Source organism: Ceratotherium simum, chromosome 40 (genome assembly GCF_057802395.1).
Source record: "Ceratotherium simum simum isolate JZ-2026a chromosome 40, ASM5780239v1, whole genome shotgun sequence".
Lineage (NCBI taxonomy): Eukaryota > Metazoa > Chordata > Mammalia > Perissodactyla > Rhinocerotidae > Ceratotherium > Ceratotherium simum.
Window position 1 is genome coordinate 228,662 of NC_141939.1, and position 128,543 is coordinate 357,204.

At 51.7% G+C, this 128,543-nt stretch overlaps 2 protein-coding genes across 8 annotated transcripts; one reads left to right on the top strand and one right to left on the bottom strand.

Annotated features, from left to right (window-relative positions):
* Positions 1-4,246: 4,246 nt before the first annotated feature.
* On the top strand, positions 4,247-64,306 carry PAX8 (paired box 8). The gene is given in 15 exon segments (XM_087426078.1): positions 4,247-4,285; positions 4,608-4,682; positions 4,684-4,809; positions 4,812-4,866; positions 5,220-5,333; positions 37,313-37,478; positions 39,431-39,631; positions 40,982-41,070; positions 41,375-41,500; positions 41,786-41,961; positions 46,118-46,238; positions 46,686-46,892; positions 54,678-54,779; positions 61,598-61,684; positions 63,095-64,306. Coding segments are annotated over 15 exon segments (1,761 nt in total). The 3' UTR covers positions 63,172-64,306.
* Positions 64,307-76,023: 11,717 nt separating this feature from the next.
* On the bottom strand, positions 76,024-112,621 carry PSD4 (pleckstrin and Sec7 domain containing 4). 7 transcript variants are annotated; one of them, XM_087426087.1, is made up of 17 exons: positions 112,500-112,621; positions 90,822-91,842; positions 89,586-89,711; positions 89,216-89,294; positions 88,329-88,710; positions 85,277-85,453; positions 84,737-84,817; positions 84,488-84,600; positions 84,189-84,247; positions 83,885-83,974; positions 82,772-82,815; positions 82,215-82,375; positions 80,603-80,673; positions 80,358-80,521; positions 79,706-79,850; positions 79,311-79,454; positions 76,024-77,739 (listed from the first exon to the last, which is right to left on the bottom strand). In XM_087426087.1, the coding sequence occupies exons 2-17, from the start codon at positions 91,728-91,730 to the stop codon at positions 77,482-77,484; spliced, it is 3,003 nt and encodes a 1,000-aa protein (XP_087282213.1). In that variant the 5' UTR covers positions 91,731-91,842; positions 112,500-112,621; the 3' UTR covers positions 76,024-77,481. The 7 variants fall into 7 exon arrangements, 6 of the variants coding, with proteins under 6 accessions (XP_087282213.1, XP_087282211.1, XP_014647089.2 ...); XM_087426085.1 differs by lacking the exon at positions 112,500-112,621 and adding an exon at positions 99,955-100,298 and having other exon boundaries at positions 89,216-89,336; XM_014791603.2 differs by lacking the exon at positions 112,500-112,621 and adding an exon at positions 99,955-100,297.
* Between the last annotated feature and the right edge of the window lie 15,922 nt (positions 112,622-128,543).

Here is a 128,543-nt window from a genome sequence, read left to right on the forward strand (position 1 = left end):
CCTTGGTGCCTCCCCAAGAACAGCTGTCAGGAAGGCAGCCCACTCCGGTGCCCTGGCATTGGCCTGAGAGGATTCTTGTGTCCTGACTCCTGCTGTTCTGGACTGGACCGCAGGGCCCTGGCCAAGGGGAGGACATTCCTGCTGAGTGAGCTGCTCTTCTCTCCTGTGGCAGGAAAGTTTTCTGGCCTTCAGGGTCTGACCTCACCCTGGCCACTCCCTGGGTTCCAAAACCTTCCTTCCTGACGGGAAGGGGGGTAGGTGCTAGAGAGTGGGAGGAACTAGGCTGGGGTGAGCAGGATTTTCAACACTTAAGGTAAGGCCTGGGTCACTAACGCTTATTTGAACACTGAGTCATCCACCTGCCAGCTGAGTAATTTGGACATGTTCCTTACCGTTCCTGGAGTCCAGTTTTCTCATCTGCAAAATGGGTTGCAAAAACGCCTAGCTCATTATTTGAAACTTTTTAAAAACCGCTAAAAATAGAAGAAGAGAAAAAACAGACCTGTATTTTCCCCTCTATACAGTGTTCCTTTCCCTTCCTTCTGTCACCTTCCTCTCTGATTCTCCAGTAAGGCAGTTTCCCACTCAACCCTGGAAACACCCGGTCTCCTCCTGGCATGGGAGGCAGCAGCCACCAAGGGGCTGTGGAGAGACATGTGCCCGGGACACATCTCCAACCCGAAACCAACTGGATAAATGCCACCAGTGGCTTTTTCCAAAGTGCTTTCCACAACCAGCGGCCATTTCCTTTCACCTGCCAGGACCTGAATTTCTATTTCTGTGTTTTGAAAGCCTGGGAGAGGAGGGAGGAGCACGAGGTAATTAATGATTGATTCTCTGGAACAGCCACCAGGAGGCCTCGGGGCAGGCTGTTGGCCATTTCCTGAGGTATGGGGACAGGGCAGAAAGCCCGTGTGGCTGAGGCACTGTTGAGGAAGTCTGTGAGCGGACAGGGTGGAGCGAAAACTGCTGATGTCCTGAGCACTTCTGCCCTCTGCCAAACTGTGAAGGCAGCGAGGCTGGAAGCTCTGCCCTGGCGCTGGTCCTCCCCTTCTGCCATTGGCTCTGCTCCCCTCTTTCTCGCTCCCCTCACAGACACCCCTGCCCCCACAGTGGCCCCCACACCCACCTTACACCCACAGCGCATGCTCACAGCCCTTTCCTGTCCAACAGCTCACCTGTCCATCATCCAGGGGCTCAGATGGCTGTTTGAAAACCTCACAGTGCTTTTGACAAAGGATTAAAGGAATTGACTTCTACAGCAGAATTTTAGAGGAGTTTTAACTCCACTCTTCTTGGAAGTATTGCCCTGCCTTTGTTGTCTAATAATAATTAACTTTTGTACAGAGCTGTAGTTTTCAAAGGGCTTTCACATACATAATTCTATTCATCCTCACAACAAAGCTATGAGGTGGGCCTTCCCCTCCCCACTTCCCACCTGCACCCACATACTACAGAAGAGGAAACTGAGGCTCAGAGAAAGGAAATGGTCCCATTTCACATAATGAGGGCTGGAACCCTCACCTTCTAACTCAAAGTAGGGAGCTTCTATTTCCTTCCCAAAGGATGCACTACAGTCCCAGGAGTTGTTTACCATGTAGGGGAAGGTGGCATGGCAGGGAGCAAGGAGGGTTGTTGTGGGCAGGGATCTTCCCCCAAGGCTGGCCTCTGGGCGATCTGCACAGAGAAACCTCTGAGACTTCATGTCAAAGGGGAGGAGGTGGTCCCGGGCTGCCTCTCCTGTGGTACATGGGCTACATGGGCATGAGGGAGAGAGGCCCATAGACCACGCTGTAGTTAAAGGGGCCAAGTAGCCTGAGCCAGAAGGTGGTAGGATTCCACCTGTGCAATTAAACTCTGAGCTGCTTATAAAAGACCCCACACCACCCTCCTTCCCAACTCTATCAGCTAGGATGACCAAAAATCATCTTGGTTTGCCCAGGACGGTTCAGTTTTAGCATCAAAAATCCCACATCTAGGGAATGCCCTCAGTCTTGTCCCTGATAAACCCTCCACCAGCTCAGTGGATTTCAGCTGAATCCTGGAAAGAAAGACCATCTTTTGAAAACTCAGAAGCAACTTAGAATTTAAAAATCACAAAATACTCACTGGAGTTAGGCAGCTAACTGGGATGTGTATTAAATTCTTTGAATGTTAAACCTGCAAGAATATCCATTTCCACAAAGGGACACTCAGATCTGTGACCAGAGCTGTCAAATTTTAAAGGCAAGCACAGTTACTCTCTCTTCTCTATTTTTTTTTTCACATTGGCAACTAATTAAATTTTCTTGGAAAAACATTGAGTTAAAAAAAATTGTAACTGGGTCTAAACCACAGGTTGCCAGTTGATAATCGGCGTGAAAGCATTATGGGCATCGAATCTGAGAAGAAGGGCTGGAGGAAAAGGTGCTGATTTTTAAAAGTGTGTTCTAAATTTCCCATTGATCTGAGAGTCTCTTAGTCACGATGCTAAGTTCATTTTGAAATTTTAAGTCACATTGAAGGAAGGCTTGAGATTTTCATGCTTAACTAAAGGAATCATGGATTTTCAAATGGAGAAAAACCTGTGATAAAAGGCATTAAATATATATGTACTTCACCCTCTTCATTTTGCAAAGGAGGAGACTGATGCCAAAGAGTTGGGGTACTGGTTAATAACCATTTTCTTGGTCTTTGTTGAAGAGAATTAGGAAGTAGCGAGGAGTCCAGGCCTGATTTCCCACTGTAATTAGAAGGCAGGGCCAGGCCACGAGGCAGTGGGGCTCACTGCGTTCTTACTGCTTGTTGGCTTGTTGGCTCTAGAACTTCTCTGAGGAGGCCTGGCCATCTGCTGTGTCACCTGCAGGCTGGGGAATTGGTGCTCTCAAGGTGTGTGGGTGTGTCTTTTGAACATAAGCCTTCATATTAAAATGAATTTTTAAAAAATGAGCTCACAAATGGGACAGGAAAGTGTTGACAGCTTGTCATTTTTGTCCTTTGAGAACTTTTGCTAAAAATGGGGAGGCAGGAGGGGGCCTTGTTTTGTTGAGTGGGAGAAAAGCATTGGTGAGAACAGATGCATGGAGAATGGATCCATTTCCATGGTTATTGGTACCTCCCAGGCCCTCGGCTTGGGCAGACCCTCGGAGGTTTGCAGACCCATTTGGATGAGGGCTTTCAGGCTCACTCTGGAGCACTGTTTCCCTGGTGGGAGTGGAGCCTGGGTAGACAGAGTCTCCGCCGTGGCCATCACACTCCATGGCTCCCCTACAGCAGCAGGGTAGGGGCCAGAGCTGCGAACTGGCCTGTGGGGTTGGTGGGATCTATTTCCATCTCAACACCCTTCTATCTTCTCTCTCCAGGGGCTAGGACCAGAGAAGTGGAGTATCTGGACATTTGGAAACCACAGAGCAATTTTTAATAACAATTTTGGAGAAATATTTAAAACAATAAAGCACTTACTGTTTTTATCTAGAGACATTTACAAATGTGGAGGATCCATTTAGGGACATACATATTCTTTTCTCTTTCTTTTCACAAAATAATTTCTGCTAAATTGAGAAACAAGAAAGTCTGGGTGGGAGGAGGGATTAACCTGAAAGATAAAACTTATTTTAATTAAGAAAAATTGTGTGTATTCACACACACACACACACACACACACACACCCCAAGTAACCCCGTTTCCTCTGCCCCTTCCTTTCCCTCTCACGCTGCACCTCTGGCCACTCTACCTTCAAACCAGGGAGCATGGTTGTCCCTCAGCTGTGATCCTGAGTCCAGACGTCTGGCCTGAGATTGGGGGAGCATTCAGGCCTTGCCCCACTGGCCTGCAGGTGCTCTGGGACATCTGTTTGCACACACAACCTTCCCTGTACCCCCCTTCCCCAACAGAAGAGAATACCTGTGAGGAAGATGGGGGGCAGCTTTTGCCATCACTAAGGGCTTCTCATTTCCACCCAAGAGACCCCTTCTCCTCCACACCCAGGCCCCTGCCTCCCTGAGGTTGCTGATTCTTGCAGACAAGGCTAGAGGTCAGCTCAGTCCTGTCTTTTCCTAACATCCTTCCATGTTAAGGTGAAATCTAGGCCCTCACTGCTGGTCCTCTGAACTGATCTCCCAAGTTCAAAATCCTCGAGGAACAAGAAAGAGAGCTGATAGCTGCATGTTTGGGAGGAGAGCGGGGTCCCTTAGGAATAGGTTGTGTGACCATTTTCATTAACCTAATAATGTGAGGGTGTGGATCCTGTCTGGGTGCTTTGGAGGGCATGGGTTCAGGGGCAGTGCAGGGTTCTGCCTTGGAAGAGGTACTCATCAGTGGTGAGAAGATGGGACCATCCTGCCTCCAGTCCTGTGAGCAAGCTTCTACCTGAAAACCAGGCATAAAAACAAAAGTTCCCTACTGTGAAAGAAAAAGCTGCTTCCTCATGAGCAGACCAGGAGTGAGAGGAGGGACACAGGGTGTCACAGGGTGACCACATCTCTCACTTCTGGTGGTCAGCGACTCCACGAGGACCCAGAGACCCTCATCCTCAGGGCCCGAGGCCTCCATCTCCCACTCCTCGAATATTTCCAGGCCTGCTGAGTTAGGGCTCAGCTGTCTCCCTCTCCTTTCTCCGCTGGAAACAGAAGCTCCAGCGAATATTTCTAACTCCTGAGTCCACTCAGCCATGTCCCCCTTGCAAAATCCTCCCCTTCCCGCACCCCCCTGCACCCAGCCAGCCAATCCGCGGCCTGCGAGCCTCTCCAGACCCATCTCTCAGGGCCCTGGCGGGATAAAACCGGTCGGCGATGCCGGGTGGATGGGAACAAACTTCCGAACGAGGAGAGACGCGGGGCCCAGGGCACCCTCGCGGGCGGACCCAGGCGGTGAGGGCCTGCGGCCAGCCGGCCAGGTATGCTGCCCAGGGGTTGGCTCAAAGCTGACCGCGGGAGAAGGGTGATTCGAGAAGGGAGAGGGTCCCAGGAAGCCTGGCAGCCTTTTCCCTCCCAAGTGAAAGCTGGGTAAGGCTGGGGCGGCAGAGGAAGAGGGCACTCGGGCTGGAGTTTGGGGCTTCCTCGGCGGACCCCCAATCCCGGATCCTCCGGACAGGCATGCGTTAGTTAGGCCAGGCTGAGATTGGCCACGCTTCGCCTAAAAATCGTCCGCCTCCTGCCACGCGACGAAAGCCTAAGGGATAGGGCCTGGGGAGGAGGTCTAAGGCAGCGGACATGGAATCTTATGCCCCTTCCCCTGGGTCTGTGCAGGGCAGCGACGTGGCGGCGGGCGCGGCAGGGACCTGCGTGAAAAAGCCCTGAGTCCTTGGCGGGCTGCGAGCGACTCCCCGGCGATGCCTCACAACTCCATCAGATCCGGTAAGGACGCGGCGTGGCCAGGACCCCCGAGCCCCCGTGTCGCCGTGCGTCCGTGCGTGCGCTCGGGTCGGTGGGGCTGGGGAGCCTACGCTCCGGGCTCGCGGGACCCACCTGCGTGGGGACGCAGCTAGGGGCGCCTCGGGCCTGGCTCTCCACTGCGGCTGCCTCGCCGCTATCGGGCCCTGAGGTCCCCCTCGGCCCGGCAGAGCCGCCCTCCCCAGGCCTTGGTATCTGCGGACCACACGGAGCGGTGAGGAGCTCTCCGTGGGGGTCAAAGGGGTGTCCTTCGCGCCCTACCCCCCGTCTTGCATGGCCCATTGGAGTGGGCATCCTGCGCGCTCTCAGGCCCTGGACTGCGCCGGTGCTGGACTTGCAGCTCCCCTGCCCTCGACCTCTAAGCCCTCGTCCCCGGGTGCGCGCGGCTCTTGCCAGTGGCTCTGCCGGCGGGATCGTGAGCCCCGCGCACCTCTCAACCCAACGGGAAAGGAGCCCGTGGTCCGGGGCCTGGGAGCCGTGAGTGCACTCAGGTGCTCTCGGACTCTTCCTGGCCGAGCACTGGGCAGGCGGGGAGCGGCGCCCAGGGCGTCCGGCCTGCGAGGACTGAGCTGCCCGCGGGGCGGAACCCCCTCCCCCCGGGGCGCCTGGGGCCAGGGCCTTCAAAAGCGCTCAGAGTCCGTGGCTACGGCTCCTGCTCTCCCCCACTTCCCGGCCCGTGCCGAGTGGTCTGTGCTGGGAAGGAGTCCTAGGGTCGGGGCCGGTCGGCGCGGTGGGCATGACCGCCCTGGCGCACAGCAAGTGTGGACAGCGGGCAGGGGCGCGGCCCGGCCCGCGGTGATGGATGGAGCTGGGCCGGCTGCGGGGAAGGCGATTTATGGGGCCAGGGCGCAGCGCTATCGATTTGGGCAGGTGAAGTGAGAGGAAATCAATATTTCAGATGAATTCTCCGCGAATATGAAGTCCCGCTCGGCAAATGGGACATTTGTTATAATAAGGAGGGTCGGATCGGGCGCGGCGCGCGGCTGAGATCTCAATTTAGCCCAGAGCGCCGGGGGTCCGAGCTGCGCCGCGCAGCCTCGGGTCTGGGGGGGACGAGGCGCCACTGTGAGTGGTGCGGGGAAACCCCCGGGGCCCTGGAAGGTCTCTCACTCCGATTAACCCTAGGACCAGAGACACAGTCAGCAGTAGGCTCCCTCCCCACCCGGTTCCCCTGTGTGAGAGGGGCCTCAGCCGTCCCGGCTGCCCTCTGAGGGCGCGGGGCCTCTTCAGGGGCGCGGAGTAGGGACCTCGCGGCCCTTCCTGGGAGCGGCGGGGTACTGCCTGGCACCCCTTACCCAGCTGCGCTCGGGCGCCACGCAAGCTCCTTAACCACTTTCTGAGGCCAGGACCAGGTTTTAGCCCCTTAGTCTTTAGCCAGCCTGGGGTTCAATAACGGACGTCGGCCCCGCCTCGGGATCAGGACGGTCTCTGGGGCCGAGCGCGCAGTGTCTGGTGCCCGATCCCACGCCAGGCTGGTCTCGGACGCTTCCGCTCCGTTCCCCGGTTCGATCTTTCCCCTCCAACCCCTCCCCCGACCTTCCCCTGACCTCTCTGGCGATGGTAGGAGTAGGTGCTCTCGGACCTCGAATTTACCGTGCTAGACCTTTCCCTCTTCGCTGCTCGAGAAATAAGACGATGTCACGGTCCCTCGGGTTGGCTTGATTTTGTTTTCGCTACTTATTTTCATGCTAGAAGCGCTCATTAAAATAAATGGGAATAAAAGAAGGAAGAAAAAAAGACACGATTTTACTTTATTTTTAATCAGCAACAGGCCCAGATGATGAGACGCTGCTTTCCCATTAGTTCAGATGCGAAACGCCCTTGGGTTTGGAGTGGGAGCCGTCCGCGCCCCGGCAGGGCCAGGGGCAGAAGTATTTTTCTGTCTAGGGGACACCGAGGGGTTTCTTCTATCCCCTCCCTGAGAGTGAGGGAGAGTGAGACTTTCTCCTTTAGTCTAATTTAATGTTAATAAAACAGAAGAAAATTGCCTAAAACACGGCTCATACGGTTCAAGGCTATCCCCTGTTTTTCTAATTCCTCTCTCGGCACACCTGAAGGAGAGACCCCCTGACTTTCTGATCAATTTATTTGACGCTGTTGCCTGTATTTAGAGGTACAATCATAAGCTGACCCTCCTGTTTTTGTAAGCCCATTTCTCTTTTAGGTTTTAGCAGCTTCTCTCTTTCCCCCAGGCACTTCCATTTGCGAGTTCGGCTTTGCCTGGAAAGCACCCATTTAAGTTTTCTCTGGAGCAGAATCCCGGGGCATAGGCGGCGTGGGGGCTTTTCGCTGGAGCGAGGCCGAGTGCACCGTTTCTAACAACACGAGACAATCGAGAAAAGTTTCTTGCGCGGCCTCTGCCGCCCGGGCCGCCGCAGCCCACCCTCGGCTCGCTCTCGGCTGATCTGGCTTTGCAGAGAGATCTTAATTTTTTTTTCCTACAACTTTATTCTGAAGGGATATCGAGAGCGAAGAAGGAATTATTCTAATGTGCACTAGTCAGCAATGGGCTGAACCTTCCGTAAAATCCGCTGGGAATTTTGTAGCATCAGGGAACAAAGATTCTCTAAAACAGAACATTTTTTAAAAGTACTCAAAGATGCATGAGAAATGATAAACACCACATAAATATTAAAAGGTAAATAATACTGAATCAGTGAGAAAGAGAGTTCAGTGAAAGGAAGCAGATCGTCATTAAAAGTTATGTGCAATAACTTGCCAAAATCCTCTCCCCCAGCTCCTGAAAATAGGTTATTCAAGAGGTAAAATGAGGCTTAAGATCAAGGAGGAACATGATTCTAGCTTCCTAGATCTGAGATGTAAAGCCCCCTTCCCTCCTCCTGGTTTTAGAAAGGAGGAAAGGGCGCCAAATGCATTTGGGAAGGATCTGTTTTCTTCCCAGGTTTCTTGCCGGGGTTGAAAATAAGGTGTTCTCGGTATGGGACACAGTCCGGAGGAACATAAAGAGGTATTGGGGTTCCTCAATTCATCTTTGTTTCAAGATGGTCCATCCTCCCACCTTCATCAATGCAAGTTAATTAGGAGATAATTTAGCTACCTTGTGAATTAGTTTTAAGATAAGTATCTTTTCAAGCTTTGTCACTTTAATTGCCCCCCTGATTGATAAGAAGTAATTATTTCTAATTGACACTTTTTTGATGTCTATTGGAAGCATTTATTTGGGACTTTTTTGGGGTGGAAGGAAAGTTAATTAATTTTATCCGTCTATACCCAAAAGGACTCTGCCTAATTTTGCTGAGGAGGACAAAGGAAGTGAAGGAAAACACAAAAATCAATCTCATGGAATTTTAATTATTAAGAGATATTTTGGTTCAAAGGAGAGCACCTACTATTGTAATAATATGTCAAAACTTTCTTTTTATAGCTTCAAATCTCTAATTTTTATGTGGAACATGTTTAATGGGTATACATTTTCCCGTGGATATACTCATAATCCCTTTATATGCTGACTTCATTTTGGGGTAGTTTCCTCTGCTTTGTAATTAATTTCTGTAAAAAGTAAGATCAATAGAATTCAGTATGCTCAGAATAAATGGCATCATTTTTGTAAGAGCTAATTGTGAGAAAGATTTACTAACGGTCATCCTTCTTCTGTAATTATTGATAGAGCTGGGTATAAAGGTGAAACTTTACTTACGGGTGACATGCCTTTTCATACCTAAACCTCGGAGTAAACAGTTTAATCATTCACATCCTCCAGAATATTTTACTTTGAAAGAGAAGAAAGGGAAAGAATAAAGAGAAGAAGAAAGACTCTGAAAGGAGGCAGTGGGGGAGGGGGAGGAGAGAGAGGGAGAAGGCTGGCTGGAGAAAATAAAAATGAAAGAACTTATTTCAGAAAGGAAGGTAGCCAGGTGCATGGAACCTTTGCCATTCAATAGAAGAAAATCGAAATTCTACTTCAAGACACATCCTTTTGAACACAGTCTCTACCACAGCCCCTAAGCAACCCCTAACTAGCACCAGAAACCCCTCACTTCTCTGTGCATAAAAAAGGCAGGATCTTAGGAAGCCGGCTGGTCTGGATCTTGGCTGTCTAGGTGTCAAAGTCTGGATTTGGTGTCCACGAAAAGGAAGCAAGAAAATACACATTGTGCTCTGGGGCTTATAAAGAGATTTGAGTGTCGTTTATTTTTATTGTTAAAGCCTCTGTGATCTTCATCCCTAGTTGTGTACCCACAATCTTTTCATAGATAGACTTGTGACTCACTGACATAGGAAAACATTCCCACATTAGCCCAAAGTGGAGACACACTCGAGCACACTCCTGAACGCCTGAAACGAGAGAAGCCCCATCAGACAAGATGCGCTCCTGTCAGGTTAATTTCAGCTGGTCCCTTTTTCAATCATTTATGTCTAAAATCTTGTCTCCTTTTAATGATGTTCCTCCCCGATTACGTGGTGCTGCAAGAATGAGGAAACACTTTAAATGAAAAAAGAAATTTAAGACGTACAAACAGCAGATAATATCGCATACCAACCTCACTATTAGTGAAATTGAAAAAATATATAAATAATGCAAAAAAAAAATCAGCAAGGGAGAGTTTAATAATGGAAAATTCCCCTGCAATTAAATGAAACAGTAATTTAGTGGAGATATGCCTGAATGAATTAGCATTTATTAATTGGTTCTCATAAAAACAATTTATGTATGTGTGTTTGGGGAGGAGTGTTTAAAGTATATATTTTCCGTAGGAAAAGTTCCTCAAATATTCGTATCAAATTATGTAGTGCTCACGTTCTATTTTGTGAAAAATCCCAATTCTCTCACCAGCGAATTTCACCTGCACACAAAGAACACAGGGGTAAGAGAGAGGAGCCCCCTTTAGATCAGAAGAATGAAGCCAGTCCCCTCTTGGGACATTTCCAAGTGTGAAACCAATGGGGACACGTTGGCAGAGTCTGCTACGCTTAGGCACATCCAACCCAGGTCCTGAGAGGACTCCCAGGTGACCCCTTTCCTCTGGGGCACAAGTGACTGAGGCAGAGGTGGCTGCTTTGTGGCTCTGCCCCCTTCTCCCCCAGCCTGCTGCAGCATCCTCGCCAGCTCAGGCAGGAACTGCAGTTTGTAATCTCAGCGAGGAGCTTGCTAGGGTTGACTGGCGCATGGATGTGTTTACTTTCTCTCGCCACAGTTGGTCTGTCTTCAGTTCTAAGCATTTTAAAGCTGCTCTACTTATCAATCCAAGAGGTGCCGAGTTCTCCGCTGCGCTGAGAAAGCTTTGAGCTCTGTGGTTCTGAGTACACAAGGAGCCGAAAGATAAAAGAAACGATTTTGTTTAGGAAAAAAAGATGATTTTAAAAGGAGAGAGCAGAGGAATGAGCCCCCATTCTGGACTGCAGTTTGCTTTTGTTTTCGTGGAGACTTGAGAAAAGGCTGAGTCACCGGCCCCCACCAGCCCCTACTCCCTTCAGAGATAGAAATTGAGGTTGTAAAACACCCTCTAAAAAGGGGAGAATACACCCCCACGCTCAGAGGTTTTGGAGGAGGTCTTTCTGGGTTCAGACTGAAACACCTTAGCCCAGGTGTTTTTGGAGAGGGAACTCAAAGGCATTCTGCCTAGGAAATGTGTGCAATGACTGCTTCCAACAGAGGTCCTAGATGTTTCTCTTTGGGGGAAGGAGTATAGAGAACAACAATCTACGCATCTTCTGGTTCCTGAAAACTCTACTCTCCCAGGCCAATCCCAGTTCATCCAGTCCACGGTCAGTGACCCTGGGATGGAGTCTCTGGATCAGATGGGGTGGGCAGAGGCGTCCACACTTCCTTATTTACCTGTGGTCATGGCACTGTTACATAGATCTTTGAGGGTTCATAATCGTTTCCTCAGGTCCAGAGTTAGGGCTGACAAGCCTGTTTGGGTTCCTGAAAGCCCCTCCAGATCCCTCCCTCGGCCCAGGTGGGAACATGATGAGGAAATATCTCTTACATGGGCCACGGGCCAGAAAAACCTTCACAGGAAGTTTTCTCTTCTAACCCACAGTTCATGTCACTGAGTATGGGCTTTACCTTGACTGGGGCTTCTTCCCCAGGAATGGGCCTGGGTAGAAACCATTGTCTCCTTACTGAGGCATGTCCAAGATTAAGGGGAGGGACGTTCAGGAGGCCCCCAGGGATATTTGGGTCCTGTTTCTGAGTTTATTCTTGAGGATCCTCCTGTAGCCCTGAATGCCATAGAAGACGCCAAATATCGCTAAGGCTCAGCACGGCCATCCCCACAGCCCCGCAGCTCTGCCGATGCCGCTTTTATAGCCAAAGAAAGAGAACCAATACTCAGAGAGCGGAACATACCTTGGCACTTAGGGAGCCCTCAGTAAATGGAAGCTGTAGATATTATCTCCAAGAGTTGTTATTGGTACGGTATTCTACTGGGAGAGGGCACATCCATCATTTCATTTAATTCTCAGGACTCCACCAGGCAGATACTGTTATTGACGTTTTTACAGAAGAAAAGGGAACCGATGCTCGGGGAAGTTGATCTGACTCCAGCTCCTCTTTCCACTGCCTCCTTTCCCCAAGTCTAGCTCATCAAAACTTGTAACATACATAGTTCACACCTGCAACTCCATTGGGAACTCCTGCCAGAATCCTTGGTGAGAAGGCACAAAGGCCTGTACTGGGAGCCACAGGCAGGACTATCAACCTGTCAGCTTGTTTTCCTCATCAGTACCCCTAACTCTCCGGCTCAACTAAAACAGATCCCTTTTCAGGACAGTTCTCAGGCTTCCCATCTGCAGAATGAGAGAAGTGGTCCGTATCTGGATGTTCCTCCTAAAGGTCGCTATAAAGAGGAAGGAGATGACCAGCCACTAGGAAAGGCAGGGAGAAGGGGCTTTCTTTGAACACATTCCCGCAAGGCTGCCATGTTTCCACCTGAACCAAAAAGGAGCAGCTATTTTCGGGCACCTCAATAAATTGTAGGCCAGCAAGGAACTTCCAAGGAACTTGGCATCTCCAAACCACAGTGGCCTCCCTGCCTGTGTCCATTTCAAAGACTGAGTTAGTGAGTGCGATGGAAACAGCTTCAGAGTTACTGGGAAGACCCACCCACAAAATTAGGGGCCATTGCTGGGTGCCCCGTCCATGGGCAGGAAATGGTAAGCACTTGAGGCGCTGGATCTCATTTCCCTAAATTTAGGTTCATTCCCTCTGCTGCTTTCTCAGGGTCCATCTCACTCAGGGGTTCAAAAACAAGTCATCTGCTCCTTCGGAGCCTCTGCCAAGGTTCAGCTTGTAACATTAGCTGGAAAAGGGTTTAATTATAATGTTTTCGACTTTTTGGTGTGGAGGGTAGCTGCCCAGTTCCTGGTCTGGTTGCATTTCTTGGATGAAAACCCGTCTTCGGTTTAAGCAGTGAGAGAGACTGAGAAAGAAAAAACATTTTTCCCTCCTTGTTTTAACTCTTTTCTTTCCTCTCCTGTCTTCAGCCACAATGCTCATCAGTTTTCGTCTTTTGCACTTATTCTCCTAAGTGGCCTTGGAGTGACCTGAGTAGTTAGTGCTAATTAGTCCACTGGGACATATGGTCGCTGTCAGGCCAGCACAGCAGAGAGGTCAGGGAGCTGGTTGGGTGACATGTCTAAGAGAGAAAACAGCTTAATCTGCTGCCATCACATGAACTGCGTGTTTGCACACACCCAGGGCCTCTGTGTGTGTTGCATTTTTGATCCCTCAGCTTCTCAAGGAGGACAGCAGAATTTATTCCTAGGATAAACTCAGAGGCTGTGAGGTGTCAAGAGGGCGAGGAACCTTTGAAGTCCCTGTGAAGCCAGGGCCGTGTGGCAGCCTCCCCATCTCTGCAGGCAGCAGGAGGGGACTATGCCTTGGAGGTCTTGCCCTTGACCCAGACCTTGCTGCCTTCTCCCTGTGTGACCTTAGGCAAGTCGGTTGCCTCTCTGGGCTTGAATTTCCTCATCTGTATAAAATATAGGAATGTTGCAGGGCTTCCAGGAAGTAATGAAAGTAAAACCAGAAGCCTCACCTGGCTCGTAGCAGCTACGCAAGAAATTTTTTCCTGCTCCATACAGTGGTCACCAGGGAGGAGAGGCTCCAAAAATTCTCCTGGGCAGGTGCCCAAACATTACCTTGTCCTAGTATTTCCTGCGAAACTCTCCATGAGTGACTTGAAATACATCATCGAAACTTTGTTCCAGTTAACATTTAGGACAGACCTTTTAATAGTCCACATGGACAAAATAATAGGTCTGCTGCCTGGGGGTGTTGGATTAAGTGAAGGGATACCTGGGAAGTGCTGACTGAGACCCCTGTGGCCATGATCAGCTGCTACCGCAGCCCACTCTGGAAAAGGATCTTATTTCATTTTACCAGAACACCCAGTGATGGGGGAAGCACTAGGCTTCTGATAGAGCGGGCTGTCCATGGACTTTATGTTGGAATCCAGAACATTCTAGGGTTTTAGCAGAATTGGTCTTAGAGGAAAGATGAGCTAAAGTGGGTGTGCAGCTGTGCGCTGTGTGTAGCTAAGACAGGACCACAGAAAGACATGTCTTGGGTACTTGTCCTTTTTTTTTTTTTTCTTGTGAGGAAGATCAGCCCTGAGCTAACATCTGTTGCCAATCCTCCTCTTTTTGCTGAGGAAGATTGGCCCTGGGCTAACATCTGTGCCCATCTTCCTTAATTTTATGTGAGACGCCTGCCACAGCACGGCTTGGTAAGCAGTGTGTGGGTCCGTCCCGGGAATCCGAACCTACGAACCCCAGGCTGCCAAACCGGCGTGCACGAACTTAAGCACTACACTACTGGGCCAGCCCTGGGTACTCGTTCTTGACTGACACAGAATCATACATTTATTTAAAAAAAATTAAAACCCACTAATCTGTCTTCTCTCTCCCTCCCCGCTCCCACCTTATATTTTCCTACCTTGTGTAACAATAATCCAGCTTTGGCATGATAGCAAACCCTGGTTGACATTTAAAAGTCTCTGATTAGCTGAGCACAAATCACTGACTCCAGCTCCGGTTGCTCCTTCACTCTAACACTGAGATTGTTCTTGAGCCCAAACAGAAGTGGCAGGAGTGGGGCGACCTCCTGACACATCCTTGGGCATCTGGCTGTGACTTCAAGGTGGGAACGAGGAGGAGAAAGAGCCTGGGAGGGAGGGTGTCGGGCGGGAGAGGTGCTGGAGTCAAGCTAGGAGCCAGCTGGAATCTGGGGGTCAGCAGTGTAACTCAATTTAACAAGCCCTCATGGAGTGCCGGCCGCCGTGTGCAGGGGACCACGCCAGTGATGGCGGCATTCGCTGCTCAGGTAGTCGGGGTAAATGATGGAGGTGAGAGGCACCTTCTCGGGGCAGGGAGCTGGAGTCTCGTGATTCCCTTTCAAGGGGACAGACCCCCAGCACCAGAAGGAGAAATAATCAGACAAACAACTCAGTGGCGGGACAAGGACTGAAAACTAACAAGCTGGTTGTTGGGAGCACAGAAGGTCGTTTATCTCGAACAGCCACCCGGGCTTAGCCACCTCGTCGCTGATAACGGATAAACCTCATCTGGCCTTCTTGAGTCTGGTCGATCCCTGGAGCACTCATTGTTCCAGAAAGACAGCATGTGAGGCTGTGTAGGATCAGCCGTCTCCATGAGGGTCTACACTGGGGCTCCAGAAAGGGGCGGCTGGCCAGCTCCTGGCAAAATGTTGCAGAGCTGTAGGTGCAAATGCCTTGCAAACGTGCCCACTTCTGCCAAATCAAAACACTCACTGAACACCTCCGATGCCTGACCTCGGTGCCTTCAGAGATTTGCATGCTGTGCAGGACTTACCCTGTCTCCTTGACAGTGTGACAAGGCTTGGATCCTTCCAGACCCCATATTCTGTGACGATATGACAGCACCCCACACCAGGAAAATCCCATGCCCTCCACGCCCCCCTCTCCTGTTGGCCACAGAGCTCTCCGGATAGGTGCCCCTACCTGGGAGAGGCCTGCCCCTGGCCTCGGGCTCACCCTTTCGGGGTGGGACCAGCTCTCAAGAGTCCCGCTGGTGGCAACACAGTTGTTGTGCCGATTGCTTTCTCAAAGTTGCTGTCCTCGGGGCCTGGCTGGGTCCTGCTGGCTGGAAGGTGTCCATCTTCCCAGGAAACCTGAGGCCAGGAGCACATCGTGCCCCTGCCCACGCCACTCTCCCTCCCCACCTCCCTGGAAGTCACTCTCTGTACTGCAGTGTAGACACAATTGTGCCCAGCCTTCTACAGTTTGCAGACCGTTTTGCATGTGTCTATCTGCCCCACGTAGATGGTGCCCGTCTTGAGGCCAGGGAGCCTGTCTTTCCCCCTGGATGGCGGACAAAAGGGAGCGCTTAAGAGGCTGGGCCTTGGGGGTCAGACACACCTGGTTTTGAATCCTCGTTCAACCACTTACACCTGTGTGATCAAGAGCCCCTTGCCTCACAATCAAGTGGACTCAGGGTTCCCTCCTCAGCGGGCTGCTGTGAGGACGAGGGACCTCCTCTTAGTCATATGCTCCTCACATCCCAGCTATCCTGGGCCAACCCAGCTCAAATGCCACCGCCCCCTAAAGCCTTCCGAGATTGCTCTCTGTCTCCCCAACTCCCCAAGGCCCCCAGCACTTTACTTTTATGGCATATTTTGCAGTCTACTTTGTGTAGGGATATTTCTCTCTGTGGTTCTTACCTTCTAGACTTGAGTTATGTGAACTTCCAGGAGGATGTACACCTCACACATCACAGGAGCTTCGTAGGTTTTGTCACACCAGATAGTCTACCTAGACCCAGAGTTGTTCAAAGCCAGAAGGGACTCACAGATGAGGCCCTGCTGCCACACTTTACAGACGAGGAAACTGAGACCCAGAGAGGTGTGCCTCGCCCTAGACCCCACAGGCTTTGTGGCAGAGCAGGGGCTCCGCACTTTTAACCAGGGATCTCTCTGTGACACCGTGCTGCCTTTCAGAGCGTGGCTCAGGTAGAGTGAGGCCTGCCCCAAGCCCAGGGAGCACTGGCTGTGGCCTGTTCTGAGTGAGCACTGACCCAGGGGAAGGAGAAGAAGGGGCCCCCACACCTGCTGACAGGGCCAATGAAGCCCAGTGAGAGCTGCCAATATACACAGACACGCAAATGCACATACCTACACGAACACACACTCACACGTATGCACACATGTACACCACATACACACTCGCATACACACAAATGTACAGAGACACACACATATGCAGTCACACACATACACACAGCCAAGGCTGGGACTAGAGTCACCCAGGGTACAAAATTCAAGGCAGCTCTCACTCTTGGTCTCATGCAAGGGCGGGGTCAGCCCTGAGAGTGAGCACCTCCTTAAATTTGGTACCTGGGATGCCTGGCCGTCCTGGCCCTAGTCCCCTATGTGACACACGCACCCACATGCCCAGTTACACCCACACTCACACACATGTGTGACGTACTCACGCACATACACATACATACATAGATGCAATACTCACCCTCTCACACATGCAAGCACACTAGGAAGAAGCCTTTACAAAGTACATGTGTGTGCAGAACACTGTCGTAGGTAGGTCTGTGGGTGATAAAAAAGGGAGGCCAAAGAAGCCCTTGCTCTTAGAGACCCCGAGAGACATGCCATGAAATTACAGGTGCAATTGATGAGTCCCCGTTGAGTCCGCAGTTGCTGAGAAGACACCGATAATGGACGCGGTAGGGAAAATGAGGTCCAGGACATCCGCGGAATCCACTCTGTGTTGTGGATCAACTCTGGTCAGTTTAGGCATGAGGCCACTGACCTGTGACCTCACTCTTCTTGCAACCTATGGTTTGAGGTCTGAGCAGAAGAACTCTGGTGTCCAGACCCCCTCCCTGGCCCCTCATTTAAGTTATGGGACATTTGTGGCCCTGGGGCCCTGCAGAGACCTCGTTTGCAGATGAGACCCGGGGACAGTCAGTCATTTGCACAGGTTACTCGTCTGACCAGTATCAGAGCCGCTAGCAACGCTCAGTCTCTGGAGTTCATGGTGACTCTTCCCAGGTGGAGACAGAGTTGCCAACGGGATGGGCAACAGCAGCAGGAGTTGCCTATTCTAGAATCTGGCCTCTTGGTCCCCGGAGGATGACAATGCTGAAGGCAAGTGGCTAAGGGCCGTCACTGGCGGGCTCCTCTGCTCAGACCATGAGAATACCCTGTCTAACCTTCTGCCCTCACTCAGAATTCCCGGGCAGCTCTGCCCCCTAAGCCCCTTATGAACAGGCATGCCTCTGTTCACTAAAACCTGCAGGGGAAACGTGAAGGCACTCGCATGGATGCGCAGTGCCTTGCTTGTTACAGCAGCCGCATGAACTGGTTATTACAAACAATATGGTGTCATCATGAATATTTCATACATTTGATCAACAAATATTTGTATAACTTTCATAAATCAGTGATTCTCAAACAGTGTTTCCCTGCAGAGTGGGCAGAGGAGCTCATTGATATAACGAAACTGAGCAATAGTGGTAGGAAAAAGTACATTTGTGGATAAAATATCTTGGAGTTAAGGGTGTAATTTTTTCTATTTAATGGCCACTCACTCATATTTTCCTTAGGACCTAGGATCTGATTTAGGGGCACATTCTAATTTTTGTTATGTCGAGCTTACTGTTTTCTGGTGTTCTTGGCAGAACACCGTGTGTGACCTCCCAGGTGGCCCATCTCCTGACAAGTGTCAGAATAGCTGGTGTTGACGTAAGGCTGGAATTGCCTGGTGTCCACATAGTGGCCACAGCGCCCCAATTCTGTGAAACAATGAGATCCACGTGCCCGTGTCAGAAGGCATCCCCAGCATTTCCATCACAAGAATTGACATTGCCACCATCCAAAGAAAGGAGCCGAGTCCCTGCACGCCCTCCTGTCATCTTTACTTTTCCAAAAAAAGACCCTCCCTTTCAGGCACATGATATAGCACGTGTGTACTGGTCATTTAAGGAACCCAGTTGCTTTGTGGCGTTGCAAGAACATACACAGAAAAGGTGGGCTAGATCCGGTTCTCCTGTCACTCACTCCCCTGGGCATGCATCCACTCGCTCATCACATCTGGTGAAAGTTGCCTCTTTGTCTCCTTCTCAGCTTCCCTGGTGCAAACCTGGAGCCATGACACCTCTCCTTGAGATTTCCTCTGAAGATCCTGTCACCCCTAAAGTTTCCATCCCAACTACCTGTTTTAGTCAGCTCGGGCTGTTATAACAAAATGCTACAGACTGGGTGGCTGAAACAACAGACACTTGTTTCCACTATTCTGGAGGCTGGAAGTCCGAGATCAGGGTGCCAGCATGGCCAGGTCTGGTTAGGGCTCTCTTCTTGGCTTGCAGACGGCTGCCTCCCTGCCATATCCTCACCTGGCGTTTCCTCAGTGCGTGTGCCTGGAGAGAGAGAGAGAGAGCTGGCAACTCTTCCTTTTCTTACAAGGGCACTAGTCCCATCATGGGGGCCCCGCCCTCATGACCTTTTCTAACCCTAATTACTTCCCAAAGGCCCCACCTCCAAATACCATCACCTTGGGGGTTAGGACTTCAACATATGAATATTTAGCCCATAACACCACCCATTGAAGTTATGATTTCTTTTTCTCCTTCTTGGGTACACAGACCCCTTGGTCCAGTCTCCAGAGATGCTTCTATTCCCAGCCCCCTACAGTCCTGTGATGAACCTGTCTCCTCTCCTCCTGGCGTATTTCTCTCCTTAGTGGGTTCTCAGTCTGGACCCTGTGCCTGGATCACCTCAGGTTTTACTCCAGCTCCTAATGAAGTGTCTGGTGTCCCTTCACTCTCTGACTCTGATTCTCTGGCGTCCCTTCACTTGCCTGGCAGTGCCCTGCGCTAGTCTCTCTCCATACCTTCCGCCACCCAATGCTCAATTACTCACAGTTCTTATGACGTGCTCTCACCCAATCATGCGTCCCCTGGCCACACAAGCCTTGAGTTCTAACTCCACATTATTTCAAAGGGCACTATTACTCTAATATTCACTTCAATAAGTAAATATCTACCGAACTCTTCAGTGTGGCAGGTACATATTTAGGCTTTGGGATTGCAGAACTCAAGGACCATGCCTCTGCCTTCATGCTGATGTTCTAGAGAGCAAGGAAAACAAACTGGACTTTTATCCACAAGAAGAGAGAAAAGAGAGGCTTCAGTGCAGATAGACACAAAACGCTGAGCTAGTGGGATGTGCACTGAGATGCGGTTGAGTGGGGGTGGGAAGGGCAGAATTCTACCAGGGGACTCTAAGGAGGGACCAGCAGGAGCAGGAATATGGAGTCCTAAGAGTGTGTGCAGGTTCCAGGGACCAGAGTCAGCTCCGGGTGAAGGGACAGCAATGGAAAGATGGGTGGGTTTCAGACGAACTGTGCGGGCTTTGACAGGAAAAGGCTAAGGTGTTAATTCTAAACCTGCCATCAGGAAGCCTGGGTCAAGTGCACTCAATGTACACATTTAGGGGCATTTTATTCACCTGTGCATGAAACTTCCATCCTCTCCTGGCTTGACTTCACACTTCCGTTGTCGTCGATTTTCATATTCCTTTTAGCTCTCTTGCCAGAGCCACATACCTGCTTTGTCCTGTTTGGGCTTTGTGGTGTGTTTATTGAGTGGAACAGCTTGGCAATGATCTGTGATGGCTAGATGATTGACATGATCAGAATGTTCTGATTTCTCTCCTTTCCCAGCCCGGTTCCAGAGAATCCTAGCCTGGTGATTTTCCGAAATAATCGTAGAGTCTTACTTGTACTTCCTTTTACTCCAATCATTAACAGGCATTTGCGGGCAAAGTGCTGGTATACAACCCAAGAAGATTCCATCCCACCTCTCTGACTCTACTTCCCACTATTTCCGTATTCAAACCCCTGTTCCAGCCAATTAGTCTTTGTTTCCAAAACACACGGTGTACGTTCCCACCTATGTGCCTTTGCCCTTTCAATGGTGGCTGCCTGGGACACCATCCCCACTCCCACCCCTTTGACAAAGCTCTGCTTAAGTGCCACCTCCTTAACGAGACCCTCTCTGATACCCTCATCTTTGGTGACCACTCCATCTGACTTCCCACTGCACCTACCCTATTTCCCTCACTTGGCACTCATACCCGTTACCAACAAATGTCGCTTATCTTCTGACATGGAGGTCCTGCCTCTGAGCTAGGCAGGAGTAAGAACTATTAGTTCTCTCTCCATCCCCAGCACTTTCCACAAAGTCCTATATGCAGTGAGGGCTCCACAAATGTCCACGACGGTAGTCTCCACATAATTCTCCAATAACATGTTTTATTGTTTTTCCAGTTGACCTAACTTGTACCTTTGAGTTTTGTAAATGAAGTTTTCCCGACATGAAGCACACTTGAGCCTTTCACATGATATTGCTGTAATTATGCCTCTACTTTCTTTATAATAAGTGGCCACTGTGGGACCGAGGAAACAAGGAATGCAGGCTTTTAGGGAATCTGATGTAGCCGTTGAGGCCCAAGCTGCCCCACGGGGACACTTCTCTAGTCCTGGGGGCATCTTGCTGGCCTGGGATCAGATTCAGGGTAGCGAGGCTGGGCGGCAGTGACCACTGGAGGTAGCAAATTCTGCCAGGCCTGGGCGAGTCTGACCCAACAGGGGATCTTCCTGGTGGATGCTGGGTGTCGGCCTGGCAGGGTGGTTGGTCAGATTTGGAGCCCATCTGGAGGACCAGCGGTTACAAGATTCTGCAGGTTGGGAATAAAACTCCCCAAACGATATCTGGCACACGATAGTTATATACTAGGTGCTTAATCAATATTTGGTAAATGAAAGAACCCTTTTTTAATTTGCTTTGTACAAATGTTTGTCAAGTATGATCTCTAGCATAAGAAGTTCTTGGGGCTCTGTTAGCAAACATGGGGCCCTGGAATCTGTCTTCCTCACAAGCTCCCAATGATTCTGCTGTAGATCAGCATTTGGGAACCATAGATCTAGAGGCCACCAGAGGTCCACCAGCCCACCTTGAGGCCCAACCAGAGGTCTTTCTTGCATGGAGTCTCTCATGACAGCCCAGTGGGGAGACAGCCCTCTTCCCTGCCCAGCATCCCCTCCTCCCAGAGATTTCCCATCTGGCTGTGGGCAGGAGTGGATCAGACTCAGTTGCAGTCTCAAGTCTGCTCCTAATTGGCTATGCACAAGCCATTTAACCTTCCAAGATGGTGTCTCCATCTATGAAATGGGCTTAAAGTGCCAGCTCCACCTCCCTCAGGGGGTTGTTGTGAAAACCTATCCCGGATGCAACCAAGGCCGAATTGATATTTGTTGAATTGAATTAAATTTAAGAATCACTTACCTGACAGCACTTTGAAAGGGCTCTGCAAATGTTAGGTGCGTTCATACCAACCTTTAGACTGGATCCAGAAAGTTCTTGAACGAAGGAGAAGCCTGGAAGTCCTGGTGGACTCGGGGGAAACCCAGCCTGGCTGGGCAAGAGTGCTGGACACATACATGGAGGCTTTGCTGTGCTGTTATGTTGATGCTCTTGCATTAAATAAGAATTTGCCACAGGACGGAAAGATCAGGAATGGAGACCAGGATGGGGGCTCCGTAGGGAGGATAGCAATGTCAGGAGAAGTAGGTGTACTTAAAGAGAGTCCCGTGTTAGAAAGCGTTTGCTCTCTGCCCGAGTGACTGAGCCTGCCTTATACTGAAAAGTCACTTGGATGGGAAGCTGGAAGGACAGACAGATATCCCAGGAGATAAGCCCGAGGGGGCTTCTCTGAGCCTGCTGTGTCCAATTCAGAGTTAGGGACTGTTGATCTGTACATTAGTTTGCTAGGGCTGCCATAACAAACTACCACAAACTGGGACCTTAAACAACAGAAATGGATTGTCTCACAGTGCTGGAGGCTAGAAGTCTGAGATCAAGGTGTCGGCTGGGTTGGTTCCTTCTGGGGGCCATGAGGGAGAATCTGTTTTCCATGCTTCTCCACCAGCTTCTGGTGGTGTGCTGGCCATTTTTGGTGTTCCTTGGCTTGTGGCAGCATAACTCCAATCATTACATGGCATTCTCCCTGTGTCTCTCTCTGTGACCAAATTTCCCCTTTTTATAATGACACGGTATGTCCTTTTATAAGGATTAGAGCCCACCGTGATGACCTCACCTTAAGTTGATCATCTGCAGAGACTCTATTTCCAAATAAGTTCACATTCTGAGGTACTGGGGGCTAGGACTTCAACGTGTGAGTTTTGGGGGATACAATTCAACCATGACAATCTGAGTGTTGCATGTTCTTGGTCTAGCTCAGCCCCCCACCCAGCCCTGACTCGACTCTCAGCTGCTTTGTGTCCGACTGACACCAGCTATAGAAGCTCTGGTTTGGGACTGACAGAGAGAGGAGGAGAAACCAACATGCATTCTCTACAGCCTTTCCTGTCATGACCACCCCAGTCCTCCCACAGAGGAGGAGACCCTGCTCCTGAAACACAGAACCCACAGAAAAGAGCCTCACGTCTGGGTTCACCACATAAGAAAATAAAAATGACAAGAACACAAGCTGATAAAAGGACTGAAAATCTTTCAGGGCATGCCCTGGTTCAGAGCACATTCTGCCCAGTCCCCACCATCTTCTTCCGTCATGGTCTGCTAAGATGGCCCCAGCCAAGATGGCGCTAAGATCCCAGTGAGCCTCCTGGGATGTGGAATGAACAGGGACTTCTTAGATCAGAAAATGTGAGTTTTGTCCTGGCTCTGCCGTGAAGTGAATCTGTGACATTAGACAGGTTGCCTCCCCTTCCTGGCCAGGGACACTCTCAGAATTGCCCCCACGGCTCTGACACTCTACAGTCCACCTCTATAGTCTGTGAGCCAGAGCCTCTCACTCCACCATCGAGCAGGTCATGCAGCAGCCCATGGGGCCCATTGTATGCGCTTTCCCTCATCTTCTTACGGGTGGCCTCAAGGGAAGTCATACAAGGTCCCCCCACAGAGCTCTCTCTGCACACCCTTCTGAGGGTCTCGGGCCTCTGTTCCCAGGCCTCAGGGCAGTCCCAGAGTTGTCAGTATGAGGACTCAGAGGACAGTAAACATCGTCTCCTCATTTCAAGCTAGAGGAGAAAACGGAGGCACAGACAGACAAGGTCACAGACTGGGCAGAACCCAGGTCTCCCAGTTCCTGGCACCTCATCTTTCTTCCCCTGAAAACAGAACCTGCAGGCTGCGTCTGTCCCCCTCTGTCCCCTCCAGTTTCCTTATGCAGCAGTGAGTGCGGCTTTTAGAGTGTGTAATCCATTTTGCTACGGCGCCAGGTTCTGGGGAACCAGCTGTTGACAGGTGTGGAAACCGTAGATATGCAGTTTTGTCACAGATTTTGCTCCATGTGTCGGGCTCAAAAAAGTGGTTCTTATTCATTTGTTCCTACCTGTTTCGCTCCTCACGACGGCCAGGCCCCCCTTCTGCCCTCCCTCTCTGTCCCCAGCCCTGAGGGTTCTGCACCTCACACACACATGCACAGTCACACACACACAGATAGGCACTGACATGCACACACACCTACAGACACAGACACGCACACACACCTTTCTAACTGTGCCTCAAGTTCAGGCCAAAGCCCACCCTTTCCAGCCACCTCCTTAATGAGCTAGTCAAACACCTCTTATCTTAGTTAAGATCTCAGAGGCATAAAATCTCAGTTGGAGAGAATCTTAAAGGGCATTGACTTCAACCCTCTGGGTGAGGCAAGGTTCCCTCTTCTCTATTCATGTGATTTCACTGTTATTCGCCATGCCCTCATGCCCGGGCCTCTCGGTCACCACAGTTAGCCCACCTTCAGCTGCTGTTTCCTTCTGTCCTCCCCGCTCCCTACCTTCTTCCCCTTCTTCCCCTCTCCCCCGCCATGTTTTCCCTTCCCCACCAGGGGCCCTTCTGGACACCTCTCGATTTCCTCCTCTACTCATATCTGGGTAATTTTTAAATCAGTGTCCACAAAACCCACATTTATAAGGTTATAATTTTGAGCTATAGAACCTAGCAGTACATTACAACATATGTCATTGGCACATGGATTATTTAGGATCCACCCTCATCCCCACCACACACACACACACACACACACACACACACACACGTGCACACACCCTAGGTATTCCACAAGGTTGTAGAGAGAATTGAAGGAGATAGTACTTGTGAATGGATTTAGAAACCTGAAGGTTCTATAACATGTCAGGGGTTATTAACTTGTAAGTTTCTCAAAGGCAAGGACTGTGTCTTCTACTCAGAAACCATCTCCCCACATACACAGGACCTGGAATATTATTAGACATAGAGTGTGTCCTCATTGAATTGAAATCTAATGAACTGAAAATTGCTTTAATATAGACCCATTTTTTAAAAAGCAACATTAATATCCACAGGCCTCTGACCCCAGAGGGAGTCGAAGGTACAGCACAGTGACTTGTGTGGACGCTGGGCTTCTGAGCGCACGTTCATGGGTGGCGGTGTACCTGCCTCACACACCTCCACTCTCTCCCAGATGCAGAAGCCCTGTGCTTTCTGCTGCAGCCCGGCTGTGTAATGCCAGGAGTCTGGAGGTACCTAGGAAGCTCAGGGGAAAGGAGTTGAGGAGAATGACCTCTAGGAAGCCTTTAGCGAGCACTGGGAAGTTCTATGTGCAGCCTCCAACCAGAAGTTCATGTTTAATCAATTAATTAACGCTTTCAATAAATATTTATTGACCATCTACTGAGTAGATATAAACTCTGGACAATCGCCAGAGGAGCTTTTTTAAAATAATGTACGGATTCGAGGACACCATGCCAAGAGATTCTGGTTGAGCTGACTGGAGGTGGGAAGTTTCTGAACGCCCCAGGTGATGCTAGTGTGCAGCTAGGGTGGGAGCTATGTGGCCAAGGAGGAAAGCACTGCTCTCCTTCCAGCAAGGCAAGCTTATACTGTCAGAGAGGACACTGCACCTGCCCTCAAGGAGCTAGGTATCTAGGGGGAAGGCAGAGCATTGGCCCCAAGAAAGGCCAATAATGAGACTTAGTTGGAAGGCTGTGGATGGGCGGGGGGGGGTCACTGGGGGAGAAGGTGAGGGATAGTGAAAGTTCCTGAGAGCTGGTCCGGGAAGCCTTCTGTCCTTGGGAACATGAAGGCCAGAGTATGGGGTGAAGACTAGCCACCCCCAAAGCTGCATCCACAGAGGGGAAGGCTTCACCTCTTCAGAAAGAGGAGGGAGTGTGTCTCCAGTTTGAGAAACAGGGATGGAGGAGACATGGTGCCCAATCTTAGTCACAGGGAATAAGTGGCCCATCACTGTTTGGCCTACTGATATAATTTACAGATCTGAGAAAGCTTGCAGGGGCCTCCAGAAGTCTTTGAGACAGCCCCAGAGGGGCATCTAGCCAGGGAACCGTTGGGCTTGGTGATCCTTCAGGACTCAGAACAGCCCGCATTTTCCCACTTGCCTCTGGCTTTCTAGCCCCTCTGTTCCCGAGGCATCCAGGCTGGCTTCAGGACAAGGCAGGGCCTCATGTCCAGCAGGACTTTTCTTCCGGAGCTTAGAAGTCTATTGACATTTGCAGCAGCTCCATCCCTGGAAATCCGCACACTGGGGCCCTTCCTGGGAGGGAGGTGACAGGGTTAATCTAAGGGCTGGGTGAGGCAGAGAAAGGCCTTGAAACCACACAGTGAAGCCAACCAGATTAATAGAGGAAGAGAGAGGGGGGTAGACCATTAGGAAGACAAAGAGAAAATCATGCTGGAGCGATAGAAAGAGAAATCTAATATCAACTAGGGAAAAATAAATGGAGATTAGGGCAAACAAATTAGCTTTAATGGGTTCAATGCTAATACAGGAATAACACCCCGAGCTGCGAATGCCTTTGAGGGGAAGATGGGATAAAGAACCTGAGCAGTCATGCAGGCAATCAAGACAACGCAGGGAGGGGGATGACCGGAGGAGCTGGAGGGGAGGGAGAGAGAAGGGAAACTCAGGGGGAAGGGGTGGGGGAGAGGTGGCGGAGGGTCTGCCATCTTTGCTGGGAATGGAGGGGACTGGGGCAGGGAAGGGGCTGAGAGGAGATGAGAAGGAGGGGAGTCGGGGCAATCAGCGAAGGATGGAGTTAAGAGAAAGTAAGGTCATTGGAAGAGACTGAGGACAGAGGAATAAAAACCTGGAGCAGGAAAGACTGACAGACAGCGGGTGGAGATGGGTGGAAATAAAGAGAGTGCAGGAGAATAAACCAACACGGAAGAGTTGGGGGAAACATAATAGAATTAGGTTCCTTCTCTGACTAAAGAAAAGCATAGAAAAGGAAAAATTAAGCCCTAACAAAATGAAAACGTGGAGAGGCTTTTGGAGTGGGTTTTGGAAAGTACCCATGCTTGGCAGGTGACCTGAAGACACCTTCACTCTTAGGGAAGGATCTGGCTGCCCTGGAATAACCACGTGCTGCCAGGGCGGTCCCCGGTGGACAGCGACTGAGCAGCGTCTAGGAGCCGGCACTTGAGTCCAGTTCTGCCCTTCGTAATGACGCAGCCCTGGGGAAGTCACATACAGTCTCGGCTCCTCATCTCCTCATGTGTAAAATGGGGATAACAGGATACCGACCTCCAAGGACTGACCTGAGAACTAAATGAAAAGATGCATTTAGAGGGCTCAGCCTGGCACAAGAATAAGTACCTCCCACCACGCCCATGCCAGCTCTCAGTATCATTCCCAAGCATTGACTCATGGGGAAGGGGTTTTGAACACTGCAAATAGCCCTTGCTCCCTTCCTCCTTCCCCTCTTTCCTTCTTCTTTTAAATCCAACATTAGTGAAATACCAGCCAAGTTTGGTTCTTTCCCAGCTAGAGGCTAATCCAGAGGAAACCTCTTTATCCACTCTTTGTCTCCCTCCCTCCGCCCTACCAGCCCTCTCTCCCTGTTGGGGATGGAAGAATAGTGCTAACCTCTCCCACCCTCTGGGCTGATCTAAAGCAAGAGCATCCAAGGAAGCCAAACTTCTTACCCTATTGTTCCAGGGGCCTCTGGGGAACCCTCAGATCTGCCAGGACTTCAGAGTGTAGAAGGCTGGGAGCTGGAGTTGGTCCTCATGGCCTCACAACCTGGGGGTCTCTTGGGCTGCATTAAAATGCGTGGAGGCCCAACAAGAGAGACAGAGCCCCTCGGACTAGGAGAACTAGTCAACAAGAACAGGCCCAGGAATCAATGAATAACCAGCTAGACAGGGGCTCCAGGAGGGGAAAGAAGGAGCTGGGATTATTTCCTCCTCCTCAGGGCAATCCAGAAGCCTGCCCTCTGCTCATCACTAAGGATTTTGGAACAGCAAGAGCAGAAAATGATACAGGCAAGAAGAAGGGTCGATGGGGTGGGAGAGCTTTGTCACTTGCTGAGAAATACATTCTTATATTGAAACCATTCCTATAAATCTGTAAACTCCAAGAGGGCGGAGACCCATCTGTCTTGATCCCCGTATATCCCAGAGGCTGGAGCAGTGCCTGGCACGGAAGCGTAATAGTCAAGGTAGTAACAGGGAAGGTTTGTGGAGTGCCTACTGAGTGCTATACATACATAGATCACACAACATACTTAGGAGACGAGGCGGAGGGAGGTGAAGTTCATGCCAAGGTCAGTCAGAGGTGGAGCAAGGGTTTGAATACAGGTAGCCTGTCTCTCGAGCCTGTTTTCCTAACCTCTATCCTATACAACTTCAGTGGATGAAAAAAAATGAATCAACCTGCCTCCCCCATTCATCAGGGTGAGAGGACAGATTCAAAAGCTGCTGATCAGTTTGGCTTCTATGAGGGACTGATAGGCAGGTAGGAGAAGGCTGGACGATGGTAGAGGGGCTTCCTGTCACAGGGGTTCCTGTCAGCGTTGCCTCAGCAGCAGCAGCTGATCCAGATTCCAGCTATCCCAGAACCAGCCTCGTGTGCCCCTCAGATGTACCAGCAGCCGCCAAAAGGTACCATCACCTCAGAGGCCCAAGCCCCAGCTCCATGGGCCCCTCCTCCAAGCATCAAGGTTCGGATAGCTCTGACCTCTTCCTTTTGCTTCCCCCAGCCCTAGGAGCAGTGGCTTCTTCCTGCAGCTACCATCTCAGGGTGACCTCAGTGCTTCTTCATGCTCTGACAGCCCTCCAACACCCAGATAAGCAAGTCCCTACGTTAAAGCCCCTCTGCTGAAATACCTAGGAACTGATCTCTGTTTGCCGACTGGACCCTGACTGATAGGCTACATAATGCCAGAGAAGGTCTGAGGAAACAGGATTCCAGGACTGTCTTGGTTGTGTCCTTGGTCTTGAATGCACAGCACAGTGCTGAGCTCCTTGGCTGTGAGAACTGGGGAAACAGTTTCTCTTTCACTGACTGGACACCGGCAGACATAAAGGGGCAGCGCTGCCCAGCAGCTGTGAGTCAGAAACTTCTCCTCAAGTGATCCTCTGAGTCGCAGATGTCCATGTCTGCAGGAGGGGTAGCTTTTGCTACTAAATCACCCTTGAGCTGTCTCTCGTAGTTTTTCCCTCTCTGCACATTGAAATCTCCCCACCAGAGCCGTCAACCTCATGACGGCCGATCTGTATAGGTCACCCCTCATCATTCTCTATAGAGCCTCTACGGCCAGAGTTAGAAGGAAAAGGCTTCTCGACTCAGAACTGAAGACCCACGTTGGTGACAGTTTCCCCATGGGTGTAAAATGGCAACAGAGGTGTTCATCTCACAGAATGCTCCTGCAGAACCAACGAGGCAGTATGTGAAGCGTACGCTCCTCACAAAGGGTGAGCCCGACAAGTGCTAACGCATTTAGTGTTGACCTCAAAGGTTTGATGTAGAAGCCACAGGAAGACCTCTGCATTCATCCCACAGCTCCCACAGAAGGAGGGCAACCTTCTCTTTTCCTGAGCTGTGATATCTGGACCTCTTTTTTTAAACAATTCATGTCTAAGAGTATACATCTTTGGAAGACAGAATTCTGCTTAAGGCAAAGAATGTGTGGGCTTCACTAAGCTTGTTTTGGACTTGCTTTCTTTCCTCCTTCCCTCCCTCTCTCCATCCCTCCCTTCCCTCCTTTCATTCCTTCTTCTTTCCTTCGCTCATTCCTTCCTTCCAATAATTAATTCAACCAGCATTTATTGGGTACCTACTGTGCACCAAGCATTATACTACTAGATATTAGGATTTCAGAGATGAAGAAGCCATGCCATCCCTCAAGGGGCACACAATCTATGTAGCAGGACACAGGCAGTATAAATAGATGCTTATATTCTGCTACATGTAGTGGTAGAAATTATGCCCTAGCGTGTTTAAAAGAAAGGACCAGAGACAGCAGGCAGGAAAGGCAGAGAAGACTTCCTGTAGGAGTCTTACCTTCCTGTAGGAGGTAGCCTCCTGAACTGACTCAAGGTATGAGTATGGACCCATCGGGAGATAGTAAGGAGAGGGAGGACAGCATGATCAAGGACACAGAGGAGGGTTCAGATGCTACGAAAGAACAGCAAGCAATTCCGTGTGGCTGGGTCATCAGATTCAAGGCTTAGAGAGGTAGGAAATGAGGCTGCAGAGGTAAGCTGGGGTCAGCTTATGTGGACATTGTCCTCCAGATGTAGTAGCTTGGATCTCGTTATGTAGGAGATGGTGCCGTGCCCTGGAAGGTTTCTTCAACATGGGAGGGACATGGTGAGACTTGAGTTTTGGATGTGTTGCTCCCCGGCAAAGGGTCGCATGTGCAATGTTGGATGCAGAGACCAGCACATCCAGGCGACTAGTTAACCCCTACTCACCTTCATCTCAGATTATACCTCATGGAGATTTTCTCTGGTCAGCTGGAACTAATTCCATCTCTCACCCTCCACCTCATTATTCTTTAATACCGCACCCTGCGTGTCCTTCTTAGCACTTATTCAAGCAATAATTATACATTTATTTGTGTGTCTACTTTTTAAATATCTACTTAGCCCTAGACTGGAAGCTGCATGAGGGCAGAGATCAATTCTGTGTAATCAGTTCTAATAAAGTGTTTGGCACATGGTAGTTGCTCAATAAATATACATCGAATGCATAAATGAACACAAGGATGTTTGAATGCCAGGGATAGTTAGGAAGGTCCTGGTTAGGTAAACATTTAGGAGGTAAAAATGCCATGGTTTGGTGAGTAATCCATATGGGGAGAATGAAAGAAGCTAAAGGCCATGAGTTAATTCATGTGGCATATATTTATTGAACACCTAATATAATTTAATAATGAACAAAAAAGACATGGTCCTGCCCTCATGGAGCTTTCAGTCTGGTGGGAGAAGACAGTGACTACTCATACATATAATCATGCAAATAAATGTAAAATTAAAATTTGAATGAATGCCCTCCAAGAAAGGCAAAGGATGCTGAGAATATCTAACCTACTCTGTAGGATAAATCAAAGCCACTTGGAGGAAGTGACCTTATGCTGAACTATACAGTATGAGTAGGAGTTATCTAGATAAGAGGAGAAGACAAGAGTTCCAGGCAGAGGGAACTGCATGTGCAGACACCTCGAGGCAGGAGGATACACCGATAGCTCTAAGGTCATGCAGAAGGCCAATGATGGTGCGGTGCAGAGAGTGTGGTGGAAGGTGGCATGAGATGCCGCTAGGAGGCAGGCTCTATGCTTGCATGGCAGCTGGTGTCATTACCAACCAAGACAACATGAGAAGAGGAGCCTGTTTATGGACGAAGAGGAGATTTCTGATGGGAAGTTGAATATAAATGTGTGAGGAAAGATCTGGGCTGGGGAAAGCTAGGATGCCCACAATGCCATCCGTGCATGGGTAGCAGGTAAAACAATAAGAGTGGGTGGGATCACCAAGGATGAACACGTAGAGTGAGCACAGCACTGGGATTTGAGAGAAGTCTGAAAAAAAATAGATACAGTGGGACAAATGAGAGAAGAGAATCCCATTAAAGAGAAACAGCAATCGTATCTGAAGGTATAAGGAATCAGGAGACAGCATTGCCATGGAAACTTCTTCAAGAGGAAGGACACAGCATCCTTCACCACCCACATCCATCCAGTACCCAGGCTTTGAGCACACACTCAAATGAGGCATATAGTGAGGGGACCACTGAATAGCAAGGGAGGAAATGACAAAAATAGGAACAGCACGCAGGACTACTTTTTGAGAAATTGGATTGAAAACAATAGAAGAAAAAGTTTCATAGTCAAGGGGAGGTTTTTTGGTTTTAGGGCATTTTTGGTTTTGGTTTTTGGTTTTTTTTTTCCCCCTTTTTGTGTTTTTTTTTTTTTTTGAGGGCAGGGGCTGGGGAAGCAGCATAGATGGATTTAATTGTGTTTTTAGGTCCAGGGGAAGGAGCTGATAGAAAGGGGGAGGTAAATAATGTAAAAGAAATGGGAGGGTAATTTATGGAGTAGGGTTCCTGACCAGGTAGAAGGATAAGAGGTCAACGAGAAGCGAATGAGGAGTATAAGCATCAGCTTCCCCTAGCTGCCGTCTCTCTTCTCCAGTTCCCCTTCGGAGGAGAAGTGTAAGGCACAGAGATCCCAGATCACACAGCAAGTTGGGAGTCAAGCCAGATGCAGAATGCTGCTTCTCAGCCTGCCAGCCCCTTTGTCCTCGTCCAAGGGTCTAATGTGCCCAGATAACCCATAACCTCATGGATGCTGGAGCGATCCAATGTGCAGACTTGGGGTGGAAGGTGGAACAAGGGGTTGGAACACTGAGTTTCCATGGTGTGGAACATTTTCTTTAGAGTGGTTTGAGGCAAAGGCCCTGGGCTTTATTCCAGAAAGGCACCAAGCCAAGGGGAGCAGCTGGGAGGTTACAGTGGGAGATCACAGACCTGCAAGTGAGCGTGCTGGGGAAGACAACACCACCAGGCTGAGAATGTCAGAGACTGGTTAGCACTGGCAAGGCCATTCCTTTGTGGAGGGGGAGTAGGCACAGCATGATTTAAAGGACATCCCAAATCAGCCACTCCACCTCCCACGGTAGTCCGGCCAAGACTCAGACTCTCACCTTGACACTCTTTGGGGCTAAAGCAAAAATGTCCAGGGAGTTAAATGGAAATTTTCACAGAACAACACATTGAACCATTGTCACTCTAGGACTGGGCAGAGGAATGGGAAATCAGGCAGAAGGTAAAAGAGGCAAGTATCCTAGTATGGGACTTGGTCCCACGGTGGGGAGTCCACTCAACAACCATCACAACAGCCCCTCACCTTGGTAAAGCATTTTTCTGTCACATGAATTTACTGAAGCATTAATTAAACTTTTGTGGCAGGTGCTAGGTAGACAAAGACAGGGCCCCTGCCCTTGAGAAGAACTCATAAAGGAATCTAAACAGATAAAGTTACTGTTCAATGCAGTCAGTGCTACAACAGAGACTTGTGCAAAGGACTCTGGGGCACAGGAAAATTATCCCCACGTCTTAAGGGTTTGGGTATCGGTGCATGTATCAAGAGTTTTGGGCAATGAGCCCCTCTCTTTTCCTTCTACCATGCCTACTCCTCAGAGCCCTGTAAGGGGTGAAGAAATTACCAAAGAAAGTCCTAACACCTTCCCAAATGCTCACTTTTCGGAAGTATGCATTTCTGGACAGCAGGCTTCACCTAGAGCCTTGCAGAGCTCCAAATCCCCTTACTGAAGAATAAGTACTCTCTGGTCCCTGGAAAGTTGGTGTTCCCCTGTCTGAGGACCTACCTTCATGCTCAGAACCTGCTTGCTTCCAGCCAAGCAGTCTTGTCTTCCTCCTCCACACCCACCACTCCCCACCCAAGACCCTCCAGACCATACAAAGGACCTTTGCTTAGGAAGCTTCAAGCCTCTTCCTGGTTCCCACCTTCACCCTGGCCCAACCAGGGGCTCCCACTCATCTCTGGCTTCCGGCCTCAAAGCCCACCCCAGCCGTAGCCACATGGAAAGGTGGTCAGCACAGTGGGCGGCCCAGCACCACTTCCCCACCACCCCCCGCCCAGTGCAGGAAGGAAGGCTGCACCCACCTCTGGGCATTTGGTGGTGACTCACCCAAAGGAGTCCACTCCCCCACACCGGACACAGGAAGGACAAAAGTCCTTCCATTACAGGGACTCAGCTCCAAACCTCAATCCATAGGGGCCATCTCCATCTGCAGCCAGCAGGCTCTTTCCAAACTCTCTTTCCCGCCTGTCCTACAGCCATAGTAAGTGTCTTTCAATTTCTTAAGAGCACCAAGACCTTGTACATGGGTTTTTTTCCTGTGGAAACTTCTTTACATGGTTACCTCCTAGTCATTCCTCCCTGCAACTTCCTTCTGACCACTTATGGGCTCTCCTAGCATCTGGACTTACCTCTTTCAAGAAACTTCTCCCTCAACATGGTAATTCCCAATTTATCTGACTGCATCCCCTCAAAGATTTTCAGTTCCTTGAGGGCCAGGTTTCTTGTCTTGCTCAAAGTGGTATCCTCAGTGCTTTGTACCTGATTCATGGTAAGTACTTGGTACATATGTGTTGAGATAAAAAGAAATGAAAACTGTAATACACAAATGATAAGAATTATTATTCTTAGAAGAAGGTAGGGCTGGGGTGGGAAATGTACAAGTAGTTAGTTATTCCCTTAAATTTTCTTTACCAGCTGTTGAGCAGCCTAAACCAGTGGTTCTCAATGTGCGGCCCCAGACTAGCAGCATCAGCACCATCTGGAAACTCTTAGAAACACAAATTCTTGGCTCCATCCCAGACCCACTGATTCAGACACTCAGGGTACGGGGCTCAGCAGTCTGTGCTTTGTTTTTTTGTTGTTGTTGTTGTTGAGGAAGATTCACCCTGAGCTAACATCTGTTGCCAATCCTCCTCTTTTTTTTTTGCTTGAGGAACATTAGCCCTGAGCTAACATCTGTGCCAATCTTCCTCCACTTTATATGTGGGTCGCCACCACAGCATGGCTGACGTGTGGTATAGGTCTGCACCTGGGATCTGAACCTGAGAACCTGGGCCACCAAAGCGAAGCATGCTGAACTTAACCACTACACCACAGGGCTGGCCCCTGCAGTGATTCTATGTCTTAGCAAGCTCCGCAAGTGATTCTGACACACGCTCAAGTTTGGGAACCACTGCCCCAGTCCTAGGGCCAAGCTTGGGCCATAGCATTCAACCATGCGAACATTAACAATTAGAAAAACTTGACACTTATATCAAGATTTTCAGCTAACCAAATACTTCTCCATCCTCACTCCCATCTTCTTATAGCAGTTGTTAGACGTCACAGCAGATGCAGCGAGAATTTTTTCTAGCTGCATTCAACGGATGACAACACAGGTTGAAAAAAAAAAAACCAACTTTCTCAAATGAGAAAATTAAAAACAGGCAGAGTCAAGGCAGGAATCTGGCCCAATGCTCTTTGCACAGTAACACAAAGTCACTAAGAAGACAGTAAAATAAAATAATGCAGGAGAGAATTCACGGTTTAGGGGCCAGAGGTACAAAGACATCTTTTCTTTCACACCAATGCTGGCGGGTCTAGTAAATAACCTTTCAGGAGGGTTCCCAAGGGTTTGGGTTTCTAAGGATCCTGATCAGCCCTTCAGGAAGATTTAGGACAATAGCCCACACAGCTGCAATGGAGAAAGAGGGTAGATTTTTTTTGAAGGCACAATACCCAATTCATGCCACCCAAAATGATGTTTGGTTTTTTCAATCCTCCTTTTCAAGGGTGGAGAACCCCACCTGTAAGAAACCTAATGTCTGGACATAGAGGTCCCAGCACAAACACCTAAGTCTCGGTGGTTGACATGGCAGCTTAAGTTCTGGAAAATGGGGGCAAAGCTGAACTGCTCCGGGTCTTGTCTGTGTTTGGGTGGCTGTCTGGCGCCCCCTCGTGTTCAGTGTCTGGACCCAAAAGAGCTGAGAGGCAACAAGGAAGGAGGGAGGGTCAAGCAGCTACGGCCATTCTCCAGGGAAGGCCTGTGGCCAGTGAGAAGCCAGCAGAATGGGCTCAGGAGTGGGCACGGGCCCTTCGCTGGCCATCTGGGATGTCTTTCCAGCCTTGGTGGAAAAGCATGCGCTGGGACAAGTTGCCTAGAACAGGACGGGTGGAAGTTGTGCCCAAGTTCATCCAATTGCCTCCACCAGGAAGATGGATCATTGCATCCCTCCTGCTGGGTGTTTGGCCAGAGGGTTTTTCCTCCTGATTTAGTGCCCTGGCCAGAGGCTTATAGCCTCTTTTTTTTTTTTTTAAGAGAAATTGACTGTTCTGCTGAAGACAGCTGGGGCCCTTGAGGAGACATGGCAAGGCGGTTCTGAATGTGCCAAGTCAGTGGGCGGTAATGGGCACTGTGTGCCCGGCAGAGGCACTTTCCACCCTCGGCCGTAAATAGTCCTTAACGGGCTCACACAGAGGGCTGGCATTGGCTTTTCCTCCTCGCCTTCCCGCACCCCCAGATTCTACATCCCCAGGGCTCTACCATCCCAGCCAGACCACCAAGTTATGACCCTGGTGTGAAACGATGTCCTTCGGGCCCGGACATGGCACCTTCAGCGCAGGAGTGCAGGGCCAATGCCAAGCTTCCAGGGTCGGTTCTGGCCATAGATTAGGGCTCACCTCAGGAAGCAGCACTGCTGGGAGCCTAATCCTTGGTTAGATCCTGGCTCCTCCTCATATCAGCTGAGTCATTAAAGTCATATACATCAAACCACTAAAACTCTCCAAGCCCCAGCCTTCTCCTCGGCAAAATGGAACTCTCAGTCCTGAAATTAGCCCAGCCTGGATCTAGGGATTTTAGCAGGTTGAGTATGTTGGTAAATCTAACAGACAAGCACCTTCTCACCTCTGAGCCTTTGCACATGCTCTTACACTGCCTAGAACAGTTTTCTCCCTTCTCTCCTTCATTCAGCTAACACCTCTTTATCTTCAGTCTCAGCTTAGACTTCTCCAGGGACCCTTCTGCTGTCCTGAGCCCGGGTGTGGTCCCCTCCAGTGGTTCCCATTGCCCCCTGCATGTCCCCAGTCACAGCAGTGGTCACGTGTTCACGTGTTATGGTCATTGGCTGTTGGCTGGTCTGTCCTCACTCTGATAACCCCGTGAGGCAAGAGCAGGGATCACATCTGCCTTTTCCCCCTCGGCATTCGAGGGGCATGGTACAGTGCCTGGCACATGGTAGGCACTCAATAAATGTGTGTTTAAAGAAGTGGATGGGCTCAGAATGAAACCCAGGCTGGGCCAGTGCACAAGGCCAAGTCAGGAGGGCAGCTAAGGAAACATGGCACACGTCCACGGCATGTCCACGTTCTGCACAGCTGCCTGCAGCTGACGTGTCAGTCCCGGAACCCCTGGGAACAGGTGCTGGTGAGGTCTCCGCCAGGGCTCGTAGGGCTCCTGACAGTGCTCTGGCCATTAGAAAAAAGTAACCGCAGTGGTCACTCAGGCTGGGAGCCCACAGGCAGGGCTCGGGCCCCTCTGCCCCAGCTTAACCAGAGAAGCTCTGCTTTTATTCTTTTGTGTTTGTGTTTCTCAGTGTGACTGTGCTTAAAAATCTGGTTCTGTGGTTAAAAAGAAAGAGAAAAAGACACTTAAAGATCACTGATTTAGTCCTCTGCCCTCATTTTATAGATGAGGCAAGAAGACCCAGAGAGGAGAGGGGATTCTCCCCAAGGCCGCATGGCTCAGTATTAGAGTAGGAAGACCCTGAATCTTCAACTCTGTGTACACTTTTCAGAGAGAGGGAAGAAAATGGTGGGGTTGTCGGTTGGAGCGAAGGGCTGAGGGTCTGAGAGGAGACCGAGCAGGCCCAGAAGGCCCCCAGATCGTGCTGTGCCCCTCTGTGGCATCACCCTCCCTGATTGGAGCTAGCCTTCCTGGGAGGCGGGAAGCAAGGGTGGGTGCAGGGAGCTCCAGAGGGCTTGACTGCGGGAGTTCACGATCTCTCACACATACAGCACCCACACCCATGGGCTAATTCCCCCCCGACTGCCCCACCTGGACCTGACAACTGTCCCTGGGCCCACTGTCTTCTTAGGCCATGGAGGGCTGAACCAGCTGGGCGGGGCCTTTGTGAACGGCAGACCCCTGCCGGAAGTGGTGCGTCAACGCATTGTGGACCTGGCCCACCAGGGTGTGAGGCCCTGCGACATCTCCCGCCAGCTCCGAGTCAGCCATGGCTGTGTCAGCAAGATCCTCGGCAGGTAAGCACGAAATTCACCACACACCATCTGCCCCGCAGGCCTTGCCTTCTGCGGCCCACCTCGCAGCCACCCTCCCTGCCAGGGACTCGGTCCACTCCCTATGTCTACCTTTGGTCTCAGGACCAGAACAGGGCGGTGGTGCTTCTAGGCCTCCCCAGCTGCTGCTCTCCTGCGGTTTTCCAACCCTTCTTTCCTTCCTTCCTTCCTTGTCCATTTCTTTTTCCTTTCATTTCTCCCCTCGTCTTTTTCTCCTTCACCCCATCTCTCATTTTCTATAGCCTTCTCTGCTCCCAAAGCACAAGAATCCTCCTAGACAGTCCTCCCCCTGCTGAGACCAAGGGAAATGGAGCCACTCAGGAGGGGACATGTGATCAGAAGTGGCTCCCGAGGTCTAATCCCTGCACTAGGATGTCTGAGTTTGTGCTTCTCAAACCGTAACTCCCAGACCACCCACAATAGAAGCAGGGGTTGTTGATGAAATGCAGATTCCTAGGCCCCAGTCCAGACCTACAGCACCAGCCTCTCTGGGAGCCAGGCCTGGATGCTGTGATTTTTATGGGATGACCAGGCAACACTTATGAACACTAACCCCAAAGCGGAGGTTCATGGCCCTGGCTGCACGTTAGGGTCACCTGGGGAAACTTAATTAAAAAAAAAATTGATGTCTAGGCCCCAGCCCACACCAATTAACGCATAACTTTAGGGGAATGGGCCCAAGTTTGGGGATAGTGTTAAGGCCCCCTCAAGTGATTCTAATTTTCTGCAGCCAGAGTTGAGAACCACTGACCCAAAGGTTCAGGAGGGACCAGGAGCGGCAAAGCCCTGTTTCTAGGCTGATGGAGCCACATAATCTAGTCTGAAGAGCCACTCCCATCAGAAATGTCCCTGTGCCGGGAGATTCTGGGCTTTGCATCAGCTCTGTGTGCCCGTCTCCTTTGCCCAACCCGTAAGTGGATTCAAGAGTTCTGGTCCAAAGAGGCAAAGGGCCCTGAATGTAACCGAACATGGAAAGCCCTAGCTTCCTGATGGAGTTGTCAGAGAACAGTGTGGTCCTGGCTGGGGTCAGGAGAGGGGTTCCCGAGATGGGCTGTGTCCCAGAGAGGAGACCAGCCCTGGAGGGTTGTGACAGACAAACGGAGCTTTAAAGAGTCAGATTTTATTTCACGGCAGAAGAGACCAGAGAGTTTCCACCACAAGGAGAGGAGGCTGTCCTGACGTAGTTCACTGATCTGCCAAAGCTGCTACTTAGGGGTAGAGGGAGAGGAGGACTGGAGACCCCGGGAGAGTAGGCTCAGCTTAAGGGGCTGGTCATGGCCAGGGATGCAGACTGGGCTGGGATTCCAGAGTCCATGAGGAGCAGCTTCAACCTGAACCATGTAACCTGGTAGAATACCAGTGGCTGGGGTTTTGGGTGGGATATGGGGAGCAAAGATGAACTAGCAAGGCAGGGCAGAGGGCCCAATGATCCCAGCTGGCTTCCTGGGAAGGGGTAAAACCAGGATAGCCAAGGAGAACAGTGAGTCATGCTTTCGCCAAGAGAAGCTGGACGGAGAAAAAGCTGTACAGAGTGGCGACTGTGATTCTGTAATTCACACAATGCACACACGTGAAAATTTCCTTTCTTAGGAGAGAAATCTTTCGTGTCCCAGAAGGTGGCTCCTGCAGGTGCTCAGACACAGGAGACTGGCCAGAGGGACCAGAAAGAGAAGAGCCAGGCATCCTGGGGCAAGGTCTTTAGCAGAGGATTCTGGTTTGGCAGCAGCATAAACCTACCCATGCAAGGGAAACAGGCAGTGCTGGGGACATCAAGACTTTGAGGCCAGCCTTGGGGGCAGGTTCTAGCTCCAGGCCCCTCCCCAGAAGCCCCAGAGGGGAACGAGAGTGTCTGGCTAAGTCCCTGCGCAGAGATCCCACCTGCTTACTGGGTAATTCTTTGGGGTTCTCTATTGGAGTAGGTACTACGAGACTGGCAGCATCCGACCTGGAGTGATAGGGGGCTCCAAGCCCAAGGTGGCCACCCCCAAGGTGGTGGAGAAGATTGGAGACTACAAGAGACAGAACCCTACCATGTTTGCCTGGGAGATCCGAGACCGGCTCCTGGCGGAGGGCGTCTGTGACAATGACACGGTGCCCAGCGTCAGCTCCATCAACAGGTGAGAGAGACAGCAGCGGGGGGGCTGGGGCACCCGGGCTTTGGGGAAATCAAGACAGAGACCTGAAGAAGGGTGTGGCCTGGTGGAGCAGAGCTGGGGAAGGGCCTCATGCTGAAGAATCGGGCAGGAAGCACCCTGGGCACAGGCAGACGTCACACCTCCCGCCTCCTCACTGCTATGAGGCATCCCCACCCCTAACACGGTTGCACTGTCTGCAGTTTCCTTCCTCACTCACCACATCCTCTTCCGTTCAATAAAAGGAGCTGCTTCTTGAATTGATCCTTTCCTGAGCCATAACGCTAACCTGGCCCTCATTCAAGCGTTCACACATTGGTTTAGTCATTCAATGATTCACTCACTACCTCAATCAATCAATTACTCATTCACTCATTCATTCATTCGTACATACCTAATTCACTCATTACGTGGTAGGCCCTGGAGACACGCAGTCCTTGTCCTTGTGGAGCCTACAGTCTAGTGGGAAGACAGACATTTATCAAGTACTAACCAAGTGGCCACACAAACAATTGTAAAAATGCAGCTCTAAGGCCTGCTAAGGAGAGGAACATGAGGGTATGTGAGCTAGCATAGGGTGACTTGGTTTAGGGAGGTTACGAAAAGGTGCCCCTGAGTAAGAAACAATGAATGAGAGTTAACTAGATAAAAAGGGGAGCAAAAAGACCTCTGAGACAGCACATGCAAAGGCCCTGTGGCTAACTGGAATTATACAAGAAGCTAAAAGGAAGCCAGTAGATAGACAGAAGGGGAGCATGAGATAGGCTGAGGTGGAGATGTCAGCAAAGGCTGCCCTTCAGGGGCCAGCTGCCATGTTACATATTCTTGCCTCTGACCTTTGAGCATTGGGAAGCCCTTGGCAGATTTTAAGCAGGAGGCTGACTTGCATTTCAGAAAGTCCATTCTGGCTGCAATTGGGAGAATAGATTAGAAAAGGTCAAGAGCAGATAGGGGTGGGCCAGTGAGTGACCCTGGAGGGACAGTTGGTGGTGGCACGTACTAAGATGCTGGCAGTGAGATGCAGAGAGGGATCCGTGCTCAAGAGGTTCACAAGGTCAAATCCACAAACCTGATGATGTGTTTGATAGAGCAGGGAGGGAGGCAGGTGTTAAGCCCCACCTGCATTTCTGCCTCGAGTGACCAATGGTACCAGCCATGAAATGGGCACACTGGGAAGGACCAGGTGTCAGGAGGAAGATCACGGGTTGATGGTGGACAGGTGGAGTTTGAGTTCCTTTTAGACACCCAAGTGGGATCTCAAAAAGGCAACTGGATCTGGAGCAACCACGAGCCCTGTTTCCTTCTCTCCAACGGCCTTTCTTGTCTTCCTTACAGAATCATCCGGACCAAAGTGCAGCAACCATTCAACCTCCCCATGGACAGCTGTGTGGCCACCAAGTCCCTGAGCCCGGGACACACGCTGAGTGAGTGCTGAGGGACCTGCAGGCACACTCACCCCTTGCACACACATTCTCATCTGCACATACAGAGTCACACGCAAACACACCCACACAGACACAACCGTATGTGTGGACTTCCACTGGGACAAAGCCTTGCTGGGTTCCCAGGGAAGATTCACTGAAATACTTAGGGGTGGAAACACGTCAGGCAGCCTTGATTCCAAGAAGCCCTCCCACCAGCGGGCCCCCTGACTCCTGCGTGGTGGCAGCAGAGGCTCTGAGGGGGTGTCACTCCCACCTCCTGACCCTCTCCCTCTCACCCCACTAGTCCCCAGCTCAGCCGTAACACCCCCAGAGTCACCCCAGTCGGATTCTCTGGGCTCCACCTACTCCATCAATGGGCTCCTGGGGATTGCTCAGCCTGGCAGCGACAGCAAGAGGAAAATGGATGACAGTGAGTGTTGGGGGCACCAGAGGGCAGGTTGGGGGGTACAGGAGGGCAGTTTGCTCCGACTCTGATGAGAACAGAAGCCCCCTTTATGGCCCAGGACTTTACAAGCGCTCGACAACTCCCCGCCTGCAGACATAGCCTGTCCCTAAATTGGCCACAGCCCAACGCCCCAGAGGCTGGTCCTTTCCCTCCCTCCTTCCCTCCCTCCGCAGCTCCTCTACTCTGGCCTGGGGGATGGTGATGGGGGATGGGTCCCCTGAAAGCTTTCTCCCTGCCTGGGGACACCAGGTGACCAGGACAGCTGCCGGCTGAGCATCGACTCCCAGAGCAGCAGCAGCGGGCCCCGCAAGCACCTTCGTACGGACGCCTTCAGCCAGCACCACCTAGAGCCACTCGAGTGCCCATTCGAGCGGCAGCACTATCCGGAGGCCTACACCTCCCCCAGCCACACCAAAGGCGAGCAGGTGAGAAGCGGGCTGTGGGCTGGCAGGGGCCTGAGCAAGGCATGGTCTCTGGAAGGGGCCTAATCAGCCTGCAGTCCTGCCACCAAAGCTACTAGAAGTTGCTTCGGTGGGCTCAGGGCACGGGCTTCATGCAGCCCAACACACGCTTTACTTCCCCAGATGCTGGCGTCTTCCTCCTTCTCTTCTCAGCCCGCTTGCCTTGACTCACCCACAACCTCTGAGCTTAGCTCTTTCAGGGAGAGCAACACAATCAGGTCGTGCCATCCTCCTGCTGTCAGTGGCTCCCCCAGATCACGGGGTTAGGTCCCCCAACTCGAAAGCTGCAGCTCGAGGCCTGTACACCATGACCTCAACCAGCACCTCTAGCCCCACCTCCAGCCATTCACGCCTGTGCACTCCACGAACCCGCATTACTCACACTCCCAAGCATGCCACCCTCGCTCACACCTCTCTGCCCTGGCACATTGTGTGCCCTCCTCGAAGAATGCCTTTCCTCCCACTACTCTGCCTGGAAAAATACCACTCAGCCATCATGACTCAGCTCAAGCATCGCCTTGTCCCTGAATCCTTCCCCAGCCCTCAGACATGCTTCATCACTCTCTCTTCTGTGCTTCTGCACGTCCAACATGCCGCCCCTGATAACTTCTTACGATGTATCGTAATCATCTAGTGGACAGAGACGTAAAGACACAGCGGATTTCTTAAGGACAGGGCAGCATCTTCCTTATCTCCAGTACCTAACATTGTGCACCTCTTAGAATAGGTGCTCAATAAAGGTATATTGAATGAACGAGTTGAGAAATCCAGAATAATGAATTGCAAGCTACAAGGGAATTTTTATTTCCAGTGCTCAGGACAGGTGCAATGGTTTATATTGGGTTGGCTTCTGTGAAAAGCTGGCAGAGATGTCAGGGGTCTCCCAACAAAGACTCCACGACTCTCACAGAACTACCAGGACTGCTGACCTGGGTCATTTTTATCTGTCAACAGTCACAGAGTCTTCCTCCCCTTCACCCCACCGGGTCAACCAGCTGAGGAGCTTCTTTAGGGTGGTGTCTGCTTGTCCCTCTTTGCTCACGCTGTCATTTGATCCAGGACCGAGGCAAGCCTGTACGCCTTTAAGATCTGGGTAGGACAACGGTGACGATGCCAATAATCAGCTGAACTGTTGCCAGTGACCGGCTGGGCTGCTGGGCCCGTGCCAGCACCGCAGCTGGGCAGGCAACCTGCGTCAGCGATTTTATCAGCCTGGGCTGTGGCAACCACGAGGGGTGCAGAGAAAGCTGGCCGTCAGCAGACTTGGGGAGAGGACCTGGGTGCTCATCCGAGAGTCAGCACATGGCTCCAGGAGGGAAATGAGGCTGCAGCAGTGGGCCTGCAGGGAGCCCACTGTGTGAGGAGCCTGTACAACCCAGTGTGCAAAGAGTCCTGGTAGAGCAAAGAAAGCCTGCCACTGAGACCCTGGGCACCAGCTGGGTAGTAGCGCCATTTCCTGGCTCTATTCCTGAGCCCCCCAAGGGACCCTGCTTGATTACAAGGAGATCCTGAGACCCTGCGGCAAGCTGGAATACGTACATGGGAAACCGTGGAAGGAGAGGGTCTTAGAGCTAGAGGGACCGCGGGGACCACCGAGGCCAGTCTTTCCGTTTGTGTGAAGACGATCCAAGGTCAGGGAGGGTGAAGAGGGCTTGGGGAAGCAAACAGCTGAGCTCAGGCCTGCCGGCCCTGGCTTCATTCAGACTGGCCCAGTGTTACCTTCTTAGATATGGAGTTTTGTGAGTTCTCATTCAAAGAGTGGACAACTATGGAACTGCTCCAACCCCTCCTCAGACGAGGAGACTGAGGCTCAGCAGTGCCCATGGAGATTCATTCCCTCCCTCAGTCTGTCACTGCCTCCCTGGCTTGGTGGTGAGGGGCAGGGAGAACCCAGCCTGTGTGGGAGCTCCTCATGTCCGTGCCCGCCCTTGGTGACTCTGACAGTGCTGCCAAAGGAACACTCTGTGTTCTCTCACATGGGCACGGGAAGCCCCTCTGGCCTTCAGAGCCGAGAGAGAAGCACAGGTCCTCACGCCTGACGTCAGGACGCAGAGAAGACATAGCCCATCTATCCTTAAAATCAACACGGGGAAAAGCGTGCAACAGAAACGTCACATGGCCTCGTTTCTGGCTGCTACTTCACTGCCAGCCGTAGTGAGGGGTCTGAGCAGGTCCTGTCCCTCTGTTTTACAAGTGCACCACGCAGCTCAACAGAATGTGAATATTATGATGACAGAGACCAAGAACTTGGCAGCTTGTGATCCTTCATATAATTCTAAAATAATAATACCCATGATAACTATTTACTGAGCATGTGTTGTCACCAGGCATTCTGTGCTAAGCACTTAATACACATATATAAAATCTCACTTAATCCTTACATCAGCCTTGTGAAGCAGGTTCTATTACCCCTGTTACACAGGTGAGCAAATCAAGGCGCAGAGAGGTCACGGAGACTAAAGCCACTTGGTTGGTCATTGCAGAACCAGGGTTCAAACTCACTCAAGTTCTAAAGCATTTTGCCACTCTACACTCCAATTCAAATTCAATCCCAGTAAAAAATCCAATCGTCACTGGGAGGTTTAAGCCATTCAGTGCAACATCACCAAAATGTCTGACTATATAGGTGTGGGGGTTTTTGTTCACTGATTTGCCTGGATTTGAGAAAGCCGTAAGATTTTGAGTAGATATTTGGTATTAAATCAACACATCCATAAGGCATCTTAAACTTTTCTTACTCTTTCTAGAAATTAGGTATTTTGTTCAATTTCATTAAGCCAGGCTCCAAGCCACTCCACCCTACCTCGAATCGGGACCCCCAGAAGGCATGGAACCAGAGCACCATTTAGTCAGTAATTGCTGCTGCACAGTAATGGTGCCCTGGTGGCCTCCAGAATTGACTGCAGCTTCCAAAAGTGCCCGGCATGCAACTGGAAAGTGCCGTGGCTCCTTGGAGAAGCCGGCTCAGTGGAAATCATTGAAAAAGATTGCCTTTAGCAGAGCTGTTATGTTACCACGGAGCATTCCTTGAGTTCAGTTTTGCACACTGTTTCACATAGTGCATTGTGACCCACGTGTGGGGAACAGGTGTGTGCTCGTGTGTGCTGTCCCGTCCCCTGGTGGAAGGGAGTCACGGTGAGGGGCAGTGTACGCTAGCCTTTAACTGAACAAGGTCTTTTTGAAGGGAGCACCTTAGGAGACAGCTGTGCTCATGTCAGGGGAGGCAGGGTGGAGTCTAAATGGGGTCTTAACGAAGAAGACTCCCAGATACGTGATAGTTTTTCAAACAAAATTAACCCCAACTATCATCTTCAAGCTGAGCCTGCACATTTATATTTGTCTGGATATGAGCAAGAGCGGGAAGAAACCCACCTGTTCTGATGAGGTACCATGTCTGCCATTTTATTGAAGGAGAGAACACCTGGGTCAGGATCAGATGCCCTGGGTTTAGGCCCTGTTTTATACACACCTGGCACATATATCTCTCTGGGCTACAGGCTCTCCAAAGGTAAAACAGACATAATATTGCTCACCCACGTCACAGGGCTGTTGGGGGCAATGGATCAGGATGACACAGGCAAAGCGCTAATGGGCGCTCTTTGCAAATGTATGAAGTGGTCACGATGTTATCCAGTTAGGGCAGTGGTTGAGAGCATGGGCACTGGAGCCAGACCCTGGGGTTTGAATCCTGGCTCTGCCCCACATGGGAGTGTGAGAAGTTTCTGGAATGGAGTGAAGCACTCTGATCAGTCCTGAGGGCTGACTGCTCCAGCCTTGCATCCTGTTCTCTGTGGGCCCAAATGGTGTGAGGAGAACAGCCGTCCAGTCAGGGTGTGGTCCTTGGAAGGAGACGCTCCATCCGGTGGCTGGCTCGCACACCACCAGCCAGCATTGCATTCCAGGGCTGCAGAAGGGGAAGCTCTGAGTCTGGAGATTGGGAGAAGAACAGTAGGGCTGTGAGTTGGAGAATAAGAACCAATTAAACACGCTAGGCGGAGTCAAGAATGAGCAGGAAGAAGGGGACAAAAAGGAAGGGAATGTTTCCTGGGAAGACTGGGCTGCGAAGTCCTACGGTGGGCCACGGGGCCTCTCTGTGCACTGACTTCTCTTTGTTCTCCAGGGCCTGTACCCGCTGCCCTTGCTCAACAGCGCCCTGGACGACGGGAAAGCCACCCTGACTCCTTCCAATACACCCTTGGGGCGCAACCTCTCTACTCACCAGACCTACCCCGTGGTGGCAGGTACGATGCCCAGAATCTCCTGGGCCAAGTGGCCCAGCTGGAGGGTGGGCTGGAGGGCAGAGTGTGGCTGGCCATGAGGAGGAAGATGTTAGGGCCCTGGGCCTGGAGAGGAGAGGTGGGCTCTGCTGGCTGGGCCTCAAGGTGGGTCAAGAGGGTCCTTCCTTCTATGCTCAGCCCTCCTCCGCCTGCTCCCGCACCCCCGCGGCACACACAGCCCTCCATCCACACTAGTAGAGGCACGGCAGGGAGGTCGAGCTTCTCTCTCCCCTCCTCACTCAACCTGAGGGCCCCCGCGTACCGCCCCCGCCCCAGACTCAGAGAGGAGCCTGGCCTGCCTGCCCCAGCGCCCTGCCCGCACCCTCCCCGCATCTCATGGCTTGGTTTGTGCATGTTCCCACCCCATCATCTCACACCCCTCTCTCCTTGTTGTCTCCCTCCCTCCGGCAGATCCTCATTCACCCTTCGCCATAAAGCAGGAAACCCCCGAGGTGTCCAGTTCTAGCTCCACCCCTTCCTCTTTATCTAGCTCCGCCTTTTTGGATCTGCAGCAAGTCGGCTCCGGGGTCCCAGCCGGTGCCTCGGTCCCGCCCTTCAATGCCTTTCCCCATGCTGCCTCCGTGTACGGGCAGTTCACGGGCCAGGCCCTCCTCTCAGGTACGACAGGGAGGTCCCGGGCCCTGCAGCTATCGCGGGGGCGGGAGGGGGGTTCCTCAGGGCCGGCCGCCAGTCCCCTGGTTTGGGTCCAGCCCACTCTCTGGTCCCCAGCCCTGTTCACCATCACCCTATTCCCTTATTCCTCTGGCAGCTTTGGGAGGTGCCAAGATGCGATTCTCCATGCAGGCAAGTCAGGTCGTGGGAGGGGCAGGCACTCTGGGGGTGCCCAGAAGTGGGGTGCCTAGCAGACTTCCAGCACCTGGCCCCAAGGCCCCATGGAAAACAGGAACCCTAAGGCCAGGAGCCAGGCCCTGTAAAGCAGTGAACCCTTGGTCTGGGTAAAAAATAAAAAAGAAAGGAAAATAGAAAACTTTGGAGGGAGAGAGGCCTTGGCTTTTTGAGCCAAGTTCTAAAGAAGACAGAGGGTCAGTCCCAGTTGGGTCTCCATAGTGTAGCTCTCCTTGTAGCAGCTTAACAGCATCACCCTTGGAGGACACTCAAGCAGAGTGACTCACCAACCTGAGAGATGGGGGACCAGGGGGACCTCCATCAGGAACCTCATCGGCCTCAAGACATTTAAAGCTGGAAGTGCCTTGGGGGCATCTAGACTAAATCTCACCTTATGATTCCTTACTGATGGGAAAGAGGCCCCTGGAGAAGGGCCTGGCCAAGGTCTGCACAGGCCTATGGTTCTTGGCAGGGTGTACTTCCTGGCTCCGCCTGTGTGCACACTGTGGGTCAGATCTCGGCAGAGCTGGGGCTGTTTGGCAGAAAGACATTTCAGCCCCCTGAGCAGCAGCTGAAAGAGTTGAGGGTGTCTGGCTTGGGCAGGAGAAGGCCTGAGGTGGAGTGAGGGTGGGGGGCAGAGACCCATAACAGTCTTCCCATGTCAGAAGGGCTTCCGCAGAGATGAGACTATTTTACATGTGGACCCAAGGCATTAAGCCAGGACCCATGGAGGAAGGCAGATTGGGCCAGCCCTTCTGGACCACTGGTTTTCAAACTTGTTGGGCATCGCAACACTGACTTGAAATGAAAGCTTTACGGAAACCAGGTATCCAAACCAGACAAATGAAGAGCTGCTCTGTTTGAAGTAGGGCCTCTGCCCATGAAAGCCCTTGGACTTGAAAACCACTGCACCAGAAGAAGACCTCTACCTGCCCAGAGGGACCACAAGGTCATCTTATTCAAGTTTATCAAACCTTTCTTATAACTGACTCTACGTTTTCTGTCTGTCGGGCACCTAGGATTTTTTTTCTCTGTGCATCCCTGCATCTACTGTGGGAGGTCATCTTGGAAGGGGTGACTGCAGGGGTAAAGGGTTAATAAAGGAAGCCTAGTGTGTGGGCAGAGAGGCAGTGTTTAAGGGTCTGAAGCAAAGAAGAAAATGTTGACTCAAGAGTTCGGAATTTCAAAAGAGGGTGAAGTCAGTGGAGATGGGTCATTTGTTTTGACCAAAATGATTAAAGGAGAAAAATCTGTGAGCTGAGTGGAGTGATGTCAGCCAGAGACAATGGCATGGGAGAGGGGAGGGGAGGGAGAGCAGAAGAGGCCCACCTCCACTGGGGGAGGCCTGGCCCAGTCATTGGGCAGGCCTGCCTGTCTCATGTGAAGGCAGGCAGGGCCAGGAGGGTGGCACTAGGCAGGTAAGGGATGAGGGTGTGTGTGAAACGTGTGATGATGGGGAGCTCTTCACTTTCTGTGTGAGCCATGGAGAGGCTTGACAGGGCCAGCTGAGTGGAGAGGGAAGGACAGATGGCAGTGGGAAGCAGAAGTGTCAGAGCACAGCCCTGGCTGGTGTCATGAAGTGTAGGTGGAACAGCCCAGGGCAAACTCCCTGCCCCAAAGTCCCCACACTTTCTCCCCTCCCCATCGCCCTTGTAGGGCTTCAAGCGCCCCTGTCAACGTGCAATCAAATCATGGGTGACACTTCCAACTTCTCTCAGCTCTTAGTTTAGCAGACCTACCCACCCTCCAGACCAGCTGCAGAAGCGGGAGGTCATCCACACCGTGGGGCAAAGCCGCGGCAGCAGATACCCAGTGGTTATGCAGGCAGCAGGCAGCAAATACGCAGCATCAGCATGTCCTTCAGGCAGGTGGCCCCCGAGCCAGGTCCAGCTGATGCTGAAGTGCAGGTTGTGACCCCCGTGAAGGCCGATGGCTGACCACAGGGCCCAGCCAGGGGGTTGGAGATGCAGCACAGAGGCAGGGGCTCTGGGAAGAGCAAGCAGTGCCCAGGCTTGGAGGGGCTGGGGGCAGGCAGGGTGCTAAGAGCAGGAAATAAGTCAGGGCTGCGGTTCACAGAGCTGGGCCAGCCCTGTGGCTCAGGCCTGTGATGGCTGGTGTCCATGCTGAGCCCAGGGTGCTGGCCTGAGCTCATTAAAGACTGTCCACCTTTAGCCTCTGGTCGAGCCTCTGGACCTAAATACCTACCGTGTGGCTGAGTGATGGTGAGCGGGCTGGGAGGACACAGCAGGGAGAAGGAAGGTGAGGAGGGGAGCAATCTCAAGAGTATGGGAGGCTGGAAACCTATTCAAGGGAGGAAGAGGTGAGTTTGAAGGAAAGGAAAGGAAGCCAAGACTAAATTACTGCCAGGTCATGCCGCAGACAGAGGAGAGGAGGGAGGACCAGGTGAGTTGTCATTCCATAATCAGCTCAGCCCTCACCTACAGCAACCCCCTGGCTCTCCTCCTCTGAGTGGCTTCCTAAGGACCCTCCCTGCCATTTCCTGCATCGTCTTTGTCTGCTTCACTGAGTCTCCCAGCCCAGCCCCTCTGACAGAGCAAGTTCCAGGGTGACTGTCCTGGGTCTCAGCTTCCCCTTAATCCGCCAAGAAAGAAGAACCTCAGGGTTTGAGGAGCAGTGGGATTGCCCCTAATATTCCTCCCAGTTCCCTTCAGATGCCCCAGTCTGGGGTCCCAACACACTGGCCAAGAGCAATATCCAGGCTGCCCTTGTCCTGGCTGTTCCAGGGCTGACTCCAGCTCAGCTGATGAGAAAGCTTCGAGTTGGGAGCTTATCATCAAAGGGTCTGTTACCCGCCTCCATCCTTTTGTGCAAAATTATATTTAGTCCTGCCAAAGAGATTTCTGGATTGCCATAAATTCTCCTTGCTATCGGAACAAGATAAGGAATTGAAAAGGGGTCGCATAGAGGGCAGACATCAAAGGGACAAATAAAATTGTCTGAAATCACCTCTACCCTCTGAATTCCTCCAAGTCATGGTGTTCTGATCCTGGTCTCTACCAATACTTAGAATATTTACCAATATTTATGGGGTGCTACTGTTTTCTTATAGAACCCCACTTCACAGCCAGTTAACGTGGACCCACGCCTATGTCAACTTTTTAAAATTAGGGCTATTTTGGAAGAATATTTGAATGCAGAGGAGACGGAATTACAAACCAAAGATAAACTTATGGTGAAGAGCCTTAAAAATAAGTAAGTCAAGGGGCCAGCCCGGTGGCATAGCGGTTAAGTGTGTATGCCCCGCTGTGGCGTCCCGGGGTTCACAGGTTCGGATCCTGGGCACGCACCGACGCACCGCTTGTCAAGCCATGCTGTGGCGGCATCCCATATATAGTAGAGTAAGATGGGCACGGATGTTAGCCCAGGGCCAATCTTCCTTGGCAAAAAGAGGAGGAGTGGCATCAGATGTTAGCTCAGAGCTGATCTTCCTCACACAAAAAAAATAATATAAAAAATATAAATAAAGAAAAAAAATAAGTCAATAAAAGAGCATGGTTAGACCCTGATGGAGTGCCTCCACCTCATGGCTTCTGTGGTTTCATTTCTAAGAAGGTTTACAAGTTCTTGGCTTTTTGGAAGAAACCACATATTTAAGGAATTGAAGCAAAGAGTTTGTGAGACTGATAGGAGAGTTGAAGGTACCCTAGTCTGGGTGAGGGCTGTTCTGAAGAATTTGATTCAGAAACCTCTGCCCCACTGGGAGAAAATAAGGTGGCTAAGGGGAGACAAAGATTAAAATCTCAGAATACAGGGGAGTGAGGCTGATGAATTCTGTTTCTAAGAGCAGTTTGGGGGCTAGTTAAATCGTGGTGTAAGAGGAGCACGTGCCCTGGTGCTCTGCCCACGGAGCTGCAAAGCTCAGGAAGCAGTTGGGTCAGGTGATGTAAAGGGACAGGATGAGAGCAGGAGGAAGGGGAGTGTGGGACCACAGGGCTCCAGGGCCGGAAGGAGCCCTGGAGCGTACCTAGGCCAGCCCTGGTGGCCAAGAGCCGAAACTTACCCCCCCACCCTCAACCCCAATCATGGTAGACATAGATGCAGCCTCAGAATCCTTCTAACACGGTGCACCAGGAAGTCCCTACCAATCAGTCAAGTAGTATCTCTCCTCTCTCTCTCTCCCTCCCCCCTCCCCCTCTCCCCTCTCACCGTCCCTCTCTCTCTCTCTCTCTCTCTCTCTCTCTCCCTCTCCCTCCCCCTCCCTCTCCCTCCCTCCCTCCCCCTCTCCCCTCTCTCCCCATTCCTCTCTCTCTCTCCCTCTCCCTCACCCTCTACCCCTCTCCCCTCCCTCTCTCCCTCCCCTCTACCCCTCTCCCCTCCCTCTCTCTCTCCCCCTCCCCCTCTCCCCTCCCTCTCTCTCTCTCTCTCCCTCCCTCTCTCGCCCTCTCTCCCTCTCTCCCCATCCCTCTCTCTCTTTCCTTCTCCCTCTGTCCCTCCTGTCCCTCTCCCTCCCCCATTCTCACTCTCTCTCCCTCCCTCCCTCCCCTCTCTCCCTCTCCCCTCTCTCCCCATCCCTCTCTCTCTCTCTGTCCCTCTATCCCTCCCCATCTGCCCCTCTCCCCTGTCCCCCTCTCTCTCTCCCTCTCTCCCTCTCTCTCCCTCTCTCTCCTCTCTCCCTCTCCCCTCTCTCCCCTCCCTCTCTCTCTGTCCCTCTCTCCCTCCCCTCTTCCCCTCTCCCCTGTCTCCCTCTTCCCTCTCTCCCCTCTCTTCCTCTCTGCCTCTCTCCCCTGTCCCTCTCTCTCTCTCCCTCCCTCCCTCCCCCTCTCCCTCTCTCCCTGTCCCTCCCTATCTCTCCCACACACTCTCTCTCTCTCCCTCCCTCCCTCTCCCTCTCCCTCTCCCTCTCTCTCTCAGGGAGGAGGAAATAGGCTGGGAAGAGGAAAGGGGGAAGGCATCAGGCCTGAATGAGCCACCACCTTCTTCCATCTCTCTCCTACACATGCCACCTGCCCACCCTCTATACTCCTCCTGCCCTGACAGACGTCATGTGGTTCCTGCCCTCTCATGGGCTCCGGTGCCTGACCAGGTGCTTCATCCAAGGGCCAAGGGGGCTGAGTCTGAAAGCCGATCCTATGACCGGCTTCTTCTTCCAAGAAAGATCTGATTTGACCTTGGTATATCCTCTGCATCCTTCTCCCTCTACTTCTAAATATACTAAAATGCCCTTTCTCACCTGCATTTCTAACCCCTCATTTGTTCAGACCCTGGGTTAAGTGAACTGAACCCACCTGTAGAATTCCAGTGGGTTCCACTCTGGTCCAGCACCAACCACAGCTGGACATTGTACTAAAACAAATTAGGAGGTGTGTTCATTTTTACCGAAACCTTCACAGTTTTAAATAACGAACACTGATCGCCCACTTCAAATAGGATTTATTCTATAAGGATTCCCTCGACATGTAACTTTATAGAATGTGTCCATTGCACTAATCAATGTACACCTGTAGCATGAAACTCTGGCTTTGAATTACGTTGATAACATCATAGTGATAGTAATTAGTTACATAAGGCTGCTCTTCTTTTTTTTTCCCGTTTTGCATGTGAATAAACTGAGGCTTGGGGCACATGGGCAGCTGTTCTAAGGGCACTCAGAAAATTAGCAATAGCAGCAGGATAAGGACCCAGGTCCTCTGATTCCTAGACCCTTCCCTCCAGAGGAAGGGCACACGTCCAGGAGGCTTGCTCTTGTTTGTTGACCCCTTAGGCTTGGCTCCAAATGCCCGTCCCAGCCCATGCCCCGTCTTGACTTAGTGCCTTGCCTTGCAAATTTAGCATTCTTGCTTGCTACTGTTCCCCATGTGCTCAGAAAAGTGCCTAGAACATCGTGCTTACTCAATAAGTGTTTGTTAAATGAATGAATTGTCTTCAGAGAATCTCCAGAAAGAGAAGTAGGAAGGAGTTAGTCACTGTGGTATTGACAACTTATAGGGTTCCATGGGACATATCCTTCCCTTCCATCATTACTAGGCACGCCCTGAATTATGAAGGACCTCAGGGGGACTGATGGGAGGAAAGTTGGACAAGCAGTGATGTAGAGGGCATGGACTTGGTAAGTTGGTTGCCAGGGGCTCACAGGGGCCCACTTAAGTTCTGGGAGGAAAAGCAGCCTCCAGTGTGGAAGAGGCAGAGGCATTTGCATAAAGTCGTCATGATCTAAGGCAGTGTTTCTCAGCCAGGGGTGATTTTGCCCCCTGGGAACATCTGGCAACATCTGGAGACATTTTTGGTTTGTCACACTGAGTGGGAACTGCTACTGGTATCTCGTGGGTAGAGACTAGGGATGCTGCTGAATATCCTGTAATACACAAGACAGCCCCTCCCAAAGAATTATCCACCCCAAATGCCAATAGAAACCCTGTAAACCTCACCAAGAACTATGACGACCAAATAATTCATCATTCAAACTGGGCCATTTTGAGAGTGAAGTAGGCATTATTAATAAATACACTAGATCTGTCCTGGTGGTCGTAACTGGGGCAGACCTGGGCAAATTAGGATGTATTATCACCTTGCCAAGAATCCTTGGGTGATGGAGAGTCTGATCTGGGCCTGCGGGACCCAGGGGCAGTGGAAGATGGGGCCTGGGTAAAAGATGTGGTTGTTGGCACGTGGTGTAGATGGAGAGAAACTCGCCAGGTTAGGCCGGGTCTCCAAAATGGGAAGGTTTAACTTACTGATGTAGAGAAGAGGTGGAGCCAGGGAAATTGGGACTTCACTGAGCTGCCTCAGTGTTACCAAGGCAAGAGTATTACCCACAAATTGTAGATAAACAAAGAGAGATGGGTGTCTATTTTGCTGAAAATGGTTCTTTTCAGGGATGGAATTGACAGATGTGTGGTTCATGGTCATGTGTAAATGCTAAGTATCTCTCCGCCCACGTCTCCTTTCTAGGTCAGGGATAGTCAGTAAGTTTCGTGTCCTGTCCAGCTCTGATAGGTTGTATCCACCTGGAAGGCCAGGTTGAGGAGTGGGTACCCCCTCTCTGGCTCAGTGGAAAAGAGTGCAGTGATTGATTAGCAATGTCTGCCACAGGTCCAAAAAAGAATAGTGATGGGCCAACAGGCCACACCTATGCTGTCCCTTTATAGAGCCTTGTTCATGGTTCTCCTCAGACCTGGGGCTGAAAGGGATGTGAGCTTTGGATCCAGTGGCTTCTAATGTATTTATTTAGGCCAGCTGTGCCCACTGCTATGCTGGATGCCCTGGGGCATAAGGAAGACTCAGAAGACATAGCCCCCAGCCTCCCTCCAATATTATGACATACTTATGGATTAATAAGATTCATGTAAATAAAATCATTGAAGAACAATACAGGACTGCAATAACAAGTGCTCCCTGCATGGGGGAGCCTGTGTCCTGTAGAAGGCCAGACAGAGAGAAGAATTTGGGCACAGAGGAGGGAGGAAGTGGGTTTGGAGAACGGCTTTGGAAAGAGTGGGCATGGCATGAGGGAAGACTTGCTGAGCCTCAGGGGAGCAAGACAGTAAGTACGGGAGCCCACTATGGCCCAAGTGATGACTGCTTGCTGTATTTTTCCAGGGCGAGAGATGGTGGGGCCCACGCTGCCCGGATACCCACCCCACATCCCCACCAGTGGACAGGGCAGTTATGCCTCTTCTGCCATCGCAGGCATGGTGGCAGGTAAGGGGAGGGGTTGGGCAGGAGGGGGAGCATTGCAAAGAGGAAGTGTTGGCCAAAGGTGCAGCAGGAGGGGACAAGAGGTAGGGTGTGTCCCATGCATAGACTTCCCAAAGGGCATTGAAGGATGGACCGAAGGGTGCGTCTTCTTGTAAATGCCTGGAGAAAAGACTTCAGTGCGGTCCTGGCTCCTTAGCTCTCCCCAGCTAAGCCTCCTTCTTCCCAGATGCTCCCACATTACCCACCATGATGATAAGGGAGGGGCTGAGACACACCGGTGTTCAAATCCAAGCTTTACCACTTCTTCCACTGATTCGGAGAGGCTTGATGGAGAGCATGCTAGGGGCAAGCAGAACACTGTGAGCTCAACATAAGCCTGGCCCTTTAGCAACCTATGGTCTCCCAGTTATTTAACTCTGGTGAATCTTGGTTTAACCTTTCCGTGAAATCTGAATATGAATGGTGTTGGTGATGAGGATGATGAAGATGGTTGAAATAGATCCTCCTTCGCACCCCACACTCAGTCGACCCTGTGTGGCCAAGACCAATGTTCTAGGTACTCCAAAGGTACTTTAGAGTGTGAGATGGCTCTGGGAGTATTTCTCCATCATCATTTGGACCGTCCTGGAATTCTGACTGCCAGTCGTTTGGGTTTCTTTTTCTACCAACGTGATCTTCACCCAGTGGTGACCCGGAGTGTCTAGGTCTGGACAAGTGAGGAGGACGATGAGAATTTCTTTGGGCAAGTCTCACTTTTTTCCTCTAGGAAGGACTCAAGGATGGAGAGGGTAGAATTGAGCTATTTCCACTGCCCAGGGAGGCCTGAGGACCTGGAGCTTCTGGAAGGGGCTCTGAATCAGGGCATCTGTAACCCTCATGCCAGCCCTGGGTCAGCCTCCCTGGCTCTGACCCCAGGGACTTAGCGCATTCACCCAGGCCTCCTTCCTTCCCTCCCTGGCAGAGGTTGTTCTCTGCCAGCCACCCATTCTGGGTGTCCTGTGCTGAGGCAGGTGGGCTGGGCTCTCCTGGGCAGAAGGAAGGGAGGGTGAAGAGAGGGGGGTGAGGAGGCTCTGTGCTTCCTGGGAACCTGCTGAGCTGGCACTTGTTGCTGCCTGGTTACCGTGGCGATGTGCTTAATGCAGCGTTGAAAATACAGAATACTGACTCCTCTCTCCCTCCTGGCCCCAAACTCCCTCCCTCCCTCCCTTCCTCTTCTGGAGCGTGAAATGAGATTGGTCAAGATAAAAAAGGAAAAGATTCGGTTATTTTTTTAAGAGTGTGGATAATGGGGCCTCTCAATCAAAATCCCAGGCTCCAGTTGGCTCCCCCCATCCCCCTTCCAACCTCTCCACCTTCCCCTGCCGCCTGCTTAGAGGAGGAGGAAGAAGTGTAAAGCACAGGGCTTTTCTCTTAATTATGAATCATTCCCCGGGGGCAGGCCCAGGGCAAGGGGTTTCTGGGGCCCAGAGTCTGGCCTGTGAGGTAGTTGGAAGGCTTGGGCCTCTCATCAAAGGCCCCCAGGTTATTTCCAGCAAGACCTCATCCTGAATGGATGTTGTGGAAAAAGAAAAAAATAGCACAACTACAGTATCCACTGCAAGTGAATTGCAAAAGGGAGGGGGCTTGCCTTGCAAGGAAGATGGGCTCCCAATAAGTTACATGCAAATCAGTTTTCAGAAAATGCAGTCCTATTTAAATGTGTCAGCTGGTTCCTAGGAACTCAATGGCGCAACTGAATTCTTAAGGAATTTGTTTTGTAGAAAAATTATTTGTCCATCTCTTACCAGTGTCCTCAATCTCCCAGTTGACTGAATGAGGACTCCTTCCATTAAAATCGATATACCTTCATTGAGAAACTACTATGTACTAGGCACATGGTAAATGCTTAAAGCAAGGCATGCCAATAACATTCTTTAGTCAACTGTGGAAGGAAGAAAGCAATCAGTTATTATGTACTTCTGTGTACCTGGCCATTCATAGATATAACTTTATTTCTCATTTAATCCTCACCATAAGACTGGGAGGCTGGTTTTATGCTGGTTTCACATAGATAAGGAAACAAGCATAGAAAAGCATAGTGGTGTTCTCAGGGTCATAACCATACCAACCGGCCAAATTGTTCAAACACAGGTCTTTGGATTTCAAATCTAGGCCTCTTTCTACTACTCCACACTGCCTCCCACTGTACCAGAAATAGACACAAGCTATAGGAGAGCGACAGAGGAGCAGGAGCAGGACACAGATCTCTCTTGTCCATTCATCTTCTGTTTTGCCTTCTAATCGTTGTTGTTGTTGTTCCTGTCCCGTTAACACAGTTAATGACCCTAGCACCAGTTCTGGAGCTGAACTGACAGCTCCAGATAGATGGATCCATCCATCCGTCTATCCATCTTTCCATTCATTCATCTTTACATACATTTTTCAATACATCCATGCATCTTCTCACCCATCCTTCCATCCTTCCATTCTTCCGTTGTTCATCCTTCCATCCATCCCTCCTTCCGTCCATCCTTTCTTCCTTTCATCATCCATCAGCCATCCATCCATCCTTCTATCTATCCATCTATTCATCCATCCATCCTTCCATACATCCATCCTTCCAACATTCACCCTTTCATCCATCCTTGCATCTTTCCATCCATTCACTACTTTTTCACGTAACAAAATATTGGTTGAAAATCTACTCTGTGGGATGCTGGAGATCCAGCAATGAACAAGACAGGTGCCTCTATTCATGGAGCTTAAAACCTAACAGTGGAGGGCTGGCCCCGTGGCTTAGCGGTTAAGTGCGCGCGCTTCGCTACTGGCGGCCTGGGGTTCGGATGCCAGGCGTGCACTGACGCACCGCTTCTCCGGCCATGCTGAGGCCGCGTCCCACATACACCAACTAGAAGAATGTGCAACTATGACATACAACTATCTACTGGGACGTTGGGGGAAAAAAGGAGGAGGATTGGCAATAGATGTTAGCGCAGAGCCAGTCTTCCTCAGCAAAAAGAGGAGGATTGGCATGGATGTTAGCTCAGAGCTGATGTTCCTCACAAAGAAAAAAAAAAAAACCTAACGGTGGAAAAAAAGTACAGTAAATACGTCAACAAATGAATCAACGGGGTAATTTCAGACAGTGATAAGTGCTAGGAAGACAATAAAATGGGATGATGTAATAAAGAGCCACAGGGAGAGGAGATAACTACTTTAGATTGAATGATCAGGGGAGGCCTCTCTAAGAAGATGTTCAAAGTGGTCAGCCAAGTGATAAACTGGAGCAGACCATCCCCAGCCCAAAAGAACAGCAAGTGCAAAGGCCCCAAGGCAGGAACTAATTTAGCATGATCGCACACACGAAGAAGGTGAGTATATCCAAAAATACTGGGTGAGCAGGGAAAGAACTACAAAATGAGGAGATGTTGGTAGTGGCTGGGTCAAATTTTAAGACTACTTGGGCTGCTGGGAAATGGTTATAGACAGTTAGAGAGGAAACACAGAGACCAGTTAGGGAGTAGTAGTAGTTCACACAAGAGATGACAGTGGCTTGGGCTAGGAGGTGGCAGTGAAAAAGGAGAAAAGAGACACAGGATATATTTTATATATATTATATATATATATATATATATTTTGTGGAGGTGGTAGAACCAACAAAACTTGCTGGTGAATTAGGTGTAGAGATTCAAAAACAGAGGAAACAAGGATGACTCCTAGGTTTGGGGCTTGGGAAGCTGCACGATGCTGGTGGCAAGTATACTGGTGGGATACCAGGAGAGGAAGAGGTGGAGTGCTTGGTAGGTGGGAATCAAGAGTCTTGTTGGGCCACATTAGGACTGAAATGCCTCCTAGATGCCCAGTTTAGTAAGTCAGCAGGCACATGATATATGTCTGAAGTCAGGAAAGATTCCTGACTAAGGCATAAATTTCAGCCATTGTACAGAGCTGTTATTTAATGCCAAGGGATTAGACAAGATCACTAGACAAGAATGTGATGGAAAATCACAGAAGGCTCACAAACCAAGTTCTGAGGTTCTTCAACATTTAGAGGTCTAGCAGAGAAGGAACCAGCAAGGAGAGTGAGTAGGAAAGGCCAGTGGGTTGGGAAGCAAACCGTGAGAGTAGGCATCAGGCGACCCCAAAGGCATAGAGGGAGTGATGAGCTGAATCAAAGTGGGCTAAGAGGTTGAGGGGGTGGAGGACATAGAAGTGACCACTGGAATGATCGGGATAGAGGTTGTGGGGGTTTGAGGGGATCAGCATTGGCCTGATTGGAGGGGGATGAGGCGGTGAAGGCAGAGACCATGGAGCAGAGAAAGGGGCTGGTAGCTGGAGAGGGATGTGGGGTAGGAAGAGGATTTTTAAAAGAGAAGATAGCAGAGCATGTTCACCGGCTGAAGGGAGTGATGAATTAGAAGGGGAGAGATTGATGAAGCAGAAAAGAGAGGGGATAAATTGTAGGGCCGAGTCCTTGGAAAGGTGAGTGGGGAGGGATGCAGAGCAGAGGATGGGTTGGTCTTTCATGGGTGCAGGGACATTTCGTCTGCCATGGCTGCAGTGGGTTGACAGATCTGGTGGTGAGAAGATGCCGCCCCCAGGGGTATGCCACATCCTGAGCCCATCCCCTACCCCAACTTCCATGTGACTGAAGCAGATAGGTACTCGGTGAGTGTGTGTTTAGTAAATAAGTGTACGAGTGAGTGAGTACATGAACAAGTGACACAATGAGAGGGCAGACACATTGTGTTTCCCCCTCTCTTCCTCGTCCTTCAGAGCTGGCAGTGGTTGGCGTTGGGTGGGGCGGGATAAAGACACAGGGGCCCTTGCTGTGTAGCCAGTATAGAATCGGCCTCCTCCAAGGGTGCACTGAAACCAGGGAGATGTGGGGTACACCAGCAGTAAGAGGGGCACTTCGCCCTGTGGGATATAAGAAAGAGCACTGGAGTAGGAGCTGGGGGGCCGGGGGTCTAGTGCAGGCGCTGATTCCACGCGTGGCCTTGGGCAAATGTCTTTCCTTCTCTGGGGAGCAGTTTCTTCATTTGTGAAATAATGGTTGGCTGAGTTCATTTCTTAGTTTTCTTTCTTTTTTTTTTCTTTGCTCTTTTCCTCCCTCCCTCCTTTCCTGACATGTATTTCTTGTGTGCCTGATCTGTGTTAGACTTGGTCCCTGCCCTGAGGAACTCACTGTCTCGCTGCCAGTCGCTGACTCCCGACACAGGGAGCGCATTCAGTGGCCCCCGTCTACTTGCAGCTCCTACTTCTCCTCGCTTCCATCCCTCCTGCACAAATGCCTACTCCTCTGGCAAGATAGCAGCCCCCACTGACCCCCGTCCAGCCTTTAAAACTGGTTGAATGACTGATTTGAGCTTCCATTGCACTTTATTTTAGCACCTGCTTCATGGGAAAATAATAAAAGCTAGCATTTCTTGAGTGCTTTTTATATACCAAGCATGGTGCTAAGCATGTAATGTGTATTTAATCCTCACTAAAACCCCATGAGATAGGGACAATAATTTGCCCTATTTTACAGATGAGAAAACCAATGCTCAGAGAGGTTTAGTGACTGGTCCAAGGTTACACTGCTAGGAAGTGGGGAGCCAGGATTTGACTCCAGGCAGGCCAGCTCCAAGGCCAGGCGGTTTCAAGCCTCCCTTTCTGAGTCTGGGACGGAGACCAGGAGCCACAGAAGGCACTTAGCTCACAATGGCAAATGAGTTTCTGAAAGGCGGTGTGGACATTCTTCGGATCTCAGGGTTAGCGGCAACCTGGCTTTGTCGAGAGAATTGTCTCATAAGTGCATAAAGGCATTATCTGGAATTTAGGGTTAAGAGCCTCAAGGTCGGGTTCTGCTCTGCCCTTCACCAGTAGTGTGATGTGATGCAAACTGCTCAATCGTGCTGCTCTCCAGCCGCCCCTTCTACGAACTGGCGGTGTTGACGAGTGTTGGTAGGAGGGCTGTGAGAAGAAGGCGGCTCAGTGGGTGGGAAGGCGCTCTGCCAACTCGAAGCTCCCTACCGAGTACCAGTGGCAATGGTGGTGGTCAGCTTGGCTTTCTTGTTGTTATTTAAGGGAATGCTGAAGTAATTCTTTGGTAAATAATTCCTCTGGTAAAGCCAAGAATCCACTCACAGGAAGAGGTGATTTGATTTATTTTGTGTAAATTCACACACTGAGTTTCCTTGAAGTGGCAGACTTGGGATGGGATAACAAGCTCCTCAGAGCAAGTCCCGGGACACAGATTCTCCAAGAGGTCCGTGTCCTCCAGGGCCTCTTCCTCCTCTCCTCCCCTTAATCCGCAGCACTCCCCCCCCACCACACACACCCTGCCCTACAAACTCAGACCTGGGGAGGCTAACAGGTTTATACATCCTGATTCCTTCTATGACAGCTAACCTCCCTCATAGCCCTTCCAGAAAGGCTGTTGGCCCCTCCTGGAAAGGCCCCTCTGCAGAAGGTCCAGGCAGCAGGAGAAGCGGTTAGAAGCTGGGCCCTGGAGTCACAGCACAGCTTCCAAACCCCACCAAACCCTCTGGCTCTGTGAGCTTCTGCAGATCCCCAAGCCTCAGTTTCTTCATCTGGAAAATGGGCGTAATGATGCCATCCACCTCGTGGGGTTCCTGTGAGGGCTGAGCTTGTCAGGGCAGTGCCTCCAGTACCTGGTGAAAAAGGCACTGTCCGAAATGATGCAGGCCGAGGGGCCCCCAAAGGTTGATGGAGCGGCGTTGTGAGCTCCCACTGTCCCTGCCCTGGCTCCCCCCTACCCCAGACCTTCTCTTCCACCCTCAGCCGTACACTGGTGCCCTCCACCTCACAGCCTCTCACCTGTTTGCCTCCAACAGGAAGTGAATACTCTGGCAACGCCTACAGCCACACCCCCTACTCCTCCTACAGCGAGGCCTGGCGCTTCCCCAACTCCAGCTTGCTGAGTAAGTCGCTGTGGGGCAGCCTAGGCCCTTGCTGGGTGGGGCGGGGTAAGGGCCTAGGTTGGGCCAAGAGTTGTCTGAGAGACGGAGGGCCTGGGGAGACACGTGTCATTCGCAGTCCACGCAGGTCGAGGGAAGGCCGTGTGCCGGGTTGTTTAGGGGAAGAGGGCAGAAGCGAGAGACTTCCCTGCACCATTCTCCTCCTACTCCCCAAGGCCATGGCTATGAAATCTTTGTTTTGTCTAAGATTCAGGACTCGGGCCTTGGGAGGGCAAGAGTGGACTCCAGAAAAGTCTTAGAGTGGACTCCCTGCCTTCAGGGGCTTACAGTCCCACAGCAGCAGACACTGACGCAGCCGCCCTCCTGCCTGGGAGCCTGCTGATTGCAAAGAATGCCGTCCTGTTGCCCACATTCACATCTAAGTGGCTCACAACTACGTGTGATTCAGCACCAAAGCCCTTACACAGGAATCCTTTGTCCTACCACGTTCCTGATATTTGGCTTGTGATGTGGACAGATTCAGGGTTGAGGTCCAGAGAGTGAGCTGTGGGCTGCTTTTCACCCTCTCTCCCCTGGGGCCTGGGCTGGGTAGAGGAGCTTTTCAGGAAACCAAGCCCCATAAATGGGGAACTTGAGGAATCTCCCAGGGTCTCCTTGAGTGATGAACTTGAGGGTCTCAGAGCAAACCTGAGCCAGAGAGAAGCAGTGGTGCAAGTGTGGCTGGCCCCACGGGCACCATCGCAGGCCTGGCAGGACCTACCTCTCCTAGGATCCTCCTCTCCTCCCATGACCTTCTGGCATTCCAGAAATGACCGGGAGTGTAGCTGACCTGGGCTCTGTTTGCCAGATGGGTTCAACTCCAAGACACCCTTCTGTTCAGTTTAGCCAGGAAGGGTGAGGGCTCTGAGATGTGCCGGTGGCCATCTCCCTGCGGAGCCCCCCCAGGCTGCCCATCCTGCAGGTGTACAGAACCTCCCGTGGAGGCCCTCAAATGCACATTCTCCTTGACCAGTCAGGATTCTAATCCACCTAGTTCCTAAGAGGAAGATTCTCTGACCTCGGGCTGTTTGGGCAAGGCTGGGGAAGTGATCCCCCAATGTGCTTGGTTCTTCAGGGTTCGAGACGTAACTGCTGTCTGTTACCCTCTCGGTGAAACGAGGGTGTTGAAGGTCAAAGCAATGATGGGGGGAGGGGCAAGAAGCAATGGTTCTCATTCTGGCCAGAAACTCAAAGGTAAGGCCAGAGAAGGAGGAAATAGGGCCGGAGAGGAGTTAATCTTTGATGATCAGATAGGCCAGAGGGATAAATGATTAACTTGTGCTGTCTTAAAGGTTAGCCGATGCAGGGGAAAGCTATGGTGCAATTTCCCCTTCTGACCAGCAGTGTTGTTGTTATTTTTTTTAACTTGTTCAGGTTCCCCGTATTATTACAGTTCCACATCAAGGCCAAGTGCACCGCCCACCACTGCCACGGCCTTTGACCATCTGTAGTTGCCATGGGGACAGTGGGAGCCACTGAGCAACAGGAGGACTCGGCCTGGGACAGGCCCCAGAGAGTCACACAAAGGAATCTTTATTTATTACGTGAAAAATAACCACAAGTCCAGCATTGCGGCTCACTCCCTGTGTGGTTGATTTAATGAACCATGAAAGACAGGATGACTTTAGAGAAGGCCAAACTGTCCTCCAAGACTCCTTAATGAGGGGCAGGAGTCCCAGGGAGAGGGAACTGTCCCATTCTGAAAGAGACAAAATTGGAGGAGAAATGTGGCGAGAAGAAGGAACAGCCGAGGAGCTTGAGAGGGACGACACATGGGTCCCTCGATGGGCTTAGGGACGCACAAAGGCCCCTTTGTGGCTCTGTCATCAACACACTCTAGCAGTCATGGCTACTGTAGGCATTTCCGTCCAGCTCATGAGCCACAGCCGGGTGTGGAGCCTCCACCCCACAGCCACCCTGAGAGTCACCTCCCACCTGCCCCAGAGCTGAGGCTCTGGCTGGCCACCTTCTGGACTCAAGCTTCCTTGGCTCTTTCTGCATCTCCCTCTTGGCCATGGGCTGAGGGCTGGGTCGAGTCAACCAGAAGCTCCACCTAGTGGTCGACGGCCCTTCCTTTTGCCTGCTGCTGTGAATGTAGGAGCACACCTCCGGTTCTCCTGCCATGGATCACCCCTTTGGCAGCGGCCGTCAGCCAGCCCAGCCTATTACAGCTTGAGACAGACGTTCCGAAGGGTCCCTGGCTCCTGAGGGGTGAAGTGCAGCCCTGCCCAGGGCAGAACAAGGCAGAATTGCTGGAGACCCACTTCCCTCTCCCCGCAGCCCCTGCCAAGCCAAGTGTGCTTCCTGCAGCCCAAGACCACAGCAACCGAAGAGACCCTGAGGCAGCCCCCTGAAGCCAGCATCGGAGGTTCCCTCTCTGGCCCCCTGCAGCTCCTGCCCCCAAGGCCTGTCTGTAAATACTGTAAATGAAGCTCTGTTTGGGTCAAGCTTCCCTCTCTCCACCCCCAGACTTTGGCTTCTCAGTGAATTGTCTCCCTGCCATGTGGGCTTCTCTCCTGATGTTTCTTTCTTTTTTTTAAAGACAACCCACCATTGCCACATGACTCAATAAACCATTACTCTTCATCTCAGGCTTTGGGGTTGGCTGGGGAAGGAAGCACCCCGGGGTGGGGCTTTCTCCAGAGAACCTCCGAGCCTAGTGGCCAATGAGCTTACTTTGGGGCCAGGAGTTGAAAGGACCATCTACTGCCCAGGAGCCCGACCTAGATTCGCCCTCTGCCCTTAACAGATGTTTGACGCTGGGCAAACCACTTATCCCAAGCTGAGATTTCTCCAACTCTGAGTAAATGTGAGGAGAAAATCAGTACGTGGCACGGTGCAGGCCAATCGTAGACTCCCCACAAGTCGTTGCCGTTGTTATTAACAGGAAGCCAGAGAATCAGTGGGGAGGGTTGGTGAAAGATCCAGGAAGAGCTACAAACTGGAGCCCACCTGCACAGCTCCCCCCATGGTGTGAAGAGAGAAGACATTGACTGGGCTCTGCTGTGTGCCGGGTGCCGCGTGGAGGGCCTCACATAAATTAAGTTGTGATTAGCCCCATTTTACATATGGGGAAACTGAGGTTCAGAAAAAATGAGGTAACTTGCCCAAGGTAGGAAGTGGTACATTCAGTCAAGTCCTCTTACCTTAAGTCCAGCACTTTCACCCAATACCACAGGGCCCTCGTCAGGGATGCCATAGGGTTCTAGACCCAAGGGAGGTTCTCGGGCTGCCACTGCAGGTCTAATTTCCTTTGGTTTGGTTCTAAAGATTTGGCGAGACTGAGCAATAGACGGGCCTGGGGTGGCAGGGCCAGGAAGGGGTGAGGAGCCTGCGGGGACTTAGGACAACCCCCTTCTAAGAAATTTTAGCGAACAAGGGGGGAAATACAATAGTGACTGCAGGGGCTCTGCCCCCATTAGGGTTCTTGGCACACCAGGGGCTGTCTGGTGTCTGCGTGGACCCTCTCCATGTAAGACCCCGCTGGATCGAGGGGCAGGGCTCTGTAGCTGGATGCCCAGGTGGATGTCGACAGCTGGGCAGACAACAACTGGGGTTGAGTCAGATGGAAGAGAGGATTCCTCACCCCGCCCAGGGACTTCAAGGCTGAGTGGACAGAGGCTGGGAGATGGTATTCTTACTTCCCCGGTCCTCCCAAAGGAGAGACCAGGGATGCTCGCTGAGGATGGCTGAGAAGAGTGGAGCCATGGGGGGACCCTCCCACAGAGAAAACCGATCCCCGTCTCTTCTGAGGGGATCTGAGATGAGGCTCGTTTTTCAATAACAGGACTTCCCTCTAGCTACAAGCATGGCACCTGGAATGAATCCGAGGCTCCTCATGATCTCAGAACTCTGGGTTCCTGAGTGCCTCGAGACAAGCCCCACCTGGTTCTGGGGCTACAATGAACCCACCACCCAAGAATCACTTTGAGCCTGCAGAGCAAACCTTTGTATTCACAGCCAAAGCCCTCTCTGGGAACACTGGGTGCTCCTGGCAGGCCCTCTCCAACCTCTGAATGACAAAGGGACTCAGGCCATGCTTTTGATGCAGGCAACCATGGTTCAGAGCTCCCTTTCTCTGAGGTGAGCTGAGCATCGCAGGACACTGCCCAGAGCAGCTCGGAAAATAGTCATCTATGTATGGGGGAGAGAGATGACCTGAGGTGCCCCAGCATTGGGGGTGGTGCTGGGAGAAGTCCGGGTGGCACGTGAGGGGGGCACATGGGAGTGTGGGAGGCATCCAGGGGTGGCTGCGTGTGAAGCAGGGCTGGTTTACTGTGCTGCGGCGTCAGGGCCCTGGTTTCTCTGAGGGCGTGTGGGAGTAGTGTGTGTTGGCAGGAAAATTTGGGGTGAGGCCTGGGCCTGAGGCATTCGCAAAGTGGCAAAGGCCTAGCCTCACCCCCCCCCCATTGGGCACTGGAACAGTCCCTTTCACTGCCTGCGTGGAGAGGCCTCCTCAGCGTTCCAGGCCGCTCACCCTTCCTCCTCCAGTCCCCCCGCCCTCCTAGCACCGACCAGGCCGGCCCAGGGGACCTGGAGCTCACAGAGGTCCGCTTGGACCAGGCAGCCCCTGCAGGGCGGCGGTCTCCTGCTGGGACACAGAGCAGCTCCAACCCCCCCAGGCCCACCAAGTGGGGCAGAACCCCGCTTGTCTAAGGTGGGCTGGAGCTGCTGTGACCCTCTGGCCCCTACCCCAGGGCCTGCAGGGGTGGGGACAGGGGGCAGCTGGGAGCCCTGCCCCCAAGGCCAGCCCCCAGGGTGGTTCCCTCCCAGCTGCTCACTTCTCCAATATCCTTGCCATGACTTGTTACTAAAGAACATGTGTTTTCTGCCCTTCGTGTGCCAGGCGCACACGCAACCCTCGCAACAACCTCAGGCGAGAGGCGATACTGGCCACAGTCCACAGATGGGGCAGTGGGAGGCCAGAGAAGTTGGGAAGCTTGCTGAGGTTCCCCCTCTCCCACCTGCCCTCATCCTCCTCCTGCCGCCCTCTCCGAAATACACACTTTCCCCACGTCTATCAACCTAAGTCTTCCTTCGGCGACTCCTGACGTCCTTGTCTCTGGGGGTGGATGCAGGAGGAGGGGGCTGGAGACCTTGAGGCCCCCGGTCTGTGGGCCTGAGCTTCAGGAGTAGGGGGGCCATTGGGGATTGGGGCTCCCTCCCCGGCCCTCCTTCACTCCCTACTTAACTGTCCTCCCTGCCCTCCCTCCTCCTCAGAAGTTATAATAACCCTTCACATCGGCTTCGTTTCTTGGTTTATCAAGCTCAGTGGCATCCATTTTTCTCTCTGATTGGGAACATTGGCCCTGTGTTGCACTTGGGGAAACCGAGAGCAAGAGCTGACTTTTTCAAGGTCATTCAGAGGAGATGGGACCACAGCCTGACCCCTGATCTAAGGCCTCGAATATCTGGAGGTGGCCAGGCTTCTGCAGAGACCTCAATCGCCCATCACCACTTTGGTGGGGGACAGAGTCACGTGGCCACTGGGTCACTGCCACACACTCCCAACTTGGCGAATAGTCCTGGATGAAAGGCCCAGAGGTCAGCCTGTAGGTAGAGAAGGAGCACTGGGGCTGGGCCGAGGAGTGCTGGGTTGGTCCTGAGCCCTAAGCCTCCCCTCCCCTAGGGCCACCCCTTAGCAGCCCCTCTCCAACCTTTAGAGTCATAAAGCATTTCCATCTGAAGGGGTCTGATTGTTCCTCTGCACCCCCCCACGCCCCCCCCCCCCAGTTTGTGTGCCACCCACTCACCAGGCTGAGCTGAGGTGTTTCTGGGGAGAGCACCGTCCCACAAAGGCCGCCTCTTCCCTCTCCTTCTCACCTCTTTCTCCTTCCTTTTCCACCTCTTTTAGTTTTTCATTCCAGTCCTGCCTCTGCTGAGTCCAAAGCAATTATTCCTCGTGCCACCATTTGAGAGACCTTTCTGTCTCCAGGGGGTGGACCCGTGAAGGGGGAAGTGAATGTTCAGGAAGGGCCTAGAGGTCCTGCATCGTGCTCAGGAAAGGCCCAGAAGCACCTGTCCTTCCTCTCTCCATCCCCTTCCCTTTTGGCTTCTTGCTCTTCTCATTACTTTCTTCTCTTCCTCTGGGTCTTTGGGGGACACCGATGCTGGAGGTCGTCATCTCCTGCTGGCAGACACCCATCCCCACCGCTCCCTGCTCGCACGACACACACACCTCCACATCTCTAAGCCCCTCAAACAGAACCAGGTGCCTGGCGTCCTGAACGAAGCTGGAGGAGGCAGGCAAGGCCGTCCCTGGCGAGTCCCCTCCCGGTCAGCCTCCTCCCCTGGACAACATCCTTTCTCCTACTCTTTCAAGGCAGCAAAGGTTAAGACCCAGCTGCGGAGAGATTTGGGGCAGGGCGGTGGGAAGTGGGGCTTTGGGTAGGGGGCGGTGGGGGCCCAGCTCCTCGCATCTGTGCCCGGTGGCAGCCGGCCAGGCTGTGGAGTGAAGCGCTGCCTGCGGCTCTCCCAGGGAAATGTGATTTCCCCTTGGGTGAAGCGGACTGTGCAGTGTGGAAATTGGCTCTTTTCTGAGCGCGCGGCGGCTGCTCTGGAGTCGGGCGGGCTGGGGCCTGCGGGAGGCCGTGCCGGCCCCTGGAGTGAGCCGGGAGCAGCCATGTGCTGAGAACTCATTAGGGATAAATCAAACCAGCAGCAGCATGAAGCCAGCACCCTCCCCGCACTGCGCCTCCCCTCCCCACCCGCCCCGAGACCCCCCGCTTCCCCTCCCCCTCCTTCTCCCCCTGTCGGGGAGCCCAAGCCCACATGCGTGCCCACCATCACACACGCTGCCCGAGCTCCAGGAGCCGGCCTGGAATGAGAGACGTGTTCATTTACGAATAAATTTTTGTTTCTCTGTTTCACGTTTGTTCGCTTTTTGGGGGTGAGGCGGCATTGGTAGCAATCTTGCCTAACGGCCCCAGGCCTGCCTGGGGCCTGGAGTGGGGACTCACATTCCCCCCCACCCCATCTTCCCCTGCCATCAAGCCCGCCTTTTCACACGCTGCCCCTGTCTCCTGGGCGACCCCAGAGTGGAGGCCCCAGCCACGGTTACCCCACACATATCCACCCAGGGAGACGAGAGCACCCGGTGGGCCCAGCCCAGAGAGCATCCCCAAAAGTTTCCTGTGGCCCAGTCTGCCTGATTGCTCCCCGCGGGACTTCACTGCAGCGAGAAAGAAATTGTCCATAAACGGATGAGCGTGGTCTGAATGGAAACTCATGTCCCCACCAAAGAGAACAAGGAAGAGAAGGAGAAAAGGGTGAGAAAGAAGGAGGGGACACAGCCTGGTGAAACCAGCTCTTGGTGGTGAGGGAAAGGGCCTGTTCCACCAGCCAACCTCAGGGCTCAATTTGTGGGGTTATTGGAGCCTGTGGGTTACTGTCATCATACCCAGGCCACGGGTCAGCACCTTTGTCCCCCGCCACCCGGCCCCCCAGGGAGAAAGTAACCAGTAATGTTGCTAAGGAGCCCAGGCCTGCGGGGTGGAGCTGTGACCCCACCCCTGTCACCTCCCATTGGTGACCCCAGGGGACGTGTCAGTCTCCTCAGCTGTAAAATGCATGGCTTGGGCCCGGACGATGTGTAGCTCTAACATTAAGATTCTATAGTCACCAGGTCGGTGAAAGGCATTTCGGGCCTCATCTGACTGGTTCAGGTATGAGGCCCTCTTTCTCCCAAATTCCTCAGGTAATTTTCCATCGGGCAAACACTGTGTTTCCATATTTGGAATCTGGTCTCTGTTTGGGGTGGGTGTGGGTGGCTTCTGGTGCCCCACCCACCCCAGGCACTGGGGTCCTGCCTCAGCTCGCTGAGCTGAAGCCAGCCGTCTAAAGGATTCCAGGCTAGGGCAGAAACTAGAGCCACAGTGAATATTCTCAATATACTCATTCGGAAGTCGTTCATGAACCACCTACTATGTGCCAGGCTCTGTGATAGGCACTTAGAAGAAAACAAGATCAACCCGATAGGATTATCTCACCGCTCCCCACCCCCCAAAAAAATCTCAGAGCTGAGAAGTAAGATTTTTACAAAAGTCACTACAGAGCAAGGTGGGAAAGAGGTGAAGGCCGCAAGAGAGGGGATACCAAGTGCTGTCAGGTTTCAGGTAATATTTGGAAAATCCCTCATGCCCCTCCCAGGCCCTTCTCTGGCTTCCCTATCTTCTCCAAGAAGCAGCCACGAGGAACACCAGCTGCAAACTCTCAACCTCAGGCCCACAAGTCAGACCTCTCTCCCTGGAAAAGGGCTATTCTCCTGTGCTTCTGTGTCCCAGGGAGGGACGAGCAGGGCGCTGGGCAAGAAGACTCAAAATGTAAGCATCCTTTCCCAAACACCCTCTCAGCCCACTCCAGCCACCGTCTGCCGGCCTCGCCCCAGCCTGGCTACCAGACAGAAGCCTGGAGCCGCCGGGCCTGGGCCTCTCTCAGAACTTCCTTGTTCCTACAGCGGGTGGAGAAGGGGGACGTGGGTGCCCAGGGCCTCAAAACAGACCAGAACCTGCCTCTCCCTGCACAGTCTTAGCTGGTCCCCCTTCTTCCCATCTCAGTGCCCCCTCAGCAGCCTGGGGCCAGCCCAGCTCCCTGATCTCAGGTCCAAGGAGCTGCAGGCAGGAGGGTCCTGGGTGGAGAGTGTGGGAAAAGAGGCCCAGCAGAGAACACATAGAGATGGAGCCACCACCTGGCTCTGAGTTCAGGTCTTTGGGTTCTTCCTCCTCATAAGCTCCAGCTCAGGGGTGGTGACAGTGATACCAGCCTTGGGGACAGTCCTCACCTCCGTGATTCCTTCCCCCCATGCGTATTTCCTCCCAGCTCTTCTTGGAGGATGGAGGGAGGTGCCTGTAGGGCCTGAAACACAATGATGGGGGGAGGAGAGGGAGTCACAGGAGGGGGAGCAGGTGCCTTCTCCCAGCAGCAGCCCAGGCTGGGGGTTGGGTGGGGGTGGGCCCAGACCCAGGCCGAGGCTCCGGGCCCATCTGAGCATGTCGCCTGCTAAGGAGGAGCGGAGGCGGGGGAGGGGAGGGCGGGGAGGTGAATAAATAATAGGAAATAAAACTTCATGAAGCAGAAAATAAAAGGCAGATTATACAGATGTGGCAATTTGAAGGATCATTGCCTCTGTCCTCTTTTTAACTGCTGCATCTGGAGTTTTGAAGCCGCTTATCCTCTCCCTCCCTCTGCCAGGTCCCCGCCTGGCTGGATGCCCTCCCAGGGCCAAGGCACGAGTGGGAACAGCACCTCCAAGGGCTCAGCCGGTGGCATTTCCTAGCACCACGCACGGCTGCCCAGCCTTGGATGAGCCTGCGGGGCAGGGGCGGTGGGTGAAAGGGCTGGGTGTTTCTGGGTGAAGTCCTGAGTGAGGTGTGGCTGTGGCTGTGTTCATGTGAGGAGGGAAGGTTGGTTATGGCGAGTGTGGACCGGGCAGGGATGACAGCAAGGAGCCTGGATGGTCAGGAACGGGGTGAGGCTTTGTGTCCGGCATGAAGAGGGGGACCCTTTGCTAAATGGGGTTTGGATGAGGGTTCGCTGGAGGATGAGATCTAAACCCCTGTATCATCGTGCAGGCAGCTTCCTTCTCATCTTCATCAAAATTCATTTGTTAAGCCTCAATTTGACACTGTGCCAGGTGCTATATAAACAGACATGGTCCCTGCCTTTAAGGAATTTCCAACCTAAGACACACACACACACTGACATTTTGTTTATTTTATTTTAAATATTAATGTATTCCCCACCGTGTTCCAGAGAGGATTTGAGACAGCTCACAGGAAATGCATGCAATAAATTAGTAAAATACAAATAAGAAAGAAAGCTTCGGGACCACAGAAAACACACTGTGTGGTATAGTGGGTCCTGAGTGGCCGCAGCTGAGCTGTCAATCGGCCCTGAGTCTTTTGGTGGCCAGGTGAAGGGGCTGCAGCGGTCACTTACCTAGCCTCTTTCACCAAACAAGGGAGTCATCGCTTCTCTGTCCATGTACCTGTCCATGGACCTCCTGGCCCATGTCACACCAGATGGGGACAAAGAGACCAGAAAACCAGAAGCTTCTACCTGACATGAAAGGTGAGGCAAAGACCCATCTGGCTCGAATCTCCTCATAATCCTGGTGTGTTGTCTTTCAAAGCAATGGACGAACCATCACAGAATCATTAATAGAGCAGCGGAGTCAGGAGGGGACAGGTTTAGGGAAGATGACACTAATTTCAGTCTCACGTGTAATAAGTAACACCTGTACAGAAATTTACCACTTCTAGGAAGATTTATTGAGTGGCCACGTCCTGCGGACAGTTAGAGCTCCAGGTCTGAAATTCACAGCAGAGGTCAGGGCTGGAGGTTTCCATTAGGAGGCTTTTCCCAGGAGCCATCCCGAAGGCCCTGCAGGCAGCCAGGCCTGATCTCTAAGGCTACACCTTGTGGAAAGGAGGAATTCAGGGGTGGAAGGAGCAAGCGGAGGATGGACAGAAAAAGAACATGCAAGAAAGAAGAAGAACCAGGAGAAGGCAGAGAGCTAGAAGCCCGGGGAGGATCAAGTTTTGAGATTTACATTTTTCAACTCTAAGTGTCAGGCCCTGGACAAGGCCCTGGGGACATAAGGGAAACCAACCCGCCCTATTCCCGCCCTTGGGAAGCTTATGTTCTACTGGGAGCAGAGAGACAAGATAGAAGAGGAGAGGACAGGAGGGGACGGCGATAGAAAGTGACAAACTTCCATGTGACAGAGAGTAACATGCAGGAGATGGCATCTGGACATCAGTGGGTTTTTCTCCCCTTCCCGGTCCTAGCAATACTCAGAATTTTTCAGCAGCTGGTCCCATCCCCAACACCCCCCATCTCAGAAGGTGGGCTCTGATTACCTTAAGCTCCTGGCCCTAGTGATTGGCTCAGAGATGGGCACATGGCCCAGGGTAGGCTGCTCTAAGAGACTCTATTCCTGGACTTGAGTTTGAAATTTCCAAGAAACAGATTCTCCCTGTGCTACATTTGCACCAAGAAGAGGGAGTCTTGGGAGCTCCTGGAGCCATCTTGGTACCATGAGGGTTGCTCCTGCCTCCTCGGCCTGGGAGATGGAGCCCTGAAGAGCAAGAGAGGAGTGGGGTCCTGGCTCAGTGTGGAGCCTGGATTAAGTCTCACCTGACCTGGACACAGACTGTCCAGTTATTGGAGCCAATCAACGCCCTTTTCTGCTAAAGGCCATTAGAGTTGAGGTTTGTTTACTTGCAACATCCAGGCAGAGGGAGAGCCGAGCGCAGAGGCCCAGCCTCAAAGCAGGACTCGCATGTTTGAGGACAGAACCTGAGCAAGAGCCCAGAGGCGGGGAGGGCGCATGAGGTAAGGCCAGTGAGGCCGTGTACTAATAGCTAACCTGCCCAGCTGTCCTCCTGCGCCAGGCATTGTTCTGAGATGTTTACGCGCATAATTTCACTTACTCCTCACCAGGACCCTGTGAGGTAAGTGGTGTTATTATCCCCATTTGATAGAGAAGCAAACCAAAGCACAAGAGGCTAAGTTAACTGGCCCGTGGTCAGACGAACGGGAAAGGGGCGGCTGGGACTCCATCCCAGGCAGGCCGACTCCGGGGCCTGGCTGCCCAGGCCAGATCCACGCTGGGCCTTCTACAGGGTCAGACGGGCCAGTGGGGTCAAAGGGCATTGAGAGGTGAGGGGATGAAGACTGAGAAGACACTGGATTTGATGATTGAGGGTCATCAGTGGCCCTCAGGGCGGCGTTTCAGGGAGGGTGGAGTGGAAGCCAATCGGCAAGGTGTGAATGGGAGCCAGGTATCCAATTGTTCTAACACCATTTTTTGAAAAGACCATCCTTTCTCCACTGAATTGCCTTTGCATCTTTGTTAAAAATCAGTTGTCCATATGTGCAACTATGACACATAACTATCTACTGGGGCTTTGGGGGAAAAAAAAAAGGAGGAGGATTGGCAATAGATGTTAGCTCAGAGCCAGTCTTCCTCAGCAAAGAAAAGAGGAGGATTAGCATGGATGTTAGCTCAGGGCTGATCTTCCTCACACACACACACACACACACAATCAGTTGTCCATAATTGTGTGGGTCTATTTCTGGCTATCTTTACACCAACGTCTATCTTTTTTTTTTTTTTTTTTTTTGTGAGGAAGATCAGCCCTGAGCTAACATCCATGCTAATCCTCCTCTTTTTGCTGAGGAAGACTGGCTCTGAGCTAACATCTATTGCCAATCCTCCTCCTTTTTTTCCCCCAAAGCCCCAGTAGATAGTTGTATGTCATAGTTGCACATCCTTCTAGTTGCTGTATGTGGGACACGGCCTCAGCATTGGAGAAGCCGTGCGTCGGTGCGCGCCCAGGATCCGAACCTGGGCCGCCAGTAGCAGAGCGCGCGCACTTAACCGCTAAGCCACGGGGCCGGCCCCCAATGTCTATCTTTACACCAGTGCCACACTGTATTGACTACTGTAACTGTCCTTTCAAATAGATTATCTCTCATCTCCTCTGAAACGCCAATGGTTTTTATGTGTGGGACCACCAGGTCGTCTCAAGGTTCCAGGCCAGTCCTTTTCCACCTTTTCTTTCTATTTTTTATTGTAAACTTACAGAAACTTGTACATATTCTGGCCCTACCAGTTGGCTATAGTCACTCACGTCATCTCATTTTCTTAAAGCAAGACTCCCAGGTGTCTCCCCAGCCCCCAGCCATCACTCTTCTGCGTGAAAACCACACTGCGCATTCACAGAAAGCTGCACTCCTTGGCTGCACTCCAGGTCCTTCATGGGCTGCCCTCAGCCCACCCTGACCACCGGGTTTCCCTCCCCCACCTCACCCAACCCTCCAGCCCAGCTCCTTCCAACCCCGGCACACCCCACCTGACTCTGAGCCTCCAAAGGAAAGGACCCAGGCCTCAGGCCTTAGTGATCTTTTACTCCTCCCTGGTGCCTGGCAAACCACAAACAAGTGAACATCATCAGCACACAGCCAGACAGAGCCGAGGGGACGAGAGTCCGGGAAGAGGCTACATCCGGGGGTGTCCCTGGAGGCTGAGCTCCCCGATGTGAAAGGAGGAGCCCAAGACAAACTTGCACCACCTTACGGAGCCTGAGCTCATCACCAAGACCTGTGCCCGGCCCCTTCTGCAGCGGTGGACCAACCAGGTGGGTGGGAAAGGAGGGTGGAGTGGAGGCAAGAAGGTCAGACAGACTGTGGAATCTGATCTGTCCCACACCCCAGGTTTGGGACTGGGGCTCACGCAGTTTGCACTTTCGTAGGCACTTGGGACAATTCCGTGGGGAGCTCTAGGCTGTCTCCATAAGGCTCCAGAAACTTTTTTTCTCTCCATCCCAAGCCTATCCTTGGTAGGGACTTCCCCGGATGGTGGGAGGCCTGGCCTGGGCCACTGTGGGTTCAGGGAAGTGGAGGGTCCTGGTTCTGGTGATGGCCGGGGACACACAGAATGACTTCCTGCCGGTCAAGGAGCACAGCCCTGCAGCTGACCCCTGGGCCGGGGAAGCTCGGAAGGTGCAAGCCCGCCCCCCAGTGGCCACATATCACAACTGCAGCCCAACAACCCAGTCTCCACCTCCCCAGGCCTCCAGGCAAAGCGGTGCCTGGGCAGCACTGGCCAGGTTGGGCCTGGCAGCCATGATCACCTGGTTCTGAAGGCCTCACGTGCCCAGGTGAAAGGGAGGTGCCGGCTCTACATGAGCAAAGAAGCACCGAAGTGTTACACACACGCACACATGCAGACAAACCTCTGCCCTTTATTCTGGTTTTAGAACTAAGGATACTTGTTCAGTGAGGTCAAATAACCCACTCAGGGCCATTTAGCTTGTGAGCATCAGTCCCAGGCCAAGTCACATCCACCTGATGCTAGGTTTCCACTGCCATAAAACGAGACAATTGGACTCTGCTGTGGCTGCTAACTGCCACTGCCCATCAGTTACCCGAGGAGCTTTACAAATACATATCCACAACCCTGACCCAGACCTACTGGGTGGAGGGTGGGAATGTCTTCAGCATGCCTCCCCGGCAAGACAAAGTGTGTCTCTGTACTAACAGCTGGGAACCAGAGGGCAGCAGTGTCATCTCGGAGCTCAGGGACATGTTTAATTCATTTTTGAGTTCCCTAGTACTGACTCATAAAGGTGATCAACATTATTTTTGAAGTGAATAAATGAATGAGTGCATGCATCAGTGATTCTGAGGTCCCCTCCAGCTTTGACAGCCCATAAATGTGACTCTTGCACATGAACACTGTGTTCTACACACATGCAGTCACACACACAGACATGGATATACACACTCTGCACACTTGCTTCGTTGGTCTGTATTTATTGTGCACCCATTGGGTGCATGGCCCAGCCCCAGGCCCTGGTCAGATACCCCTCACAGCCCTCAAGGGCCGGCCCCACTCGGTCGAGTTCCAGGGCCCAGGGCTGGTTACAAGCATGGACGGGAGGAGGGGGCCCAGCAGGAAGGCTGGAGAGGCAGTGCGTCAGCCAGCAGGCAGCAGGCGGGCAGCAGAGAGGCCCCTCTTGGCGGGCAGCCTACTGGCACACTTGGCTGAACAGAGACAATGGTGGCTGCTCCCCCAGCCCAGCCTCCTTCCCACAGGCAGAGCCTCAAGTCCGTGAGTGTCCGGAACCTCCCCCAGAGAACCAGCCCAGCTGGGAGGCAGCCAGAAGACAGCAAGGGGGACTTCCCATGGAGGGCAGCAAAGCCCCCTCTGAGCTGGCCAGGGGAGGGAAGGGGTCTTGGCACCCCTTGGGAATGGAGGGTGTGGAGGGAAGCCAGGCCTCCACCACGACCCTCACAACTCTCCTCAGCCATGGCTCTTGCCAAGAGAGCCCCGAAGGGGATCCATCACCACCTCTTACTTCTCGGCTCTCTGGGGGTCGAACCTGGAGAACCCCCTTCTCTGCCTGGGGGTTCTCAGAGAGAACAAGGGCCCCTTGTTCCCAGGGCTCTCCACAGAGCTCTGGAGGCCCCCACCCCCTTTCGGCCCTCACTGACCGCCACTGGCTCTGCTCTGTTGATTAGCAATTGGGCGTGTAAGGCGGGGCCTCTCTCATTTGCCCCTGGTGCACGGATGACTGTAGGGGAAAAGGAGACAAAGGCACGGGCCCCAGAGTCAGCCTCACTGAGCCCTTGAAGCCTGCCGAGTCCGAGTCCCTGCCCCTGCCCCTGCCCCTGCCCCTGCCCCTGCCCAGAAGGCTGTCCACTCAGTGGGCCGGGCCTGAGCAACCCTGCTCCCTCAGTCCCATGAGGCTGCTTGGGGTCTCCGAGGACCTCACCCAGCAGGTCACCTGATGCCCAGAGCAAGCCCATCCTCAGGGCTGAGGGTCCCCTAGCTTGACTGTCCACAGGGCTCTGCTGCCCCAGGCTCTCTCCTGGGAGCCCAGGGCCCACATGTGCTCTGGTTCTCAAACAAGCGCTGAGCTGCCCCCAGGTCCAGGAAACGTAGCCACGCTGGATCTGGAGGGGTGGAGAGTGACATCGGACAAACTCTGGGAGTGGAGCCAAATCCTTGACCTCCCTGCTCCCTCAGGAGCGGCCAGGGACTGCCATGGGGGCGGGCACTGCAGTATTAGGAAAGTTCCAGTGAGCGAGCGAGGGAGGGAATGAGGACCACAGGGGAATGGAGGTTGTCCTTCAGCAGGGAAGGGGGGGCCTCATCCCCCATCACGGACCCACTGAGAAGAGGCTCCTCCGCAGGTTTTCATCTCAGGTCCACCCCACAGCATGGGGCCAGAGGCTGTGAGGTGGCACCGGCTTCACAGCAGATTGCGATTCCGCTTGGGGATGATCTTCCGGTAGGTTCTGCGCTCTGAGATGTTGCGCTTCACCTTGGCCGTGGTGGGGGCCTCGTCATGGTGCAGGGATGGGCTCGAGTGGGACTTCTTCAGGCTGGGCTTGGGCTCCAAGGCGCCTCCAGCTTCCCTCCCCAGCTGCTCCTCCCACAGGTCCAGGTCATCTGAGGGGCAGTGCAGCCGGGCCACCAGCAGCTGCACGTATGTCTCGTAGCGGGTTTTCTGCAACACACAGGCCCCACCACCTTAGCACCACCCCGGCTCCAGGCTGAGACAAGGCTGCAATCGTGAGAGACGGACAGCTCACATGTGTATGAAGCTGTGGCCATAAAGACTTCTGCAGAAAGAGGGCCAGACCAACAGCTAGCATCCATATTGTCCTTGAGCACGCAGACTTTGCAGAAGACAGCAGTAACGTATTAGAACCCTGCAGTTATCTAGGTAGGATTATAATAACACCTACCAGCCCAGCCCTGTTCTAACAGCCAACACCTTGTAATGCTGTAACCAACATCTCTAGAACATGCTACATCTCCAAGACACTAAAAGATCTGGAATCCACTAGGCCTGAGATCTGTGTAGCACTGCACACAAACAGCCCACATCTGCATGGAACCCTAATTGGGTGTGAACAGCATTTTAACAATTGGCATCTGGAGAGCGTGATACTAACTACCCTCATCTGTTTAACACTTCTAAGGCCTCTGTAACTAGCATCCTTCGGACACAGTTCCCAGCTTACTGCTTTCCTACCCTCCATCCCCCTGGATCCTCCTCCAGCCCCGGGAGGTTGGGTGGTACATGAATCATTATCGTCTCTGCTTCAAAAAGAGGGATGTGAGAACTAGGGAGGGGCAGCGGCTTGCTAAAGGTCCCAGCTAGTCAGTGGCAGAGAGAGGGTGGAATTCTGCAGACAGAGCTGGGTCCTGTCGGCCACACCCAGGGCCTCTGGGAAGACGCACACTCACTACCATGGACGCAGCCAACAATAACAGGGATGGGCCAGAAAGGGAGAGAGGGCAGCTCAGGGCCCAGGGGCACAGCTAGGAGGTGACGACGAGGCTACCTTCTCTGGTCTCCACCTCTGATGGCCTCTGACCCCCTCTGTTCTCACACTGCCCCTCACCTACCCTCCTGCTTAGAGTCCCAGAATGTGCATTGACGTGAGGCCAAAGCAGAATTTGGGGTGTGGGGTGAGGGATTAGGGGATAAAACATTTCGGCCTCCATCATAGAGCTCATAAAGTTCACTCCTTAGTTAAGACCATAAATGAGGCACGTACATGATGGGAGGAGCAGGTAAATTTACGAGGTTTGAACAAGTTGTTTAATCTCTCCGTGCCTTGGCTTCCTCATCTATAACATGAGGCTAACAGTCCCCACCCCACAGTTGTTACAGAATTAAATAAGATAACCCATGCAAGTCATCCAAGTGCCATAAATGTTGCTTATTATGATTAGGTACGGATTAGGGACAATAATTCAGCTAAAATATGGTTTTTCCTTCAACTTAGGAAAAGCCAAATAGACTACTCCTAGGAAAAAAAGAAATTATAAAAAATAACGTCCCTAAGTGTTTCCAGACAAGCAGCTGCTCGGTACCCCCAGGACAAGAGGTGAAGGGGCGTGAGTGCCCCCGGACACACACTTCGTGCACACGCGTGTACAGACAGCGCACACAAGGGCCGGCCCCGCCCTGAGCAGCGAGGGGAGCGACGGCTGCAGGGATGAGAGCGGCCACGAGAGGGCGGCAGAGGGCCCGCCGAGGCGGCGGGCGGAGAGACGGCGCCTCACCTCGTACTCCAGGTACTCCTTCCGCAGGCGGTAGTCCTCCAGTTCTCGGCCTCGGCCCCGCCGCTCCGGTAAGTTCCTCTGCAGATCCAGCAGGTCGTCGGAGGCAGCGTCCAGGCAGTTCTCGTGGGAACGATGCTGCTCCTCCTGGGAGCGGGAGGCGGTGGGGAGAGCTGTCCCAAGCTCCCTCCTCCTTCCCGGGCCCCGGGGCGCAGCCCACGCCCCCTACTCCGTTCCGGGGTCCAGGTGCGCAGCACCCCCGTGCCGTCGCTAGGCCAGGTGCGCAGCCCTGCTCCCTGCTCCTGCACCCAGGTGCACAGCCCCGCCCTCTCGTCTCCCCCCGGTCCTCGGGTCCCGGTGCGCCCGCCTCCCCCGCTGCACCGCGCCCCTGCGCGTACCAGGGAGCTCTGGGCGGGGCCCACCGGCAGGATGGGCCGCACGAATCTGCGCTGGGAGCCCACCGCGGCGGGGAAGGGCGGCGCCGAGTGCGTGGCTGCAGCCAGGTTGATGAGCGCGATCCAGGAACTCATCTCTTTGGCAGTGCTGCGGGCAGAGGAGGCCACACAGTCCGTCAGGTCATCTACCCCGCTCCCAACCTCATGTGGTCTGCATAGCCTTCCAGCTGCTCGGGACTCAGAGCCTCGAAAGGCCAGAAGCCCGGCTACCAGCGGAGGTGGGTGACCTCTGCTGGTGGTTTTGCTCATCGGTCAGAGGAACATCTGGGAAGGCAAGAGATTTTACATCAAATGTCGAAAAATGCTCAATTGTCGGTGACTTCTTGGAATCCTCTGAGCAGAACTGGAAGGCTCAATCTGGACTTACGAGGAAGAGGCTGATGCATTGGCAAAGTGGGCCGAGGGCAGGGGAGGGAAGCAGGAAGCACCCGTGAGTGCAGCCTGGGACCCCTTCCAGCTGCATCAGTCTGAGGTTTCCTGGTCAAGAAGGCAGCTCCCACCAGGGCCCGGGGCCAGCAGCCATCAGAGGGTAAGCAGGGGGTCGGGGAGAGGAAAGCCGCGGCCTTGCTGCTTGTCTGCTACCCCGGGGACTTACGGTGCCTGGAAGAGGTAGAGTCGCCAGTCAGCAGTCCGCAGCTGGAAGACGTGTGGCTTCTTGGTGTAATGGGTGGCCGGGCTGGCCAGCGAGTGGTGCACCCCCACGGGCTCGTCCACCATCTGCCCCACCAAACTCTCCCCCTCAGAACCATGGTCCTCTCCCTGCCACAGGGCACAGGGGCTCAGAAAAGAGGTTTTCATCAGTTGCCCGCCCTCCCAACCGTTCGGGCCCCCCCTTCCTACCTTCAGGAAGTAGAGGACCATCCCTCGCAGCAAAGTGTGGAACATCTTCCAGCCGCGCTTCCCCCACGGTGCTGCTCCAGGAGCAGAAGATGGAAGTGGGCGGTGGCACCCCCATCCCGACACACTCCGACACACAGCCCCTCTCTCCCCGCCCCTCGCACCAACTCCAGTCCCTCCCCAGGGTTCACATAAACACACAGAAGCATACCAACACATATACTAACAAACAAGCATGCACCTGGTCTCACACACAGGCAGCCATGCTTGTGTTCAAGAGAAAACCACAAGCCCAAAATGGCGTCCCTCAAGCTAAAGCCCATAATACCAAACCTAGATTTAATACCTAACCTAACTGCAGTTTCAACCTCTCCTGGAAATGTAAATCTTAATAAACCAGTCTGGAATTTTCCCCGGCCATCCCGCACCAATGAGGTAATCTGTCACTTGGGGCCTCTCCATCCCCCAGAGAAAGAGGCAATCTACATGATAAAACCCTTGAGGTCCCTTCACCCCCAAAACAGATGACATCCTGGCCTAAAAATAATCCTTTCTTTTGTTTTGCTAACAGCTCCCTTGCCCCACCCTTCTTCCTATAAACACCTTCCATTTTGTACAACCCCTCGGAGTATCTCTCTGCTTGCTAGATGGATCGCCTAATAAACCCAATTAGATCTTCAGATGTACTCCGTCGGATTTTGTTTTTTAACACTTGGAAACCAAAACAGAGAACTTTTTTCTACACACAAGTGTGGATGTTCACCCTCACCCTTCCCTCTCCACACACACCCCTCCACAAGCACGGCTCCACTCAGACACCCTTCTGGTCCCTCCAAGCTGATCTCAACTTTGTGAGCCCATCCTGAGAGGCACAGGGGCGTAGGTCCTTGGGCAGACGGCCTGCTTCTCTGGAGTCACCTCCCGGCCTTGCTCACGCCTTGTGGCGTCTCACAGCCAAATGCTAGTTCCCTGGGCTGTCACCGCACCCTGTCCAAGCTCAGACTCCATACGGCTCTGGCCATGTCGCTGTCCTGCTCTAAAGCCTTGGGCTGTCTGCGGAACAGGCTCAAATGCATCTCCCATCATTCTCTTTCACACACCTGTGTTTGGAGCAAACTATGCCCTCTCCTTTCTCGAGTGGGGGATGCCCTCTGCCCAGCTTCAAATACCCAGACCCTCTTCCTCCAAGGTTCAGCTCAGATACCATCCTCTCCCAGGAGCCTTAATTATCCCTGTCCCTACATCCCACCCCCAAAACAAAAGCTAAACCCTGGCCCTCTTCCACACCCCATACTTGCTCTAGCCCCCACTACACCCCTCAGCTCTTCATGCTTCTTAACCATCCATGTGCGTGTCTGATTTCCACCTCACCATGGTCTCTAGGGTGGGGAACACCTAGGTCTGTTTTGTCTCTGCACCCTCGCCCCTGGCACCTTACAGAGCACGGGGCACACAGTCACCATCAAGGAGGGAACATGGGCCCCCGTCCCCCACTGTGCCATCTCTGCAGACCCGTGCACACGTCAACACGTGACCCTGAGCAGAGCCGCTCCGCACACCCCTCTGTTCACTGGCAGACAGATGCCCCCCACCGAGCAGGGCGGCAGACACTCACTCTTCTTGCCATCGGCATCGTGATGCATCTTCCGAGCCAGGATGCCCTGTTTGTAAGTGGGCACCGTGGGGTCCTGGGCCAGCTGGAGGAAGGGGTTGCTCGATTTGCCAGCGTGGGGAGACGGCCGGGCCTTCTCGGGAACAGCTGTATCTTCCTCATCCCTGGACATCGGAGAATCAGGCTGGGGTGCTGACCCAGCAAAGGCCACCAGGAAGCTCCCACTCCTTCCAGGGCCTCAGCACCCCCCACTCTCTCTCTTGCTGGGGAGCCATACCGCTGGACCCCCCCAAAAGGAGTCCTCCTTCAAAGCCAACCCATCAGTTCCTGCCATCCCTACTACCCCCTGCCTCTGGCTCCTCTGAGTGTTACCAGGGCCTCTCCACCCACTCTAGACTGGCCCAGGGCCCTGCCTCGGGCTCCACCCAACTCAGAGAGAGCACTATCCAGGGCCCTGAACTTCTCCAACTCTCAGGTGGGCAGGTGGAGGAAGGACAGAGCCAGAGGCAGGGGAGAGGGGCAGTGAGGGGCCGGGGGTCAGGTGGGCGGCTCTCACTTACACGGCCCACTCGAGCTTCTCACTTCGGATAGACCAGTAGAGGGCCTGGAACGGAAGCACACGGCTGAGCAGGGTAGCCTCGGGGCCCAAGCTGTATCTGGCAGAGGTAGGACAGGGGCATGCCGCAGCCTGCCCCTTCCACCCCACACAGCTGCCCTTCTTCCTGAAGCGGGAAGCAGCTCATCCATCCATGCACGCATTCATGCATGCAACAGTTCATGGAGCATTTCCCATGAGCCGGGCACTGTGCTGGGTGCTGGGGACACCAGGATGATCAAAGCAATCCTAGTCCCCACCTGAGCTTAGTGAGGCCTGAACTAGTTCTCTGGAGGGGGAAATGAATCACCCACATACCATCCTGCCGGGAGGCGTGTGACAGGGCAGGGTCGGCTGACTGACGGGGCCATGGACATATGGTGAATGAATAAATGAGGTGCTGTCACTCTGAAATGGTATACACAAGAGTGTTCGTGTGGATGCATCTCGCTTGCTTCTGTAGCCCTGCAGTGCCCGGCAAGATGCGTGGCACGTGGCTAGTGTTCAGTAAACTGACCCGAAATAGACAAAGGAACTAATGCTGGAACCGCCTATGAAAAGCGTGCCGGGGGCCAGACACTGTGCTAATGAGCACTTGAGAAACTTGACTTCATCGTGATAACAACCCTGCAAAGTGGCCACCCCCAGGAGGAACTCGAGTTGGCCAAGGGCTGAGTTGCCCAAGACTAGACTTCAAGCCCTGGACGCCCGCTCCTAAGTCCCAGCTCCAGGCTTACACCGCCTAAAGCCCTCTGTTTGCTCAGAGAACCAAAAGCCAGTGCTTCTCACACTCCACAGGCCTAAGAACCACCTGGAAGCTTAATAAAACATTGTGGGGGCCCCAGACCCCGGGATTCTGACTCAGTAGATCCAGGGCGGATGGCCTGTGAATTTGCACAAAATGACCAATTCCAAGGTGTTGCTGCTGCAGCGGGCCGGGGCCACACTGTTAGTACCTTCAGTGATCAAGCCCTGTCCCTCCAGGAGACATCGGCAGAGGCCGGCCCCAGCTCAGCACCCAGGAGCACCAAGGAACCAAAGTTCCAGGGCCCGCAGAGGAGTAGCCCCTGCGCCATACCTTCAGCAGCTCCTTGGGGAAGTTCCCGCCGTCCCGCAGGCCATTCAGGTTGGTTACGAATTCCTGGCAGCTCATGCTCTTCCCAATGTTCTGTGGCCATGGAGAGAAGTGGGACAGCTGGCACATACTGCCCCCCTCCCAGTAAAGGAACCCCCCAGCCAGCCACTCCGGAACCTTCTCCAGTTTCCCAGGCCCACATCCTCCAGGGCCCTTCCCTCCCAGGCCTCTGGTCTCAACTCCCCACTTCCTGCCCCCCACCCTGGCCCCCGCCTCAGATCCCACAGGCACTCTTTCTACCTCTCACCTGTCCGTGCAGGTCGGTGTTAAGGAGCATGATGGCACAGGTCAAGGTGTGTACAGAATCTGCCCCGGAGAGAGGCGAGTGGAGAGAAAGCTTGTTGGAACCGGGACTTCTGCGTGTGCTCTGCCCACACTGGGTGGGGTGACCCCCAAATGCTTCTGGTTCTCCACAGCCCCCCAAACACACTCCCACCAGCCATCACCCAGTGAACTCACAAGCAGACGCAGGGACAGCTCCATGCCACCCTTCTCCTGGGCACCCCAAAGTCCCCCTTCCCGGCCCTCAGGGCCAGCCCTCCCTACCTACTGAGGAGAAGACCCCAGGATTGCAGTGATGGAAGCGTTTGGAGAACTGGTAGAGGATTCGCTCCCGCTCCTGCGTCTCCCCACTGAGCACCAGGGCCTGGAGGAAGCCCCTGGACGGAGGGCCAGAGTCAAGGTCAGAGCCCAAGCTGGGGTGGCCAGAGACCACAGCACTTGGGGCCAGATTCCACCCTCAGCTGCTGCCCCCGGCCATCCCTCCTCCCCCGAGAGAGGGCCCGAAGGCATTACCGGAGGGCACGGTCCAGGCTCTGGCCTCCAAACTGGAAAAAGGACAGGTACTCCTCGGCCACAGCCCTGCTGAAGTCATTGCTGCGGAGGAGAAGCGGGGATGGAGCCTGCACTGGGGTCTGGGGTGGGGGCTGCAGACATGCTGGGGCCTGAGAGGGGCGGGGCCGAGCAGGGAAAGGCACAGCCAGGCTGGACCCTAGGTCCCAGGAGGGCAGGAGGGCAGCCAGGGTCTGGTGTGCCACTGGCACCCACCCAGTGTTGAGTGGGAGGGACACATGGAGCTGGGGCAGGGGGAGGCAAGGTGGCTGGTCCAGTGGGTCTACGCAGGCATCCAGGGTATGGAGAAGGGGTGACAGCAGTGTGACTGGAGGAAGAGGCAGGCCTGGCACAGGTACAAGGGAGGGGGAGGGCCTGGGACAGGAGTGATGGATGACAGGTCAGCATTGGAGCTGGAGGGACACAGGGACGGGAGGGGCAGCAAGTGCAGGGAGCCCCGTGCTGCCTCAACCTCGAGGCTCGCTCAGGCTCAAAGCCCCTCACTTCTTCCGCAGGTAGGCAGCCACTTCAGACTTCCGGAAGCCCTCCAGGTGATAGAGGCGAGAGGCCAAGTTCCAGGCCACCTTGTCGGTCCTGACGCCGTTAGCCAGCTTATCTCCAGCCTGAGGCCTGTGGCCTTCCTCTGAGCACTGCGCTTGGAGCATGGGGCTCTCAGGAAGCCTGTAAAAGTCCATCAGTGTCCTCAGACTCCCACTTGGAATGGACACAAAGGGGTTCTAGGTCAAGCCGTGGAGGGGGCCCTCAGAGTCCACGCCCAGAGCTCAGGGGAGCACTGAAGTCCAGGACCTTGAGTTGTCAGGGTGGAGCTGGACCAGGGCCTCACCAGGGAAGAGGCAGGATCACAGCCTGCCTGGCCTGGCCTGGGCTGGACACCAGGAGAACCCAGAGAGGGTGGTATTCACCTAGGGCTGGCAAGGGTTGGAGCAAAGTTTGGTACCCAGCACTTTCTCAGGTCAACCACAGGGATGTTCTGGGCCTGGTTCACCTCAGGTGGCAGGTGCAGCCCTTTGAAGACCCCAAGTGTTTAGTCCAACCCAAGACGGGGTGGGCTTCTCTCCCTCACCTGTCCTTCCATCCTCATAATGCCTACTTGCCTCCCTTCCCCACCCTCCAGCTCCAGCTCTAGCCTCCACTCTGGAGCCAAGAAAGGTGCAAGGATGAGGCAAGAACAGGAAGCTAGACTGGCTTTCAGAATGGCGACAGCCTGGGGAGTCAGAGGGGGTTTCCAGTCTCTCCCTTCTCATGCTGAAGCTCTGTGGTCGAGAGAGGCCTTACCGCAGGAGACTGGTTGGTGACTATTATGAGTGTGCACAGGCCCAGGCAACCCCACAGACTCAGAGAACACTCAGAGTCTGACTCTCAGAATCTCAGAAGTCACCCAGTCCAATCTCCACCTGACTCCTCCGTTCCCATGTGACATTACAACCAGGTATGGGGGTATCCTCCTTATCTGAATATTCATCATCCAAGGTACCACAGTTAGGGAGTTGTACAGGTAAGCAAAACTCATCATAATATGGAAATGCTCACTGATAGATAAACTGCCCACTTATGAAATTAGCCTTCACTCAACAGCCCTCTCCACTAACACGAATGTCCACCTCTGCTCCCTGACTGGGTCAGTGTCTTTGCGGGAACTGGTTCCTGAGGCTCATGCACGTCCAAAGACACAGGGCAAACACAGTGGAAACCAGCTGAAAAGTGAAATTACAAATCTTGCAAGAGAACCCCCTAGGATTTCATGAAGTCTGTGAAAGTGATTGCTGAAGACTCCAGGAATCACATGGAAAGCCCCTGGCAAATGAGGAACTGGAGAGTCAGTCCAGTGGGTAACTGAAGAGGAGAAAAGCAACATGACACAACTGTCACATCCAAAGAGAACTATTAGGATAACTGGCTGATGAAGCCCTAAAATACTTTTATAGAAATGACCTAGTCGGGTCCGGCCCGGTGGCGCAAGCAGTTAAGTGCGTGTGCTCCGCTGCAGTGGCCCGGGGTTCGCCGGTTCGGATCCCGGGCGAGCACCAACGCACCACTTGTTAAGCCATGCTGTGGCAGCATCCCATATAAAGTAGAGGAAGATGGGCACGGATGTTAGTTCAGGGCCAGTCTTCCTCAGCAAAAAAGAGGAGGATTGGCATTGGATGTTAGCTCAGGGCTGGTGTTCCTCACAAAAAAAAAAAAAAAAAAAAGAAATGACCTAGTGAATTAGTGTTGTTACTAAAATAATATCTAGATGGGGAGGCACTTTGGGGGGGAAAAAACCATTATGCAAATATAAATTGTCATAGAATTGTATACTTTAAGTGAGTGAATTGTATGGTATGTGAATTATATCTCAATAAAGCTGTTATTAAAATAAAATAATAAATAAATAAATAAAATGAAAATGACCTTTATGACCTCACCGTGAAAGTCAGGCATGAATGAAAGACATCTCACTGGGCTAGCAAACTTATGCCAGGAAAATGAAACCTCCTGTATTGTGGTAAATATAAGATTAAATAAACTTATTTAAATAATAGTGTCATTTACCAAGAAAAGCCCCAATTAAAACCTTTTTTCATTATGTACTATGAAAGTATGGTTCTCATTTTAGGTGGATTTACTTACTTTTATTTTAGGTTGAAATAATTTTAATTTTTGGTAGAATGAACCCTCTCTTTAGATACTAAGAGACTCCTCTGATCATCAAGCCTCTGAACATCTCCAGGGACAGCATAAGGAAGATGCTTGTTTGGTTTCTGGCACTGACTGAGGTTCTGTTGCCATCACCTGATGACACTGAGATGGGAATGGGGCTAACCCTCCAGTCCATGACCTGAACCATCGCTGGTTCCTCCCAGTCTCTTCAATCTGATCCCTTTCAGCCAGAGAACAAAACCTCTTTCCCTTGTAGAGATCCCAGGGGCTGACAGTCTTCATGCAGCATCCTGGGGCAGGTAGACATCTCGGTTGGTTTCCCAGTTGGCCTATTCCTACCTCTGGTCATGGTTCTGGGGTTACTCAGTCCTGCTGTGGGCTCCAAGATCCACTCCCTTGGTCCCAATCAAACCTCTCTCTGGTGCTCCAGCTTCCCCTGAGATCTGAGCCAGCACCCTGGGCCTAGGCTCTGAGATGAATTTCTCCCAGATACCTCCTCAAATTCAAAACGGCATGTAATCCCCACATCACAAGCTCTGACCTTCCCACTCCCCAAACCTGCCAGGCATGGCTCCCTTTTTTCTGGGCACATGGTGCTGGTCAGGTTCCCTGAACACCCCCCTCCTCCTCTCCTGGTGTCCAGCCTTGGACACGTCCTCAGGCCCTGCCTCAGCACAGTTAAATCCTGCCCCACGTCTATGACTGTCTGCTCTTTGCTTTCAAACCCTCTCATCTTTCTCAAAACCCTGTTGGTGCCCAGTCATATAATCCTGGATTAATAGATACCAGTATGTTAAATCCCAGTGTGCATTTTTCACGCTCCATCCAGACCAGGGTATTCTCAAACACATCCATAATTAGGAGCCGGAGAGCCGGTGAGTCTAACACTTACCCTTGTGCAGAAGTCAAGTGAAGCTCAGGCTGGACGGCTCCAGCCTCTGAGGTCCTCGCTGGGCCTTCACTCTTTATTTCCTTCCCTGGGTTTGGGGCCTCTCTTGCCTCCTCTTTCTCCAGGGAACTTGGCTCTGCCCCATCTGTCTCCACAAGTGACGAGCAGGAAGCATCTAGTGTCCACTTGGGAAAAGTGCTGCTCGAGTGGCGGCCCCGGAGCTGTGGGCTGCCTTCCTGGGAAGACACAGCGCTGGGCCTGGGGCTGCGGCCTCCACTCTCAGGCTCAGGGCTGCCAGGCTCTGGCGAAGAGGCTGGGCTCCCCCAGGGGCCAGGGGCCAAGGTGCAGGGAGCAGACTCCTGGGGACGCTCAGCATCTCTGTCACCTGAGGAAGAGCATGGAGTGAGGCTGGCACGGGGCGAGAGGCAGGCTGAGGGCCAAGGGGCCTGGCCGACACGGAACAGCCTGAGCTGCCGCCTTCACGGGCTCCCTCCCTGGGGCTCCTCCCCTGGAGCTGGACAGCATGTCCTGTCCCTCCTTTGGGCAGTGACCTCCCACATGCAGAGGCAGCAGGCAGAGGGCTCCCAGGACTCCAGGTCAAGGCAACCAGGGGTTCAGGACTTGATAAACCACTAAGACCCAGGCATCAAAAATGCTGGGTCTTTTGTGCATTTCTTCCTTGACTCTATGAGATAAGTATTTAAAAACCCATTGTATTGATGAAGTCACAGAGGCAGAAGCAGGATTTAACCCAAAGTCTGTCTGGCTCCAGCACAATACAATGGGACCCCTTAATGACACCCATGGAACCAATAATGACCTTTGTCCCTACTCCAGATCCCAAAGTCTCCCAACCACACAGTTTCTCAGGCCCCCATACTGGGTCTCACCTCTATCCTGGGAGATAAGAGGCACCTGGGGCCATGAGGGACAAGCTTCTGTCCGTGAGCTCTCAGGGCTGGGCAGGGCCTGTTGAGAGAGGGCCAGGCATCTCCAAGAGCCCTGGAGGCACTGAGAGGTGAACGGGGAGGCCAGGCAGGGAGAAGGGAAGGGAAGAATGACTATGAGTACGTAGAGCCCTCCCTCCCTGCTGCCCTCCCACCTAGACTACAGGGCCCCGGTCTGCATTCAGAAGAGGAAGCCTGGATGGGAGAGGACCCACATCCTAGGAGTGTTGGTGTCGGGCACTGGAAATCATTGGGTTCACATCCCTCTTTTACAGATGGAGAAGGGGAGGCCCAGAGAGGAAAAGCGACTTGCCCAAGGTTGCACAGGATGTGTGGCAGGGCTAGGTTCAGATCCGACTTGTCCTATTTCCCAGGTCAACACTTTGTCCACACTGGATGCTGCAGGTGGGGCAGGGCCAAGGCTGTCTCCCGGAGAGGACTTAGAGAGAGAGAAGAAAAGGAGAGGGGACAGGTTTGACCAAGGGAAACCGTTCCCAGGGCCTTTCCGATACCCCACGAGGCCTCGTCTTCCGGTCTTTTCTGCCCCCGTCCACCTCCCTCCACGGTCCACCCAGATGGCCCTGCCTCCTGCAGTACCAGCCCAAGGAGGAGCTGTGTTATAGGGAGGGTGACAGCCCCGGCACTGGGCTGGGCTCTGCCATCCCAGATGGCAGCAAACTGCCAGCTCCGAGGACGAGGCTCCCAGGCTTCCCTCTGAGGACGCCAAGGGCCCTAAGGCAGGAAGGTCCCAAGAATGCACTTCCACAGGAGACAGCCACCACCGCCCCACAATGGTACCCCAGCCTGGGTGGAGGAGACCCCAACAGGACTCAGCAGCCCCTCTGAACTGGGGTCAGGTGAGAGAGCTGCTCTGGTTAACAGCTCTTCTCCATTGTTCCCTGGGATCAGAGAGATTAGCAAGTTACAGCTCTCCTCTGCCACCTTGAGATTCCTTATCTCTTAAGCAAAGGCCTCCCTGGGAAGACTGTGCTCCTTGTTGTCTCACACAACTTGTCCTAGTTGATATCCAGGGCCTCTGCCATTGTCGTATGGGCCTGATCTACTGACACTGGCAGCGGGGGGAATGAAAGATGGTGAGCTAAAAGTAACAAAATGCTGAAATCTCTCAAGAAAGGAGAGGACGGGACTCTTAAAATAGACATCTCCCCATTAGGGCAGGTGACCCCTGCCCTGTTACAGTCAGGAATGTCTTGGAAGTGGGAGGGGTGGAGTCTGAGAATGGCCTGGAACACGCCGCAACTGCAGGAGCTGTTCGTTCTCCAAATGTGTCCAAGTGTGCCCCAGGGAGCTGGTGAGATGGCGACATCTCTGGACCTAATTGCCATCATGTTCAATTGACACCATGGCATCCATAAAATTTCCTATAATTCTGAAGGCCACACTCATCCTGCTTTTTGCTGTATTACTCCAGGATCCCAAAAGGCCCTAGCATCCAAAAACAGTGTTCTGGGCCTGGTGACCGCAGAGGAAGGCCCTTCCTTCTGTGTCCCCATGCACAGCCCTAGTTGGCCCCCAGGGCTCAGCTTACCTCACTCTCCCCCTGGCCAGGAGGTGCTGCAAAAGCCCCGTCAGTGGCGTCCACTGTGGCCCAGGAGAAGTGCGGTCTGTAGATGGGCACAGGGAACGGAGGGGTGGTGGACCTGCTGGAATCAGCTGTGCCGTCCTCTAAACCCGGCTCACTTCCCAGCTCCCAGGGCACCCTGCCTCCTGGGAGGGGAGGCTCCAGGGTCTGTGGGCTCTGGGGCCCAGTCCTCACATCTGCTGGGGAGACTGGGAACCCCCAGGAAAAGTGCTCTTCGGAAGCACTGGTGTCCGAGCAAGGGCTGTCCAGGAAGAGGGGGTTGTCGAAGAACACGCTCTCCTCCTCAGGACCCCACTCCGGGGAAGAGTCTGGGGCTCCCTTCCCCAGCCACACAGGGTTCTGGTTCTCCCCTTCAGGCCCACTGCTGTCTTCCCCCAAGGCGTCCTCCACGGGGAGGCTGGGGCGGAGGCCCGAATCCCGGGGGCCCGCAGGGCTGGAGGGGAAAGTGGGGAGGTCTGCAGGGGCTGGGGGGAGGCAGCATCTTAGCTCGGCCTTGAGCCCCTCTGTCTTCTCCAGCTCCTCCTCGAGGTCCAGGACGCACATCTGGGCCTGCAGGATGCCCGCCCAGAACACCACCTGGGTGGATGTGCTCTGGCTCTGCCTCGGGTCCCCCTGGGAAGAGCCGCTCCCCAGGTGCGTGGGTTCTGCGCTGGAGCCCCTGGGAGAAGCATCTCGCCTTGTGCAATCAGGAGGGTCAGAAGCACAGGTCTGTTCCCCGCAAGGTTTCAGAGGGTCAGGACTGCCGCATGTTTCCCTCAGGTGTGCTCCGGGGTGGGGCTGCAGTTGATCTCCCAAATAGATGTTGAGAAATTCCACAGGTTCGGGGTGTTCAGAGAGTCTGTCGTCACCCATCATCCACAGAGTGCAAGGTGCGCGGGAGCCCCCAGCAGTGTCCGCCTTCACAATCCCATTGTGTGGATCAGGGGGAGTGCTGGCCAGGGCGGGCAACTGGGAATCCACATCTACCCTGGAAGTGCCCAAAGCAAGCGCAGGTTAGCAGAGGGCTGTCAGCCCCCGGAAGCACCTGTCTAGCGTGTCGGATGGGTCCTGGAGTGCTGGCCACACCCATGGCCCCGGCTAAGGGACGGTGCCCTGCCGGGGGTGAGGGGGCACCATATACGCCACCTGACCCCACAATCTCGATGGCTTGCACCAGGGCAGCACCTGCTCCAAAGACATCCCTAGGTTGGCTGATGGTGGCCAGAGCGGCTTAGCTGAAAAAGATGAACTGGACAAACCAGATCCTTCTCTTGGGAATTTGGATTGGAGAACGGAGAGACTGAGGTGGTTGGCAGCAGAAACAGAAGATGAAAATGCCTCAAAATAGTGTGAAAACAGAGCCAAAGACGACACGTAAACCAAAGTATGTGGGAGCCAAACAGACACAGGCTGGAGTCGAGGAGAAGGGAACAGTCGTAGGAGTCGCAGGGGCCCAGGAAAGAAAGGCCACAGCCTGCCCTGTTTCCACTTCCCACCGCTCCTGTCTCTGTGGCCTGCATCCGTCACAAGGCGAGCGGCCGGTTCTCATTTACAGCCATGCAACTTGGCCCAGGTAGAAGCAGGCAGGGGGCACCCCACTAAGCTCGGCCTGGGCTCCTGGAGAGGACAATTCAGACCACCCGGCAGACCACCTGCCTTCTGGGGAGGCGGAGGCTGGGGACGTGTGGCTGTGTCCACCTGGGGCTGCAGCACATCTCCTCAGAGCTGCCCTGTGCATCGGCCACTCTGGACCACCACAGCACTCTGGTAGGGCCTCACTGGATGCAGTGGAATCTTGCAGGGTATGTTCTAGAAGCATGATTCTCCATCCCCTGCGTGGATCCCACATTATATGGCTCTCAGGGTGGCCGTGCTTCTTCAGAACAACTGGCTTGTTTCGATCCAGTGGACACAGTGAACTTGTAACCTGACCTGTTTCCTTCTTGGTACCGGCTCTTGGGAAGTGCAGGGTTAAGTACACAGGCCCTGATGACACGCATTTCCAGGATTAAACGCACCCCTGGCTTCGTCACATCTTTTCTTATTTTCCCTTCGCCTCACTTTCCTCACTCACGTATTTCTATCTTGAAGACTGTGTGTGTGCTTACAAGCTGTACTGAAATATTTCGGGGAACAAAGGTATAAATAAACACACACACCCTCACACACACATGCTCTCAACTTGTAACCACGTGTGACATCCACATACCCACCGCTCCCCTACTTTATGGCCCACCATTAGTCACTCAACAAATGGGAGCCCTTGGAGCTGAAAAACCAAGGTCAGGTGGCACCCCACAATAAAGGTCACCTAGAAAACATGGCTTGGCACTGTGCCTTCTTTCAGGAGGGTGCCTGAGAGAGATGACACAGGACCATGACGAATTTCAGTTTCTCATTCCTCTTGAAAGCACCCTCCTAAAACCCCCTCAAAAACAGAATCCCTTATGAGATTTTACCTCTCCTCTCTCCCTACCCCCACATCCCCCACTGTAGCGTAGCAAGAATCTGTAATTGCTGAACTATGGCCTCATGATTCTGAAGTTTTAGCACCAGTCCCCAACCGCCGCCATCCAGCCTTCAGGGCCCATCTATCCCTGAGTTCTCAGTCGGCCTCCCCAGGGGACTGTGACTTCCCTAAGGATGGGCCATTTCTTATTTTTGATCTTGTACTCGCTGCTCTAAATCAAATTGATTGGAACTGGTCTTGCCTTTCACTCTTCTCCTATGGGACCCCAACTATTTTAGCTCATCACTCTAGGTCCCATGTCTCCACCCCACACCCTGCCCCAGGTTGAGGATTCATATGGCTTGCTCCCTAAGTTCTCAGCTGGCCCGAGGGACAATACCTGGCTACCTTGTTCCCCTTAAACAGCTGCCCATTTTCTACTCTCCGTCCTCTCTGGGTAAGAGACCTGCTATAGTTCTACTTCCAAGGCGGGGAGATGAGCAAACCTCAGGACCCACTGTCTAGACTCGGGCAACCCCTTGGATCCACACCTCCCTCCCTAGGCCTGCCTGGAGAATGGCCAAGTGTGAGTAAGGAGGTGACACACCCCACCACTACAGCCTTCTCAAGCAACCAGCCCACAGCGTACAGGAAACACTGGGGAGACAGCTCCATCTAGGAGATAGAGGGCAGAGGGGAGGAAAAGCACATAGTTTATAGTGACCTGAACACGGGGCTCCCCCAGCTCCCTTTCCAGACCCCGAGGCCGACCTCCCTTGTCCCCTCCCTCCCTGCCGAGGCCTGGTCTATTTGTGCCCAGCTGGCTCCCCTCCCGAGACCCCTTCTCTGGTCCTCAACCCTCCACACCCCGACACATTGTGTCTGAATGTGCTGGCCTCAGGAACACGGCCCGGTGGGCATCAGAGCATTCTGCCTGATGACATTAACTCTGCTACTCTCATAAGTGACCTCACTTGATGGGAAAAGTTCAAATGCCAATAGTGGGAATGGGAATAGTGGGCAGAGGCCAGTGGAAAGGATGTTCTGCAGTTTTTATAAGACAGGAGCCCCACATGTCCCTCTCTGCACATTTGTATTTATAAATAAACAGCATACGAAATAAAGCAGCCACACAGGTAAATGTTAATGACTCTGCTAGACATAAACGAGTACCGGATGTGTCTTCCCAGAGGACACCGGGTTTTCCTCGATGGATTCAAAGGGGACAAAAAAATCAGAGAAGCTGTAGCAGCTTTCCAGAGACCAAAGAGAAGAGAGCAGGTTTCTGGGGCCTGAGGGAGGTGGGGTGGGCACTGGGAATGGAGGCGTGGAATGGAGACAGACAGACAGATGGACAGCATTTGGCGGGGGAGGACGTACGCGGTTTGACTGCGCCATGACTCTGAACGAATGAAACTCAACCTGGCTACACTCCATCCTTCACTCTCTGATTTCAGAGCATTATCCCGATGTGTACCTTCTAGTGTGTTCACTCACATGGTCTAGTTTGCCTCCTTCCCAGAATGTAAGTGCCAAGAAAGCCGGTTCCTTGTGCTCCTTGCTCACCGCTGTCTCACCATGGAAATGGTGAAGGACTGAATCCCTCTAGTGACTGACTGTGTTACACCCACTCCCAACTACAAAGTTCTGGGGGGCAGAGCATTATGCCTTCATTCAAGTAGATTGGACAGTTACAGGTTAGCGTCGACTCAAGAAGTTCAGGACCACCTGTGAGACACGTAGGGTTATGGAGCCTGGTGGGAGGGGCTCCTGGTTCCAGTCAAGTGGTTCCACATGGGGGCACACAACGTCATGGTAGGGTTGCCATATTTAATAAATAAATATATATTTGGGACATACTTATACTAAAAATGTACGTTTATCTGAAATTCAAATGTAACTGGACATTCTATATTTTATCTGGCAACCCAATCCCAGGGGGAAGGTGTAAAGAAGGTACCAAGCCCAGCAAAATGCCAGTTATCAGCTCAGTGCTCTACAGCCATGAGCTCATCTGTCTTGCCAGCCACGCCATGAATGAGACAAGTGGTAACATCTCCTTCCTACTGATATAGAAGCTAAGGCTCAGCGAGTTTCAGAAATGCACCCAGGAAGCTCAGCTAGTCAGGGCGGGAGCTGGGGTCTGAATGCAGGTCTGCAGCTCTCTTAGGCATCACTCTCTTCCCACCCACAAATCAATTCCCTTGGACATTCATGAATTCCCTTGGGAGGCAGAGAGTCAATCGAATTTACCTTTTTCCATCGTTCAGTGCAGTGTTTGCTTGGCAAACATTCTGGAGGTGGCACTCCAGAAATGTTTGTGAAAATAAGAGGAAAGATGGATGGAGGGAGGGAGGGATGAACAGATGGATACATGGAGGGAGGGATGAACGGAGGGAGGGAGGGATGTATGGGATGGATCCTCAGAAAGCCTCCTCCTCAACAAGCTGACTAGAGGACTGGGGAGACTGAGGCTTGGAGAAAGAGTTAGCATCCTTTTGACCTTATGACTTTCTCCTGAGGGCCAGTCTGCCCATAAACCAATCACATCTTCCAGGAAGCCCAGGACCCTAAGGGCAGAGCTTTCCCAGAGGTAGGCTCCTGCCAGGCCAGCAGCCAAAATGCTCACATGGGTCCCGGCTCCCAGGCAGCAGCTGGACAGAGAGGCGAGACTTGAGGAGGACTCATTCAGTCACCTTGTTTGTGCTCTCCACTTGTGGAAGGGACACTGTGTAAGTGCGTGTTTAAGAAGTTTCTCTCTCTCTCTCTCTCTCTCTCTTCTATTGCTCCTCCCTGAATGGAGAGGTAGGATGACCTGAGGGGTGAGGTCCCTTCTTATGGCCATCAAGGCAGCCCCCTGGTCACCTGGGTGAGGGCGGCCTGACCTAGCGAGGGTCAAGGGTGGAGACCAGCCTCTGTTTCCTGGAGGTAGGACAGCACCTCCTAGGCACAAGTGGGCTAGGAACTGGGGAGCAGAGCCCAGGTCTTATGCATCTAGAATTTTCTTAGTTTACTTTTATTCACCCCTAGTACTTAGTGAAATCTCTTCTGACATTGCCTGTCTCAGGTATCCTAACAGAACAAGGAGGGAGAGGGTCTCTGCCACGTGCCTTGTAAGGTGGGTTTGGTTACCTCTAAAATAAAGTGGACCTTCATTCTTCTAAGCACTCTGATGGCTCAGGAAGCTTAAGAACAAGTCCTGGGAGAAGTGGAACTGGCTCTTCTGAATCCAAGAAAATGCTCTGAGCTCCATGCGGGGATGGGGGGAACGAGGAGGGAGCTGAGGTCAGGGGGGCGGGGGGGGGGGGGCTCGGCTCCCCGCCTTGAGCACAGCTGACTCTCTCAGGGAATTTCCACCCCAAGAGGGCTTCTTGCAAAGAACACAGCAGGGGCTGAGCCTGCGTCCAGCTGATGGGAGGTAAAGGCCACAAGAACTGCCGGCTGGGGACCAGGAGGACACAAGTCCCCCCCCTCCACCTCGACCCCACCCTGGGCTGCGACGTGACTTTTACTTCTTGGGGCAGGAAGGCGTGCATTTGGCTCCTGGATTGTACTTTCTGAGAGTGGATTTGCTTTTCACCCCACCTTGGGCACACAGCCTTGTGCTCTGAGCTGGGGAGGCCACAAGAGGCAGGGGAGAGCCTGCTCTGAGGAAAGAGGTGACAGCCTGGGGCTTCTGGCACCACCCGCACCCGGAGGCTCACGGACACGACTCAAATCCTAACTACAACTGAGGGGCCACTGACTCTGATCAAACACTTCACCCGGTTCTTCATCTGTAAAATAAGGACACAAGAGGGAGTAAAGCTACTCTATGGGTTTGTTATAAAATGGGAATGGGTCTGAGCGCTAATGCGGGGCCTTGCCCCTGTTAGGTGCTCAGTAATACCATCTTCTGCCCAGTTTAACTTTGCTCTTTGCAGGTCCATCTAGAGAAGCCAAAAGAAACAGAAACAAAAATGCTCTCTGACGCAACAGGCTCAGCCCAGTGGGGACCCTCAGCTCTCAGCCTCCAGGAGGAGTCAGCCCCGAATCTCCCCTCTGGAACGTGTGTCTCTCTTCCTCTCTCTCCCTTTAAGCTTCCAGACTTAGCAAACATTCCTTCCTCTTGCCCTGGAAATTTTTTCCTTCCTATGGAAAAAGCAAAGGCTCCTGGCCTGTCCAGGGATTAAGGAGATGACCTGTCCTGTCCCTGGACAGCCCTGGGCAGGAACGGGATTAGGGATGTCATCCCTGAGGGCAGGAGCCAAGGATGGAGTTCCCCTGCCTGGAGCTGCAAACAGACAGCCCTGCCTGAACTTGGGGCTGGAGCACCGTGAGAGACATGACTAGGGGTGGCCCCACATCCTGCCCACACGGAAGGAGTCTTCATGCAAATGTGCACAGAGAGAGAAAGAAAGACAGAGAAAGAGAGAGAGATGCCAGTGCTGCTGAGGACCTGGTGGTGGGCTCAGCTGGGACTCAGGCAGGGAGAGAGAATGGAGAGGGCAGAGGGGATGGGGGCCAGAGAGGATGGGGGGCAGGGAGGATGGAGGCAGAGAGGATTGGAGTAGGGAGGATGGGGAGCAGAGAGGATGGGGGGAAGGGAAGTTGGGGGCAGAGGGGATGGGGGTGCAGAAAGGATGGGAGACAGGGAGGATGGAGGCAGAGAGGATGGGGATGGGGAGGATGAGGGGCAGAGAGGATGGGGGCAGGGAGGATGGGAGGCAGGGAGGAGCAGAGAGGATGGGGAGCAGAGAGGATGGGGGAAGGGAGGTTAGGGGGCAGAGAGAATGGGGGTACAGAAAGGATGGGAGACAGGGAGAATGGAGGCAGAGAGGATAGGGGGCAAGGAGGATGGAGGGCAGAGAGGGTGGGGGTAGGGAGGGTGGGAGGCAGAGAGGATGGGGGCAAGGAGGATGTAGGGCAGGGAGGGTGGGGGTAGGGAGGGTGGGAGGCAGGGAGAATGGGGGCAGGGAGGATGGGGAGCAGAGAGGATGGGGAAGGGTGGATGGGGGCAGAGAGGACGGAGGGCAGAGAGGATGGGGATGGGGAGGATGAGGGGCAGAGAAGATGGGGGTAGGGAGGATGGGGGCGAGAGAGGATGGGGGTAGCAAGGATGGAGGGCAGAGAGGATGGGCGGTAGGAGGATGGGGGCAGAGAGAATGGGGGAAAGGAGGTTGGGGGAAGGGAGTTTGGGGGCAGAGAGAATGCTGATGCAGAGAGGATGGGAGACAGGGAGGATGGAGGCAGAGAGGATAGGGGGCAGGGAGGATGGAGGGCAGAAAGGATGGGGGTAGGGAGGATGGGAGGCAGAGAGGATGGGCGGTAGGAGGATGGGGGCAGAGAGAATGGGGAAGGGAGGTTGGGGGAAGGGAGTTTGGGGGCAGAGAGAATGTGGGTGCAGAGAGGATGGGAGACAGGGAGGATGGAGGGCAGAGAGGATGGGGGATGGGGAGGATGAGGGGCAGAGAAGATGGGGGTAGGGAGGATGGGGGCGAGAGAGGATGGGGGTAGCGAGGATGGAGGGCAGAGAAGATGGGCGGTAGGAGGATGGGAGGCAGAGAGGATGGGGGCAGAGTGACAACGGGTCTCCAGAGCAGCTGCTGCCTGGGAAGGGCAAGGACCACTTGGAGGGCTCGGGGCCAGGCTGCGCCTCCCTCACCCTGTCTTGGATCTCCCCCTCCCTCCACAAAGAGCTCAACAGCCCAGGTTCTAATCCCAGTGCCGGGTGGCTCCTCATCTGTAGAGGGAGGGAGCTCTGTGATGCTGGGAGACAGGCCCACTTGGGGCCCATTTCTTCAAACCTAGCAAAGGCCCAACAGTCCCGAGGGGCATTTATTAGCAGCTGATGACAGGGCACCCTTCCCAGCCTTTCGGCAGAGGAGTGACTCCAACTGCAGGATCTCAGGCCCTAGAATAAGGGGGCAGTGACTGAGGGGCTTCCCTGCACGAGGCTCCCTTTACCACGAGGATAACACCAACAACCAGAAGGCCTCATAGTGTCCCAAACAGGGACACTTTTGAGAGTGTAAAGGTTCCTCTTGGACATCAGGTCAACAGGCCTAAACCAGGGCTGCCCTGGCAAACCAGCAAGTCGGTCCCCTACCTCTGTCCCAGCCTCCCTGGGTGGGGCCTGAGGGTGGCACTGGGAGCCCCCTAATGGCCGAGTCTGAGCTCCTGCAGTGACCGCACCCAAAGCTGCCCCCGCCCCAAAGCCTGAGCCTGCAGGCCTCCCTCCCTCAAATGTCTAGGGTCAGTGAGGGCTCTGGCCACAAAAGCCCCCACTGGGTACCCAGCCACAGCAGTCACCAGGGACCAGGCCCACAAGAGGTTTAGGAAGGGGCTTCCTTGGCCCCTTCACCCTTCACTACTGCAGACCTCCAGGGCTTGGGGAGGCCGGGGTAAGTGGAGGCCAGAGCAGGAATCAGAGCAAGGGCCAGATAGGGAGGGGTAGGTTGAGGAAGGAGGAGGACGAGAGAAGAAAGGGGAAGGTGGGGGTGCGGCCAAGGCCAGGCCCACAACAGGTGCACACGCAGTAGGCCCACAGAGCCCTCCTTCCTGCCCACCTGCCCCGGCCTCTGCCACAAGGGCCCACGGGTGACTCTCCATGTCCCCCGCTCTCCCCAGCTCCCTCCCAGCCCCCACCCCAAGCAGGCCGACCTCACTCACCTCCAAAGGACCCAGGAAAGGATGAACGGGTCTGGGCTCCCAGGAGCAGTTCCTGCTGCACGGACCGCCCACCCCGTGAATGATGAATGTGGCGGCGGGAGCTTCCGACTTCCGCTCCCCTCACCCCCACATGCTCACCCCTCCCACTCCGCTCCCCGTGGCCTCCCCTGGGCTCCCTAGCTGCTCTGCACCTCACACTTCCTGCCCACAAGACAAGAGCCTCCGCTCCCAGGCCCAGCCACGGGCCTCTTTTCCCATCCCCCTGCTCCCCGGCGGCCCCTGCCCTCCCCACGGCCCAGAGAGAATCTGCCAGCCTTTCTCCCCCAGTCGAGGGCCTGAGAAAGAGAAAGGGGAACGTGCTGGGCCCCGGACTGTGAACAGGCCCCACCCCTTCCTCCCCATGGTTCCCTCAGCAGGTTCTCCTCTCTGCCCCAGCTCTCAGTTCCTTGCAGGGCACCCAGTGGGACAAAGGAGGGCCCCAGGTCGGGCGACTTTTGTTTTCTGTTTTTAACAAATGACATTTCGATTTTTGTGTGGCTATGTGGTGTGGGGAATAATGGCACCTGATACAATCGTCTTGCAGTTATGAAGTGTCCCCCAGTACTATATTTTACTATACCCATTATATAGAGCCAGAGGCAGGCGCAAAGAGGTGAAGCCGCCGCCCGGGGTTGCACAGCTGGGAAGTCAAAAAGCCGGGGTCAGTGTCTGACCACATGAACTGACCATCATTCCCAATGGCTGAATTCCCAACGTCCGTCCGAGGAAAACAGGTCACAGGCGTCCACGAGTGTGAGACGGAGGCCGGTGGGGGGCCAGACTCACTGTACCGTTCTCTTCTCCCTCTACACAATCTACCACCCCAGTCTCAACCACCGCCAACTTCCCTGCTGAGGGTCTGAAGACCCCCGCCCCACCCCAAGCTCTCATCTTCATAAATCCAACTCTCCAGGAGACTCCTCTAGTTGCAAGTCGCATAAGCACAGTGTCTTTAGACCCAGGCCACCTGCGGGCCCGGCTCCTCCGGCCGCACTCCTCCACGGGGACATGCCCACCAGGCCTTTCTCCACCACACTCTGGCCTCCCAGGAGCCTGGACTTCTCCGCTTCCCAGCCCCACCTGGCCTCTTGCTCCCATGGGAGCATTGCATCGCTGCTCTGTGCAGCCCTAGACCTGGTGGGGGCGGGGATAGAGGGGTGGAAAGGGCTTGGACCTGTGGGCAGGATGTACCCATCCGCATGCATGTGTGGTACGAACGAAGCCAGGGTGGGGAAGCGAAAGAGAAGGGAGGCCATGGCAGGGGCCGAGGGCTGGGGATGGCTCTGCAGCCCAGCAACACTCAGCGGAGGCTGCGAGTCCTAATTCATTACTGAGATGGGAGGCAGGAGAGTAGGACACACTTCACATGACAGTCTGTCAGCTGCAGTTACAACCTTTACATATTCGGGCGTTATCAGGCAGGCCCTCTACTTCACTTTCTAGGGCAGGCTAATGTCAGGGTCAGGCTTATCTCACGAGCACCTCAAACCCAATGCAACGCAAAACCGGTTCACTACCTCCCCCAAGCTGCCCCTCCTGCTGTATTTGGGATTTTACAGCACACTGCCCAGCTGTATAAGCCTGAAACCTACCGTCACCTAGGCCTAAATGCAAACCCTCCCCTCAGACCTCCAGCCTCACAGGCTATCTCTGGGATGCAGCCATGGCTCAGCCAGCACCTACTCCAGGCGGTCCCTATGCTAGAATCTGCTCATCCATCAGGAATAAAACACAAGACCCCTGTCCTCAGGGAGCTTCCAACCTAGTGACAGAGACAGAAAATAACAAGAGAACTAATCAATCAACAGCTGATGATAAATTGTGGCGAATGCTGGGGAGGGAAGGAGCAGGGAGAAATGAGAGGGAGCAGCAGGGGGGAGCTGTGGGGTGGGAGGTCAGGAAGGCTCTGTGGAGGGGCGTTATACCCCAGTACAGAGGAGCCAGTATGCGAAGAGCACTTTAGGTAGAGGGAACCGATGTCTAATTCCTTTCCTGATGGCAGAAAGGTCTCCACGAGTTCAGGGAACAGAAAGCAAGCCAGTGTGGCTGAAGCAGCTGGCCTGGGGGCCTCAGGGAGGGTAAGAGAAGATAGGGCTGAGGCGCAGGGCCAGATCCCGTGGGGTCCCATGTTAAGTGGGCAAATGGCAGGTCAGGCAGTACGTACGCATGTGTTTGTAGATCATCTGTCTGCTGTATGGAGAACTGTCAAGGGCTCTGTGAGAGCAGGGAGACCAGTCAGGGGGCTCTGTGGCAGTCCAGGTGAGGTGGGACCGTGGCTTGACGGGGAGTGGAAATGGCAGAGGAGGGGAGACAGAGGATGTGGGATATATCTTGGGGATGATTGGTAGGATCTGCCGGTTAAGTAGATGCGAGGTGTAAAGATGAGAGAGAAGTCAGAGGCAACTTCTAGATTTCTGGCTTGAGCGACTAAATGGGTGGTAATGGCCTTTGCTGAAATGGGAAAGAACTGGGGCTTATGGGGGGAAATCAAGAGTCTGATTTTCAAATATTAGGTCTGAGAGATCTATGAGATACACAAGCCGGAAACTGAGAAATGTGCCTAGAGTTGACAGGAAGGGCTGGGGTGGAGAAATGACCGTGCGTGTGACCAGCAGAAAGGTGGTCTCTCAGACCCAGAAGAAGTCTGCGGAGGAGAGTGAGAAGAGCTGTCAAGGAGGTGAGGAAAACATGAAGAGAACATGTCGTCACAGAGACAAGAGAGGAGATAACTTTAGAGGGAGGAAGTGGTTGGCTACATTGAAGGCTACTAGAAAGTCTAAGAAGGAGCAAGTGACCATTGAATGTGGCCACACAGAGGTTAAGGACAGGCAGGGGGCAGGGGCGCGATGGGGGCAGAAGCCAGGAGACTCTGAGGTGAAGGCTGACTAGGAGGTGAGGTGAGGACCCGGGGTCAGCCTCCCTCCTCCCCTCCTGGACTCTGGGTCTGCCCCATCCAGCCCAGCCTCTACACCACCCCAGGGATGCTGGGCATGCTCGGCTCCCCGGGGCTGGAATGGCGCTGGTCAGGCGAGGCACAGTGATGTGCCTCCACCACGGGTCTATGAGTCTACGTCCTCCCCCAACTGTGAATTCTCAAGGGCAAGGACTGGTCCACTCACCTTTATAGCTACCCAGGTCGTGTAGCAGAGTGCCTGGCTCATACCTGCTCCACAACCATTTGATGAGTGAGTGATAGGAGAGCTTGTCTTCTCTTCCTTCATCACTTCAAGACAACACACGGGAAACGGGGACATGCCTCTCCCCTTTCCTCCCAGGCAACAGGCCTTGTGTGTGTGTGTCTGTGTGTGTGTGTGTGTTTGCGGTGTGTGTTTGGAGGCTACGGGGCATAGTTAGGGTGGCTGCTGCTTACACCAAACTTCAAGAAGAGACGCCCAGACCCCTGTAGTCACCAGCTCTGTTCCATCTCCTACAACTTTCCTCTCCTTCCCAACACTGCCAGGAGCAAAACTCTGGATGGGGGATCCCTGCGTACAGGCGAAGAGGCTCCAGCTGGTGACGGTGTGTGGCTCTGATGAGGGCAGGGGGAGGGGACACTGGCTCCTGCCCCCAGAGCCCCTCCCAGCGGTGAGCTTTGATCTGCACCAACCCCCGACTCCTGGGGTACCCTGCCCAGCCCACCGTCCCCCTCCCCAGGGCCCAGAGGACATACAGCCTCCTGACCTGACCACAGTCTCCAGGCAGGCAGCCCTGCCAGGCAGCCCTTCCTGCCTCCCCTGAGGTGAGTGACTTCCTGTTTGCCCGCAGAGGAAGCTTCTCAGCACAGGTCGGGAGGCAGCTTCTCATGAACTGAGCACAGAAGGGGAGTGGAGCACACCTGACTTATAACTACCCTTTACCTTGTCCAAGGGCCCTTTGTGCTGACATTCACCAGGCCCTTTACAAGCGTATCTCCAATCCCTACGAGTCTGGGGTGGCAGGTGTTATTATCCCCACTCTACAGAATGGATGAGGAGACTGAGGGTCAGAGTAGTTACTCAGGTTCACACAGGCAATAAAGGTAAAGCTGGATTTGAACCCAAGACTGCTGAACCCCGGCAAACACACTTTCTGCTATACCCTATTACCCTGCATACCGCAGCTAGGCAGGAGCAGGTGTTCTTTCCAAGCAAACAGTGCCACTGACAGTGTGAGCCTGAACTCACCTCTCCCAACTCGAAGCTCATAAAAACTGTTGAGCGGATGGAGCTCACTACCACCCTTCCAGGTGCACCAGCTAGTGGGCAGGGGGAGCGCAGAGGCCAGAAGCACCTCAACGGGTTCCTGTGAACCAGAATTTGTCTCTGCATAAGTTTTGTCCTTCAGGGAGGCCTGGGAGTAAGGCAGCCACAGGCTCCTTCCTCCAGAAAAGGCCCCGTTCCCTCCCAGCTCACAGACCTCAACAAGCCTGGGCCCTCAGGGAGAACAGACAGGACACCTGCCTCCCTAAACATTGCTCTGCCAGGCTGGATGTTTACTGTCCCGCTGGCCAATTTGACTGCGGGCTCCCTGGGGTTGGGAGCAGAGAGCTGGGAGGTAGGGCTGGGGCGAGGGCTTCCGTGCCTGAGCCCATGGCAGGGGCCAACGGCGCCCTCTCTGCAACGTCTGTGGTCTTAGAATGGGAGGGAAACATCTCCCAGAGGCAGAGCAACGCGGAAAGGGAGCACAGTCCAGCAGTAACACCACCACCAACCTCCCAACACAAACACGGGCACCAGCGCTGCCCGTAGTTTCCTGGAGAAGGGCAGGAAGTGATTACGAAAGTGAATGACAAGCTTCTCTCCCCTGGACTTGGTTGCCCAATCCCGTGGTAGGCACAGTGACCTGGGGAGGCCGTCCCTACCTTGCCCGTGGATAGATGACCAGGCCACCAAACTCTTCCTGGGAACCAAACTCTGGCCCCAGTTCTCTCCCAAGGCTCCCTTCTCAGCTCCCTCCCAACCCGGTGTGTTTTTAGATTTGCACTTTCCCTATAGCCGCTTGTCCTAGGTCCGTCCTGCTCAGGTAGGCAGTGACTAGGGCTCTACAGTTATTCACCTCCGTCATGAGCACCCTGGGCACCCAGAAGATGCTCACAAACATCTGCTGAAACTCAATTGCATGCAGTTAACGGCAAAAATGGTCACAAGCTCAACACCCAGTGGGGAACTGCATACACAGATTACGGGATAGCCACACAGCCATACGGTGAACCTCCGCAACCTTTAACTGTCTTGTTTTTGAAGAGTATTTAACGAAGTGGAAAGATGCTCGCAGCATATTAAGTAAGGAAGTTGATTATATACTCAGTATGATCTCAATTTTTTAAAAACTTGTATTTAGGCAATAAAATACCAAAACATTGGTTGACAGTGGTTATCTGTCCATGATAACAGACACATGATTTTAAGTTCTTGGTGCTTTTTTGGTATGTATGTAATTTTTAAAAATAAATATGTATTATGGTTATCATCAGCAAAAATAATAAAGGTATTAGAAAAGTAAATTTGTTTAATTAAATAATGATCGAATTTCTCCGTTCACTTGAAAGCCTGGGGGGTTCTTTGCCAACCCCCGTCCCCCACTGCGGGTGGAGTCTGAGAACTAGCATGGCATGGGAGAGGGCCTGAGAAGGGCTGCATGGATATTTACTGTTTTTGACCCTTCACCGTCACCACCTCTCGAGTAGCTTCCAGTGGGACCTCTCCAATGTACGCGTGGGGACCCACTCGGAACTCCAGAGCTGGTGTGAAGATTATTTAAGGGTGAAGACATTTGAGATTCAACAGATGCCAAGAGAAGTCTTCTCAGAGCTTCTCTTATCTGACTAAAAGCAACAACTTCTGGGAAATAAGGCTGCCATAAATTCCTTCTTGAGGCAGATTTACTCCCAGAAGGGAGAACTCAATAAAATCTACCCCAAATCCCTTCTCAAGGAGAGATTTATGGCCCTGAGGGAGACTCAAAGACGATGCATACCAGTATAGGCAAACATTATCACAAATGTTCTCATCTCATTTGTTCTCCTAAAAACCCATTTGTCTTTCCTGAAGAAACCTATTTATTTTTCCCATGGAAGCCTTTTTCTCTCCCCTCCCTTTCTCCTACTAAGTTAGATATATAAGCCTTTAACTTTAACCATTTAACAAGCCATGTACTTCTTTGAATGGCTCCTGCATGCCTGCCAATAAACCTTTTTCTACTGTTAATCTGTCTTTTGTCTGTTTAATTAGCAGGTCCCAGTCACTAAATCTAAGAGGGTAGAGGAAAAGTTCTTTTCCCTCTCCTACATAATAAAGACTACCTCCTCCATGAATTCACGAATCTAAGGCTGTGTTTGCCTAAGTAGGTATGTGGTATACATACTGAACAATTTTAATAGTTAAGCATTTATTTGACTATGCATTAAAAAAATATAACTGATGCAGCAAACCATTGATTTCATAGATGTTATTGCTCAGGATCACTCTAAATAATGCCTAACTTTATGTTGTTTTTCCAAATTACTTGTATTCAAGGAAAAATATTAAATAAAATAGTACAGGCAGAAAACTCATGTCAAAAATCATGACAAGATATGTAAATGAATAGACCCTGTACAGCTGAATCTGACCTTTCTAGCATTTACTCCTTTGGACAAAAGACTGGGAGTCTTCCCCGTAAGGCTAATTAGCCTCGATCGGCCAATAACTGCTGAATAGGAGTTCAGGCTTACAAGTAGCAGGAAAGCAAGGCTCTGGTGTTACAGAAAACAGAGAACAGGTAGGCTCTGATGAAACGAAGGAGGAAGACAAACCTCAGAGCAGGGCATTTCCTGGGGCCACCCAAAGGGTCAGTATACCCCTGGGGGTGCCCCACGCTTATCCCTGTCCATAGCAACAAAGCCCCAGCTTCCTAGTGCCCCCTCCGTGCCAGCAGAAGCCGACCACGCTCTATCAACAGTCGCCCGCAGGGACAAAGGGGGCAGCCCAGCTTGGCAGCTCCCAGCAAGAACAGCACTGGGGCCTCCGAGCTCATCCCCGGGAAGAGAGCCTACACACCTGTGCTTCCTGAGGCCCCTTCCCTCCAGTCTGCCTCAGCACTTCTGTGCATGCTCCCAGGCAGCACAGAGAGATGCCAGCAAGGCAGGGACCCCTCCTTCTGCGTCCTTGTTTATAACGGGCCCCACCCCAGCTGCCCAGGTTCCCCTCCCAGAGGATGCTTTCCTGAGGTTGTCTCCCCAGGAAAGGGCAGAGTTCGAAAGTGCACCCACGCCTCCCTGGCTGGTTCGGCCTGTCCATCCACTTCTCCCTGCATACCTGCCCCAGGCTCTCTTCTGCCTCTCCTGCCCTTCACTGTCTCCCAGGGCGGCCTCACCCACCTCCACATGTTCATCTCTCACCTGCTCACTGAAGGGTCACAAACCCCTCTCCAGCCCAGAGTCCCAACTGCCAACGGAATCCTCCAGCTGTATGTGAGCAGGACTTCAGATTTGGTAGCATGCCTATGTGCCCATGAGCATGCCTCCCTATCCCTGCGCTACAGGCCTGCCCCTCCTGGGTGCTGTCTATGGCATCACCTCCGCCCCTTTCCCAAGTTAGCAGGCTTGACACCAGCCTGGACCCCCACACGCCTCCAGTGCCCATCCTGCGGGTTCTCCTGCCCAGGCAGGCCCCACTGCTCTACCCTCACACAGAGCCTGCTCCTCTCTTGTCTGGAGAACTGCAGGGACCTCCTGCCTCTCAGGCTCACGTCTACAGTCCACCTAATTCTCCTCCTCCCTTGGAAATCTTTCCTGACCCGCCCACACCTCACTGCCTCTCCCTTCTTGCCTTTAGGGAAAGCCCAACACTGGCATTTGAGACCCCCAGCCTCCCCTGGGCCCACACACCCACACCCCAAGCTGCGACTTCCCTGAATGTTCCTGGTACTTTCACACATTGGCATGTCCTCATGCTGCGCTCTTGGTCAGCTCTGTTCCCTCCCCCATTCTCCTTTCCATCTAACAAATGATCTTTCTAGATCAATCGGCAAGAATCAACTGTTACAACAATCTCATAATTCTAACCACGGAATGCAGTGCAGCAATCAGAAGCAACAAACCAAGAGTTCACGTAGCAGTCAGACAGATCTTTTTAAAATCAGCATCAGGTTTAAAAAGTAAGACGCATGGGGCCTGCCCAGTGGCACAGTGGTTAGTGTGCACACTCCGCTTCGGGGGCCTGGGGTTCGCAGGTTCGGATCCTGGGCGCGCACCGATGCACCGCTTGTCAAGCCATGCTGTGGCGGCGTCCCATATAAAGTAGAGGAAGATGGGCACAGATGTTAGCTCAGGGCCAATCTTCCTCAGCAAAAAAGAGGAGGATTGGCGTGGATGTTAGCTCAGCGCTGATCTTCCTCACCAAAAAAAAAAAAAAAGTAAGAATAAGATCATGATTTGCAACACAGCACAATTTATGTAAGTTTAAAATACATGTATGTATAAATCAACATCATATATTTCTCTAAAATATGTCCAGATCCCAGGACAAACATATAAATATATCAGAGTGGCTGCTGCTCTCGAGGGGAGGAAGATGGAGACGGGCAGTCAGTGGGACTAGAGATGAGGGATAAAGAGGAAATAACAATAAGACCCCTTATGATTCAATAACCAAAAAAAAAACAAAAACAAAAACAAAATCCAATTTAAACCATAGGCCTAGGACATGAACAGTCCACAGAAAGAGAAAGACAAATAGCTTAAGACGTATGTCAGACTCACAACGCCACTCACTATAATAAGCTACAACGTGATGCCATTTTTTTATCTGTCAAATTAGCGAGAACAAAAAGTTGAAAACACACCAAGTTGGCAGAGTTGAGGGGAAACAGCAGTCTCAGAAGTACTAAGTCATACCTACTAAGTACTAAGTGTCTTCAGAAAGCAGGCTGGCAGCATCAATCAAACTCGGAAATACACATAACTTTTAAACCAGTAATTCCACATTTATGAATCTCTCCTGCTGAAACAGTCCCAGAAGGGAGCGAATAGGTAGGTACAAGCATGCTTAATGCATTCTTGTCTGTCACAGCAAACAAACTTTAAAAATGGGGAAAACCTAGAAGCCCACGGAGGATTGCTAGATAAATATGGTACATCCATTCACGGGGATAGTACACATTTATTTAAAAAGGGTGAAGGACATCTCTAGGTCCTGAATCAGAATGATAAATATATTACGTTAAAAAAAAAGTGGGGGCGGGGGGCTGGCCCCGTGGCCTAGTGATTAAAGTTCCGAGCGCTGCACTTCAGTGGCCTGGGTTCGCAGGTTCGGATCCCAGGCATGGGCCTGCACCACTTGTCAGCCATGCTGTAGTGGCGACCCACATTCAAAATAGAGGAAGATCAGCACAGATGTTAGCTCAGGGCGAATCTTCCTCAGCAAAAAAAAAAAAAAAAACGAGGTAGAGACCTGAGTATTATTACCATTTGTGCAAAAGAAGAGAAAAGAGAAGGCACACATACTCATATGCTTGTTTACAAACAGAACATATCTCTCTGGAAGTATTCTCAAGAAATTGCCTCTGAAGAGAAGAATTGGGGATCAGAGGACAGGAGAGGGAGGGAGATTTTTTGCCTAGATTTTTTACTTAAGAGCTGTTTGAATTAACGTTTGTAAAAATATTTTTAACAGTGCAAGTATTACCTTTAAAAATATTTTTTAAAGAATTTTTAACCCATGCAAATATTATCTTAAAAAGAGGGAAAGAAGTGAAACACTCTCTCTGATCACCCCCCACCCCCGCTGTCAGGCACTATGGAGCCCCTCCCCACTGCTGACCATGTCCCTGCCGGCAAAACCTCTCTCCCCCCCACTCCCTCCCCCTCCCCCTCTCAGAGCACTTGTGTCTAAACTGCACCACTTGGTTGTAAATCCTGACTTCTTCACTTACAGGCTACATAAAAGTGGGCAACTTCTCACTCTCTCTGGGCCTCAGTTTTCTCATCCGTGAAACAGGATAGTATATACTCACAGACATGCTGTGAGGATTATTTGTGTTTGCACAGAACGTGCTCAAAGGAGAGCCTGGCATACAATACATGCTCAATACATGTCAATTACCATATACTCTCCTGTTTTTCTTTTAAACCTACGAATGAGATCACCTAATTAGTTTCAGAGTGAAAGATTATTGGAATTTTTCCAGAAGGCACTTCAAATGCCAGTTTTTCTCCCCATCTCCAGTTTCCAGAGTCTTCGCTGATTTGAAAAACTCAGGGTCTGCCTCCCACTTTAGCTCTCTTGTGCGGGCCCCTGATGTCTTGACGGATGCTGGGCGTGAGTCAGAAAAGCAAGTGGTGCCTCTCCGGCGAGAGAGGCACTCTCCATCTCTGGTGATCACCCGTTCCCCCGCTTGGTGGAAACCACCAGGCCTGACCCGGAGTTTGCTTGGGAGCATGTAAATCTTCCTGCCACAGCAGCTGGGAGCATCATCTGCTTTCCTGGATGCCTCTGGTCATCAGGCTGAGCCCTGCCCCTGCCTCCTCTAATGACAGCCTCGGAGATGCCTGCTTGCCTCCCAGAGCCACTCTGGCCTCCTTCCTCTTCCCCCAGCGCCGTTGACGTTGAGCATGTGCCTTGTTCACGCCTGGGGGCCTTTGCATTTACTGGTCCCTCTGCCTGGAATGTTTTCCCCCAGATAGTCACATGACTGTGTCTTATCTAGGCAGGTCCTGTCCTGACCACTCTCCTGAACACAGCAGCTCCCATCACCTGCTAACCCCTTAAGCTGCTTCGCTTTTCGTCATAGCATTTATCTGCCATGACGTTAAAACTGCTGTTATTGTTGTTTGTTGCCTGTCTCTCCCAACCAGAAAATAAGCTCTGTGAGGGGAACGAATGTCTTGTTCACTGACGTATCCGTGACACCTGGAAGAGTGCCTAGAACATATGGGCCTTTGACAAGTATTTGTTGAATGAATAAACAAATGAGCAAGCCACCCAACAGAGCACGTTTTCTGGGGAAGCTTAAATCTCTGCCTTAAATTTAAGCTTCCCAACAAGAAATACACTCTGAGGAATCAGGATTCCAGAGAGGGGCTGCTCACCCCGTGGTCACGGCATCGCAGTAACAGAGAACATCCCATCCCGCGCCCCCAGAGTTTTAGGGCCAGAAAATGGTACCACTTTCCCACCTCATTTAGAAAGACGCTTGCTACCTTTTCTAGCTCAGGGCCAACTTCTCTTATTTACTTCCCTGTCGTGCACATCATCACCCTGTTCTGTTTTTTTTTTTTTTTACAGCACTTATCACTCTCTGAAATAAGGTGATCCATCTGCTTACTTGCTTATTTTGTCCCTCCTACAACTCATGTAAACGAGAGCAGTTGTATTCTCAGAGCCTACGTGCCTGATTAGTAGTTAGCACTAGGTAAATATGTGTTGAATGAATGAATGAATGAATGAATGAATGACTTTTCTTCATACTCCCCACATAGACAAAAGGCCTCGTCTGGAAGGAAAGAATCACTCAGCACCAACCACTGTCTAAACTTGACCTCAGTGTGTTTCTCACATAAAGGGGCTCATTGGCATCCAGTTAGTTGCTAATTACATTCAATCAGCTCTGGGCCAGGGAGGGACTACTGGTACCTAAGGGCTAAAAGAACCCAATGAGGTTCAAGGGCAGATGGACTTCCCAGTTGCCCAGGCCTTCACTTTGCTACTGGCCTCCTGACCTAGACACGCAGGCCATGGACACAGGGGTCTGGGTGAGTGCATTGACCAGAGCAGCAAAATCCATCTTGCAGCCTAGAAAAAACCAACAAAGAACTCAAATCCCCAGCTCCATCGTCCTACTGAAAGAACAGGCTAGACTCAATTCGAGGGCCAGAAAGGAATCCTAGAGGGGACGTGAGGTTGTCAGCTGAGCAGACAGTTTACCTTCCCAGGAATCTCTGATGCTTTCTGGCCAGATACACCCAGACGGGCCAAGGAGAGGGGCCGGCATCCAAGGGGGTGGGGAAGAGCTGGGTTCTCCCCCCTCCCAGCGCACTCCGGGAGCAGCCTGCCAGGCTGCCGGCTCCCAGCAAGCAGGGGCCCGCAGAGAGGGGGGCCCGGCGTGGTCCCGGGCGTCAGGGGCCACTGAGGCGCAGGGCAATGGGGGATCAGGAGTAAAGCCCTCCGTGCCGCCCAGTTCTAATACTGGACGGCCTTAAGCGCTCCCCCTGCTCTCCAGCGGCGCTTGGAGCCCAGATCCACCAGCCCAGCTGAAAGAGCCTGCGGAGCCGGCTTACCCCAGGCCGGGCAGACTCTCCCAGTGGGGCACAGCCCAGCGTCCCCTTGTGTCCCAGTTCCCGCCACCCGATTAGCCTGGATTCTGAGGGACCTCCACCGGCTCTCGACCCTCCTGCAGCCTCTCCCCGGCTCACGCCCCCGCGCCCTCAGCGTCCAGCCCCCGCAGCCCCGCGCACATGCCCAGCGGCTCGGCGCCCCCCGTGCACGGCACACGGTCACTGTCGAGGGCGGCGGGGGCGCCCCCAGCCGGCCCTTCCCACGTGCCCTTACCCATGTCCCGCCGGGCTCCTGCTCCGGCCTCCCGCCGGCCCGGGCGCCCCATGGCCCGGCGCCCAGGCGCGCGCGGGGGCGGCGGGGGAGGCGCGGCGGCTGCGCGGGGGGCTGGGCCGGTCCAGCTCGGGCGCTCGCGGCCGGACCGGGCTTCCGGGAGGGAGGGCGGCGGCGGCCGCGGGCCGGGCGGCGCGGGGCGGGGCGGGGTGGCGGGCGAGGCCGCCCGACTGGTCTGACGGCGGCGGCGCGGGGCCGGGCCCCGGGCAGGGCGCGCCGAGCCCTCTGGTTTATTTCTGCAGCGCAGCAACCGGAAACTGAGGCCAGACCCAGAGACGTGCACGCCTCGAGCACAGCAATAATTTGGGAATCCCTACAAACCCATTATTTACTGTTTATTTCATGAGCACAAGAAAAAGTTGCACTGTTTGAGTTCAGAATTGCAGCTGTCTGCGAGTATTGACTTACGGTGAGCTGTCGCTAGCTGGCTTGGAAATTCGGGGCGTGGTGGCAAATAGTTGTGTTTTGAAACTTGAACATATTTTAGCAAACATATCCCAGACATAGGTTGACATTGGCAAAAAAAAACTCTTATTTTCCGATATCCCACTTGGTGGAACTATCTGGTTTCTATTTCTGTAACCATGTAAGGCACCATATGTGAAAATCTGAATTAAATGATTCCAGATTTCTAACATATCCAGTGATAGTTTAGCTTCCTTAGAGACTGGCAACCTGGAGACAGTCATCTCTTTATCTGATGCTGCCTAAAATGGAGCTGACCAGGCCCTCTACAAGCCAGAACAACAGCTAGTATTTGCTGAGTATTAACTATGTGCCAGGCAATAAGCTCTCTATTTGTCAACACATTTAATCCTCACAAAAACCCTATGAGGTAGGAAGCTTTCCACATAATGAGGAAACTGAGGTGCAGAGAGGTTAAGCAACCTGACCAAGGCCACACAGTAAGATAGTCAGGACCCAGAAGCCATGCTCTACATGACCCTGCAACACTGTTGCTTTGCTTTTTTTTAGATGGGGTCTTAATGCTAGGTAAGTAATCCTATAACTTATTAATGGCACTAACTAGGCACTATGGGATAGGAGGATGAACAAAATACTCCAGAAGTTTGCAGCCTAGCAGCAAAGGGGTGCTTCCTGAGGGGGAAAATCCAGGAAAGGAAGGAGCCGCAAAGAGGAGAGGCCCAACATCTGCATACAAACTCCCCTCAAATCCTTGGCTGACTCCTGAATCAACACTCATGGGCCAAGGATCCAAATAACCCAAAGGAAAACAATAGCTAAGCAAAGATGTGAGCAGTTAGTTGCCTGCTGCTGGGGCTTTGGAGTTCAAATCTTGCCATCTTATAGGGCCTTGGTAAACACCTTGGACTCTCCGTTGAAACCCCAGAATGGCCACACTTAAGGGGTAAAGACTATATCTCAGGATTAAAGGATATACCTTAGGATTAGGGACAAAACAAAAAGAAACTATCCGAAGTCTAAAATCAAGCCTCCACAAAACCAAGATGAGAGCCTAGTAATTTAACTTCCTTCTAGAATAAAATTTGACACTCTTCAGAGGAAGATAACAGAATCCAGAGCATCTGCAATGTATCATTTGCAATGTCCACCATACAACAAAAAATTTTTAAACATTCAGAGAAACAAAAAATGTGCCATAGTCAAGGGGGAAAAAAAACAGTCAATTAAAATAGACACACTAAAAGGAAAAAACTTGCTGACTAAGGGAAAACTGTTTTCCTCTGCACTCTCAATTCTTCTGACATCAAATGTGTGGGTTTCTCCTATTAAGCAATTCCCCAACTCTCCAGACACCAACGGAGTGACCTACAATTCAATTATGACACTACCCAGACCCCACAAGTTAAGGGCTCAGCCCTATAAGACTGCCTCACACTTCAGATGCCAACCTATCCTTCTGACCCACTGCCTATAAATTGAGGGCTCCCTTCCTCAGGTTTGGTAATTTGCTAGAACAGCTCACGGAACTCAGGAATGCATTTTACTTACTATTACAAGTTTATTATAAAGGTTGTAACTCAGGAGCAACCAACTGGAAGAGATACATAGGGCAAGGATGGGGAAGTGATGTGCAGTTTCCATACCGTCTCTGGGAGCACCACCCTCCCAGCACATGGATACATTCACAAACCCAGAAGCCCTGTTGTTTAGGGTTTTTATGGAGGTTCCATTATGTATGCATGATTGATTAAATCATTGGCCATTGGTGATTAAACTCAATCTCCAGCCCCTCACCCCTCCCCATAGTAGGACTGAAAATTCCAACCCTCTCACATGATTGTGAGACCTGACAACCAGCTCCCATCTGTAGGAGCTTTCCAAAAATCACCTTGTTAACATAAACTCAAGTGTTGTTGAAAGGGGCTTGTTATGAATAACAAAAGATGTTCCTTTCCCCTTTATGGCTACAGAGCTATTTCAGGAACTGGAGACAAAAAAAGCAAATATTCTAGCAAAAGATGCTCCTATCACCCCTATCGCTCAGGAAATTACAAGTCTTTTTTAGGAGCTCTGTGTCAGGAACCGGGAGCAAAGACCAAATATATATTTCTTATATCACATTATCATACCTACAGACAAGATGTTGGAATCAGAGGGTAAAGAATTAAAAATGAAAATTATGATAAAGATTTTAAAGAACCTACAGCAAAAGATATAGATGGGTGAAGAGATAGGGAATTTCAGCAGAAATATGATCACCATTATTTTTAAAATGAACAACCAAATGAAATATAAATAAGTCTGCTCCAGGGAGGGAAACATCTCCATCTTTCTTACCCTAGAATGAAGAGACACCTCAGTCTTTCCCCACCAGAGGGGAAATGGACGAGTTGGTCCACCTCACCTATATAAGGTCAGGGCCTCCCAAATATTGGGGTTCCTCTGCTATAACATGGCCCACTGTCTGTGCAGGCAACATCCGTCCCTCATCATGTCACCTGTGGGAATTGGGGTAGAGGAAGCTGTGCGACAATGTTACTCTGCTATTGCAATGAGCCATAAACTCTCTCTTACCTTCTGCCTGTATCTGTGAACACTGTGACATGCTAACTTGCTGGCCTGCAAGCAGAGTAAAATCAAATCTCAGACCCTTTCACAGTTCCTGACCTAACAGAGATAAAGAGAAAAATCTTATAAGGAAGTAGGGGAAAAATACACGCTGCATATGGGGATCCAGTGATAGGAATTATAACTGACTTCTCATCAGAAACAATGTAGACCAGAACACAATGGAACATCCGTTTAAAGTGCTAAAGAAAAAAAGGTATCAACTTACAGTTCTGTATCCAGTTAAAAATATATTTTAAATAGAAAGCCAAACAAAGAAATTTTCAAATAAACAAAATCTGAGAGTTTTTGCCGCCAATAGAACCACACTATGAGAAAAGTGAAGAAATTCTTCAGGATGAAGGAAATGATACAAGATAAAAATTAAAATCTACAGAAAGGAACAAAAAGAACTGGAAATGATAAATGTATGGGTAAATATAAAAAGATTATTTTCTTTCTTGTATTGCAGTCACGCGTTGCTCGACAATGGGGATACGTTCTGAGAAATGCATTGTTAGGCGATTTCATTGTTGTGCGAACATCGCAGAGCGTGCTCACACAAACCTAGATGGTATAGCCTACTACACACCTAGGCTCTATGGTACTAATCTTGTGGGACCACTGTCATACATGTGGTCCATCGACTGAAAAGTTATGCAGCACATGACTGTAAATGATTTAAAAGTCAACTGACAATTTAAATAAAAAACAATAACATATTGGAGAATTCATAACACGTGTAGCGGTAAGGTATATGACAAGAAAAGCACAAAGCACAGGAGAGAAATGTTGTGAGGTTCTTATATGTGAAGCTTTATGATATTAATTCAGAGTAATATCCAGTATAGGATACAAAAATAATTACTGAAAAAAAAAGAAGTCAGGAAAGTAATAAAAAATAAACAAAAAACAGAGGGCATACGTATAAAACAAATAGCAAGACTGAAAAATTATCAATAATTACATTAAAGACTCCAATTAAAAGCCAGAGCTCGCCAAAATGGCTAAGAAAAGAAAACCCAACTACATGTTTAGAAGAAATACACTTTAAATATAAAAACACAGATGGGTTGAAAGTAAAAAGATGGAAAAAATATCCTATGTAACCACTAAACTTAAGAAAGCTTGGTGTGGTTACATTAATTTTGGACAAAGTAGACCTCAAAACAAAGAGTATTCTCAGAAATAAAAAGTATCATTTTATAGAGATAAAAGGATCAACTCCTCAAGAAGACAATCCCAAACATGTATGAATCTAACAACAGAACCTCCAGATACGTCAAGCAAAAATTGACAGAACCAATGGGAGAAATATAAAATCCACAATCATAGTTGAATGTTTTAACATTCCTCTCTCAGTAATTAATAAAACAAGTACACACAAAATCAATAAGGGTATAGAAGACTTAAACATTATCATTCATCTTTACCAAAGTGACGTTATAGAATATTATACCACCAACAGCAGAATACATATTCTTTTCAAGTGCACGTGGAACATTAGCCAAGACCGACTATATAGACTGACTATAAAACAATCTCTAAATTTCAATGGGTTTAAATCATATAGATCATATCTTCTCTATCACAATGGAATTAAATTAATAATCAACAACAGTATCTTATGTAAAAAATGCCCAAATATTTGGAAATCAAGCAATATACCTCTACATAACCCAAGGGTCAAGGAAAACATCAGAAGGAAAATTAGCAAATACTTCAAACTGAAATGGTGTAAAGATAGATAAACAGATCAATGTAACAAAAATTCAAGTGTCCAAATATAGATCCACACATTGATGGTCAATTGGCATCTTTTGACAAAGGGATCAAGGTAATTCAATGGAGAAAGGAAAGTCTTTCCACAAGTGGTTCTGGAACACCTAGAAATCTGTGTGGTAAAAAATGACATATTTCTATATAGAGAAATCTTTCAACTCAGTAACAAAAAGACAAATAACTCAACTTAAAAAAGGGCAAAGGGTCTGAATAGACATTACTCCAAATAAGATACACAAATGACCAATAAGCATATGAAAAGATGCTCAACATCATTAGCCATCAGAGAAATGCAAATCAAAACCACAATGAGATACTACTTCACACCCATTAGGCTGGCTATAATAATCAAGATAATAGCAAGTGTTGGTGAGGGTATGGAGAAATTGGAATCCTCATAGACTGCTGGTGGGATTATAAAATGATCTAGCAGCTTTGGGAAACAGTTTGGCAGCTCCTCAAACGTTAGATGTGGAAGTACTATATGACCCGACCTAGCAATCATACTTTTGGGAAATGAAAATACATGTCCATGCAAAAATTTGTACATGAATGTTCATAGCAGCATTATTCATAATAGCCCAAAGTGGAAACAACCCAAATGTCCATTAACTGATGAATGAATAAATAAAATGTAGTATATCCATACAACGGAATATTCGTATCATACTGATATATGGATTAACTTTGAAAACATTAGGCTAAGTGAAAGAACTCAGTCACAAATGTCCATATATGGCATGACTCTGTTTAAATTAAAGGTCTAGAATAGGCAAATCTATAAAGACAGAAAGTAGATTAATGGAACCTAGGACTGGGGGAAAGGGGTAATGGGGAGTGACTGCTAAAAAATATGGGGTTTCTTTTGGGGGTGATAAAAATGATGAAATTAATTGTGACGATGGTGGCACAACTCTACGAACATACTTGCGTTAGTCAGTGTTTTCCAGAGAAATAGAACCAAGAGGATATGTATAGATATATATATGAGGAGATTTTTTACAGAAATTGACTCATGATCTGCTGTCTGGTCCTTGGGAAAGCCAGTGGTGTTAAGTCCCAGTCTGAGTCCAAAGGCCTGAGAATCAGCAGAGTGGATGTCCACGGGCAGGAAAAGATGGATGTCCCAGTTCAAGCAGAGAGAGCAAATTCGCTCTTCCTCTGCCTTTTTGTTCTGTTCAGGCCCTCAGTGGATTGGATGATGCCCACAGGCATTGGTGAGGACCATCTTCTTTCAGTCTACTGATTCAAATGCTAATCTCTTCCAGAGACACCTTCACAGACACACCCCAAAATAATGTTTTGCCAGCTGTCTGGGCATCCCGTAGCCCAATCAAGTTGACACATAAAATTAACCATCACAATACTAAAAGTCATTGGATTGTACACTTTAAATAGATGAATTGTATGGCATGTGAAGTAAAGCTGTTACAGAAGAAAACAAAAAGAACCTTCTGCCTTACCTCACACCACACAAAAAAATCAACTCAAAATCGATCATAGACGTAAACGTAAAAACTAAAACTATAAAATATCTGGAAGAAAATAGGAGGAAATCTTTGTAACTTTGAGAGAGGCAAAGTTCTCTTACAACTTGATAAAAAGAATTGATAAATTGGATTTTCTTAAAAAGTTTTAAAATTCTGTTCATCAAAATACCTGGTTAGGAAAATGAGTAGGCAAGCCCCAGACTGGGAAAAAATATTCACAAAACATATATCTGACAAAAGAATCATATCCAGATTATATTCAACTGCTACAAATCAATAATAAAAAGACAAACCACTTAATTAAAATGATGGCCAAAAGACTTTACAATAAAAGCTAAACAGGACCGTCCCCATGGCTTAGCGGTTAAGTGCGCGCGCTCCGCTACTGGCGGCCAGCGTTCGGATCCCAGGCGCAAACCGACTTCTCCGGCCATGCTGAGGCTGCGTCTCACACACAGCAACTAGAAGGATGTGCAACTATGACATACAACTATCTACTGGGGCTTTGGGGTAAAAAAAGGAGGAGGATTGGCAATAGATGTTAGCTCAGAGCCGGTCTTCCTCAGCAAAAAAGAGGAGGATTAGCACGGATGTTACCTCAAGGCTGATCTTCCTCACAAAAAAATAAATAAATAAAAATAAAAAAATAATAAAAATAAAATAAATTTAAAAAAAAAAGCTAAACAAATGGCCAATAAGCACATGAAAAGATACTCGATGTTATTAGTGCAAAATAAAACTACAAGATACCACACCATGTCCACAAGAATGGCTAAAATTTAAACACTGATAATATAAAATATTGGCAAGGAAACGGAGCAACTGTTATCCTTGTACTTTGTTGATGTAAAATGGTGCAACCACACTGGAAAGCAGTTTGGCAGTTTCTTGTAAAATTACACATCCACCTACCATTTAACCTGGACATTCCTCTCTTAGCTATTTACTCAAGAGAATTGAAAATAAATGTCCATGAGAAGATTTATGCAAAAAAAATATTCACACCGCTTTATTTATCATATACAAAAACTGGAACAACCCCAAAAGCCATGGATAAACTGTTGTGATTTATTCATTAATTGGAATACTACTCAGCAACATAAAGAATCTACTGATTTCTCACAACATGGATGAATCTCAAAAACATTATGTTGAGAGGAAGAAGACAAATGAAAGAGAGTACATGCTCTCTGATTCCGTTTTATGAAGTTGTAAGGAGAGCACAAGTAATCTATGAAGATAGAAATCAGAACAGTGTTACCTCTTGGGAGGGGAGAATTGATTAGAAAGAGACCTAAAAGAAATTTCAGGAGTTATGGAAATGTTCTCCATTTTTGGTGAGGTTGTTGTTACACAAATGTATGTAAATTTGTCAAAACTCATGGACTGAACACTTAAAAGTTGTGCATGATATCATTTGTAATTATACCTCAATAAAAAGTGCTAATTCCTTTACCTTGTAGCTTAAAATCCTTTAATGGCTCTTGATTGCTCAGAGTCTAAACTCCCACCCATACCTTACGAGGCCATGACTGGTCTGCCCTCTTTATATGGACTTGATCGTGATAACTAAATGAATTTATATTAAAAGAAAGAAAAAATCACCTGATTTTAATGCCACAAGTTTCATCTGAAACCGTCTAGTGGGAAGGTTATAATTTATAATTATAATAAATATAATTTTATTCTACTGTTCCTGAGTTAACTGGGGAAAGAGGGATGAAACGTGTGATAGGGATATTGACAGGCGGTAAAACAGTTCCACAGACCAGTATTGCCAGGCGCCTAGGGAAACTTCCCTCCTCCAGAGACAGCTGGGAGGAGGAGAAACACCCAGCTCCAAGGCAGTGGGAAGTCAGAGCTGTCGGACTAACCCTTGGTCCTAATCTCATTGAAACCTGCTGTGGAGGGTTGAACGGGAAATCGTCATTTCAAAGCAGCGAGCAATTTTATCGTAAGAAAAACAAACACCTGGAAAGGCATTTGGGGTGGGTAGATCCTGTTTACTGGGCAAAGAGTGGGGACCTTTCCTTATACGTTTGCAAAGCAAAAACCGCCCTCCAAAAGGGAGGCATTCGAGAGTTGTTCTGTGCACAATGTGCCAGCAGACAAGGAGCAGCATCTCTGGACACAGCTTCCTTTTGTTTCTTTTCTAAATCAGGATCAGACTTCACTGTGTCTGCAAAATGTTGCTTCTTCTTGGGAATGTGTGTCGTTGAAACAAATGATCACAGGCCAGGTTTTTCACCAGGGATTTAAGGGCAGCGTTGAGTGCTGCTGGGGGACACAGATGCCACCTAGTGGTACCAGAGCTGGAGAAATAGATGTTCTGTCCCTTTCTTGGAACCCACTTGGGTGCCTTGAGAACTGGAGGCTCTGGGGTTATCTGGAGAGATTGCCCACGGTGCAGACATTGACAAATCAGAAGGAGAGGAAGGAAGTGGTGGAAGATTTGGGGTGAAGGTTCCGACAGACATGAGTGAGGTACCCTCATTGGGTCATCCCGGAAATACTGGGTGAGGGCAGTAAGGGGCTTTAGGGGAAGCTGGATCAGGACCAGGACCTTCATAAGGTGGTCTGCAGGCTGGAGACATCTGGAGACACCGGGGTTACAACATTATTAAAACAGTCTTTAAAGAGAGCTCTTAGGGGGGCGGCCTGGTGGCATGGTGGTGAAGTGCGCGCGCTCTGCTTTGGCTGCCCGGGGTTTGCTGGTTTGGATCCCGGGCGTGGACATATGCACCGCTTATCAAGCCATGCTGTGGCAGGCGTAGAGGAAGATGGGCACGGATCTTAGCTCAGGGCCAATCTTCCTCAGCAAAAAGAGGAGGATTGGCAACAGACGTTAGCTCAGGGCTAATCTTCCTCACCAAAAAAAAAAAAAAAGAATAAAGAGAGCTTTTATACAGAGTACCTTTACATATGTTATTTAATTGTCAAAACAACTCTGAGAAGCATTACGGTCTTAGTTTTCCAAATGAATAAAATGAGTTTTTAGGAAGCTTAAGTAGCTCATTCAAAATCACCCAGCTACTAAATGGTGGAGCTGAACCTTATTCCTGGGCCTTCAGAGTTCACATCAGAGATTTCTATTGTTACACCACCCTCTCCACCTGAAAATGGCTAGTCTGGACATCAGCTCTCTCTGCTGCCAGCTCCCCTCATCCCTGCTCACTGCAGCACACATCTTCTTGGTTGAGTGTCTCAGAAGGCCGTAAAAAACACGTACTTCCTCCAGGGGGTTTGCTCTGGTCTGAAAGCGGTGGAAGTTCTGCCCAAGAATTTAATATCAAAGATAACCATAAATTTAAAGATCTGCTGCCCTCCTGGAGGACACAGGCCCTGTGCTTAGCAGAGCATTTTGGTCTGTGTTTGCATATGCAAAGGTAAGCCCTGGCCTACTTGGGGTGGGGGGAGGACGGAGATGGGAGCTGCTTCACAGAAGAAAGAAATACGGGCATTGGGGGCTGCCAGCTAGAGAGCGCTGGGGAATGGGTTTAGGGAAAGAGAGAGGCTGAGAACAAAGCTCTAGACCAGGCCTTGGGATCCTGCCCTATGGGGTGGTGAGGCCACGGAATGTTTAGGATGGTGGCATCTCCTATTCAGTTTTAATTGTGGTTCGTGTTGTCTTTTCTGTGATTTTTCACTCACTGTCCAAACCTTTTTCTTCTCAGTTTATTCCACCACACCCCCCTCTACTGAGACTTTTGTGGCTCTCACAACGAAGACATAAAGACACCCAATTGGTATCCTTGGGCCCCCACATCTCCCCCAGGAGAAGGAATTGTTATTTTCACAATTCACCCCAGAACACACAAGAAAGAAGACAAAAACTGGAAATACAAATTAACTCTGTGAAAATACTACCAATTACACTTGCATATTTGAACTGGTTTCTACTCCTGGCTAAGCTGGTTTGAGGGCACTCTGTGTATTGTCTCCATCTCCCAGAACTGGCATCAAGCAGGTGCTTGACAAAGAAGGTTGTTGAATTAATCATCAGACACTGATGTGGGGAAATGTTCCAGCCTTAATGGAGCTTAAAATGTAGTAGGGAAATAGACTTACATAAGCAAACAAGCAAATATATAACATGTCAGAAGGTAATCATTGCTAGAAAGAAACATAAAGCAAGGTACAGAGGCAGGCAGGAAAGGAGATACGGCTGGCCTTTGGGGGTGGAATGCTATGTTAGATGAGGTAGTCAAAAAACACCTCTCTGAGGGGCTGGCCCCATGGCCTAGTGGTTAAATTCAGCACATTCCGCTTCGGTGGCCTGGGTTGGGTTCCCAGGCACTGACCGACACCACTCATTGGTGGCCATGCTGTGGCCGTAACCCATATACAAAATAGAGGAAGTTTGGCACAGGTGTTAGCTCGAGGTGACTCTTCCTCAAGCAAAAAGAGGAAGATTGGCAACAGACATTAGCTCAGGACAAATCTTCCTCAACAACAACAACAAAAAAGCCTTCTCTGATAAGGTGCCATTGGTGCGGAGGCCTCAGTGAAGAAGAGGAAACAAGCCAGGTGGATCTCTGGGGTGGAATATTCTAAGAAGAGGGCAGAGTAAATGGGAAATGCACATGAAATTAGAACACTTCAGAATAGGTTTGCAATGAGCTTTAATCAGTTTCACGTAAGTGGCCAGGTGCTCTGGAGGTTGCTACAAAACACTGAGTCCCTACCTTGAGGTGTTCAGGGGTGGCTTAAAACATGCACACCTGGAAAGGCCTCATCAGGACTGTGTAAATCAGGGGTCTGGGCCACAGGTCCTGGTGGAGGTTTCAAGAGAGTGGCTTACTGAGGGCTGGCATGGATGGTCCTCAATGTCCTCAAGGAAAAAGTTGCCCAAGAGCCTCGATCTGAAGGTTGACTAGGAATTAGGATGCAGAGGAGTGGAGCATGTACTCCTCAATGGGGCATGGGGTGGTGAAGGCGTAGGCTTCAGAGTTTCCAAGGCCTGTTCATGCCTCGGACAGAGACTACAGTCCTTACCATCACAGCCAGGCCCCGCGGGATCTAGCCCCTGCCTATCCCTCCCCTGTCCCTGTGCTCCAGCCACAGGCCTTCCACGAAAGGAAAGAAAACTTCCATGACTAATAAGGAACGCTGCCAAGGAGAAAGAAGTAGGTGCCTGAGTGACTCCATCATGGCCCTGGGAAGCGTGTGCTTGACTCCCGGACATGGACGTTCCCATCCCTCGGCAGGGAGACACTCAGAGTGGAGGCGGAGTAACAAGGAACAGCAGTTTGAGGTCTCCAGCCACCAAGATCATCCCTGGGCTCTGACTCAGTCAAGTTTTCAGAGTCATCTGCCTCCAAGTAGACTTTCCCTGGGGAGAAAATGCAGGCATGGCTGCTCTCTCTGTGGAGCCAGTCCTCATTGTAATGAGTCTCTTGCCCTTTTCATTTATCTGTCTCTTGTGAGCTCTGTCTACCACCCACCAACATGAAAAAGTACATGTTTCCCTTGCAGGCGTGCTGCTCGGGTTCTTGTGTTGAGTTCTGGCAAGGTGGGTGTGTGTTCTCCCCAGGGTGGCGATGGGGGGTTAATTCCACATGTCAATCAATCATCCATCCTCAGCTGGAAACAGGACCACAAGATGTGGCCTTTCAAGCGGGTACAAGAAGACCCTTAGAATTTCTTGGGTCTCACCCTTAGGAGACTAGACACCGACAATAGACATTAGTTGGATCCTTGTCCGGGGTCAGACCCCACTTGTACTTTATGAAGTAAATAGCCCAAATTAGGACTAATCTACAGCTTGACTGATAGGTTAATGAGAATAAACTTTCCTTGAGTCAAAAACCAGCTTTTTCATAGGGAGTCTTTAAAAGACTAGACTTTCAACAGCCTGAGAGCATGAACTGAACTAGTTATTTGTCTTCTCAAGGTTTTTTTTCCAGAGCGGAGATGAAAGGCAGGCATATAGGATTATCTTCAGTAAAATGCTGACCCCTGGTGAATATTTCTTGAACTGCTTTTTTTAATCCCCACGTTCTTGATACAGCAGGAGACCCAGAGGCAAAACATTCTTTAGAAAGCTGAACGTCTCTCTGTTTAAAGCTTTCTCCAGTTTGAGGCTAAGAATCTCAACAGAGATAGAGTATTTCACTATCTCTCCACACTTTTTTAAGAGCTAGGTTTAATACTAAGCATGTTGAGATTTGCCACTATGACTTAGGGGTTTCATAGTTATACGAAGAGAAAACACAAAATTATTTGGTCTCCCCAAGATTTGCAAGAGTTTTACCCCAATTTGATATCTACTAATAGAGCACAACTTATGCCAAAAAAATTAAAGCTTGAAGTGTGTCTTAACCAGACTAAGAAAGTAGAAAACCTTCCTCTACCTTCAACCCAAATTAAAATATAGTTAAAATATACCCCTGACTTAGTAAGGAGCCTTCTTCTGAAGTTAAGGAGCATCTCCCTCCTCTGCATTTGCAGAACCCGCCAGGCGGGGTTCCCTCTGAGGGAGCGGCAGGGAGGACTTGACCTTAGGATCCTTGAGTCGGGAGCAATCTGGTCCAGGGGGTCTCGGCTCTGGCGTGCTGATGTCCTGGTCCCACCCGCAGCCCACCCCCACACCAATCTCCAGAGGTGGGGTCAGACGTTGGCATCGCTTTTTTTAAAGCTCCACATGCGAGGCTAATGAGAACCACAGATCTATTCTAACCCTCTTCTTTTTGAAGTGAGAAAATTGAGGCCTAGAGAGGGAGGATGCTGGACAAAGGCCATCCAGCTAGTTGGCGGGGAAACCCCAACTGGACTGTGAAAGCCTTAAAGACTGGAGCCCTGTATGTTCAGTTTCAAATTTTCGAATTAGCTGTTCTGTGATTCTGTGGTCTGATGGTGTAGTCAGGCTGGAAAAAGTGACAGAAAAGGCCACATTCTTAGATGCTCATCCGTCTTCCCTCACTGTGCTTTTCTCTCTCACCTGAGGCCCCAACCCGCTCAACTTTCCAGTCACCCTTGCACTGTCTCCTAATTGTACAAAAGCCTCACTTTAACAGGTGCCCAGTTCTGATTTCCCGACCCATCTCCTAGGCTCTGAGTTATATCAATGAGCCAAAGATGCCCTCTGTGCCTGGCCCCGAGGTTGTTGATTCCTTCACAGCAGGCTGAGACCTGTTAACTCAAAAGCCCACTCGCTGCCTAACTCAATGTTTCCACATCCAATTGTTTGAAACATCACCCAAATAAACAGACTTTTAGCCATTTAGGGCCTGCCTGCTTTGCATACCCCACGAAACTGTATGGCTAACATCTGCTAGCCATTAGATAAGCCCAGGTCATAAAGATCCCAAGCATCGCTGTCCTTTGGAGCTCTCTGACCTGAGATTCCCGCTGTGCTGCTGAGTGACATCACCTAGACACGTGAGCCCCCTCCCCGGAGGAGTCCCCTTGATCTCCCCTCCTTCTAAGTAGCAACCCACTATTGAGGAGCCCCCGAACAAACTCCTGCTGTGAGGGACCTCCGGAAAGCAAACCTGTCAAAGCCTCGCCCAATAAAGCTTGTGCCTGCTGCTGCCACCTCGTGGCCATCTCTTTTTCCTCGATCAGCCGGCAAATCCCTCAAACCTCCCACACCCTGGGCCTTTCCCTTTTTCTAGGCCTCTTTCAAAACTTCCCTGGCCCGGGTCCTCTGTCTTCTCAAATTTTCTGACCAATGGAATGCATTAATCCCCGTTGATAGATCCGTGGCCATTCATTTACTCACCAAATATTTACTGAACTTCCAGTGCGTTCCAAGCATTGATCTAGGTCTTCGGGCTGCATCATAGAACATAACACGAGAATCGCTGCGTGTGTGGAATGGCCAGGCTAGCAGAATGATGAGGGCTTATAGCTGTTCATCTCAAAGAACGCTTTAAGCCAAAAAAAACCGAGATGTCTAGAGTGGAGCTTTTGGTATTGTTAATGAGATAGTGGGAAGGACAGGACAGTAAGGACATGGGTGGGTTTATAATCATGAGAACCAGTTTATCAAATATGCTAGCACTTTTACACCACATGAGTGCTGCGCTTTAAAGCAGATCTTCTCAAACTTTAACCTGCATCGAACCACCTGGAGACCCAGTTAAGATGAAGATCCTAAGTCAATCCTCGCGGGAGGCCAGGGATTCTGCATTTTAACTCTTCAGTGATGCTGATGCTGCTGATCTGTGGACCACACTTTGAGCAACAAGTCTTTAAAGCAGATTCCTTTGAGCACTGACTCTTCCAGGACTAATATTGGTAATAATAATATTGCTACCCACCACAGAAGGTTACTGCAAAGATTAAATGAGATAACTCAGCCCTTTGCAGTAGCTATTATCTGCGTTTGGAGATGAGACCGTAACTAACTCATCCGTGAGCACACGTCGCAAACAGGAGAGCCGGGAAGTAGCTCCAGAGTTCCAGCGCTCACATGCGTCATTGTTTCACTGCCCCACCTCTTACTAACCTACAACTGGCTGCTTGACATAATTGCACGAACCGTCTGAGCCTAGGGTTTCACCTTCTGTAACGTGAGGGGAGGATGGCCAAATGTCAAATGAGGGGAGCCAGGCAAATGTCAGCTGCTATTGTTACCATGAAACCTTGAAGGTTTTTCTGCCTTGAACTTCCTCCTTTTAAGAATTGAAAACATATCAACCAGATGCACCCTTTTATCATACACACAGCACTTCACCCGTATCGTTTCATTTCATCCTTGTGTCGTCCCTGTGAAGCAGATGTGGCTACTTTCATTTTACACACGGGGAAGAGAAAGCTGATGTCCGGCGATCTCGTTGTCATCATAAGATCCGAGATCTAGACAAGATCTTAAAGAGTTTCTCCAGTTGGTTGCCTTTTAACCTGCTCAGTTTAGTTTGTTTTTAGCAACGAAATCTCTTCAAATAAAGCCGTGCAGGAAGTTCAGTGTGTGAAGCAGAGAGAAGCAGAGGGCTCAGTGGGGGCAGAGTTCGAGAGATGGAGCCCGGCCTGCTCAGTCTCCCTTTGCTGGACTCCGTTTCCAGGGACCTCAGAAAGGGGTCTACGGACCTCTGTTTGGAAGACCCTGATCTAAGTCAGCACTCTCCTGGAAAAAGTGAAGTACAGGCCCCGAGGAGGGAGGCTACTTGGCCAAAATCACACAGCAAGCTCATGGCCCAGCTGGGCCCCACTCCAGGTCTTGAGACCAAGTCCAGAGGCCAGTGGAACCCCGGCAGGAGGAAGGACAGCACTCCTTGCTCGCCTGACTCAATTAGCTGAGGTATGTTTGATAAAAAGTCATTCTTACTTTCTTGCACTCCCACCTCATGGGGCCGAATTCAATATTGCACCTGTTGATCTCATCATTTCCCAGGTGCCGCCTTCCCGCACACCCCAGGGGAAGCAAGGCTTTTTATTGTTTAGGCATTTCAAAATCGTGAAATATAACATATAGATACAGATATAGATATATACACAGAAAACTGCCTAACAACATCCATGCCAAGAAATAGAATGTTGCCTGGACCCTCCTTCTCCCAGGAGTCAGCCACCTCCCAGCTTTCAAGGAGAACATGTCCTCGCTTCTCTCTGTTTGCACCACCTGTCTATGAGTCCCTCCACACAACGGCTCCGTTTTGCCTGTTTGGAACTTGGTGTAAATGGAGTCATGCTCTACGCAGGCGTTTGTGATTCTTGTACCCCACTTCATGTTTGTAAT

What these genes read in the sequence shown, in the direction of transcription:
- PSD4 (XM_087426086.1), bottom strand. Translation starts at nt 91,730, where the DNA reads ATGATGGGTGACGACAGACTCTCTGAACACCCCGAACCTGTGGAATTT. An exon ending in CTGGCCAGGGGGAGAGTGAG is followed by an intron (nt 89,712 to 90,821) that starts GTAAGCTGAGCC and finishes TCTCTCTCTAAG; the next exon opens with TCCTCTCCGGGAGACAGCCT. An exon ending in AGGAGTACCTGGAGTACGAG is followed by an intron (nt 77,740 to 79,310) that starts GTGAGGCGCCGT and finishes TGTGTGTTGCAG; the next exon opens with AAAACCCGCTACGAGACATA.